This window comes from Atractosteus spatula, chromosome 5 (genome assembly GCF_055471065.1).
Source record: "Atractosteus spatula isolate fAtrSpa1 chromosome 5, fAtrSpa1.hap1, whole genome shotgun sequence".
In the NCBI taxonomy this organism is placed as follows: Eukaryota; Metazoa; Chordata; class Actinopteri; order Semionotiformes; family Lepisosteidae; genus Atractosteus; species Atractosteus spatula.
Window position 1 is genome coordinate 31,093,037 of NC_142710.1, and position 144,179 is coordinate 31,237,215.

Consider the following 144,179-nt stretch of genomic DNA (forward strand, 5'->3'; position numbering starts at 1 on the left):
GGCTAAAGGTTTTATTTCTATCTGGATGTGTTCTCTTTCACTAATGTTCTGATGTTCTTTTTGAAAAATAAACTAAGAGTAAATAATGTGGTTTAGGGCCAGACAGTCACAATCAATGAATCATGACCAGGTTATGTTTTTGCATGTGGAGACATACTAAAAAGTTAAAAGTTGTCAAACTTTTTTTTAAATATCTGTGATAATCTACACAAAAAAGTCCGGTCAAGTGAGCATGTCTGTGTGAAGCCCAAAAAGATAAAAGACGGATAATAAAAGTTACATCAGACTCAAAGCTTATCATAGTATTAATACTGTACCTAGCACTGTTCAAATTAAATTTGGGGATTGACAACAGGAACATTAAGAGAAGCTTCTGTATAATATAAATTGCATTTACTGTGTATAATTTACATTGTAAGCAAGTGTTACAGAAATTCATTGGATATTGAAATTGAGGAGTCAAATTTCCTCAACATGTACAGTAGGGTGGTTTTACTTTATCTGACTGCAACAATCTACCTAAACCCTGGCAGAGAAGGATATTACAAACCCATGAAGGTGACAACACACACTGCTAAATCCTGATGTTCCATAAGTAGAGTGAGAATTAAAAACCCCAGCTACCTTTAAGATAATAAATCACCTCTTTCTTACAGGACTCAGCACTATCAGCATCACTGGAGCAAATCTCACTCCACACTGACTTTTTCATACTGAGATTTTTTTTCCTGTCGCTGTTTGCAAGGCAATATAGTCATGTCAAGCTGCGTTTACAGTACTTCAAACCTGTGCTTTAAGGATGAAGCTTTCCTGGACATTCAGAGTGATGTATTTCAGTTTTCTCCTTTGTGACAGTTCAAGATTATATTCTGGTGAGCAAGGTCTTCATTTATTTTCCTTGTGCTATAAATAATCTCCTTGGAGTCATAAATGCCTCAATTAGTGTAGCACTATATGGTTGCACACAGAAAGTACTGAAATAATCTTTAAAGCAAAGGGTATATGAAGCTTTTTATCTGCAATTGTGGCTTTGGTATTTATGTGAACTTTCATTGGATTATTAGTTTAGCTCAAATCTGTGGAACAAAACCGAATATTTTGCATATAAAGTACTGTAGCTAGAGAGACTGAATACACCTTGGAACCAAAACAATATTTGAGGTCAATTTAGCACATCAGAACATCTTTTTTTGTTTTATCTCAGGTTTTGTGTCACATGAAAAAACAGAAAACACTAATTGCTAGATAATAATGCATGGCAAATGAAGAGAAAAGCATACAGAATTGAAAAATTAGCCCAAACCCAAAATGTTTAGAGAAAGGTTAGATTGATCATAATTTCACTACTCCCTTCTTTTAACAGCTGAAAGGCAAGACCTATCATTTTGCCAATGCCTTTGTGGCAACTCTGTTGTTGAAAAGATAACAGGAAATAAAATATACTGATTACTGGGGGTGGGCAGACATTTATTTTTGCACAATGTGTTCTAATAAAGCAGAGCTAAAGGCTTCTGAAATTAAGTTGGCTATAAAACTATGTTATAAAGCCGTGTGAAAAATGGCATTATACCAGAGCTTTCATGCTGGTGTTTGCACATCTACTAAGGTGTATAAACATGATAGCACATGCAGATGTTTCCAAGATGTCCTTCTCTATTAACAGACCCTGAGATTTGTTGTACGAGTATACATTTGATCCAAACATAAAACAATCCTCATGTCAGATGCAACATGCATGCTTCTCTTTAATATCACAGTATCAATAATGCCTGTCACAGAAACCCAATATCTTTCCTGCACGTCATGCAGTATTTCGTAAAAAAAAATAATGTCATTAATTCCGTCTCTCATGTGAGGTTTTATTGATGATCCTCCTGAGCAATGTATGTGAAGACAACGCTCCTGAGAACATGATCAAAGCGCCTGTGTAGTATTCAATTAATATCACTCAGAAAACATCCCTTCAAATGACAGAATATTTTAGGCTTTTTGCACATCGTGAAGCCCTATGCTGGTAATGCATGTATTTCTCTTAAATGTATTGTGAATCCTCACTTTTCAAACCTTAATTGTAAATAAGTGCACCATTTCCTTTGGTGCACCATTGCCTTTTATCTAGGTTGTATTATTAATTTATATAAAAATATTGTTTTTGCCTTTCTTGAGTGTTTAATTATTTGAAATAGTACTAAATACAGTGCATACATACTGTACATTCAAATATGTAATGTGCAGCTCACAGTCAAACATATAAACAAGTTAATCAACTCTTTTAAGATTATAGTTCATAAATTTAACATCTTCCTGAATTTTTATTCCTCAAAATAAGCATTTTCTAATGAAATATCGTTTAGGCAAACAATATCTTGTGGTGTAATAACGTGTAAACATTCAAATCAGTACAATTGACATCTCAAAGATGGAAATACAGTACGAGGGCAGTGCAGTGGTACGATGGCTAGCACCGGAGCCCTGGCTTCAAATCCAGACTTGGGCTACTATCTGAATGGTGTTTGCATGTTCTCCTGTGTTCATGTGAGTTTCCTCCAGGTGCTCTGGTTTCCTCTCACAGTCCAAAAACACACTGGTAGGTTAATTTGCACCTGGCAAGATTGGCCCTAGTGTAAGTGTGTGTCTGTACAGTATGTCTACCCTGCAATGGGCAAGTGTCCCATCCAGCGTGTACCCTGTCATGTGCCTGCTGCTTCACTATCCTGAATTGGAAGAAGCAATTAGAAAACGGATGGATGTATAGATGTAATTATAGATAATTAGATATAGATAATTATAGATGTAAGATACCTGTCTTTTATAACTCATGTTTATAAAGGAAAAAAAATAAAGATATGCTAGGTCTTCAGTATATCATAAAGAGACTTGGTTCTGTGACTTTATTAGACTGTTGATGGCTTCAGCTACCGGCTGAATGTCTGTCTACACTGGAAACTCTAGTGGCTTAAGGGTATGCTAAGAACATCAAGAGACTGATCAGCAGTCCAGAATATGGATCATTTAGCACTAACGTGTTTATGCTGTGTTTTAGTTTCCATAAAATGCAACCACATTTAGAAAAGTCTGCAACAGACATTTTCTTGTAGACTTCAGTTGCTCTAAAGCAGACCTGTGGAGATAGCACTGGGCTTTTAGCAAAAGGAATCTAAGAAAACAGCTCCATTAATGCATTCTTATAAACCTACAGTATATAAGCACTTAGAGTATTTTATTTTCTCATATGAGCAAAAAGTAATTCAAAGTGCACAATCTTGATGTATGTGAAAGCCATTGATCTGTTTTAGAGCCTGTAGGACACATCTGTTTTTCAAAACAAGTCATTTGGGAATATCCAGCAGTAGACACCTTTAAGAAGGGTAAGGGTAAGGGAAAGGGTAAGAAGGGTATTGGCCATGTACAAGTATTAAGTAGCAACAGATTTTTACTAATTCTTTCACATAAATAAGTTCCAAGGCATTGTCAGCAAGAAACATTCATTTAGTCATCACAAATTTATTCTCAGAATTCTAAACAAGAAAACTATTGGTCTCCCGATACTGCAGCTGATAGGGTCATTAGGTGGAAATGATAATTAGTCGAGTAGTTCTATGTTCTTTAAGGTGGAAGCCATGACAGGGAAAGCAGTTAATTCCCTCCTCAAGTAATTAATATTTAAATGTTAAGTGTTATCATCATGAAACAGCTGCTTGTCTAATTCAGCTATGACTCATGTGGTCAGAGTGAAGTGATGGATTGCTAACTAAGACGGCTGAAACAACATTAAAATTAAAGCTTATTTTCTTGAAAGTTACAGATAAAGGTATTTCCTAGGACAAAATGTAGGGTGCTACTGTATATCTATACACACTGTATATGGCAGAATTTAGCCCTATTGCTTATAGAAATTATAAGAATCCTAATCACTGAATGACCCATGACCCTCACAGTGTATACTTATCCCCTTGAAGCCGAAAACTTCCGAAGTAGGGAGCCGCGTCAGCATGCGTAGGCTGCAAAGGAACAAGTAAAGTTTTACTTTACTTGTGCTGAAAAGAGAAGAAACACAACGTTGTGGCTGTGGAGCTTTCTTCAGGTGTCACTTCAGGAGCCATTTGGAGCCACACCTGAAGAAGGCTCCACAGCCACAACGTTGTGTTTCTTCTCTTTTCAGCACGGAGTAAAACGTTACTTGTTCCTTTGCAGCCGATAACTAATTACTAGTGTCTTCTGCAAGTTCTGTCCATTTAATGTTATTGACTTTGTTACATATGCTTTGGTAGTTTCCAAAATATACTTAGGTTTGGAAATAGGTTTCTTCTTTGTTCACTGTTAGAGAATAAAAATATCCCCCAATCTCATCTACTACTTTTGTTACTGAAGATTTCTAATCTTGACCTCTTCTCTATTATTCTGTTATGTGTGTGTTTTGATATTCGTCTCTATTTCTGAAAATAAAAAAAACAGGATTACAATTAATAACTTATTTTGGGATCTAAAATCATGATTGTTCCACTTACTGCATTTTAACGAACAAATTTACTGCACTAATGAGAGAATCAGAACATTTTAACCAAAACAAACTTGAAAAAAGGAAGATAAAAAAAATTGATATACAAAACACTGTAAGCCAGACTGTCATTCACTATATAAAGCTACTTCAGTTTTTTTATCTCTATATTAACATCCAATTTATCCATGTGTGGCTAATTAATTATGTTTGCTACTGACAATGTAGCAGATAAGTAAAAGAGAGACCAGAAAAAGGCAAAAATATGCAGATACTGTATGCCCTCAAAAAGGCCTACACCTATACAGCATCTACTGTATATGATTGTGATAAAAGTGTTACAGTATGTTTACCTAACAGGTTGTGAAATCACAATGTTTCCTGATTTTTTTTCTGGGATTAAAACATGCTTTTAGTTAACCAGCAAGAAACTCACATGAGCCAGCTAACGTTGCCAAAACACAGTCTGTGTCTGATAAGCGAATAAGACTTTCTGATCCACAGTGTGAGACTCTCTCAGCTGCCCCCCTAACAGAAATATGTCTTTTCTGCTTGGACACCAGGTTTCACTTCTTCAGAATACTCATTTATACATAAGACACAGTTCCAGTGGCTTTTCCCAATACAAAATGTGGAGAAATCATAAATTCAGATGATGTGATCAAACCTACTTTACTTGTCCCACACTCTATACTTGTTGAGGTGCAATGCAAATTAATGACAAGACCATGTATTTAATCAAAACACTCCCATTATCACCTAAAGACTAAGTTCATTTGTCTAATGATTTATAAATTCAGAATCACTTTTTAAACTTTGCATTTATTCATTTGCAGCTGCCTGAAGACTTAATTGTTTTGCACTAAATTAATCTGTTGGGGGGTGCGTCAGATATAGAGACACAAACCTTTAACCATCAATATGTTTAGAGTTGTGAAAAAAGTTTTATTGCTTTTTAAAATTCAGAAATGACAAATTGCTTATTTGCAGGAAGATTTCCTTCTGTAATTAATTTTGTATTGACACATACTTTCTGCTCCTTTTCATTTTTTTTATATACAGTAGGAAGTTGAGATTGAATAGTTCACCTTGACAACTAAAACAAAGAGACCAAATAAAACAGTCAGATATTTCCTTCAGCTTGAATGAATAAATACTTACGGGGGAGAGATAATATGGTAAGCCACCATTATTAGGTAAGAAATGTAAATAATTGGGTTTTATTGGTAAAAAAGTATCAAAGACTTCAATGTACTTGAAATCTTTTTTCTCAAATTGCTTTTTATGAGCTCCTCTAGCCTCATTGCAGCTCATTTACATAATTGCTTCCCTTCATACATTTGATCTGTTCTGGAATGGATTGATGACAGATTAGATGTGTGATGTGGTTTTTAACAGTGCTTGTGAGTACAACAAAACTAACTGACGTTTAGAGGTGCTATAACACCATTACAAACATCACAACAATATTTAAAGTCCATCTACATTGTATAGTTCATTCACTGGACCAATTGTAGGTATATTATCTTTCATCTTTCTTTAAAAAAACAGTAGAGGGGGAAACGAGAGTGGTGAAAACAGTAAGAGGGCATTGAATGCAAGCATGGACAGGTAGCCAGTGAAGCACTAAAAGTAAAGGACCCAAACAGAGCAGACAGCGATGAGAGTAGAAATGGCAAGAGTATGCCAGGGAAAAGAGGTGTGCAAACCAAAATCCTGCCAGAAGAAAAAATGCTGGAATCAGAGAAAATGTACTACTTGGTAGTTTAAAAACGAAATGTCTTCTTCAGCTTCTTGTTCTGTTGTATGCACACTATGATCACACTGAACTTTGAGAAACCAAGACACAAAAGTTTGGTAATACCTTGTGGTCATTTTGTTCTACAAAAAAGCCAACTAATGTCTAGACCCAAAGTCTTCAGTCTTCCATTCTAATGTGTTATAATAGTTACAGTATTTTACAGTGCATGGTGATAGTCACAAGAAGGTAAGTTACAAAGACAACAGTATTTCTACTACATAAATTCATACAGTATGTGGTTGATATAATGTATTATGCAATATAAAGATTTATATGGCTTAGCACCTCAATACCAATACTTTTGTGTTCTAGATGTCCCTCAGGCTTATTAACATTCTACAGGTGACAGGGTCTTCTCTTGCTACACCCCAAAGCTCTGGAATTCCATCCTCATGGATATCAGAGAGGCACGTGCAAACAGAAATGTTTTCTGTTCAGAAATGTCTGCTCCATTTTTTGCTCCACTTCTGCTGCAGTTCTAACCAGTTGTCTTACTTATATATACTTTGTAAATTGCTTTCCTTATTTTTTAAACCTACTGTAAAGTGCTTTGAGATGCTACTTTTAAAAGGTGCCATAAAAATAGTTTATTATAATAATTCCACTGCACCATAAATACATTTTATACAGAAAATTAAACTTGATAAGAGTATTGTCACGGACGTCCAAAGGGACTAACCGTGGGGAGCAGGAGAGGGGAAAAAGACCCATATGCGTAGCGGCGAGACGGGAAAAAGGCCCGGGCTCATTAGTGCAAAGAGTTCAGGAATACCGTATAGAAACCTATGCCCTCAGGGAGCGGACGTGGGGCGCCCTGGTGCTAGGCGGGTCTCAGGACATCCGAACGTCAATGCTGAGCGAGGGCAGAGTGCAAGACCCGGAAATATATAGCCCAAGGGAAAGAGAGGGACCGGAAGGACAGCAGGCAGGAAACTAGGGACAGGACAGAGAAGGAGCGCCCTCTGGCTGCAGAGGGCGTGACAAGTATAAAATACTGATACTAAGAAACCCGCAGAAAAAAACCCTATTAATAAACAATTAATAATTCCTTCACTTATACTGTATAGTGCTTTTCTTCACTCCCCTCCACCACCACCAATGTGCAGCCCCACCTGGATGATGCATCAGCATCCATTGTGCTCCAGAATGCTCACCACACATCAGCTATCAGTGGGGAGGAAGTAAAGAAGCCAGTTCATAGATGAAAATTATGAAGAAGCCAGGACTGGTGAATTTTGGCTGGGATACTGGTTTTACAGTATGTTACAGTACATCAGGACCTCGGTTCTACAGTACATCTTATCCAAAGGATGGTGTCGTTTTTACAATACAGTGTCTCCATCACTATACTGTAGCAATAGGACCACACAGACTGCAGGGTGAGCGCTCTCTGCTGGCCTCAATTACACCTCTCCATCAGCAACCTTGGCTTTCTCAGAAGGAAAGCTATCTGGCCACATTAATTTATCACTATTTCCTACAGTATATATACAGTACATTATATTATTGGAAAGAAAAATATATGGATTCTCTTTAAATCATATTCTAAGATTCCCCCTCATTTAGATCTGTGTTACAATGACAACAAAATAAAGCAGAGCTGAGTTTTCTAAAAAATATTCAGCACCGTCCGTCTAAAATTACTTACAGTTTTGTAAATCTGTATCATCTTATGCAACAGGATGGGGTATCAGTCCGTATCAGATCTGTAGGCACCAGATGGTAATTGTGTGAACAGAGCTGATTTCTTGACAGCTGTCAAAACCACTCTGATAAAAGCTGAGTGCCCAATTTATTATGTGACAGATTTCTATGAGCTAAACAGAATTGACACATACTGTATCTAGAGATGTACAAGTAAGGTCAGGATTTTAAAAGACAGAAAGTACACCAAAGCAACAAGTATTTCAGAAGACACACTTAATTACAGGAAGTATTAAGTATATATATATCAAAAATAAAATGAATACATTACTGGGATATAAAAGGAGCTGTTTATTTAGAATATTATTTCTAAGAAATGAGAAATAACTTTTAAATCACTACTTAGCACATTAATTTAATCAAAAACAGAAAGCCTCAACAAAAGACTTCAGTAGACAACATTTACAGGTATGAAAATACATTTTTCAGAAGCATTTTTAAATGAATCTTTGTCATAAGGTGTACAACAGAACCTAAAAATGCAGATATCATTAGAAATTAAGAAAACATACACTGTGGATATTCACACTGTAATAGACCACTGCAATTTACCAATGGATAACAAAATGAAGTTTAAATAGAAGTTTAATCACTCTTAAGACAGCATAAGAAACTGCATAAAGATGTTAATAGACTGTCTAAACAATACTGAGTACAGTATAAACCAGCACTCAGCACAATACAGATTTTACTTCATCACCAAATGGGCTTAAAGAAGATTCTTACTGTAATTTACCTAGAAAAGCTATCAATGACTAAAAAATAACCATTCAGAAGGGTAAAGGAATAAGTCAGCCTCTTAACAAAAGAAACGAAAACTGCAATATGAAGAAAAAATAAAATAAATATTGTACTATACATGTCAAATACTGTAAATAAAGAAAGACACATCTAGAAGATGCAGAAAATCAAACTAAAAAAGAAAAGCCCTAACACCATCTGACTTTTCAGCAAGGAACTAGTGGCTAATCAGTCACAGCTTCACACCTCATCATTACTGCCTGAAATTGTCTGGCCAGGTTCATTTACAGTTAACTCTCTTAGACAGCTGGCAAGTCTCTAAAACTTAAGGGCAAGGAATTGTTGCCTCTTATTCGATCTCCACATAACCCAGCCAAGCTCAAATGATTGAGAATTTTATTTCTTTGTTATACCTGTGTTCTTCCTTCACAGATTCACCGATTTGTTCCTCAAAAAAGAAAGCACAGTCAGTTCTGAAGCAAAAAAAACTTCCAAAACTACCCTGACAAGTTGATGGTGCTGAGGACTTTCTGTGCATTGGTTACACTAAGCCATCTGCTGAAAAATACTGTGCATCAGATTGAGCAGTAATCAGTCTTTCTCGGTCTTATGCAACCAAATAAGGTATGTTTCCATTTTAGCCTGGCGTGCTAATCACTGTATGTTGCTCTCTTTCAACATAAGACAATAACATCATGAAGATCATGGAAGATGAAAATTATAAACATTAAAATGTATTTCTGTTTGGCAACATCGAATTGGGAGGGGGGTAAAGCAATCAATTTATTTCAGAAAAAGAGAACAATAAAGCTTTGAATTAGAGCTTTTGAACAAAGAATGACAACTTCAAAGCATTTGTTTGCCATAAGATGGTGTAAACAGATCGAACAATATAATAACAGCACAACTTCTCTGCTGGATTGGCATGCTTGGCAGTTATAATTTGCTTAATGACAAATAGTTTGCTTGTCATTGACATCACATATTTTCTATTGATACATTTATGCTTGAAATTCCTTGGCTTTAAATAATTTTAGGCTAAGTTATGAAGCAGCATTCCTGTTTGTCTTCAGGCCATCAATTTGCAACAATAACGCCCACACCAAAATTAAAGACACTCTCATTATGACCAACTGATCGACACAGTACATAATGCAGTTAAAAGTGGATAATTTAGAAAAAAAATTGATTTCGTTTAATTTCTGTAAAGGCTAAAGAGAACATGTGAAGGCTGAGAATCCTGTGTCAGGAATAATAACTGCCCTGGTCATAAGCAAACTTGGCGAGTACCCTAGGGCCCTGAAGCCACCAGGGTGCCCCCTTAATGTGCAACACAACATTGTTTTTTTCAATCGGCACATTCAAATGCGAGCCAGAATTCTCTCTTCTCTCTTGTGATGCGTTCTGTTGCTGCTCTGGCTGTTCCTAACACAAGGCCAGTCAAAAATTGACCAATCATAATCGAATATGTAAAAAATCACGTTTGTTTCTGATAAACCAAGATGTGAAAAAACTTCTAAGGGTGACTAACACATTGTTTCTGTAACGGAACAGTTCATTCCAGACCCCTATGCGGACGACACAATCCGGAGTGGAGTGAGGAAACACTAGGAAAAAGTCATGCAGCATTCGGGAATGAATACGGGGGGGTGTGTCCAAAGTGTGCAGGTGTCCAGGGGGGGTGAGTCCAGGGCAAATAATCCAAGGATGAGACGAACGGAAAATCCAAAAGACAGGGCAAAAGTCCAAAAGCCAAGCGATCCATACGAGACAGATGGGTTAAAAACAGGAACTGGGTCGGAACCTGCGGGGGGGAACGGAAAAGGGAACAGAAACTTAAAAACATGACGGAGCCAGGCGAATACAGGTCCCGGGCTCGCATGATATGGGAATCAGATGCAGAGCCCGAACTGAGTGGGTGTCTGGCTTTTAAGGGGGACGGGAAGGAGGCTGGAACAAGGGGCAAGTGCACAAAATTAGGTCCGAAGTGAAAGAGCCGGAGCGCCCTTAAGGAGGAGGGACTACAATCGTGACAGTTTCATGAAGCAGGTTTAACCTTTTCAGGATTTCCTCAAGTAATCCAGATAGAACTAACTGGATAACAGTTTGGGTTAACTCTGTTTTGTGAAGGCAAATTCAGGTTCACGTTATCGGGTTAAAGTTTTGGTAAAGACTAAAGAGAACACGTGAATGCAGAGAATTCCATGATAGGATTAAGAATTGCGTAAGAGAACCTTACCATGACATCACTCGCCTGAGTTCTCAAGAGCTTACAAATCCCCTGGCACTGTGATCTGAGGTCTTAGTCTAGTCGATGTCATACAGTACTTGCTGTGGGTTGGATGGTTGGAGGTGGTCCTGAGATAACAGTTCAGACCACCCTGTCCCTTCTGCCCAGAACTTTGCTTCCTTCCTTCTGGCAAAGGAATTAAACGGAGCTCAGGTGACCATTGTCTTCAACCAAAATCCTTCATGTTATTGTGATTAAAACATCCCATGCAAAGAAAGACACTGGGAGATGATGTCAGGGGAAGTGCAAAATGAAATGCAATTGCGTTGCTGCCATATTGCACTACAGGCTACCATGCATCAAGAATAGTGTTAGCATCTCTTTCTATGCCTGCCATCTAATTAGCCATCTGTCAGTGTCAAACTAGGCAAATTGCATTGGAATGTACAAAAAATGAAGTCAAAAAGTTGGGTGTGGGCAGGGATTTTGAAACTTAAGTTCAAACCTGAAAATAAGAAGATTATGTTGCCTTTAACTTGGGCAGGTGCAAAACCACTCAATACTTTACAATTCCTCTTAAAAATAGAGGAAATAGAGAGATGAGAGCTCTATAAAAACATTCACCTTCATAGAGTTGTCATTCAACCACAGTGGTCACTGCGTTAATTTCATTATACAGTTCTTGAAAAAGTAGATTTGTATCATACTGTATATTGTAAAACCAAGGCTGAGACCTTGATAAATTATTTCTCTGCCACTGATGCAAAGAGCATGCCTTTGGAAAGAAACACCCCTGGTTCTGCCTTTACAAGTGATGGCAGCTCCAAAATCCAGGCCACCTCGCACCCCCATCAAATGCTGTGATCACATTCTCTACATGTCTCTCCAGTGGGGTTGCTGTTGCCCCCCTCCTGTTCCTGTGCAGTGTTGCCTTTTAATTATCTGTGTCCTCCTGGCAATACCAACAGCATAGGCTTTCTTCATTACATAGGTTGCCTTTGGCAGCTAAACTTGTGTTAGCAGAGGCATCTCTAAAGATTTCTCTTTCCTGTTGAGTTACAGTATGTCATCTATCAGAATTCTCAGCAAATGAAGACTTCATTTTGTCTGTTTTCATCTTTATGTTTTTGCTTAGCTTCCTCTGTCATCTGTATCTTTTCTAACTCTTTTGCAATGTTTTACTGGTACATTCACATCAGGTCTAGGCAGTAAATGCTTAACGGGGCAATGCTCAGTGATTTTTATCACCACATTTGCAGCTCCTAAACTGTATGCAATGAATAATTTGCAAAGCTATTTCGATGGCACCCAGCACTATGCAAAATAACAGCCTATGATTTTGCAACTGGTGCTTTAGTAGTTTGAATTTTATTTTATTAGAAGGTAAATAGTCCTTAAAAATAAAGAGGATGCTCTAAAGACTGTCAATAAGTACAGTTAATGTTCCTTCCAGGTTGAGCCTTACACATAACACATAAGTTTGTCTGGGATTCCCTAAACAACAACAACTAGCTGAGTGGAATGGATTTATGGCCACCAACAAGCTGTTATCAGTGACAGATGACCAAATTTAACTCTCACTTTATGATATGAGGGTCAGGGAGGTAACACTGAATTTATTCATTTTTGTTGGGACTCAGAGTGGTGTACAGAAACAATTTTTGATTATGTAAAGAGCACAAAAAACACATTTAAAAATCTTCAAATAACAATAACCAATTCCTGAAACTTAATCAACATCCTAGATAGGTTCTCAACCAGTGACTCCTATAATGAACTTGATGATAACGTCCATTTTTGATGGAATTGCTTGCCAATGCAGAATTTAAATTGATTCTAATTTTCATACATTTCAATCTAATCTCACATCTAATGGGAAACCAAACTTAGCATGCATTTTTAAATACTATTAAGAGTCAGGACTGTGGCCCAACCTTTCTTTACTTCTCAATGGAGACATTGTCTATGCGATTCTCGACTCGTTAATGTAACCATTTGGCCTTTCTTTAATGCTTCTGCAGCAAGCTGCTAATGGATATTTAAAGTCTTATTACAACCACTTTTAAACAGAAGCTTGTGAAAAACCATTGCTCTGTATTTAATCAGCTACCAGAAGTATAAAAAAAAACCCAAATCGCTGTAGCAAAACAAGACAATGTTCACAAAGATGCATAAGTCTCAATTTTAATAATCTGTGCGGTTATGTAAGTCTCTTGAGCGGGTGTCTATGTGGAGAGAGCTCTGCTTATTGAAGAAGACTGTAGGGTTGAGGTGGAATTAAAAGGCAGGGGAGATTGTTTCTCACAGAATAACAATACCCCAAGCAAGCATGAATCCTGATTTACCAAGTCAGATATTTAAAGTCAGATATTCAGAAGCCCAAGAGCCATTTTCACACAAATTCTCAATCGCACTAAAAAGTTAATTGTGCTTTTTTAAAAAAAATAGCTCCAATGTTACAAAAATAAAAAATGCATATAAATTGTCTGTAGGGCCTCTTAAATTGCCATCCTGAAAAAATTATTTAAAACTGCATCTTTACATGATGCTCTTTTCTTGTTAAAAAGCAATAATATGTAAACATAGCAGTCATAAACTTTTTATGAATATGGCCCCAGGTGTTTGCACGGTGTACACATCATCAACGCCATATTAAATACCATTTCTGAATACTTCCTTGAAGAGCAGGGAATAACACTATGAAAATCAATTTTTCTGTTTTTTTTTCTGTTGTTATTTGTTATCTCTTTTAGCACCTAACTGAATCTCAGTAAAATATTTTGAAACCAAAAGAAGTTTTTAAATTGTGAAGTGTATACGGATGCTTCAGTGTTTGAATTTCGTATCTGAATTGGGCTACACTGACGCAAATCACAGCCCACAATCTATAAGTATGACAACAGATTACTGTACATTTTACAAATCTGTCCAGTTTTCTGGTTTCATCATATCACATCAACAACTAAGGAATTTTTCAATTGTGGCCTCCAACATATAATAAATGTGTTACACCTCATGAAAACTGTTTTTGACACATACATGTTGTGAATTGAATTGCAAGCTATGTTCTTCCTTCTGCAAAGAAATTAGTTGTTTGCTCTATTGATCAGCATTAGAAATGTCAGGTTTCTTTAGTACAGTATTTAGTAGTTTCCTTGGCTATTTCCTGGAAGTTTTCAAATGACTATATTAGTCTACTGCTCTGTTGAAAACTATACAATATTTCACTTCTTTTGAGAATGTATCTCACAGAAATATGCTATTGTAGAGGCTATTGTATTGGAGATACACAAAGTTTTCTGAACTAGGTTCCCTAGCTTAGAGAAGGTTTTAGGGGAATCTAAGGAACAATTCCACATACATCAAGAATGATCCTGCAAAAAATTATTACATTAGATCTCTGGATTTTCAGGCAACAACACCTATTGAGATATGACTTTATAAGAGTGGTATAACTTCAAGAGGCTTCAATTTGAAATTTAACTATTTTATTGTGACTACTATTAACCCACATATAATATTGCACTGAATTTTGAACTGAAGCTCTTCTGTCTTACATTATTAATGTACTGTATATGGAATAATTTGAAATAATTCACCAAAAGCCAGTTTATGGACAAATAAGCAAATTGGTAAGTAAAAATGTATCACCTTGATATTATGGTTTGAAACAAAGCCATGAAACTCCACGTCAACTCTTTGGTAACATAAAAAGTAAACTGATAGCATTTGAACCACACTTAAATTATTAAAAATATAAATAAATGTGAAAACTGAGGTGAATTCATGTGTAATGCACACTATCAAATGATAAACAATAATATTGTTTTAAAAGATTATTGATTTTCCTAGTGCATGTTACACCAGGTGACAACACTATTTATGCCAATACCAAAGTTCTGTTCTTAGGTCAAGTCTAGGTGAAGACACGAAAAAACTAAATGCTAACAAAATTAATTTTAAAGCCATTTTCTCCAGTACATTTATTGTTTAAAATTTGGATAGTATTTAAAAACTACATTTAAAGGAGAGAAAGAATTTCAGTTAATCTCTAGTTGGTACCTTTAAACCTTGCATATCTGTATACATAAGATAAAGAAACAGACATTTTTCTAAAATAAAAAGCTTTAGAAGACTCACTGACTACTTACTGCTTCAGTTGCAAATATATTGTGTAGACTGTCAAATTAAAGTCATATTTTCCATTTAATAAAATCTTGCTGCAAGTGAAATACTTTGCAATTTCTGCTAATTGACGCGGCAGACGCTCAAGGATATGGTAATTAGAAATAGAACAATTTTGTTTATTTACTAAATCCTGCTAATTCATTTTTGAATGAAAAAAAAAACTTGCAGAGTAAGACCTTTGGCAGGTTGCTGAGCTAATTGGGAATAGTGAGTGAAAGCACTAATTGTTCATTTTTCAAGCAAAGTTCAGCTCAGAGGATGACTAAATAGGCAGCTAGAAATGTAAGAAGAATCAGATGCTTTCACAACAGAACACAATGAATGGGAGTGCTCTCCCTCTTCAAATTAGGATCTGATTCTCTGCTCATTTCATTTTCCTAAGTTATTTTTTGCACCTGTAATTATACAAGCATTACTGTTGATTGTGTAGCACAAAGAATTACTTCCTGCAATGATGACGGGCAGGATTAGTCTTTTCTTAGCAATTACAGTGCCTGACAAAAACTGTGTTTTGCTATTTTGTGAAACTAAAAAAATGATGCATATACAGAAGCATTCGAAGAATAAAATAGGTTATACTAAATACCTAAAGAGAAAAACTAAACAATATTGGCTGAATAAGCCTGACAAGCTTCCAGGTCCCTGCTAACGAGAAGCACAGTTGTACCACAATGTTGTCACCACCATACTGGGATTGCATCAGATGTAATGCTTTGCATTTAGATAAAAAAGTTAACATTTTCTGTTGTCTGACCACAGGCCCTTTTGCCACGTTTGCCATTTCACATACAGTAGGTGTTTTCTCACAAGCCCCACGTGGAACTGTAAAAGTTCATTTCATTCTATACAAGCCCCCTTTCTGGAGTGACCGGGATATTGTTGACCCATTTTCTCCCATTTCAGCCATTGAAAACTGTAGCTCCTTCAAAGTCACGATCGGCCTCTCTGTCGCATCCTTCTGTTTCTCTGATCAGCGTCACCATGCTCAAAGAGACATTAAGGGTCTTTCAACAATTTTTTTTTACCCTTTTCCTTATCTGTGCCTTCAACTTTTTTTGTGTTGACATCTCCTTGCAATGGTCGAATCTTTGCTTGAAATACAGTATCTGAATCTGGGAGCTTAGAGTATGAGGTGCCGTTTAGGCCATTATTCAAACTTTACCTCTCATACACACACAAATTGCTCTCACATACACACAAAATGCTCTCACATTAACTAGTTTTACCTCGCACATACTGTATACATAAAACACTCCTTCACAATGTGAACGTGAGAAACAAAACTAGTGAATGTGAATGTATTTTATGTGTATGTGAGATGTAAAACTAATGAATGTGAGAGTGTTTTGCATGTGTACTGTACAGTATATGCGAGAGGAAAAATGGAGAGTATAAGAGCGTTTTATGTGTATGCGAGACTACACGGTTGAGGTTAACTTCTTTCCTCCATCCTGGAGCTCAGCAGAAAATGAGAAAGCTTGTTGATAAATTTTCTCAGCCAATCACATTGTGCCATTTAGACGGACCACCTGCAAAGCGGAGTGGTGGCTCTTTGGCTCAGGATCTGCGCCTGTGGCTGGAAGGTTGCCGGTTCAAATCCCGCAGCCAGCAGAGGAATCCTATTCCGTTGGGCTCAAGAGCAAGGCCCTTAACCCCAGCTGCTCCAGGGGTGCTGTACAATGGCTGACCCTGCGCTCTGACCCCAAGCTTCTCTCCCTGTCTGTGTGTCTCATGGAGAGCAAGTTGTGATATGCGAAAAGACAAATTCCTAATGCGAGAAATTGTATATGGCTAATAAAGTGATCTTATCTTACATTGGGCCATAATTCACCTCTCACATACACATCAAATTCTCTCACACTCTCCATTTTACCTCTCACATACACACATAAAACGCTCTCATATTCATTAGTTTTACATCTCATAGACATACTGTAAAATGCATTAACATTCACTAGCTTTGCCTCTCACGTTCACATTGTAAAGGAGTGTTTTATGTACTGTATATGTGCGAGGTAAAACTAGTGAATGCGAGAGCATTTTGTGTGTGTATGAGAGGTAAAGTTTGAATAATGGCCTAAACGGCACCTCATATTAGAGACCAGGTGTATTTATTTTGAAATCATGTAGAGAGAGAAAGCATGAAGTGGGACACATAATATCAGTACAGTACATATTTAAAGTTATAATGCATTTAATACGTATGGAACATAAACTGTATACAGCATACAAACTACTTCAAGATCTGTTCAAGAACTGAAATTATAAAAGAAATAGTAAATGACAGCTCCTAACAAAAATATCAACAGAAAGGGTGATCAACTTCAAAGAACAAGACATAAACCATTTGGCCATGAAACAAACACAACTGTCCCCAAATCCAGCTTAGACTATACAGTATAAAAAGGATTACAAGACTTTGACAGTTTGTCTGTCAAAGACTGCAGGCATCCCAACTTTGAAAAATGGATTTCAAGAAGGGGGTGAGATCGTCCCTCCCATGAAAATGTGTGGACAAAGGTCCCCCTTAAAAAATATAAATCACAGCTATATAAATAATTGCAAAGGAAAAAGTAATAGGTTTATTCCTACAAGTAACAAGTAATAGGTTTATAGTATTTATTATTTAATTAGCTGATAAATACTATAATATATATACAGTACAATACACTATAGGTACTATAGCTCACCAGTCCAGCTGAATAATCTCACTTTCTTTGCAAACTTTTGTTGTACAGAGTTGTGGCTTTGTTTAGCAGATTTAAGGCGATTCTGAGATGGCTCAAGGTCACATTATATAATTATATAATTTGCTGTTGATTTTTTGGACCAAGGGTGTGGTCAACAGAAAATTTAGAAGAGGGGGGCGGGGGGGCGATTTCCAGGAAATTATGGATCACTTGCGGGAGTCAGGGAGGGTTTTTTTTCCGGGAGACTGAGATGTCTGAGACTGAATCTGCACGAGATTGTCTCCTGCTCATATTTTGAAGAAATTCCCACAACAGAGAGAGAGTCTTTATTATCCTCAAGGGTTTTATTTCTGCCGACAACATGAGTAAACTCACAAACAAATCCACATGAGAATAATTTGTTGGTCAAGGTTATAGCCTTGGATATAAATGAGAACTTGAACCTCTATATTTTTAAATTGGAACATTTGTATCTGTGTTCTGGGTCAATTAATTAGAATAAATTAAACAGAGAGTGTGAAGGGCCCTTTAGAATGGAATATGCTTAATGCAAAGCCTGTAACTGATAGACATAGGATAGGGCTGAAAGATCAGCACCAGTGACTTTCTAGCATAGTTTGACAAGACTCCCCACTTTGTTCTTACTCTTCAGATTCAGATTCCCAAACCAGAAAATCAGAGTAAAAGTTAGAGCAAAGTCAATAAAAGACATGATCAACAATGAATTATCAACCTTAGAATGTTTAAACCTCCTTAAGAAAAAGACATGCTGTTGCCCTTTTATGGGATCAACGTTTTCTTTAGAAGTTAACCTGCAGTCTTATTTTCCTCAAGTTGCTGGAGTATAAGGTTAAGAAAGGATATTGTAGCATCATCCACAACTGACCCTATACCTTTTCCACAATCTTGTTTTTCACCATGTATTCAAAAGTTTTCATAACCAGTGAGGTTAGGGTAACTGGTCTATAATCATAGAGTGAACTAGGAGATGTGAACTTTGCTACTGGGAACATAACCAATTCTTTCCAGATCCTAGGAAAGTTCAATGACATTTGAAAAATAAAGATGCAGACTACTGTATTGCACACAAAGAGGCTGTTTAACTAATTGTAAGGCTTGTGGTAATTTTGTGCATCTAAATTTAGGTTCACCACAGGAAAGGGTTTGAAAACTTATGCAATCATGACTTCTCCATTTCTTTCCTGTTAATTTTTTTTTTTGGATGTGTGGAATAGATTGTGTATATAAAATTATTATAATTATTAATTATAATTATTAAAATATAGTACATTGACATAAAGCAACAAAAAAAATGTGTAAGGGTATGAATACTTTTGCAAGGCATTGTATCTCTTGTTACTCTTTCGAAATGATAGTTCCAATCTTGGACCCTCCCTGGAGTCATTGGATCCTGCTTTATGTCGACATAATTTGTATGCAGATCGCTGCTGTTCAGATCCATGGACTGCTTTCAACGTAATTAAATCCTTACATGTAGAGCTCTTCCTCCACACAGTACTTCTTTCACAGTCCCCCCTGCAATTATCTCACAAAACCTAAAGTATGGGCTTAGATTATAAAATAAGAACTGACTTAAATACATCATTTTCTACCAAAAGCTTCAAAGATTTCCCTAGCAAGGTAAAAATCTAAGGTTCTGACTAACGGGCTGTGTTCAGCTAACTTACTATTCTAAGATCTGACTTTATTAGCCATTCAACATGCTTTATGATGCAAAACAGTCCTCTGCCATGTTCATCAGTTCCTAAAAGGAGATAGCTAATTGTTGTGCTGCTTGATGAGTTTTAAACGCATGTAAATTTCATTTACATAATTCCTCAATGAATGACCTTTAAATTATTAATACCACACCATAAAGGTTTATCAAGGAAGATGTTGATTTTTTTTAAATCATTAACTGCTACAGAGGGTACTTCAAATGATTCAGAATTTCTACTTAGCAGAAAAGGTTGATTTTTGTTTTCTTAATGGTATGCATGCCCTGTCTTGATCATGTTAATCAGCCAGTAACATTTTGAATCAGACAAAACAGATGTAAACAGTCTAAGCCTAAATTTCAACTACATTCTACATGGGCCACAAGTAGTATCACTTAGTGGTGTACTGGTTTTTCCAAAGATATACACAAACTCATGCTTGAAGGGTACAATATCTTTTAAATGTCAAATCTAAATCTTGACAGGTTCATGTGCCCAACATGAATACTGTACATCGTGATTGAAATCATACACCTTTCTCGTATATGTACCCTTACATATTGATTGCCCATTTTATTGCTTCCTAGTTAATGATCTAGAAGTTTCCTAGAAGAAGCTATTTAAAGTCTAGAAGATGAAATGGAAACGATGGGTCAACATAAAGCATTTCACATTTTGTATTTAAAGATTGTTTTAGCGATCTAATGTACATGTACAGTAGTAATGTATACTCGTCACCATCATCTGTCTGTGCCCAATCTTGAATTTTACCAAGACTTCCATGACCTCAGAATCTAGGTCAATGACACAAATTAATAAAACATCGGTCTTAGTACAACTCCCTGTGGTACGCCACTTACTAAATGACTTTATTTTAGTTGCATTCTGTATCCCCTTATATCAGTCCAATCATACACATTTCAATTTACTCTAATACCTATAATTGGCGATTTAATCTTATGTGGCTTGGTCAAAATCCTTCTGAAACTCACAATATGCCAGTTTTCTTCATCCTTTATGGCTCTTTAGCTGTTGTAGAAATTAAACTACCTTTTTATTATTTCTATGGAAATGTATTTTCCTATGTCTCTCTTGGCCTTTCCTAATCTTTTTGCTTTTGATTTACTTTCCTAATCTTTTTGCTTTTGATTTACTTACTCATGGGAAATGTCTTTTCTGTGCTTCACACAGAATCTGTTTTAACGGTTGCCAACTGTTAAGCTCAGTCTTATTATTTTAAGGTGTGCTTTCCTGAAATTGTAAACTTTTGATGGATAATCAACCAGTTTCATTGAAATATGCTTCAAAACACATCAGATCAATATATGGCCTAAAAATAATAATGGCCTAATGTCCATTATATAGGACAGAGCTGCCCAAACTCAGTTCTTGTTTGCTTGTTATCCAATTATTTATGCAAGCTAGACTTTCATTTTATTATTTCACAAACACAGATGCTTAATTATTCTCTGTCATTTTCTCTAAAAAATCATTGAATTTGGTAATTATACAGTAAATCCATTTAGTCTAATCTATCATACCAGTCTCTAAGAATGGACAAGTTAGAGTATCATAGTAAGAAATTGTAATTCTCATATTTATACAGGGGTTTCACAACCTTTCTCTAGGTATAACGCAACTGCAAAATACTGTAAGTATTTATGAAGGTACTGAAAATATCTGCACAGCACTGTCTGGACAGTTAGAGGGATGCAAAAACAGCTTAATTTGACCAAAATGAATTGAAAAATAGCTACATACTGTAGCAAATTTGGACTGCTCTTACATTTGAAAAAATAACAGCAACTTTAAAAAAGGCATTCAAATATCAATAAAGGTACTGTATAAGGTAATGTTATTTTGAAATCTGAAATTACATGGTACCAAAATGTTAAACATGTTTAGTGGAAATATCTGTTATCAATCTTACATATTCTTTATACTATGTCCATTGTATTTTAGCTGTTGTAACTTAATGACCTTCACCTTTTTTAACAAATGAAATTTAATCAGAATACACATTCAATTCTAAATCTCTAGTGATTCACACATTTCAGTATTTCCATATTAATTCTTAGAGAGGACAAAGAGAGTTCTGAAAGTAATCTTCTCAAGTAATGAAAGATTTTACAATCACTTAATAAATCAAAAACCTCATTTATTCTAGCTGCATGTGAATATCAATTTAGTGCCTTGGAATAGAAACAGATTAATGTCCCCCAGTTTATAGTTGGGCAGAGTGCTGACCAAACCAGACTGGCTTTCATCAGAAATTCTTTACATGCCTTATTTAAGCTAATGTGAAGTATCCCAACATTAACTCAAAAAAACTTTTTATTTTTTAGCTCTAAATATAAATTTAGCTAACTTGTGATTCTACTGTGATTTAACATTTTCATATTCTGTCAATATTTATCAGACTCTTCTTTAATTTAAAAATTTCCCAATATATTTTTTCTACTGAAGAAATACAGAATATTCTAGAAAATTGACTAGTTAAAGCCTGAAGAAGGCTCCACGGCCAAAACGTTGTGTTCTCTTTCTTCTTTTTTTCAGCATGGAATAAACCTATTACTAGTTAAAGCTACTATTTGAATATATACCAACTTCACTCCTAAAACTCCAAAAATTAAAGGCTATAAGTTAGTTATGAGGATAACTTGTACTCATACTGTACATGGTATATTTCTTGCTCTGTATTGTTTTTGTAGGTATTCAAGTGTTCAGCCTAAACTAATCAAAGACTTTTTCCCATTGATGGTTTAAATAAACTGCAGAAAAAAACAAACTAAAAATACATGTTTTTTTGTCAACAATATTTAAAGTCAAAATTTAGAAATTGAGGGAGATGAATGGAGCACAGATGAAAAGTGACCTACTGGTACAGTATACAGTACATACACTGGAACTGAAAAACTCTTCTGCAATAAGAATAAGAATTTTCTTCAAGTGCATCAGTATGATCTCAAAATTTACAGAGGAGAGAATTATCTTTATTCACCAACAATATTTTAGCTCTAAATCTTTTTAGTTCCATTCTGCAGCAAAGCCTGTCGTCACAATGAAAGCTGTCTGATTCATCTGAATCAAATGTATCTCAAATCATCCCGGAGAAAATGAGAAAGGACTATTTTCAATAGGTGTCTGAGGCTAAATTAAATTATCCCACAATGAATTGGCTACACATAGGGCACCAATTTTAAAAATAAAGATAAACATAACCAAGGCAACCAGATAAAATCAAAACTTGAGCCATGCACTACAAGCAAATTAGACATACTATATAATGATGGTCTTTTGTTTTCTTTTTGTTTCTTTATTCTCCCACATTAAATCTAACCTTGAAATGTGGGGTTCTTAATACGTGTCTGGGAAAAGGGATGAGGTTCTAATTCAATGCAGCCAGGCTACACAGTTGAGTATACTAAAATTAAGGCATACTGTATGATACCTCACTACATGTATTCATTGTATATGAATTGTGTTTTGAGACAGAGACTGCCAGTGTGCCAAATAAACATCAATCAGTACAGTCTACTCAGGCTGCTGGTGATTTAAAGACAGATTTATTAAATTAATATTGTTTTCTGGTCCAACAAGGATACAGATAGATTACACAATTACACAATTCAATTGTGAGTGCATCCCCCGGTAAAAAAGAAAATCTGGCCAGATCAGTTGTGTGGGAAGTGCGTCAACAGGGTATGTAAAATACAGAATTCACTTTGTAGATGTGTTTAATGTTTATTCTTTTTCTTGTAAATTGGAGTTACAGCCCATGTAACAACAATCCCCCATAAAGTTAAACATTCAGTTCAGAATAGCAATCTGATTGCTTATCCTGGAATAATGTTTCTAATATTTAATTGATTAAGTACATGGCTTACACAGATTAAGTATCAATTGTGTAGTAGCCATTTATAGAATTTAGTTTTGTTTACTTTCCATGTTGTATATTCCATAAATACAATGTTTTCTTAGCCCAGTAAGAGCAGATACACGTACTGTACTGTACTGATGGGTATCTCTGAATTAGGAGTGCATTTTTCTAGTCAATTATGTATCAACAAAAGATGAATTGACTGTGGGACAAATGGAACTAGAATTTCTTTTATTGAAGCATAACTATCCATTTGTCCTTTGATATAACGAGCACAAGACATTTAAACAATACACTAGATTCGTTTTCTAAAATTAAATTCATATTCATATGTTCCACACCTTTAAAACTTTTCTATCTTTAGAAAATACTTGAGATATGTCAAGGCTAGCAAACCAAGTTTCCATGGGCCTGCCATTTAAAACCCATGGTTCTCCATTTATCCTATCACTATTTTTCCTATTTTTCCTATCACTATAACATAACTATAAACTGTGCAAAATACTAAAACTTCAATATGCTTCTGAAAACATGTGAGAAGATTTCCATTTATAGCACCCACATGTAAAAAGTACTGGTACAAGATTCAGCTAAATGGATAGCTTGACAGGAGGTATGACCTCAATGTGCTGACTAAAACAAAATGGAAAATCCATTAAAAAAAAGCAAAAGGGCTTTTTAATGCTGATTGTGAAGATACAGTATTAACTCTATCTAGGTCTAGGTATGGATGCCTTATTGACAGCTGTGGTACCATTACTGGCCATCCTGACTAGATGCACTGTGGTGAATTGGCAACAGACTACAGAGCACAGTACTTTTTATTCCTCTGCATTTACAAGATGCAATTATGTTCTGTACTTCAACGACTCAAAGGTAAAACTATTACAGCCTGGATATTACATAAACCCTTTATTCCTATAAGTATGCACATTAGTCACCTAGGATTACAGGTATCTAAGGCATCTTTTTAGAAGACTATACATAAAAAATATTCAATAAAAACACAATAGTTTGTTTCCTTTTAGGCAGCCTAGTGAAAATAAGGTTCTTGTTTTTGATATACAATTTTAGGAAAACCGAAGTAGTACCATGCCAGGTTTTCAGCCAAAAAAAAAACAAAAATATGTTTAAATGAGATTTAAATATTCAAACTGTCTTGGATCTTTAAATCACATTCTTCAGGTCAGGCTGCAAGATGCATTTTTCCATAATGATGGACACATAGGACCTGGTCCATTTCAACTGGCAACTGCGCAGAAGAATTAAGCATCCAAGATCCCAACGTTAATGTTCTTAGTCATTACTGTGGACCAATGTGACTAAAAAGTTAATGATAACAACGGTAATGATTCTCATTCCCAAGATAAATGATGGCTTTATGGAAAATGACTTTGTCAAACTCACACTAGGAATCATTAATGATCATAAAATGTGTTTGTTTGAGACTGGAGTAACCATCTTTAGTTACTAAAGACAACTGCAGAAATCCTACATAGACAGCATGCAAACTCCACACAGAAGGCACCCCAGACCAGAAATTAACCCAGTCAGAAAATCAAGGAATGAACAGGTACTATAGTACATTATGTCAAGTTTATTTTTAACCTCCTGACAAGGCCAGATTTCACCCACAATAAATCTGCTCAACTCTTATCAGCTACCCACGAGAACTGTTTCTCTATAGGTATGTAACCAGAAAAATAAAAGACAAAGAGGCATGAATAAAAACACCTGCAACAGCTTTAAATGTCAGTTTCACTATCACCCGGAGCAAGACTGGATTATATCCATCAGTTGTGGGCCCCTTCAGTCTTAATAGAAACTAGTAAACTGGTATCCAAAGAAAGGCCATGCAACTTTTTATTAAGTCTCCCTACAGAGCACAAAAGTCTGCATTCAACAGTGAACAGAATGCTGTTCGTAAGGCATAACTTAAGCTGCCAACCAGAGATAAGAAAGGAAAGCATCAGCAATTTAATAGTATCTAGAGAACTTATAAATAAAAACCTTTTACAACATGCCCTCTGTAAACCAAATGTAAAACCTCTATATTCTCTCTCACAGTGTTTCAAAATCACCATTATTCAATATGTTCCCAAAAATATTCTTACCTTTTGGAGAGTGATTGTCAGGTCATGAGAGCAGCTAAATGTCTACTTTAAAAAGAAAAATGGGAACCATGAAGCTGGAAATAACCTGAACAAGCATGCAATATTTCATTGAAAATGTTTATAATGAAACATATCACCAATGGCTGCATTTATTTACTACTAAGTGACTAACCATTTGAAGTAACTTTTTAAAAAACTGAGATATTGATTTTCTAAATTGGAAAATTCATGACAGTTATCTTACATTCATTGTGCAGTAAATCTAATATCTGAAACAGGTACACAACTTTAAAATCAATTCACAATGAACCAAGCTTTAATCTTGTGACAAGTCAAGTACTGAAACTAAAACCTCACCTCAGATATGCTGGTATATTTATCTGAGTATTTAGGATATTCAGGTATTAAGAGCTGAGTGTATAAATACAATAGGCATAGATTATTAAAGACTGCCTAAGTCTCAAAATATTTCATGCTCTTTATCAGTTCAAACTACTTCACAAGTATAAATTATTTTGTAGGAATTTCTAAAAATGGCTAACTGTATGTATATTTGCATGGAATTTTTACTTACTATTTGAGATTTCTTTGTGTTTGGGGCATTCCTAATGAATGGGACAGGCTGGGCCTTGATTAAGGGCAGGTTTAGCTTGTTACATTTAAGGATTAGGGGAGGAGCCTACTTGAAAGGCACAATTGGATATGTCCTCATACATTAGTATTTGGTTGGGGTGATAGGTTTTATCTGTTAGCATTTTGTCTCATTTTGCTAACAATCCTCTATGTTTTGCAAGTCATTTTTGAGTAAAAGCTAGGAATTTTTGTTTTGAATTCAAAAGTGCAGAATTTAATCCAATTATGACACATTAAGCTGAATTTAAAGGCAATAGAAAACATGATATTTGCAAATATTATAGAAACCCCACAGTTTAATCCATGACACACAAAATTACTTTAAAGACTTCAAAAATAAACGTATGCAGTACATGTATCAAGATGTTAATAACTTAAATATGATTCAAGTACTTAAAAGGTTAAGAATACACCAGAATCTCTAATGTCTGGATGTCTGAACTCCAATGGAGTGAGTGTCTTTCATATTTCATTTGGTAATAATGGTTTGTTGTAGTGTTATGTAAGTGTTCCAGACTCTCATTGAATGTGTGGACTATTATATGACAACATGCACCGTTGAGTTGCACCTTAATATTTATTGATTTTTTTTCGTTCATCAAGATACATAATGTACTGTACTGATTCACCTTCTCAGTAACAAAGAATTATTATAACTGTGGTCCACTACCGTGCACAGTCCTGTGTATACATCAAAGAAGGTGATTCCATCCTTCCTAGAATTGTTCGTTGCATTTTCACAGAAATTGTGCAGCATGAAAGGACAAGACATTTTCCTTTCTGCCCAAATCCCTTTTAATCAACACTAACATTATTAGGGTACACTATTTGCCAAAACAATGCTTGATGTACAAGCTGACCAGATGCAGCGATATTGCTACTGAAATGTTGAGAACACTCTTAGCTCCTTCTTTCCAATCAATTCATCCTGTAGGCAACTATCCAGACAGCTTTAAAGCATGGTCTTTCTACAATGTGTATCATTTGCCTTTGATGAGATGGTCTTTGAATCAATGCTGCCTAACCACCTGAGCTTCTAATTATTTATGAACTTGTATTGAACGGGGTTTTATCTGTGATTAAGTGTGATCAATACTCTGAGCAAGGAAAACTTCAGCTACAGTATTTATTCAAGAGCCCTTCTCCAGCAAAGCAGCGAGATGGTACAAATTCAGTGACGGACAGTCCAGATTTGGATTAACATGATATTGAGTAATCAATTATAATTATTTTAGAGCTCCATCTTGATAAAGTTGAGGAATTGGGGGCCTCTAAAGTTGCCCCCCCTACACAGCACAACAGAATGGAACCCACCACATTTGTTTGTGCTGTTGAAAGTAGTATTTGTGCTGCTTTTGCTCCCAAAATATAGTGCCTTCTTTTTTCGGGGATGTAATGTTTTCCTTTAGAACAGTGCAGAAGAACTAAACCATTCTCATTTGTTTGTGCTGGTTTGTGCCTTTGGCTATTGCGGCCTTTTTAGGGAGAGTAAGTGACGTTCCATCCCGAAAAGGAGTTGTATCTTGGGAACGAAAACACCTCAGACCCTACTTTCAATGACACAATCCAGCACAAATGGAAAACAAACAAAAACAGTGGGTTTCATTGTATACTGTATAGTATACTGTATGTAGAACTCAACTTCTGAGAAACTATTAGATGGTTTATGTCATTTATATTGCATTAAATCCATAAAACACGGTGGCGTCCCCTTTTTTGGCATCATAGTGTAGCCAGATGATCTGAAACCCATTGACAACAGTGAGAAAACTGTAAAGAGTTAACAATTTTATAATTTAGAGGCATGATTACAGTGCTCACACAGGAAACTACAGCCATGGGGATACAATCTTACTTTAGTTCTCATAAGGGCATATTAGAATTATTAGTAGCCTCTACCACTGTGACAAAGAAGAAAACACTGAACTGCATGTTTATACAGTAATAAGGTCTGTGAAACAAAAAAGTTAAAACACATTTATGCTGTCAGCAAAGGAAAGTGGGTAATAACAACACACATGTTAATTCAGCATCTTATACCAAGTCACAAATGGCTCTGACAGTACCGGTTTCAGTACAGCATATTTCCACATGCTGTAATAGCAAGCATACATGATTTCTCCTGTCAGTTTAGAAATGTGTGCTTGTAAAAGATACATGACTAATGTTGTCTTTTACAGTGAGCTACTCTGTCGGAGAAAGGTTTCAGTATCACCTCAAAGACCATTATTAATTTTGCTCACAGTCTGCCATAAAGAAATCAAATTTTGGGTTTTAAGGTTAAAAAAAATACTGTTGTTCCTACTGCTATTGAGCATTTCTAGAATTTTTAGTAGTACAGAACCATTCCTGCTTCTTAATTACTTGCTTCAGCAGTAAAGAAAAGTATATTGTTTAAAACATCTTTATACTATTCATTATTTTTCATTATTCACGTCTCCAACACTAATTTTCAAGTCTTGTAATTTGTATGTTTCTCCTTTCCTCCTTGGATTCACTAGATAAAGAGTTTTTTCTGAAATGCTCAAATTTTGTTTGAATAAAATTGTATATTTACCCGTCAAAGGCTTGAAATAGCAACTACTAGCAAACAGTTTGCAAACACTCATTACAATAGCTGAAACAGCCTTTAAAAAGTTTAAGCTGGGAGGCAACAATACAGTTTAGATCTTTGCCCTGTCCAAATTTCTGTTTTACATTTAAGCAAAAATGAATGCTGTATGTCACACAGTAAAATCTTATTGCATCTACTCTATTTGGATGATAGAAAATTGCCATATCAAGCATAATATTTTTGATAGTCGTAGAAATTTTTATTTAAGTCTCACAAGAGTAGCACAGTCCACCAGGAATCACCAACATCTTTAACTTGCATAATCATAAAACTTTGTTCACATGTCCTATTAGTTTCCTATATCATCAAAAAAGATTATTCTCCATGGTAATGTCAGTTTCAGGAAATATTGCATCAGAGTCCTAAACGTTTTGCAGTGCTGCAATCCAATTGAGACAATAATGTTTCTCAGTTGACAAGTGTCTAAGTTAACAACTTATAAACAAAATTATTGATTCTTAAAACAAATCTGTTTTAAAAATTAACTGCCACAATCTCCCAATTATCAAATTAGCAGTATACAGGAAAAACAATGTATTACTCTTTATTGTCAGTCAGTTAAGGCCGATGGGAAACATACAGTAAGTAAATGTTGATTAAATAATCAGCTGTGAAGAAAAAGTATCAAAAAGGCTGTGAAGCATTTTTCTTAAAATGGTGTCAACTGCAACGTGTATTAGTGGCATCAAACCCCAGGTTTGACATCAATTTAGTATTTTAAGCTTTTGTTGTGATTTGTTGAATACAGTCCTTTCCTTTTTCTTTACATATCTGTAAAAAAAAGTGTCAGTGATTAAAAAAAGATTTTTGTCATAGGAAGATGAAACTGCATCTGATGTCTTAAAACTGTGATCTGCATACAGTTTACAATATCTTCACTATAGTCAAGGCAAATGAATCCCACCGATTTTTCCCAAGCTCTTGTGCAGCCAATTACTTGCATTATATTAAATGGAGAAGCTTATGCAGAAGGAGAAGCAATCTCATTTCTACACAATGACTGACAGGCTTCTCAAAATGGATGTGAGCATGACATCTGGAGTAAATGTATCAGGCTAAATGCGTGCTTAACATAGATTGACAACTAAAGCATTTTTATTTTTTCTTCTCCTTCACTAAAACAAAAAAAATATTTTAGTAGCAAGAAGGAATTTGATATTTGGGCAAACTCTGGAGAAATGTACAGTATGAATTCTATGGCAGCAAACCATATATTTTGGCAAACATCAGCAGCCAAGATGGGTTAGTCTAGCTTTAGAACAAATTGATCAAATTCATAGAAAAATAACTTTACAAATTAAAATAGCAACATAGCAGCAATTGAGAAAGCACTTAAGAAAATCTAGGTTAGAAAACGCATTAAGTCAGTGTGTTATTGTGAAGCCAAGCTAATTGCTAACAATTACTGTCATTACAGTTATTAACCAATACCATACAACCTGACTAACACACAAATAGGCCATTACACTGACTTCCACTCCATTTGTAGTCCATTTTAGTCTTCCCCCTTTGACTCATTTCAACATAAAACTGCTGCTACTTAAATGTTACTGTGATTTAGATTTGTAGACAACTGTGGTTATTATCATTTCCTGAAAAGTTTAATGTCATCTACTACATTCTTACAGTACATACTGTACCAAGTACTGCAGAAGCACAGAACATGTGCCATTCATCATTGTCAAAAAGTTCTACTGCATATCTTGGAAATTCAATAAGTGACAAATCTCCAGATTACAGGACTAAACATCTCTAAATTAGGAATTTAAATACACTAATCATCGAAAGAAACATCACTATTTATGCATGGGTTTTGGATATAGTGTTTAATTTTGGTTAAATGTTCATTCTTGACTGTTTGTGATGAACTTGCCTATGCAAAAAATCGGCTCATCGGTAAGACTGAGCACAGGTGATGATGATTTAACTTGTGGAATGTCAAGCCTGGTATAAATCAAGACACGGTAAGGAACCAGTATAACCTAGTTATAGGGTATATTAAGGCATAAGAAAAACAACACTTTCATGCCACCAGTTGATTGAGAGTTCCAACTGTGCCAGTATACTGTAGGTGCTACAGTACTAACACTTGTAGTAGTTGATGGCAGCCCGACTCTCTGACAACATTCACCAAGTCCTTGAACCTCACTTACTGACCTTCCTGTAGGCTTACAGTATCTTAATGTAACAACATTCTAACAGTATATCACATCATCATTCTTCTTGCGTAACAATGACTTTCTTGCATGATGAGATTGTGCCAGTTATAGTATGTCATGGATGCTGAATTGACCAGAGTGGAGCTCCACTGGGCATTTGTAGGACGAGCTGGATCAATGTGTAGCCTTTTGCACTCAGAGACCAGTGAACAGAAATATGCTTATCCAGGTTCTACAGTGTATGAAATTAACAACCTACAGTAAAGCATGAGTCACAGAAGTACAGCCTGTATTGGTGGCTACATACAGTATGCTACTAGTCTCTGACTCACAGTAGAACCCCTACTGATCAGTTCTGGCAATGATGAATGTTAAGCAAAAGTCATATCTATTCAATGTCAAAATGTCAGTGCCCATAATACAAAAAATAATTGTATTCCATATAATCTTGTGAATTTGTTGAATTATAAGTAATACGTTTCTTTTAATGCTCAGAACTGAGTACAGTATGTATCCAAAAATTTAAAGAACATCTGTCAACACAAAACAAGTAGAGTTGCACAAAAGGATTGTTCAAATCTTTTAAATGTGGCTTTTTTCAGGGTTTAGAATCACACTGAGGTGATGACACTTATAATAGAAGAACAGCTGTAAGACTGATTAATCAGTTCTTTGTGAAATGAAAAAAAAGCCTACTTCACCTGGCAAGAAAGGAAACATGCAAAACATACAGTTTTGTCTCTTTTTTTTGGTCCTAATCAACCTCAAAATTGTTTTCAATTAAAATTTTAATTCTTACTTGATTACATAATTGGTATAGTCTGACAGTTCCTCCTACTATGTCAAATTGAAATAATTAAACAAGCATTTCAAGCAGCTGTAAAATGAAAGAGTATTTTGCATAAACAACCTGACCACCATGCAAATGAGACTTGCAGGAATGGTGAAGTGGAAGACATTGTCAGTTAATGATACCCACACTAATTGAACAGAGGCAGCAACAGCACTTGTTCAAACTTCAATTGAGAGGGAAGAGAACAATGACATGAGAGATTTAGGACACTGACCATACGTTTGTGCCCAGTGCAGCTCTCCCTACCCCTGCCAGAATTGATTCTGGTTGCTTGCGGGATACAACACACACACGACCACTCCCTAGTGCCAACTCCACCACCAGATCCACTGCATGTGCAGAGTTTTACATTGTCTAGATTTCAGAGAAGAAGTGGTGGAGTCACTTCTTGAATCAGCTCAGTGAACTCTGTTATATGTTATCATATTGTTTGAAAAAACAGTATCGTATAAATGGCACACTAAGACATCAAGACTAGTGTGTAAGACGACATAACATGAATTAGTGAATCTTTCGTTTCACAAAAATCTGAAAAACAATCAAGGGTAAATTGACATGAATGCCACAAAACCTTAATTAAAAAAATCTTAGATACTATCGGTTAGATTGAAAGAAACAAAAGATGCTCATCATTGGTGTGGGCTCCTTTATTCCTAATAAAGTTATAAGCTTTCAATAAAAAGCCCATTACCAATGTCTTTACCCATTACCAAACATCATAAAAGCAGGATTACGTCATTTTCTGTGCAATGTATTGCATTGCAAACAGTATCCCAAGATGCAAGATTCAGATACTATTGAAGGACATCACTTCGTTACTACTACCTACAGTATGCCAGGAGTAGCCCTTGTCCTGGAGAGCCACAATACAGAAGGTCTTCAATCATCAGTTTGTAAACACTTGGCACACTTTAGTTTTCAACAGCTAAGCAAGAGATTTGTACAATTTCAAAAGTTTAAGAATTATTTGAAATGAAAATAATAAAAATACTAAAACTCTGGCTCTCCAGAACAAGGATATTTCTAACTTAACTGAATCAAACTAGATTTTATGACATTAATCAAAGTCCATGTGTTCCAAGTCTTTACAAGTTCAAGTTTATTGTCATTATACTCATATACAGGTATATGGTATAACGAAATGCTATTTAGCTAGTTCTCAGATGGTAAGAAGTACAGTACAAAAAAAACAACAACAATACAATTGAATAAGAAAAGAAAGACAGAGACAACAGGCAATTTGCAAAACAACATCAGATGTGCAAAATCATACATCAACAGAATGAAATAAAGGATAGAAAATTATGGGGAGTGAGCTTCTTGACATGTGAGGTAGAGGTAGATTTCAATGTGTGTTCAGTTTTGGTAAAGAGAGAAGGTTCAGGTCATAGGTGAGAGAGGCTGGAAGTTTAAAAGTTTGATAGTGCGGAGGTAAAAACTGTCTCTGAGTCCGGTAGTCCGGACCCGAATGGTCCGGTACCGTTTTCCAGATGGTAGAGTGTCAAACAGTCTGTAGCTGGGGTGTGTGGAGTCTTTGATGATGTGTGTGTGGAGAGCTTTCCTCAAACACCATCTGTCATAAATGTCCTGGATGGATGGGAGAGCAACACCAGTGATGGACTGGGCAGTTTTCACCACCCGGTGTAGGGCTTTGTTGTCAACAATACTGCAGTTGCTATACCACACTGTGGTACAATACAGTATTTACAAATACTACTGTATAAGACCTGTTGACTCCTGGCTTTCTAGGACCATCATGACTTGACTAACTTTGACCTAGGCCTAAAAGGCATTGGTAAATAGCTGGAAATATCATCTACAAAGTTGTTCAGCAAAGCAGATGAAAATATAAACCACCAGTAAACATCACTTTTGTGCTTTCAAAAAATAGTTATTTTCAGAACACATCAACACAACATATCTGAGAGATACCTGTACATGTTTTTTCATCTTTGACAAGTGTTTTCAACTGTAATTTTATATCTAGACATGAGTTATGCTTTCAGTTTAAACAGGTATCAAAATAAAGTCAATATCAAAACCAACAACTGTAAAAAACCCCATCAATTCAAAAAGGGTGATGGGGGCTGTCTCTTTTGAAGAGTTAATGCTGAAATAATATCACATTCAACCAAAAATCTAATTTCTAAATCAGCAACGTGAATCCACGCACCACTTTGTGACAAGTCATATACCATATTAACTGCTGGAGAGGCTAGGCCACTGTCGAAATTCATGCAGCAGAACTTTTGGGTTTATTCACCTCAAGCACCTCAAGGGAAAAAGAAGTGCTAAAAATTTGCACACTTCTTTCTGTCAAATGGATGACTGTGTGCAAAAAACTGAAACCAGCATTGACAGGCATCACTTGTTTCCCAGGAGGATGAAACACTTCAGTTAAGGTTTTCAGACAATGGAGGGGGAAAATCTTCAACAAATGAAATAAAAAAAACATAAATGGCAGATCATAACATTCAGTACATTAGCAACAGTCAAGTGACCGACACTTAATCCCCAGAGAGCCAAATCTCAACAATCCCATCACTTTCATGGGCATCAAGTTACAATATTTGGAGAAAAATTAGTTTCTTCTTTGTGAACAACTTGCTTTTTTAACGTTGAAAACTACATTATACATTGATGAAAAGTTCAGCTCACTTCAGAGGAATTAAGTCCCTCATAAAGGAACATTTTACCTTAAAACTACAAAACAAAATCTGTGTTTTGGGAAATATCTTCTGAGAAGTTAAGATAGAGAAATAGTGGATTTTTAAGATACAATTAAAACAAAAACATGTGCATGACAGCTTTTTTTCTCTTAGTTCAGAGTGCTGTGTTTTTATTAAACCTTTTCTGACAGCTTCTCTTCACATTTTAAGAATGCGCAAATTCCAGAAATCCTAAACTCAGGGGATTACTGGCATCAGTTGTAAAACACTGGTTGAAATCCATTCCAGTTCAGAAGACTTTATCCAGTCCGTCAGCAGCGTAGTTGGTAGGAAACAAAAGAAAGGAGCAACGTGTCTATTAGTCTTTCAAGCTCTCTCACGGTTTCTGGTTTGTTTCAGGTATTGTGTATGAAAGGAGTCTCTGTCTCTCCCGTCCACATTCTGGCTCTTTCCAAAGTGCCCCTTTCTTCTCTCTGTATGTACTGCGCAGCACAGCAGAACACTGGCTTGGCAAATCCCCACTATCTGTAGCTTCTGGAGCTACATTATAAAGCATTGCCATAAAAATGTTATTTCAATCCTGATAATCTCTTTCTACAGGTCATAAGTGTCATTGTATTACAAAAGGCATTATGTTTAAGCAGGTCAGGAAAACAGTCCAGCTCAGGTGTCCCCCTACTCCTCATTTTGGAAGGAGAACACTTACAAAGGCAGAGAGAAGATACAGTATGTAACTTACTGTAGGACAGTTCTTCACCAGCCCTCTTCCAAGACTGATCACCGCTTCAAAACACATAGAAAACAACAAGGCACTGCATGAATTCACACATTTACAAGTAACTCTGCTAAAAGTAAAGACAAGAAGCAACGGAGAACCTTCATGATACTGTGGGTAACCAGTGAAAAAATGTTCCTGGAAGTGCCCTGCATTCCAGTTTTTTACTGTAAGAATCAGGGGTAATAATAATAAAATACACTGGATTTTATTGCCAGCTCTGAGACGTGCCATCAGAGATTGTTTCGACATGCATAGTAACAATTCAATTCAGAATCCAAAACACATAAGAATACTTTTCTTGTTACTCTGTGATTGCATTTCTGTTGCCAACAGGACAATGCAAGAAAGAATTAAAAATGATTTTATATGGTGCGGAAATGCAGGGCTAAGCTAAAACCATATTACCCAGTCTTTCTACAATTGGCAATAGCTTTTCAAACTATGAAAAAGGAAGGATAATGAAAGAAAAATGGGTGGTGCCAAATTATAGCTGATTAGGGCCAAAGAAGTGACTAAATCATAGTTGTACATTACACTTGCTCTTCTGACAGGAAAGGTGCATACAGTACATGTAAATGACTCCAGTGGACTTGTTAAGCTTATTAGAGAGGTTTGCATAACAAAGACGGAAACGATTTAAAAAAAGCTACTGTACATGTCTTATTACTGTTATTTTCTCTAGCAAAGTTGCATCAAGTTGAGAGCAATACAAGGGAACAATTTTGTCAAATGAGAAAAGTTTTGTACAAAGAACATTTCAACAGGCTCAGGGCTCACTGCTTCTGTGTGTAGGGGGACATTTTTTCTTGTTAAAATTGCTTTGATGTTGTCAACCTCACTGGGTCTTAATGTTTTTTCTAGAGAGTGCCAAATGTCCCTCTGATCTGTTATCAGTCATATAACTAAAATAATCAGATATACACTATATTATATAATAATTTTATATAATTTTAATGGGGACATCCAAAGGTGCTGTATAATTTAATGCCTATTTAAAAACTTCAGTGAACTGCAAATTAATCATAAAAATAACTCCAAATGCTCTGATCTCTGTTAATATATATACACTAATAAAAAATATACAGGTAGTGTATATGCATGTGTAAACTTGCAATAATGTGAATTCATTATATGAAGTGGAGTATATAAAATAGTGTAAGTATACTTATTAGTATAAATATTATAAATATATGGTATCATATATAAGTTTAATTTAAAAGGTAAGCTTCAAAATTTCACAGAAATCACAATAAATTACAAAACTATTCCTGCAATTAAAAATAATTAAATAACCTTCTTTACTGCTTAATTCACAAGCTTTATATTATTACAGCATTACCACAACATTTATCTTGTACAGTTCTGCTCTGGCACTCATCTAAGTACCCAGTTGTACCCAGTCTGGAAAACAGAAAAAAACTGTTTTATTGCACAGAAATAGTTGAGCACAGGGGAATATAACTACAAAGGAAGTAGAAAGTAACTTAGATGAACAGCAGTTGTTGACTACAAATCATGTATAAGTGAATCTGCATTCTTAAGGCATTTCATTTTTGTAAATTTAATTAAACATGCTGAAGACCAAATAGCTCCATTTGCACCACAAATTCTTTGCCATTTAAGTCTTTAACCATTAATCAGAAGATATATTCCTGAGCCTGATGGAGGTATTTTGCTAAACCTGTGATTTCTGCAGCAGTAGAATGACACATCCTATTACTTTTAATAAATGTTTGTCCTCAAGATTAAATAGCTAAATCAAAGTACTGTATCAGAAATCACAATCTCCTCCATATGTATAATTAAAAACTGTACTTCTGGTTAAAGACAAGATAATTATACTACCATATACAGTATATTAAGAACCAATGTGCTGGTTCACAGGACATTCTAGGACAAGGGTCTGCAACTCGAGTCATGGAAAGACACAGAGACTTCACGTTTACATTCCATCCAAGCTCTGAATGACATAACTGCATTCATCAGTTGCTTAATTAATATGCTTTCCGTATCGCTGGTCACTGAGCATTTAGAGTTGCCGATAAAACCTGTGGGACTATGGCTCCCCAAGACTGGAGTTGCAGAAGCCTATTCTAGGCCCAAGATTAAAAGGAACTGGAATTTCAATAATGCAGTACTGTGAAGTATGAATCATTGTGGGTCCTTTCAGTGTTCAACAATACAATTCTGCAATCATATTTTTTCAAAACACTCAGTTAAGTACTATGAACTCAAATAGCGTCATTCCTGAAGTTGAAGTATGAATAAAACTATAACTTAGGTGATATCAATGAAAATACATATCCAAGTAAGAACTACAGTAGATAGAAAACAATTTTTCAAATTTAGATGTAAGAAATGAGAAAGAGAAGGAAATCAACATAAAGCTCTTTCAAAGTTGGCCAAGATACACATATAGAGACAGAGCAATTGCTAGGCTTGTAAAGGAAAATACTGTGATAATGGCTCAGAAGAGAGCCAGGGGGCTAAAATGGAGGCACTGAAATCTTTCAATGGACTTACTGTAGAACTGAATAGTGTTTTTGAGCTATTTGTTCTATCAAATTCCGAAAGAAAATGGACACTTCATCTAGGATTCACATTTCAATACCTCCGTCAGAAAAATAATTTTCCCCATGGGGTGTTACTATCTTGAGAAATAAATATCCCAAGAGCATTTTAAGAAACTCTGAATTTAAATCTAGTAATAAATCTAGTCTTTGGTATTAATTTAAGCAGAATAATTCTAGTTACTAAGAATACATTATGTTACAGTATAATAAATACAAAGTACCAAGGTGTGCATTTATTATAAAACCTAGAAATTGAGACAACAGGAAGAACGTATTGAACATACAAAATAAAACATGTTAGTGGAAAAATACATTTCTGTTAAGTTATGTTTTAGAAGGCTATTTGGTCCATCTAGAATGTTTGGTAGTTAGCAGTTAAAATTAGTAATTCTATGAAATTAAAGATGACTATATACAGTATATTGTAGCAGTGGTTCGTGGGGGAAATAAACAGGACTACGCTCCTATTTGGATGCAAAGGCACCATTTTATTTCACTGATGATAATAATAATAATAATAATAATAATATTGCTTTATTAGCCCTATACAATTTCTTGCATTAGGAATTTGGTTTTCGCATACCACAGCTTGCTCTCCATGAGACACAGACACACAGACAGGGAGAGAAGCTTGGGGTCAGAGCGCAGGGTCAGCTATTGTACGGTGCCCCTGGAGCAGTTGGGGTTAAGTGTCTTGCTCAGGGACCCAACATGATAAGATTCCTCTGCCAGCTGCGGGATTTGAACCAGCAACCTTCCAATCACAGGCACAAATCCATAGCCACAGAGCCACCGCTCCGCCCACTGTAGACAACATTTAGTGATAATTATAATCCTAACCTGTAAACAGTAAAAAAATCTTACTTATTTTAAAAACCACTTTAAGTAAGCACTGTCAAATTAAAACAGATTCACTGTTAATACATTTAAAAAATATTAGAACTGATATGTTCTATAATTATCTGACAAATTTGGAGTCATGTGGGAAAAGTTTTTGAACACAGTTCTTTAGGCAAGACATTTGATGTACTGTACAGCATGTTTTATAAAGTGCCAAGCAAGGGTTAGGGTTAGAGCTTGAACAACACCTAGACATTTTATAATGCATTTGCTGTGCTTTATGATGTATTTGAAATGCAGGAAAAGTGTTGTTTTATTGTTTGCTCGAAAAATAAATTTGGCCCAAATTTGCATTTTTTGCTACACCGCCATGCCCGTCCATCAAATATCATCAAAAATCAAAAGTTTGAAAACACACTTTCTACATGCAGAACTCTCTCATTTCGTAGATTTTTAACCAATCAAAAAGACATGTGCTGCCAAACTTTAATGTAATTGTAATCTTAACCTTTAAACAACACAAATCTTGCTAATTTTAAAAGCCACAACAGGTGCACGTTACAAAAAAGGAAGGACTGTCAAATTAAAACAGATTCACTGTTAATACATTTCAAATAGATTATAACTGACACATTATATGATTCTGACAAATTTGGAGTCATGTGGGAAAGGTTTTTGAGCACAGTTTTTAAGGCAAGTCTTTTGATGTACTGCACAGTATTTTCTACAAGTGCCCGAGCTAGGGTTAGGGTTAGGGCTTGAACAACACGACATTTTATAATATATTTGGTGTGCTTTATGATGTATTTGAAATGCAGGAAAAGTGTTGTTTTTTGTTTGCTCAAAAAAATTTGGCCCAAAGTTGCATTTTTTGCTACACCGCCATGCCTGTCCATCAAATATCATCAAAAATCAAAAGTTTGAAAACACACTTTCTATATGCTGAACTCTCTCATTTCTTGTATTTTTAACCAAACAAAAAGATAAGTTCTGCCAAACTTTCATGGTTATTGTAATCCTAACCTTTAAACAACACAAATCTTGCTAATTTTAAAAGCCACATCAGGTGCACGTTACAATTCACTGTTAATACATTTATAATATATTATTACTGACACATTACATGATTCTAACAAATTTGGAGTCATGTGGGAAATGTTTTTGAACACAGTTTTTCAGGCAAGACTTTTGATGTACTGCACAGTACAGTATGTTCTACAAGTGCTCGAGCTAGGGTAAGGGTTAGGGCTTGAACAACATTTAGACATTTTATAATGCATTTGCTGTGCTTTATGATGTATTTGAAATGCAGGAAAAGTGTTGTTATGTAGTTTGCTCGAAAGAAATTTGGCCCAAAGTTGCATTTTTTGCTATGCCGCCATGCCTGTCAATCACATATCATCAAAAATCGAACTTTGGAAAACACACTTTCTACATGCTGAACTCTCTCATTTCTTGCATTTTTAACCAAACAAAAAGATAAGTGCTTCTGAACTTTCTTGGTAATTGTAATCCTAATCTTTAAATAGCACAAATCTTGTTCATTTTAAAATCCAATTCAGGTGCACGTTACAAAAAAGGCAGTACTGTCAAATTAAAACAGATTCACAGTTAATACATTTCAAATACATTTTAACTGATACATTATATGATTCTGACAAATTTGGAGTCATGTGGGAAATGTTTTTGAGCACAGCTCTTAAGGCAAGACATTTGATGTACTGTACAGTACTTTATGTTTTACAGGAGCCCAAGCTAGGGTTAGCGTTAAGGCTTGAACAACACCTAGACATTTTATAATGCATTTGCTGTGCTTTATGATGTATTTGAAATGCAGGAAAAGTGTTGTAATGTTGTTTGCTCGAAAAAGAAATTTGGCCCATATTTACATTTTTTGCTACACCGCCATGCCTGTCCATCAAATATCATCAAAAATCAAAAGTTTGAAAACACACTTTCTACATGCTGAACTCTCTAATTTCTTACATTTTTAACCAATCAAAAAGACATGTGCTGCCAAATTTTCATGGTAATTGTAATCTTAACCTTTAAACAACACAAATCTTGCTAATTTTAAAAGCCACATCAGGTGCACGTTACAAAAAAGGAAGGACTGTCAAATTAAAACAGATTCACTGTTAATACATTTCAAATAGATTATAACTGACACATTATATGATTCTGACAAATTTGGAGTCATGTGGGAAACGTTTTTGAACACAGTTTTTAAGGCAAGACTTTTGATGTACTGCACAGTATGTTCTACAAGTGCCCGAGCTAGGGTTAGGGTTAGGGCTTGAACAACACCTAGACATTTTATAATATATTTGGTGTGCTTTATGATGTATTTGAAATGCAGGAAAAGTGTTGTTTTTTTGTTTGCTCAAAAAAATTTGGCCCAAAGTTGCATTTTTTGCTACACCGCCATGCCTGTCCATCAAATATCATCAAAAATCAAAAGTTTGAAAACACACTTTCTATATGCTGAACTCTCTCATTTCTTACATTTTTAACCAATCAAAAAGACATGTGCTGCCAAACTTTCATGGTAATTGTAATCTTAACCTTTAAACAACACAAATCTTGCTAATTTTAAAAGCCACATCAGGTGCACGTTACAAAAAAGGCAGTACTGTCAAATTAAAACAAATTCACTGTTAATACATTTCAAATACATTATTACTGACACATTATAATTTTCTAAAAAATTTGGAGTCATGTGGGAAAGGCTTTTGAACACAGTTTTTAAGGCAAGACTTTTGATGTACTGCACAGTATGTTCTACAAGTGCCCGAGCTAGGGTAAGGGTTAGGGCTTGAACAACATTTAGACATTTTATAATGCATTTGTTGTGCTTTATGATGTATTTGAAATGCAGAAAAAGTGTTGTAATGTAGTTTGCTCGAAAAGGACTTTGGCTCAAATTCGCATTTTTTGCTTCCTTCCTTCATATGCCATTTCAGTTGCAGGTAGCAAGAAAAGAAATACTGGAACACTAAAACAGATTCACAGCAGATATGTTTAAAAAACTTTATAACTGGAATTCTGACTAATTCACAATAGCTTATAGCTCAGCCATTAACATAATTGGTCCTGCCAAGCTGGTGCCAAAGCTCATGAATCTGGGTTTGTGCAGCTCTATCTACAACTGGATGTAGGATTTCCTGATTGGCAGACCTCAGGTGGTGAAAATTGCAACAATATCTCCTCTATAGTTATCCTAAATTCTGGAGCTTCCTCAAGGCTGCTGTCTCAGTCCTTGGCTGTATTCCTTGTTCACCTATGACTGTACAGCAGCCATATTAAGAATTTAGTTGATGACACCACAGTTATGGGGCTGATCAGCAACAGCAACGAAGTCTGCATATGGGAGTGAGGTGGAGCATCTAACAAGGTGGTTCCTTGATAACCTGGCCCTGGATGCCCGCAAGACAAAAAAAGTCATTGCAGATTTCAGGAATCCAGAGGGAGTCACGTCACGTCACAATCAGTATCAAGGGAAGAACAGTGGGACCTGTGAGCTGCTTCAGGTTCCACGGACTGTAGATCCCTGACGACTTGGCTTGAACTCACCACATGCAGGCCAGTCTGAAAAAAGGCACAACAGCACCTCCACTTTCTGCATTGCATAAAGAAATGTGGTATAGGAAAGCAACTACTCAGAAACTTTTACCACAGCACCATAGAAAGTGTCCTCACTAGTAGTAGCAATGTATTGTACTGCAAAGACGTTCTACAAAGGGTTGTGGCTATGGCACAGAGAATTAGAGAATCTCACTTATCATCAATTGATGAGATCCACACCATCCACTATCACAATAAAGCCCAATCCATTATTCAGGATACCAGCCCTCCAGGCCACAAACTGTTCTCTCTTATGGTCTGCACCATCCATGAATCAGATATCACTTATCTAACGTCCTGTGTGTTTATTGTTTTGTACTACTACAGTATGTGACTGTAATTATTTTTTATTCAGTTGGGTAATGTACTGTGCACATTGTGTGGTGTTGTCTTTTGTACTGCTCTCCCTGCCCCTGCCAGAATTGATTCTGGTTGCTTGCGGGATACAACACACACATGACCACTCCCTAGTGCCAACTCCACCACCAGATCCAATGCATGTGCAGGGTTTTACATTGTCTAGATTTCAGAGAAGAAGTGGTGGGGTCACTTCTCAAATCAGCTCAGTGAGCACTGTTATACATTAGCATATTGTTAGCAAAACGAGTATTGTATAAATGGCACACCAAGACATCAAGACTAGTGTTTAAAATGAAATAACATGAATTAGTGAATCTTTTGTTTCACAAAAATCTGAAAAACAATCAAGGGTAAATTGATGTGAATGCCACAGAGCCTTAATTAAAAAACAATCTTAGTTACAATCGGTTAGATTGAAAGAAACAAAAGATGTTCATCATTGGTTTGGGCTCCTTTATTTCCAACAAAGTTATAAGCTTTCAATAAAAAGCCCATTACCAATGTCTTTTACCACAAACATCATAAAAGCAGGATTACGTTATTTTCTGTGCAATGTACTGCATTGCAAACGGTACCCCAAGATGCAAAATTCAGATACTTTTGAAGGACATCACTTTGTTACTACTACCTACAGTATGCCAGGAGTAGCCCTTGTCCTGGAGAGCCACAATCCAGAAGGTCTTCAATCCAAAGTTTGTGAACACTTGGTACACTTTAGTTTTCAACAGCTAAGCAAGAGATTTGTACAATTATACTAGTTTAAGAATTATTTGAAATGAAAATAATAAAAATACTAAAACTTTGGCTCTCAAAAACAAGGATATTTCTAACTTAACTGAATCAAACTAGATTTTATTACATTAATCAAAGTCCATGTCTTCCAAGTCTTTACAAATACTACTGTATAAGACCTGTTGACTCCTGGCTTTCTAGGACCAGCATGACTTGACTAACTTTGATCTAGGCCTAAAAGGCATTGGTAAATTGCTGGAAATATCATCTACAAAGTTGTTCAGCAAAGCAGATGAAAATATAAAAACCTTTTCACCACCAGTAAACAGCACTTTTGTGCTTTCAAAAAAGAGTTATTTTCCCAACACATCAACACAACATATCTGAGAGATACATGTTTTTTAATCTTTGACAAGTGTTTTCAACTGTAATTTTATATCTAGACATGAGTTATGCTTTCAGTTTAAACAGGTATCAAAATAAAGTCAATATCAAAACCAACAATTGTAAAAATCCCTCATCAATTCAAAAAGGGTGATGGGGGCAGTCTCTTTTAAAGAGTTAATGCTGAAATAATATCACATTCAACAAAAAATCTAATTTCAAAATCAGCAAAGTGAATCCACACACCACTTTGTGACAAGTCATATACCATATTAACTGCTGGAAAGGCTAGGCCACTGTCGAAAGGCATGCAGCGGGTTTATTCACATCAGCACCTCAAGGGAAAAAGAAGTGCTAAACATTTGCACACTTCTTTCTGTCAAATGGATGACTGTGTGCAAAAAACTGAAACCAGCATTGACAGGCATCACTTGTTTCTCAGGAGGGTGAAACACTTCAGTTAAGGTTTTCAGACAATGGAGGGGGAAAATCTTAACCTTACAAGTGAAATAAAACACAAATGGCATTCTTTTCAGATCATAAAACTCAGTACATTAGCACTTAATTAGCACTGACACTTAATACCCAGAGAGCCAAATGTCAACAATCCCATCATTTTTATGGGCATCAAGTTACAATATTTGGAGAAAAATTAGTTTCTTCTTTGTGAACAACTTGCTTTCTTAAAGTTGAAAACTACATAATACATTGATGAAAAGTTCAGCTCACTTCAGAGGAATTAAGTCCCTCATAAAGGAACATTTTACCTTAAAACTACAAAACAAAATCTGTGTTTTGGGAAATATCTTCTGAGAAGTTAAGATAGAGAAATAGTGGATTTTTAAGATTCAATTAAAACAAAAACATGTGCATGACAGCTTTTTTTCTCTTAGTTCAGAGTGCTGTGTTTTTATTAAACCTTTTCTGACAGCTTCTCTTCACATTTTAAGAATACGCAAATTCCAGAAATCCTAAACTCAGGGGATTACTGGCATCAGTTGTAAAACACTGGTTGAAATCCATTCCAGTTCAGAAGACTTTATCCAGTCCGTCAGCAGCGTAGTTGTTAGGAAACAAAAGAAAGGAGCAACGTGTCTATTAGTCTTTCAAGCTCTCTCACGGTTTCTGGTTTGTTTCAGGTATTGTGTATGAAAGGAGTCTCTGTCTCTCCCGTCCACATTCTGGCTCATTCCATAGTGCCCCTTTCTTCTCTCTGTATGTACTGCGCAGCACAGCAGAACACTGGCTTGGCAAATCCCCACTATCTGTAGCTTCTAGAGCTGGTACATGAAGATGACGACCCATCTGGAAAGGAAGCAAAAAGGCTTCACATAACATATAATCTGGTCTTAAATACCCACATCCTTCGACATTATTTTTGTATTTTTCATTTCAATTTCACTGTCAAACAAATCTAATTATAAAATGTGCACTTGAAGCATTAACAGCTAAAACTTTAACAGCTAAAATACTGCTATAATAATGAGCATAACAAACCTACATTTTGTTATTCCTGAATCCTGACAATCTCTTTCTACAGGTCATAAGTGTCGTTGTATTACAAAAGGCCAGCAGCTATATCACCCTGCAACTCACAACTGGCAACCCACTGAAGCTAAGCAGGTGTGAGCCTGGTCAGTACCTGGATGGGAGACCTCCAGGGAAAAACTAAGGTTGCTGCTGGAAGAGGTGTTAGTGGGGCCAGCAGGGGTCCATGTGGGTCCTAATGCCCCAGTATAGTGACGGGGACACTATACTGTAAACAGTCGCTGTCGTAAAACCGACGTAAAACCGAGGTCCTGACTCTCTGTGGTCATTAAAAAATCCCAGGGCGTTTCTCGAAAAGAGTAGGGGTGTAGTAGGGGCCAAATTTCCCATTGGCCCTTACCAATCATGGCCTCCTAATAATCCCCCTCTATACATTACTACATTACTCTGCTCTCCTCCCCACTGATAGCTGATGTGTGGTGAGCGTTTTGGCACACTATGGCTGCCGTCACATCATCCAGGTGGATGCTGCACATTGGTGGTGGTGGAGGGGAGTCCCCATTACCTGTAAAGCACTTTGAGTGGAGTGTCCAGAAAAGCGCTATATAAGTGTAAGCAATTATTATTATTATAAAAGGCATTATGTTTAAGCAGGTCAGGAAAACAGACCAGCTCAGGTGTCCCCCTACTCCTCATTTTGGAAGGAGAACACTTACAAAGGCAGAGAGAAGATACAGTATGTAACTTACTGTAGGACAGTTCTTCACCAGCCCTCTTCCGAGACTGATCACCCCTTCAAAACACACAGAAAACAACAAGGCACTGCATGAATTCACACATTAACAAGTAACTCTGCTAAAAGTAAAGACAAGAAGCAACGGAGAACCTTCATGATACTGTGGGTAACCAGTGAAAAAATGTTCCTGGAAGTGCCCTGTATTTCAGTTTTTTACTGTAAGAATCAGGGGTATTAATAATAAAATACACTGGATTTTATTGCCAGCTCTGAGACGTGCCACCAGAGATTGTTTCGACATGCATAGTAACAAATCAATTCAGAATCCAAAACACATAAGAATACTTTTCTTGTTACTCTGTGATTGCATTTCTGTTGCCAACAGGACAATGTAAGAAAGAAATAAAAATGATTTTATATGGTGTGGAAATGCAGGGTTAAGCTAAAACCATATTACCCAGTCTTTCTACAATTGGCAATAGCTTTTCAAACCATGAAAAAGGAAGGATAATAAAAGAAAAATGAGTGGTGCCAAATTATAGCTGATTAGGGCCAAAGAAGTGACTAAATCATAGTTGTACATTACACTTGCTCTTCTGACAGGAAAGGTGCATACAGTACATGTAAATGACTCCAGTGGACTTGTTAAGCTTATTAGAGAGGTTTGCATAACAAAGACGGAAACGATTTTAAAAAAGCTACATGTCTTATTACTGTTATTTTCTCTAGCAAAGTTGCATCAAGTTTAGAGAAATACAAGAGAACATTTTTTTCAAATGAGAAAAGTTTTGTACAGAGAACATTGTAACACAGGCTCGGGGCTCACTGCTTCTGTGTGTAGGGGGACATTTTTTCTTGTTAAAATTGCTTTGATGTTGTCAACCTCACTGGGTCTTAATGTTTTTTCTAGAGAGTGCCAAATGTCCCTCTGATCTGTTATCAGTCATATAACTAAAATAATCAGATATACACTATATTATATAATAATTTTATATAGTTTTAATGGGGACATCCAAAGGTGCTGTATAATTTAATGCCTAAAACTTCAGTGAACTGCAAATTAATTGCATCATAAAAATAACTCAAAATGCTCTGATCCCTGTTAATATATACACTAATAAAAAATATACAGGCAGTGTATATGCATGTGTAAACTTGCAATAATGTGAATTCGTTATATGAACTGGAGTACATAAAATATTGTAAGTATACTTATTAGTATAAACATTATAAATATATGGTATAATATATAAGTTTAATTTAAAAAGTAAGCTTTAAAATTTCACAGAAATCACAAGAAATTACAAAACTATTCCTGCAATTAAAAAAAATAAATAACCTTCTTTACTGCTTAATTCACAAGCTTTATATTATTACAGCATTACCACGACATTTATCTTGCACAGTTCTGCTCTGGCACTCATCTAAGTAAAACCCTCTTTATGTGTTTTTTTGTAATTTTATGGTGCAAATAATTCAATTTCTAGGGGTGCATGGCATCATGGCAGTTAGCACCACAGCCTCACAATTCCAAGATCCTGGCTTCAGGCATGCTGGGTGCACATTCTTCCTGAGTTCTTCAACCTGTCATATTGTCCTTCCAGTACAGGTGATAGATAGATAGATAGATACTTTATTGATCCCGTGAGGGAAATTGCAGGAAAGCTTCCTACTCCCCGTCGGGGAATCGAACCCCGGTCTCCCGCGTGACAGGCGGGGATACTTGCCACTATACTAAAGAGGAAGACAATTGAGGTGCCTGCCTGTTGTAGTAGTACCTGCCCGGATAAGCAGCTACTGTACCTGACAGTGGATAGACCGAAGGATATTTCATCTACAAAGCTGCCAGTGAGACAGCAAGCAGGCGCTACAGCCCTTACCTAGTGAATCCATTCTGGACAAGTTCCCTTTGGAGCTTCTGGTCCTGTGCTGCATACTCTGACAGTTCTGACTCCAGTGCTGGAGGGAGGATATTGGGAATAAAGCTGGAAAAAAGAACTGGGGCCAGTTGTACCCAGTCTGGAAAACAAAAAAAAGTTTTACTGCACAGAAATAGTCGAGAACAAGGGAATATAACTACAAAGGGAGTAGAAAGTAATTTAGATGAACAGCAGTTGTTGACTACAAATCATGTATAAGTGAATCTGCATTCTAAGGCATTTCCAAATAGCTCAATTTGCACCACAAATTCTTTGCCATTTAAGTCTTTACCCATTAATCAGAAGATATATTCCTGAGCCTGATGGAGGTATTTTGCTAAACCTGTGATTTCTGCAGCAGTAGAATGACACATCCTATTACTTTTAATAAATGTTTGTCCTCAAGATTAAATAGCTAAATCAAAGTACTGTATCAGAAATCACAATCTCCTCCATATGTATAATTAAAAACTGTACTGTACAGAGAGTCAGGACCTCGGTTTTACGTCTCATCCGAAGGACGGCGCCTGTTTACAGTATAGTGTCCCCGTCACTATACTGGGGCATTAGGACCCACACAGCCCGCAGGGTGAGCGCCCCCTGCCGGCCCCACTAACACCGCTTCCAGCAGCAACCTTAGTTTTTCCCAGGAGGTCTCCCATCCAGGTACTGACCAGGCTCACACCTGCTGAGCTTCAGTGGGCTGCCAGTTGTGAGTTGCAGGGTGATATGGCTGCTAGCCAATCTGTCTTTCTCTTCTTATCAGAAGAGAAAGACAAAAGAATGGTATGAGCACGTGGCCTTTCTTTAATATGCCACTGTAATAGACCTTAGAAATATGTGTGTTCATCCTTTTCATGTGAAGTTAGGGTAAAGAGAAATATTATTGGTTCCCACAGTATATTCATTTGTTGTATTTTGAATGCCTCTCAGGAAATATGAATATTTTACTCAGGTGTTTACCAAGGAAGAAACTGACACAGGTATTGTTACAGGTTTTGCAAGAAATTTCTAAACAGTATTAAAAACAGAAAAAGGAAGACATCATGCAGGTATTAAAAGCACTCAAACAAATCTCTAGTTCCTGATGGTACTCAACCAGCATCAGAGAAGTTATTCATAGACTGTTACTAGCAGAACACTGCAAACTGGTACTCAGGAGAGGGGTAATAACCATTCACTGGAAAATCGCTAATGTAGCAACCATCCATAGAAAAAAACTCATCCATTTAATTGTAGACCAACAATATTTCAGTTCAATTAGATGTACGTTTATGGAAATTATAATTATAGGTAAACTAGAGTATCACCTGTAGGGAAATAGGATTATTTGGCACAGCCAAAATGGATGCTTGCAATGGATGTACATGCTCAAATACTTATTTAATTCCTTGAACAAGCACAAATAGTAATTGGGTCAAAGAAAGCATATCATATTCTATATTGAGATCTTTTTTTATTTTAAATTTAAATGCTTTACATTTTTTACAAGGATTACCACTCTATATACAGTAGATTGTATTAATTTAGACTGTTAGTATAGTTAGCTAACTCGCAAAGTTCACAGATGATACCAATATGGAATTCCAAAAGATATAGACACAATTCATGACCCGTAAAACATTCTGTGCAGAGGAGCGTGGGGTGTTAATATAAGGTAGCTGAAACCAACGAGAAATAATTAAAGTTAGTCTTATCTGGAACAGAGATAAGTCAACCCAGGCGAAAAACAAAAATCAACAAACTTCAACTTTATCACTCAGCTAAAAGGATGTTAATATCTTGGATGCTTTCCTGAAATTTTCCAGCGAATTTCACCTCAGAGGACTATTTTATTATCAGTGAAACAAGGACATGAGAAAATTAAGATAATTCTTTCAGGACTAAAAAACAAGAGGCATTTCTTTATAGAAACTGCTGTACAGTAGCCATACTACTGTTGATTTTCTGGAATAATTTTACAAATGGGATAATTTTACTGAGGAGATTTACAGATCAATAAGCTATTAGAAAAAAAAAAGCAAGATAATGGCGAAAGGCCTCCCCTCATTTTTAACCTTCCTTTCATTCTGTGAGCTTAACTGAATGATTTGTGAAATCAATCTGGGGAAAAAAGTGTTATAATTGGACAGTGTGGACAATAGTACTGTACCACTCCATTTGCAAACCTACAATTAAAAGATAATAAATTCAATAATAATAATAAAAAAATATTCAATGAAACCTGACATAATTCATTCAATCTTAATATAACAGAAATAGCTATAGACCTAAAAAGGCTCAAACAGATACCAACAGTCCCACTGACACAGCCATAGAAACAGTATCAAACTCTATGAAAAACATTTCTGGGGAGAAAATATAAGAGCCCTGCAATAGTTAGCACAAACAGGTACAATTATTAATGGACTAATCAATGAAAAGCACTAGAGCAATACACTCCTTTCCACACACTGTCAGTTGTCTCCCTTCCTCTACATCAATTACTGAGGCAAACTACACAGTCAATCTTCTCCCTGTCTTTTATATCTGTAGTTCACGGAATGCTTCATTTAACTCAAACAACTACTGAGACGAGGGAAGTGATTAGGAATGAATAGGTGATAAAACAATGGTTAAAATAATTTGTTTTATTTATTAAAGTAATTTAATGAGTATCTTCAGTATCTAGAACAAGGGGATGTTTTAATCATTTTCCCTGATCAAAGCTAGGGAAGCAGTCCCCTGAAGGTTTTTTCCAAATTTATTAAAGCACTGTCCCTCCAATAAATATCTCTTGATGGTGTTTTTTTTAAATTGGAGTGACCTGCAATACAAATCTATAATAAGCCCACTGCATGACAAAGAGCACCAAAAACCCAAATAAAAGTCATTTCCAATCAATAATATACGACAGAGGCCTTCAGAGTTCTAAATCACAGTACTCCACAAAAACCTTTGATGTAAGATTATTCCAAATTCAAAAAATTAAAAACCTCAGTTTTTATGTTAGAGGTAGACTTTGCAGTTTTGCAGAATTTGGGTTTGTCTGTGTTATTCTCAATACTTTGTTCCTGGTTATTATTTCTGTGATCACAGACTTTAATAATTGTTTAGACCATCAATACATGTATGTTATTTTTATCCTCTTTTATACAGTATGTGGTTCATAACAGATTCTTTAACTTAATGAAGAAGACACACATCTTCAAAAAACTTTCTATCTGCAAACAGTACTGTTCACCGATATCCAACCTATATCTTGAATACATCACAAAGCCTGGTCTCATCAGACCCTGTTCATAACTAAGATTAGATAAATCTAAGGAAATTAAGACCTGGCTATACTGTATATCTACTCCTTATTATTAAAGTACAGAAAAAACCTTTCAGTATTATGGACTAATGGGGGAAAGGGGTTTCCATTATTGGTGTTAAGTCACAAATGACATTTTTAAAGTCCAAAAACATACTATTGTAAGAGAAAACTATATATATATTATTACAGTTTCAGTTGACTGAGAGGTGTCTCTTAGATTTTAGATAAAGTTTGTGACACTTGGAAGAGTAAACACTTGTAACTTCAAAGCAGAGAGGATGCCCGAGGTCTGGGGGGTCCCTTGAGCATAAACAATTGTAAAGTTTACCTTAGTATACCTACAGTAGGTAAGTTGTGAATTAATGATTTGCAAGAATCAGTACAGACACACACAATATAAGTTCACATGAAGAGAGAGAGGAGGGGAAGAAAAGAGAAGCAGGCAACAAGGAAAAGAGAGAGGAGTTCAAAGGAGGTGGGAGCTTGTGCCAGGCTAGAGCCTCTACTTGATCATCCAAACCAAACCTGACTGGAGCTAAGTCTCTGAACCTTGTTAGAAAGAGCGTGCTTTTCTGTGTTTTTAAGAAGACTTGGGTTTCCTGGGTAAAAAATACCTCAGTTAGAAACGTCTTTCCTGCTTAGGGTGCATTTTTATGGATAGGGATATTGGCTCCCAGTTATTTTGTGACATCTGGGGTGCAGAGAGAGATTTAACTGCAGGTTGCATTGTATTTAGTTAGAAGGCAGCTCATCTCTTATGGAGTCTCTGTAGGCATTATGAGTTTAATGCTTAGTAGCAGTCTGGGGTTTTCCCAGAATGTTAGGCCTTTGAAACGCCTTATTTGTAAATACTGTACATAAATTAACTTGTGTGTTGTTATGTGGTGTGTAGTGTAGTTTGTGTTTTGTTATTGTAATTAATAAATATTTGTTTAACCAAGTGTGCCTGGATTATTACTCCTCTCACCAAAGCTGTGCCAGAGAACAAAGAATTCACGCGCCTCTAATTATACCAGCTACTCAGGTATACTGCTGGAAATCACTTACAATGTGGGGGTTATGAATAATTATTTTACTTATTGACTAAACTGCTCGGTCAAATCCTGATTTTCACCAATTTTGGTAACAATATTATATATGCTAACTGGAGCTATTGACATTACAAAGCAGCAATGCTATCCACTGTGCTGCCCCATCATAAATACACAAGCTATTTATTTCATGTTGCATCACTGCAAGGTGAGCTGAACATCTTCTACAACCACTTTGAGACTGAGAACACTAAGCTTGCTATCAAAGCTACCAGAGAACCAGAAGATCTTCTGTCACAGCTTTCAAAACAAGAAGTGTGTAGAGCCTTTAAAGGAGTGCAAACCCCACAGGCAGCAAACCCAGGTGACATTTCCCCTTGTGTACTTAAAACCTGTGGCATTCAGTTATACGTTGTATATAAAGACATTTTTAATTTCTCTCTGTCCACAATCAGTCATTTGAACAAGGTAATGTGAGTGCATTCAACACCCAGTGGACCCCACTTTTATGATGATGAAGTGTCTGGGAAGACTAGTAGTGTGACAAAAAACTGCATGATCCTAGACTCCCTTGACCTACTTCAGTTTGCTTCCTGCTCAAATGAGTCAGATATTATTGCTGTATCTCTGGCACGACATACTGCCCTTGAAAATGTAAACAGGGGCAGTAATGTAAGTAACATTTTCGAACACAGTTTTTAAGTTAAGGTTGTTAATCTAATGCATGATCTAGAAGTGCAAAAGGTAAGCTTATAGTTGGGGTCCGAACAACCAACAATTTTTGTAATACATCCACAAAAAAGAAATTTGGCCCAAATATGCAACTTTTCTTAAATCGCGCATATGTCAAAAATCATCAAAAATCAAAATATTGAAAACACACTTTCTACGTGCTAATTTCTTTAATTTTTTGCAATTTAGACCAAACAAAAAGACAAGTTTAGCAGAATTTCAGTGGTTATTGTAATCGTAACCTATAGTTTTTCACACGCAATTTCAGGTGCAAGTTACAAAAAACCAATACTGTCAAATTTAAGCAAATTTACTTTATATATGCTTTATATGATTCTGACAAATTTGGAGTAATTTTTGATCACAGTTTTTTAAGGCAAGGTTTATGATATATGTTTGATATATCGTATCCTGAATAATGGATTGGGCTTCATTGTTATGGTGGATGGTGTGGATCTCATCAATTGATAAGTGAGATTCTCTAATTCTCTGTGCCATAGCCACAACCCTTTGTAGAACGTCTTTGCAGTACAATACAGTGCTACTACTAGTGAGGACACTTTCTATGGTGCTGTGGTAAAAGTTTCCGAGTAGCTGCTTTCCTATACCACATTTCTTTATGCAATGCAGAAAGTGGAGGTGCTGTTGTGCCTTTTTTCAGACTGGCCTGCATGTGGTGAGTTCAAGCCAAGTCGTCAGGGATCTACAGTCAGTGGAACCTGAAGCAACTCACAGGTCCCACTGTTCTTCCCTTGATACTGATTGTGACGTGACTCCCTCTGGATTCCTGAAATCTGCAATGACTTTTTTTGTCTTGCGGGCATCCAGGGCCAGGTTATCAAGGAACCACCTTGTTAGATGCTCCACCTCACTCCCATATGCAGACTTCATTGCTGTTGCTGATCAGCCCCATAACTGTGGTGTCATCAACTAAATTCTTAATATGGCTGCTGTACAGTCATAGGTGAACAAGGAATACAGCCAAGGACTGAGACAGCAGCCTTGAGGAAGCTCCAGAATTTAGGATCACTATAGAGGAGATATTGCCCCAGCTAGCTCTGTTGGTAGAGCAAATACTCATAATCTCAGGATAGTGGGTTCGTGTCCCACGTCGGGCACCAGTTCCTCCATGTAGGAGATTGGGCACAAGGCTAACAACCCTGTCCCATAAAAAACAAATGTTATGCAAACAGCAACAGGATGTGCCTACATGCTGGAAGGCATAATGAGCAAACATCAACATCCACATAGAGGAGATATAGTTGCAATTTTCACCACCTGCGGTCTGCCCATCAGGAAATCCTACATCCAGTTGTAGATAGAGCTGCATAAACCCAGATTCCTGAGCTTTGGCACCAGCTTGGCAGGACCACTTATGTTAATGGCTGAGCTATAAACTACTATTTTAAAGCTTTTTAAATGTATCTGCTGTGAATCTGTTTTAATGTTCCAGTATTTCTTTTTTGTAACTGAAATGGCATTTAAAGGAAGCAAGATCTGTGTTGTTTAAAGGTTACGATTACAGTTAAAACTAAAGTTTGGCTAAACTTGTAATTTTGTTTGGTTTTAAATGCAAAGAAATGAGAAAGTTTAGCATGTAGAAAGTGTTTTCTAACTTTTGATTTTGAATCATTTTTGAGTGACCACATTTCATCAAAAAGGTTTAATTGAGGACTATACTATTTAATTCTTATGATTAAAGTAAGCATATATGTGTAATTTGCAGTTCATAACTTAGTGTGCTTATATCTAAATTGTTCCCTATTGGATTTTCTAGTGCAGGGGTGGCAAACCCTGGTCATGGAGAAACACAGTCCAGACGATCTTATAAGCCGCACGGCGGTGTAGCAAAAGCTGCAAATTTGGGCGATTTTTTTTCGAGGAAACAACAAACAAAACTTTTCCTGAATTTCAAATACATCATAAAGCACAGCAAATGCATTATAAAATGTCTAGGTGTTGTTCAAGCTCTAACCCTAACCCTAGCTCAGGCACTTGTAGAACATACTGTACAGTATATCAAAAGTCTTGCCTTAAGAACTGTCTTCAAAAACGTTTCCCACATTACCTCAAATTTGTCAGAATCATATAACGTATCAGTTAGAAAGTATTTGAAAAGTATTAACCAAATCCAAATGTACCAAATGTATGACACTCCTCTCTCATGTGTCATAAATAATACTGAAGCATAGGAAACACAAACACCACTCATTCTAAGCAATTAACGTACCACTATAGCACCCCATTAATATTTCTAAATTTTAAACCTGTTTAGTATTGTAGTATTTTGCGTTGTTTTATAGTTTGTGCATTTCATCATTATTGCTGGAAAAGTCTCATATTTCTGATTTCCCATACATGATACCCCTTGAGCAGATTTTGTCCATGAAACCCGACGTCCATGAAACCGAATGTACAGTATACTGTATACACACATACAGATTATAACACAATCCTCCAGCAGAACATACCCAAAGATAAAGCTGAACCTGAACTAAAACTAATTCACCTAATTAATGAAGCCGGTACACAAGCTGTGATGTTTGCATCAATCTTTTTTTACAGTATTATGCCTATATTTTTGTCCTTTTATTCAAACATACTAAGGTAAGAGTTATTTTTCTCTCATATTAATCATTTCAAAGTATTTTTAAACTAATTTTTCAAGCCTGGTCTCAAATCTCATTACCTGCTTTTCACATTTTTGGCTATTTATTTCTTTTACTCTTCATAGCATCTGTATCTATAGTCTAGATTTATTAGGGTTGCTGTTTAATATGTTCTGGTTCATAATAAAAGAAAGAGTAATATGGAAGAGACAAAAACATCCATTTGAAACAGTTGTGTCTGGATGAACCTGTGTGTATAATTTTTCTTCCAATATCATACATATTATAGGCAAGGAGCTGTAAGCAATTATATATGTGAAGGCCTACCTATATATCTCTTCTTATTGTTTTACTTACAATCAAAGTACCACAAAGCCGTAGCATTCATGGATTTCAGAGGAAAAAAGGATGCTATTTAGCATTATTCTAAGAATAAAGTAAAAAAAAAACAGAAGTTAAAAGGTTAAATTTCAGCTCTAGAAAAAAAAATCAAACGTCAGTCTACACAGAAAATAAGTATTGCCTTATAGTTGGATATTGAGCTGTTTGTCAAATGAGTGATTTATTGAAGCTGAAATATGAGAACACATCCTCCAGCTGCGTCTCCCCAAAAGCATCAAGATCATTAATACATGAGCCAAATTATTACCACTCGGGATCTAAAAAAGCCTTCCTTTCACTCGCTGCCTCATTGTCTTCTATTGTCTTCTAAAGTACTGGATCCCACTTTTAATTACAGTCTGGCTGCACTGGAATATACTATGACCATTTTTTGGACGTGAGTGCAATGATCTTAAAGCATCAACACATAGATTTGTGCATGGATCTAATCACTATATAAACTGTACTGCGATATGAAGAAATGTAAACTCTTCCAAGCATAAGACAAGACAACAGATGAACATTTTTCTCCCTGTGCAAACTTCCCAAACCCATCCAACAGAATTAACAGTGCCAAATACATTATAAATACGTTATGAATAAGGTTGAGTTCCTTACCTGGTCGGAGAGTGTAAAGGCCTTTCACTATATTTGCCATCGTTGATGGTGTGATCTGAAAAGGCGTGGAATGGGCTTCTAAGAGTAAAGCTGTGGAAAACACTAAAATAATTAGCATTATTATAACTAAAAACTTTCCAAATATATATAACACACCACCAATATATGGAATTCAATACCTGATTTTGAAGACACATTAGTTCAAGACTGGTTTTGAGACAGGACATTTGGACAGAGTTAACAGTCTGATGCATATACAGTGCCTTGCGAAAGTATTCGGCCCCCTTGAACTTTTCAACCTTTTGCCACATTTCAGGCTTCAAACATAAAGATATAAATTTTTTATTTTATGTGAAGAATCACCAACAAGTGGGACACAATTGTGAAGTGGAACGAAATCTATTGGATTTTTGAAACTTTTTTAACTAATAAAAAAATGAAAAGTGGGGCGTGCAAAATTATTCGGCCCCTTTACTTTCAGTGCAGCAAACTCACTCCAGAAGTTCAGCGAGGATCTCTGAATGATCCAATGTTGTCCTAAATGACTGATGGTGATAAATAGAATCCACCTGTGTGTAATCAAGTCTCTGTATAAATGCACCTGCTCTGTGATAGTCTCAAGGTTCTGTTGAAAGCGCAGAGAGCATCATGAAGACCAAGGAACACACCAGGCAGGTCCGTAATACTGTTGTGGAGAAGTTTAAAGCCGGATTTGGATACAAAAAGATTTCCCAAGCTTCAAACATCCCAAGGAGCACTGTGCAAGCGATCATCTTGAAATGGAAGGAGTATCAGACCACTGCAAATCTACCAAGACCTGGCCGTCCCTCTAAACTTTCAGCTCAGACAAGGAGAAGACTGATCAGAGATGCAGCCACGAGGCCCATGATCACTCTGGATGAACTGCAGAGAACTACAGCTGAGGTGGGAGAGTCTGTCCATAGGACAACAATCAGTCTTACACTGCACAAATCTGGCCTTTATGGAAGAGTGGCAAGAAGAAAGCCATTTCTCAAAGATATCCATAAAAAGTCTCGTCTAAAGTTTGCCACAAGCCACCTGGGAGACACCCCAAACATGTGGAAGAAGGTGCTCTGGTCAGATGAAACCAAAATCGAACTTTTTGGCCACAATGCAAAACGATATGTTTGGCGTAAAAGCAACACAGCTCATCACCCTCAACACACCATCCCCACTGTCAAACATGGTGGTGGCAGCATCATGGTTTGGGCCTGCTTTTCTTCAGCAGGGACAGGGAAGATGGTTAAAATTGAGGGGAAGATGGATGCAGCCAAATACAGGACCATTCTGGATGAAAACCTGTTGGAGTCTGCAAAAGACCTGAAACTGGGACGGAGATTTATCTTCCAACAAGACAATGATCCCAAACATACAGCAAAATCTACAAAGGAATGGTTCACAAATAAACGTATCCAGGTGTTTGAATGGCCAAGTCAAAGTCCAGACCTGAATCCAATCGAGAATCTGTGGAAAGAGCTGAAAACTGCTGTTCACAAACGCTCTCCATCCAACCTCACTGAGCTCGAGCTGTTTTGCAAGGAAGAATGGGCAAGAATTTCAGTCTCTCGATGTGCAAAACTGATAGAGACATACCCCAAGCGACTTGCAGCTGTAATCGCAGCAAAAGGTGGCTCTACAAAGTATTAACGCAAGGGGGCCGAATACTTTTGCACGCCCCACTTTTCATTTTTTTATTAGTTAAAAAAGTTTCAAAAATCCAATAGATTTCGTTCCACTTCACAATTGTGTCCCACTTGTTGGTGATTCTTCACATAAAATAAAAAATTTATATCTTTATGTTTGAAGCCTGAAATGTGGCAAAAGGTTGAAAAGTTCAAGGGGGCCGAATACTTTCGCAAGGCACTGTATATATATAGCCTGATATACAGTATATATATATACTTGATATACTACTGGAAAAATGAGTTGACCATTCAGCTATTTCAGTCATTAACTTCATAAATATAAATAGTGGAATGTAGAAACGTTATACCTTCATACTTTCTACAGTAACTGTGGTAATTCAGGTTGTCCTGTATTTCTTGTCATCAAATAAAAGAAAAACAATCATATGACTTTTTTAAGTGTATCTAGAGACCAAGGCACTTTTTTTTTAACTGAAAAAAAACTCAATCATTTTTAAGATTTAAGAATTTTAAGAATAAGCTTATAAAAGAATGGAGCAATTGTATGGCTGATTAAAACAAAGGTTTAATTTGTTGCTGCATTCAGGACAATGTCTCCCTCGAAATAGATCTCAGTGTGCTAAAGAACAAACTGAAATCAATATGTATTTATAGATTTGTACGTGTTTCCAGAAGACACTGTAAAAGCTCTGTCAAATTAATATCATGCAGTTATGTCAGGGAAAATTGTTACAGTGCTTTTTTGCCAAAATCTTAAATCCTGAAAAATAAAAATTCTGACACGAGCTAAATGATAGTTTGTGCTGCTCTTCTAGAACAAAGTCAGCTTTGATCAAATTTACTGGATAGTATATTTGTATTTAAATGTATACTATAGCAATATCAAACAAACTGTAGACACAAAAAAGAATGAAACCTAAAATATAACCTAAAATCTGATTTAAACGTTTATATAACTCAGTCTCTGCCTTGTACGTCTTAACTACAAGGCAAGTATTCGTAGCATTTATTCTGAAACCCACAGACATATTAATATGCTAACTTTACTTTGGCTCTGCTTTTCCAGATCTCTTGCCGAGTATTTTAAGCAAGAAGAGTGCCCGATTAAGATGTAAATAATTCAAAGCCTTCAAAGTGCAAAGATAGATTCGAACCCCCCTTATGAATTAAGTTACAATAAGATGAGGCAGAATGCTCAAAACAATCGCTCTTCGCAATCTAATACCCCACAATTTGTCTGGCTTCAGTAATTATTGGCTTATCGGTCAAATCATCACCAATGCAGCCAATCACTACAATCTCTCTAAGCTGTTGTACATAACGGCTAAAATCATGTAATGTTATTCACAGCCACATTTGTGCTTTGCAGCACATCCAATTATTCCAATCTTCCCATATAAAAACGTATCAGGCAGCTATTTTCTCAGAGTGATTAGCAGCCAGGCATTACCCAGGATGGCTTTCATTTCAATTCATTTATAACAGGTTAAGTTTTGTTACCAGTCTTTTAGATTTCTTTTATCCAGGAAGTCTTCATTTTAATTGGAGGTTGCTACAAGCTGGAGAAACTCACTGCAATTATTTTAAATGGAAGTCATGTGTCTTTTTGAAAATGCAGGAAGCTGAAACAGCTTTTAAAATGGAATATACCAATCAAAACAAATAAGAGCACAGAAGTGTCGAGTACTTAAATGTGGTAAAAAATCTCTAAGAACGGCTTTACACAGCCAAAGCACAATTTGGAACAGAGACTTTGTCACACATATTCGTTGGCTGTTAAGAGATACAGTAAGACATACAAATCCGGGGGATGAATTACTGACTGCAAAAACCACAGAAGAAAATGAAAAAATTCACAATTACAGATTCAAGATATTTTGCTCTCAGCACTTTCTGCAATTGTTAAAAGGTTCTGTCGCTTACTTAAGGTCACCCTAAAGAAGTAGGAGCAGTGTGTCTACTAAGGCTATTCCGGTACCCATTTTACTGTGTAGAACTCTAATTTTATCCCACATGCCTAGAGACAACTTGTGGTTATGATTTACAGCTGAAGAAGTCATCAGCATGCACAATTCCTTATATTTGCTCTCAAAATGAAAGGGGACTTCTGTACAAATGGCAGGCTTGTTTCAGCATGTGCATATGTATCATCTTAAATCATCAGCTTAAGAACATACAGTACCCATGACATATGTGGGGTTGATTTTTTCCTGTAAGCATGAATAATTATGCAATTAGTTATTTTTCTGTTTTATACTTATCATTTATTTATGAAATTTCGCTTTCACTTTCAGATTATAAGGTGTTTTGTATCGATCAAAAGCAAAGAAAAATCCCAACACATTATGATTTCATATTGTACCAATCAAATGTGAAAAAGTCCAAAGGCGTGAAAAGTTTTGCTAGCCACTGTAAATATATTGCACCAGGCACTTCTTGGGTTTCTTTTGATTTTTTATTGTAATACTTGATATATTTCAGCATAATCATATAATTTTGGTTTGACATTGCTAGTTGCAGAAAGCAGGAAGGACTGTGATAGAAGCCATTGAAAATACCCACAACACAATCTGCTTGGACACACACTATGCACACTCCTGCAGAAAACTAGTTTCAAAGGTATACCCATATTTCTTTTATTATCAAAAAATCAATTTCCTTTATTGCAGCAAACTGACAATGAGCTACAATACAACTGTAATCCATCTTATAAACTATAAATCAGGTAGACTTGTGGTGCTACAACTTTCACTTGCCTTTTATTTCAATTAACTTTTGAGTCAGGAGATGAAGTACTGCTGCTTTGTTGCTTTTTATTTTTTCCCCACCAGGGGAAATGCAAAAGTGGTAGAATTGTTTGTGACACTCATAATATGGATAGAATATTAGACTTATCAATTTTATGTGATAAAACAACTTTAAATTTACATATACAACCTCATTCAAACGTTTTTGAAATCATGCACACACTAACTGGGAAACGGAACATTTTTTTTCATTGTAATCCCAGAAGAGATAATGGTTTCCTCTGTTATATTTGGTTAATTTAACATTTTTGCTATCAAAGGCATTTTTTCTAAAGAATGAACTGATGAAAAAAACATGACTACACAACTCCCTTTACAAAAAAAAATGCATGGCTTAGATACACATTTTAGGTTGTAATACATGATACTGTATCATGTGCAGTTATAAAATATTAATGTCTTTTAATTAAATTTTTAACAATAACAGGCATTCAAATATAAGAGACAAGAAGAGGGTTGTAACTAATTCAGGAGAAAGGTATAAGTACATTTCCAAGGCATTACATATCCCCCAAATTACAGTCAAGTCCATTGTAAAGAAATGTAGAAAATATGAATACAACTGTGAAACTGTGAAGAACAGGATGAGTTTCCAGGCGACAAGAGCCTGTGACAACTCTAAGGGAATTATAGTTTTCCATGGCTGAGATGGGAGATACTTTACATATGACAATTACCTGGGTGCTACACAAATTTAGGCTTCAAAGAAGAGTGTCGAAAAACTCATATCAAACCCTCAACTGCACTTTGCCCAAAGACATATGGGAGACTCTGAGACTAAGCTGAAGATTCCATGGTCTAGCGAGACCCAGATTGACTTTTTTGGGCTTAACGGTAAGCATTATGTTTGCCACAAGCGTAACAGTGAACATAATCTGGAAAACACCATTCCTCCTTTCAAGCACGGTGGAGGCAGTATCATGCTATGGGGAAGCTTCCCTGCATCAGGGTCTGGAAGACTTGCGAAGACAGAAGAAAAAACGGCTGCAGCAAAAGTACAGAGAAAACCTGGAGGAAATTTGCTACAGTCTGCGAAAGACTTGGGAGCTGGTGGGAGATTCATCTTCCAGTAGGATAATGACCCAAAACATACAGCCCAAGCAACACTGGAGTGGTTTAAAAAGAGAAAAGTTCATATTCTAGAGTGACACGGTTAAAGCCAAGACTTCAGTTCAATCAAGTTTTGTGGCAGGAGTTGCTCACCTACTGCTCACTTACTGCTCACCGACTTTTCCCATCCAACCAGAGAGAGTTTGAGCAAAGAAGAACGGGCAAAAATTGCAGTGTCCAAATGTGCAAAGCTGGTAGAAACCAATACAATGTAAAAGAATTCAAAGGGGGGGGGGGGGGTGAATAATTTTATAGCCTCTGTAGCACCCCATAGCAACAGCACTGCAAGGCAGCAAAGATGACCACTGCACCATCCTCTTGTATAAATGTCTATGCAAATTAAATAGGCCACTTCTTAAAATACAATACTCCTCAGAACCTGTCAGAAAGTATACAGGGAGAGCCAATTAAAAAGGTTTTTCAAGCTGGCATCCACCTGTTCTCGTGTACTGTAAGATTTAGAAGTCTTTCAGAATCAATTTATCCTAGAATAATTAAGCAGATGTTGCACTGCAGTACAGACTAGAGAAATCCTACTTGAAAGATATGAAGCTTTGAAAATGCAAACAATACTCCACATACTTTACAAAATTATTTTAGAATGTTTTAAAACTTTTCTTGTTTTTGATTTTTCTTTAAAATGAAATCAAAAGGGCTTAATGGACACTTCCAGTAATTAAGAACTACTCATTATGAAGTACATGAAATTGTTGGCCACTTAATTATTTTAAATCTAATTTGCAAGTAAATTCAGTTCTACAACAAAGTACTTACGCAAGCAGTTTTTTAGCTTTCAGAACAGATGTACACTTCCTAGAACTTTTAAGCAAAGCAGTGACGTTTTTGCTGTCAACTATTTACGTTCACTGATGTATATAAAAGTGTCAAAGCTACATTCACAGAACATTAAGCACATTAAAGGCAAAGATACATCATACAAAGTATTTCTGACCCACTGTAATAAGAGTGAATCATTCTACTTCCAAGAAATCTGACTTTCCATTAAACATTTTGTCAATGTGATGGCTCATTAGAAGGGCAATGATGTGAATTCCTGATAAAGCAGCAGGTTATGTACTGTCAGTTCTAAATAATGTGTTAATCTAATGCAAACCCTGCATTGCATATCTCAAGTACACTGTCTATACCTATTTGTCTACACAGATGAAAGCTTTCATTTTGAAATTACTTGACATTTCCAAGGGGATGAGGCAATTACCACCATTTGATTTGCCAATGGTACAGCAGAGATTACAGGTTCAAATCCAAACTATGACACTTCCAACTATGACTGGGAGTCCATAGTAGCAATACAACAAAACTGGTGCTCAGATCTAGCTTGGGGGACCCCTGCTTCTGGTCAGACAGCTTTGAGGTTTGAGCTGAAACTAGGTGTAGAAAAAAAAGATAAAAAAGGAAACTACATATTAGACTTGGATAATGTTGTTTGACACTGGTAATTTATTACCTCATTTTCACCACAAGTACATCTTGGTCATGCCCAGCCAATCACTATATAATCACTATATTGCTGCATTGTATGCATATAAGGAGATCACATTTTAGTGTACCCCTGAGTCCTTAACAATAATCAAATTGTGCCATGTGTTGTTAGAATACACACTAACATACAAATGCATCCTTAGACAGTAATTAGGAATCAAGGATGACCAGAGATCAAATTTATGAATGTGAAATACTGCCATCTAGTAATTGATGGGACGCTTTGGCTACACAAGTACGCTGACCTTCTGGTGCACCCATGCTGTAGCAGGTACTGTATGGCTCAGTCCCTCAGTGGATGTCTCAACGGTTGAGGAAAGCACCTTGCACTGACAAGGAGCATTACTGAGACTGGCTGTGTGGCATTATGGAGATATTCTGGTACTTGTACTTATCAGTGCCCCAATATTTTGAATGGCTAGTTTGATCAACTGTAGTTCATGTCTGATTTTTGGTTTGCTCTGATTTCCCATTTAATACTCATCCACTGTTCATAAGATCTGCTGAATGAATACCTTATTCAAGTTAAAGATCTGACTCGGACAATAGTTCATGAAGTATTAATGTGCAACTTATCAATAAAGGTGAATATGGAACCAAACTGGACATCTTTATTACCACACCCCCACAATTAATAACAGCAGAATAACAGATATGAGTTTAAGACACAAGCATTCTTTACTAAGGTAATAGTAACTGTTAGGGATAAGGACTTGTGACTGGATGTCTGTGTATTCAGATTTTAGGTGAAACTGCTGCTGAACTCAGAAAAAAATATTAACGTTGTACATCCCTTGTGAAATATGGATATGTGTTATGTCAATGTAATACAGTACATTCATACGCCAGGGTATAAATAAGTTATACATTTAAAAAATAAAAAGGACCAGCATATTCTCTGCAGTTTGGAGATTCTGTGTATTTTAAAGTACTTGTTTATTAATTTAATGGCTTGCAAGTAGGCTTACATCCAAATTTATGGAAAAACCTTTCAGAACAGAGCCCATTGACATTTTGTTTTTAATGCAGTCTGTATATCCACTATTCCTATTCTACCAGTGAGTGCCTTAAAATAAACACAAAACACGCTTTCCTTAATTTCACTCAGTGTTGTATAGATAAAATCACAATTTCTTTTTAGCACATCATTTAACTGTTTGAGGCATGGTACCAGTATTCTAATGATTTAAAAAAAAATCAAATTCCAACCAAGAATAAAACAACACTTGAAAAGCAATATGGGGTCTCAGATTTATCAGATTCACACCTGAACTAGTGTAACATGACAGTTCCTTATTGTTAATCAAGAAAATGCTCTCCTGTTGGGGGAAAGCAGTGATACAGATCAAGAACAGCCCCAAAGCGCATTCACATCAGATTTGTCTATATGCTTCTCTTTACTATACTGCTTACAATCCATCAAGGTGACAGGTACAGGTGTGTGCTGAGTCTTGGTTGTGCATTGTTCAAAATGAATGTAGGGTTAGTATAATCCAACTGCAATCCTGACTTTTTTCTTAAAGAAACCCTTAATGAAATTCTCTTTACTAAGTTTACTGCCCATAATCCAGTGAAGAACCTAAAACAGAAAGATATCAAATGACTTTGCTTCAAGAAAATACCTCAGGCGTCTGTGCCACCACTTCCTCCCTTTCATATCAACAGCATAGGTCTTCAACATGTCAGTCTTATCTTTACATCCTGGATGGATCAGTTATCATTTCTTTACAGTCCAGCCAGACAACAGACCTATCTTTTTTTTTCTTGTCCCATTGTACAATTTCAGAAGGATAGCGAGTGGTTGACAGTAATATGACAATATGCTTGTCCTTGTCATCTGACACAGGAGATTCTATCAAATTAAACTGAGTAATCATTTTCATTTCTTTCCAATTCCACTTTGGCAAAACCTTTCTTATTACCCTTCTCAATTCCACATCTGTACTGTCCCACAGAAAATACAAAGATGTCACTACCTATCCTTCCTAGATTATATTGAATGACTTCATCATTTGTGCTAGTATTAATCTAAAAGTCAAAGATATGACTGTTCATGTAAGCTCAAGTCCAGTTTTTATACCCTCACTTCACTTGTGTCTCAAGCATGTACTGCTTAAGTGTCTTTAAGTCTTTACTTTGACAACTGTTAGAGTGATGTTCCCAATTTTTTTTTAGTTTTTCAATGAAATCTCTCAACCTGTAAGGCTTGTCATAGTTTGATTCCTTTCTCTTAGACACGACTTGAGTATTCTCATAAATGATTATATTTAAGGATGTCATCTCACTCCCACTGAGTACCATCAATGGCATTGAAATGCTTTATGCGTTTTTTTTTTTGTTTGCTGAAATTACTTGACAGGCACACAGATTGCTTCGAAATTCTCTAACACCTCATTAAAAAAATCATATGAAAAATCCATTGGGTTTTCCACACTGTCTACATCTATTTGGCCAACAGGTTCTTCATAGTCTGGTTCAATTACAGTGGGCTTTCAACTTCCTTTGCACTGGCAATTCTTAGATGTTTTACTTTCCATTTCTTCACCATCCACTGTTTAATTTTTAGATATGTCACAGTCTGAGCTTTCTGACTCAGGGCCCTGGTGTGGAGTAGTGATTATACAGTACATCTACACTCTGGATCAGAGGGAGGTTAATTTACTCCATTGTATGTCCTACAGCATAAATGGGTGCTCCCCAGGATACCAATGTAAATGATACCCCACTGCATTCACTACATTTATGAGATGTTCACAATTGACTTACATGGTGAAACAAAGTTTTTTTTTAAATAGTGTGCGCAGAGCCTGGATAACTCTGCTTGCACGTTAAACAGACTGCTGGGTTGGAGACTGATAGTACGGTATTAGAAAAGTATTGTTTAACGCAATGCCTTGAAATAATAGCACTACCTTTTTTCCCCCCAGTGTTTGCGACACCACTACAAGTGTATGATTGAGAGTGGCTGCCAGTTCCCCTGTCCTGGAGTCAGCCGTTTTGGTAGTGCTTGAAGCAGGCAAGCAGTTTCTTGTATATATTTGTTAGGGATTCAAGCTGTTGGCAAGCTATAGCCATTAAGCAGTATTTATTTTCTCCTACAATAAATACAGTGTCACTCCCCCTTGTGGGCTTAGCAACCCTGTTTATTCCTTGAGCAACAGCTTGTTCTCCTTCTGAGGAACTCACAGCACTTGTGAATAAAACAACACTTGATTTTTTTCTAATTGACAATGGTTGTAGTGGAATCCACGGATTCGAATGGCACAGGATCAAAGGAAATAAAAAAGGGCAGTGCACTGGGGTATAAATGTTAGAAGAATAAAAAAAGTTTTTCAGCTTTAAAAAACTACAACTTCACTCATTTTTTTGTACATTTCTAAGAGGACCTTGGCATAAACACCAAGGAGAAAATACTAAAAAAAAGTAACCTGTTAAGTACTGCTGTGAACCTTGTTAATGGTCTTTTAGCATTATACTGTAGTCAAGTCAGGTTGTCGATCCCGTACCTCTGCTTTATCAACTTGGAAATTGAAGATCAGGAGAGGAGAGATGTGGCATAGTTATATAAGCAGCATAATTTTAAAACGTGCTTTTTTCATCAAACATTAAATTAATACAACTGAATAACCCAAGACTAAAAACTTGTACATTAAAAGCTTTGTGATGTATTATGTGTCAAAAATCTGATGTCTGATGAAGAGTTCAGTGAGCTTGATGAGAGACACATTCAGACCCAGTGTATACGAGTGGGTGTTTTTATCCTGATCTCTGCACTGGTTATTCACTTCACGATTCACGTCTGGTCTTAAAGCAACAGAACATTGTGTTGCTCTATCATACATTATTTTTGACATTAATAAAAAGCAATGAATTGTACTTTCCTCCTTCATGCACACCCACTCCAAGTTTCCCATTAGACCATTAATAAAATCTAGCCAGGGCTGTATGCGTTTTACAAAAGAGGCACAATTACCTAAAAATATGGAAGGAAAGAATAAAAAAAAACATCCAGAGTAGAGCATTACACATATTTAGAAAAGCAGTGGTCTACAAATGTACTGTAGGAAAATCTAATTCACCACAGTATAAGAATTCCCATGTGACATATCCTAAAATCAAGAGCCTATTAAAAGAAAGTTACATTGCTTATTATTCCAATATCAGGTACTAATTCTTTTAATGGCAGTTTTTTCTTAATGTGCCTTTTTTTATTCTTCAGAACTGGTGCAAAAGTAATGGCAATTCCTTTAATCCCAAGGCCTGTAAAAGCTACAGATCTTTGGTAGTTTGTAATAGTGCTCTCCATATTGCATGAAGGACCGTGACCCTAAAATTTAAAAGGCTTTAAACTACATTTTACATATAATGTCTTGCAACATGATTATACTGTAGGTCTGTATCTCAACCTTAAAATACCTTACCCCAAACCTATGTAAAATGTCAGGAAACAACAAACCGTAAGGAATACAGATTAGATTAGATCACTTTATTAGCCATATACAATTTCTTGCATTAAGAATTTGTCTTTTCGCATACCATGAGACACACAAGCACACAGACAGGGAGAGAAGCTTGGGGTCTGAGCACAGGGTCAGCCATTTATACGGCGCCCCTGGAGCAGTTGGGGTTAAGGGCCTTGCTCAGGGGCCCAATAGAGTAGGATTCCTCTGCCGGCTGTGGGATTTGAACCGGCAACCTTCCAGCCACAGGCGCAGATCCGTAGCCTCTGTGCCACCACTCCGCCCAAATACAAAACTACTATACATCAAATAATCGTACACCTTGTCCTTTACCATTTCTTCCTAAACACTGGCATCTTAGCCAGTGTGAAAACAAGAAGAACTGTTACATGAAACAATAACTGAACAACGCAATTCAGATGCTGTTTGTTTTTTCATCAAAAGTGCACAAGCATGTTACAAATGAGAAGGTGTAGAATTTTAATACAATTTCAATCCTGACTAAAGCTGATTTTAAAAAGACATATTGGCAGTATTGTTGTATGAAACAAATAAGGGAGGCCTAAAAAGCAGTATAAAACTCCTGACATTTCTCTCTTGCAACTATACCTTAAAGAGCTTAGAGACAGCAATTTGGACAAAGATCAATGCTACAAGCAAGGAAAAAGAAGAAACAGTGAAAGAATAGTGGAGAAGCAATATTCCCACTTTCTTTAACATATGAAAACTAAAGTACACCCACTCATTTAATTGACTCATAACAATAATCATCCTTTATGAATGAGCACCAGTATATCAATTTGAATCAACAATAAAAAAGAAAAGGGAAAAAAAGAGTACAAAATGCCTTATAAAATACTACTGTTTTTCCCTCTAATTTTTGGACTAAAACGGAAATAACTGCAGCGTTTGTTACAAATGAACCTCGGATAAACAGCAAGTTACTTCTAATAGTAATTACTGCATAAATAGGTCAGATCAGTCTGCAAAGGAACTATTACTCGTTCCATTTTTGCATGGAAAAATTCTGTACCTATTCTTGATCTGTGCTTTAAATGCAAAGAAAGCACAAAAACAGCACATACAAAGAGAAGTCAGAAATATAAAACAATGTAAAGACTGGGAATTGAATTAAGACACATATACCCAAAAATTAAAAATAAAAACAATGCTATTAGTTCTAATATTTGTTGCCTTTTCAATGCCTCTCAGTACATCACATAATGTCAATAATGGTATATTAGAATGTGTATGAAAGCATCATTGACTTTAGAGGATGTCCATGTGCAGAAACAAGAGCATTAAGGGGATTCTGAAAGCCATGACCTCCGAAGACTTCCTTCCAGAGATCACTAATTTTGACAAGAAGCTCCCATGGGGTGAAGGCACTACTAGTTAGAACAGGATGTGTTCAAACACAGGAGGGGTCCCTTGACTTGATACATAATGGCAATCCTTAAAGGTGAACTGCAATGCTATTTGTATATTTCGGGGTTAAAAAGAATTAGCATTGATGAGTGCATTTCAAACCGCAATAAAGGTTTTATGTAAACTTGAAAAACCTCACATTTACATAAAAAATAGACAAAATTTCCAGGTATATGAGGCACCAAACCTTCCAGGGACGTGAGGCGGGCTTGTATTCGCAAGCTTCTTTACAATGTAACACCTCTTTTGATCCGATAGAAATATTGCTCTCAATTTCAAGATGGTCTTGCCGACAAATGCTGCTTGTTAACAGTGCTTGCATCACGTCGCAATTCATGGGAACTCTAATAGGAGCTTGAGACAATACAGTGATTTCACAAAGATTAACTCAAAATTTGCTTAAAAAATTTACGTAAATGAAGCGATTTTGTTACTGAGATTTAATAACTGATCTGAGAAATTGGGATTTCAGTTCCCCTTTAAGCCTTAAAATGCACAATTTTTAATTACTTCTCCCCTTGTACAATATACCCTTTCGTTAAAATTTTGAAGCTGATCTGTTTGTTGATAAGATACTGTTTTTAAACGCTCTTGCAAATCTTATCAGAGAAGAGGAGTTGTCTGGTACTTTATTCTTATTACTTAATAAAACGTATTAATAGCATTTAGCTTTTCCTTCTAATTAGGTAAACTACCATTTTAAATACACTGTAGTTTGTTAAAGTTGCAATCTATTTCTTTTTTTTCCCTTTTCAAATAATTGAGGTATGAAAGGTAGTACAGTATATGAGATAAACATGGTGGTGTAGCTGTGTACCCACAGCATAAACAAAAGCTGAAGCAGGTTCACCATTTGATCTCTTAGCTCTGCTTGGGCCTGTGGAATCACCAGGGCAACAAAGAAAGTACCTCTCTTAGAGGCTAATAATAATAATAATAATAATAATAATAATAATAATTGCTTACACTTATAAAGCACTTTTCTGGACACCACCACCAATGTGCAGCATCCACCTGGATGATGCGACGGCAGCCATAGTGCGCCAGAACGCTCACCACACATCAGCTATTAGTGGGGAGGAGAGCAGAGTAATTAAGCCAATTCATAGATGGGGATTATTATTAGGCCAAGATTGGTAAGGGCCAATGGGACATTTGGCCAGGACACCGGGGTTATAACCCTACTCTTTTCTAGAAACGCCCTGGGATTTTTAAAGACCACAGAGAGTCAGGACCTTGGTTTTACGTCTCATCCGAAGGACGGCGCCTGTTTACAGTATAGTGTCCCCATCACTATACTGGGGAATTAGGACCCACATGGACCGCAGGGTAAGCGCCCCCTTCTGGCCCCACTAACACCTCTTCCAGCAGCAACCTTAGTTTTTCCCAGGAGGTCTCCCATCCAGGTACTGACCAGGCTCACACCTGCTGAGCTTCAGTGGGTTGCCAATTGTGAGCTGCAGGGTGATATGGCTGCTGGCAAAAAACAAATCCTCTGTCTTGTGCTAAACCTGGCATTTTCAGATTGGGGTCTAAAAAGAAAACTAATCATTAGCTTTATTTGTGAATAAAATATGTACAGTACATTACATCCACAGAACTTGAACCCATTTTTATTACAAATTACTAGGAATTACCTTGTATTTCATTGGACTACATATAGTACTTAAATTTAACAACTAAAACTTATTCACAGATATAGTACACTGCTACAGGAAATAATGTTTTTACAGTACACTCATTTTGGAAGACTTATACTTGAAGCGTCCCTATTATAGAATTAGTATGTAGTATTTGTTATTGATTCTTATAACTTTCTAAGCTGTACTGAACCGCCATTAAATCCACATTTGCACTTTTTTCTATTTTCATATATAAAATTAATTAAAAACAGGCATCAGTGTTGCCTGATATATTGATTATTTGCTTATTTTGACAACCACGCCCATATGAGGAAAAATTCTTGTCTCACAGGAGTATGGGGTTCAGATAAGAAAAACATAACTTAGAACCAAGTACCACCTGTTCTCCAGCATTCATCTGGAAAATGATTTACCGCAGGCGTGAACACCATTCAGAAGTTTGTCTGAACATAGTACAGCATGTTACTTGGATCTGTTCTTTAAATAGGTAAGCCTATATTTTATCTGGAAAACAACAGTATGACCTCAAAGCTGCCAGCATATCATACAGTGTGATGCACTTTGAGAGACTACAGGAACAAAGATCTTGCCATCCCAACATTTTTTGATCACTCCTCTTTTGAATTTCTTCAGTGATTTTTTCATGATTTCTTAATTTATTTTTTAAGAGCTCTGAAGATCTGTCAGGTAAGAATGATGGTAAGACAGCAGTGCCAGTGGCAAGAAACTTGTGAGATCTGTGCAAAGACTGAGTCTGAAATAACTGCATCTAGTACCAATGTCTATGACTATCACCTGTACCTCACAAGAAACATTATGAAATCTCCACAAATTCAGTTTAATTTAGAATGGAAGCAGATGACCTTCAAAGTACCATTCTACACTTTAACCAATAATTCACTGGATGATAACTGAAGAGCCATCCTTCAATATCACCCTATCCAGTGCAGGAAACCTTTAAGAAGCACACTATCCAATTTCTGAGCCCATCCCTTCAGAACAAAATGCATTTTGAGGGGGCGGGGGGGGGACCATGTTCCTCCAAAGGTATTACTTTATTTTCTTTTCATGACCATACAGAATACATTTTAACAGGAAAGAAGGGGGGGACAGATGTTTTCTTTTTGAGAAAAGACTCCACTCCATTCTTAAACAGGTCCGTGATCTCCATTTCTGTGCTGTTGCTACTGTACTACTTCTACACTCCCTCAATAGTAACCTAGTCATTGTGTTCATAAAAGTATATCAGAAAAGCACAAGCAATGTTGTGGAAATCTATCTGTATGAATTAATACATAGTTTTATATTGCCTTACCTCTACAAAAAAAACCACTGCTTCAGTGTACTTACGCATTAAGGTGCACACATGCTTTTCTGCAACATGATCTGTAAACAGCTTGATGAGATCATCTTTCAGGTCTCTGTTCAGTTTTGTTTCAATGTAAAACTTGTTCTGGAAAGCAAAAGGAAAATGGTGTTTGAAATCTGCATAAATGCACTTTCCCTTGTGCTCAGAGCAGTTTTGTTTTTCTCCTGCAAGTAGTCTTGGTTAGTTTAATAGTTTGAAGTATTTAAAAGGGGGTGTTAATAGTTATAGAGGTTAAATAAGAGTCAAATATTAGTAGGTCTTGGCTATTGCAAGTATAACCAATTTATGACTGTTAAATAACCCCTCCATGCACACACCACCATGAGGCTTAGAGCACTGAGCAAGGTCACATTTTCTGTGAACAAGGCCTATGGTAGTTTCAGGGACCGTTACTAAGGTCACAAGATTTTTATAAGAAAGGTGTTCAAAAAGGCAATTAAATCATTTATTAAGGAACTTTCAACGCCAAATAGTGCTCAGAAAGCAAAAACATTGCGGTTGTGTAACAGGACAGAGAAGACCAATAAGATGAAGTAATGGAAACAGGTGAGTATTAAACATGTATTTGTGCAGTTAAGTGTGTAAGGATGTTTGTGCAGACTATGCTAGAACTCATGAGGGGTCCTGAGATGAATAAAGTTTCTAGACAGAAGACTACAACAGATTGCCCCTCATTCTTCACTCGATATTATTTTTAAGCATAGCTCTGACTTTGGCGAAAATAATTATAACATTCAAATTACCAAGAAGACCCACTAATGTACTCTACTGCTACTGTATCTCAATACATACAGAATATGAAACATATCTAAGCCCCTAGCGAAGTTAGAGTTCATATGTGAAAAAAAAAAGCTTGGACCCCATTCTTACGGTGTGTTTACAATGTGAAACGGTATTAGTTTAAAATCCTCACACAAAGAGACCTTGAAAGACCTGATGTTTAAATAATCAGGTTTTTTTTTCTTTCCCAGGTTTATTTTGTTTCATTGTTAGTAGCAAAGATAATGTCAGTGTACATTACATACAGTGCCTATAGAAAGTCTACACCCCCCTTTGACTTTTTCACATTTTTTTCTAAATGCATTCAATTATTTTCAATTTTTTATTTTTAATTAATTAGGTAAAATATCTGGATTTTCTTTCACTTTGACGTTATAGAGTAGTTTGTGTTGATGAGTGGCAAAAATTCTTAGTTAAATACATCATGGTACCATGCTGAAACACAATAAAATGTGAAAAAGTCAAAGGGGGGTGTAGACGTTCTATAGGCATTGTATGTGTATGGTTTGTTGTATTTATGGAAAACCTAATAAAGGATTTTCCCAAAACAAAACTGTAGGAAACAAATTTCTGTATTATAAAATGTATCAACATAAGCAAAATCAAGCTTGTGTATGACCAGAGAAATAGAAGTCATTATAGTTTACAGCTGAATAAAGCTAATTGGACACATGATTTGGGCATATCCAGTATAAACTGGCTTATAAGACCTGTCCTGATTAAATGAAAAACTGATTTATGACTTTAAATGACTGAAGATTCATTACGATGTTATTATGGAACGATCATAGGAATGTTTATGTGCTCAAAAAAAAAGTCCCTGGACTTTTACCTCTCAAAGGTCAAATGCAAAACCAAACTAAGTGAGTGCAGACAGGGTCAAGGTTATTATGGAACACATAGGAAACCATACATGATTTATCACAATACACAAAACATCCTTATTTGTGACCTATGATCTCTTTTAAAGGTCAAACACGCACCTATGCTTAAACAAAAACAGGATATGTTGGATGGGCCACTGATGATTGCCGCTTACAGCTTTATTTCTGTCTACCCATTTCAAATGTGCAGTACTACTTTAAGTATATGCTGACAGTCCCTAGAACCAATCAGATAAGACCACTTTATTAGTCATATACAATTTCTTGCATTAGTAATTTGTCTTTTCGCATATCCCAACTTTCTCTCCATGAGACTGTACACAGACAGGGAGAGAAGCTTGGGGTCACAGCACAGGGCCAGCCATTTATACAGTGCCCCTGGAGCAGTTGGGGTTAAGGGCCTTGCTCAGGGGCCCAACGGAGTAGGATTCCTCTGCCGGCCGTGGGATACGAACCGGCAACCTTCCAGCCACAGGCGCGGATCCTTAGCCACAGTACCACCGCTCCGCCTCGGAGTTAACCAATTAACGCAGTGTATTCTTACTCATTGAGGTTTCACTTTGGTGCTGCAGTATAACTGATGTTCAGCAGGCTGGCAGCTGGCCTGGCATAAGCAAACAGCAAATGTCAGGACAGAATAAGAGAACTCATTGAAAAATACAGATCTTAGTAGATGGGGGGATACAAAGAGAGGTACCCCTGTTTTGCCATATTTCAAACATCAGGGAAGTTATCCTCCTAAAGCACGACTTAAAGAGGACTCAGGTTTAAAGATCTAATGAAAAAATAATTTACTTCATTTCAAGTGAATAACAGCACTTACTGCTCTTATTTTGTATTTAAACAGGGATGATAGTCATCAATAAATCAGTGAGTTAGTATGTATAAAATAACTATTGCTGTGTGTTAACTTTCTGGAGTGTCACCTACAGTATATGAGATAATGCACCTATTACATCTCAGTTCATACCTTTGAAAAAACTAAAACCCACTAGAATACAGCACTTGCATTCTTCAATTAATGTATCCACTACCACTTTAATGACTTATCAATCTGGTCCAGCCTTTTCCATTCATTTTTAAGTATTTTAAGTAGTTGTAATTTGTTTGCTTACATAAGACATAAATGCAGGCTTACTCTGTTCTGGCTTGCCATGCTGATTTTGAGGTGTAATAATTCAACACAGATACATCTGAAATGTGGTCAAACAAATAATTGATTTGTATCATACTGTAATACTTTTTAAATTGTTATAATTAAAAGCAAGAAAGCATTTTTAAACTTTGTTTTCCCCATATTGCAACATATCTCCACATAATACATGAAGACAAGGTAATCCTATGGGCTGACGGATTTCTGGGTTAACTCCCCAAAGGTAAAATATTCTAACTCTATTATCACAGTATGAGAGAGCTGTTCAGAAGTAGCACGTTTTGATTTTTTTTAGCTAATTTCAAAGGATAAGTGTTCTTTCGAGTTTATCACTGACCTTCACTCTTCATAAATACAGATCTCTGCAAAACCTTATCTAAATATAAAAGGACAATAAATCTCTCCTTGCTGGCTCATACATTCTTCATCTCCTCATAAAACAGCAACAAAAAGTTCAAAATCTTAAGTTGCTGTTGTATTTGATGATAACTACAGATGCAGCCATTCAAAATGCGCGGGCGATACCGCATTATTTTCCGGTACGCTGTACGCAGTCTACCGCAAGCTACCGGTAAATACCGCGAGTTACCGGTAAATACCGCTAGCAAAATAATAGTATCCGGAATTTCCGCAAGGTGGAGCTAATAAAGCTCAACCTCTCATGTTTGAGCTGTAGCCATCAAAGTCTTTAACGAAGATATTAATAATAGTATTAATAATAAATGACCTTGGACAAGCTGTAAACTCAAAGTATTGCCCTGGTCCACATTCTTTTTTTCATTGACCGTCTTTGTAAAAGTAACGCCACAGCATTTCGCAATCACGCATTTTTTTCCAATCATGCAAAGTACAGTGATTCACCATGCCTTTCACATGCTCATAAAAGAGATTGATTTAGGGACATAAACATATTACCGTATGCAAACTGTACTGTATACAGTATGTATATGTATATTTAATGTCTTAACTGTGCCCGTTTAAGTATTGAATATTCATATCTAATTTTACCACTGAAGGGAAATCTTAGTAGCTGAGCATAAAAACAATAGGAGCATACTGCAACGCGTGTGAAGGCCATAAACGATATTAATTTTGGAACATAAACATACAGTATATGGCTGGTCTCGGTACTTTAAAGAAAACATACACGAAACATGGTTTCATTATGACCAGAATCTTGAGATATTTTTAACTTGATTTACAGTATTTGAGAGGTATGTCTTAACACCGATACTACAGTGCTTAAGTACTACTCACGTATATGTTTCTAGGTTTATATTATGCATTTCATACGGTCAAATTACTTTTGAGCAACTAATAAGAAGCGCGAAACGGTATGCGTTTTACTTTCGTTTCGTGCTGGGACCCGTGGATTGATTAGAGATATCAAGTACATACAAGTCATTTTTTAAATGTTGTAGTTCGTCTTGAAAAAATGTTACGAGTACATCATCTATCAACAATTACACAGGTTCTGTTTCCATATTGCGGATTTTGGTTACGTAATATTATTTTCTAGATTTCACGTTGTGAATATATGATTTGGGCAAACAGAGCCGCAAAGAAGTACATTATGGGTTGTTGTTTTTTTTTGCAGTTTTATCTAGAACAAGCGATGCTTAAACCTTTGTCTGATTCTTGTGAAACTATCCACACGACAGTTACAGTACCTAGGAGTTGACTTCAGTGATGTCACTGATGGGATGTTTCTAAAAATCCATCCTCTGTAAAACGTCTTCTCTAGTTGTCCTGCATATGTATTCGCTAATGAAGCTGTGTGTTCTGAGCCTGGATCTCTACATTTCTGTATGAACCACCTTAGAGGGCTAAAGACAGCTTGTGTTTAAATTGAGTGTAAGGCAATTTATGCTTCTAAAGTCATGGTCAGCATTTTTGTACTGTGCTGTAAACTTGTTCTGTGCCTAGTCACATTATTTTATAGCGTTTTCATAGCGTTATCAAATCTGGTGGCGCTGTGTTAGTTTCCTGACTCCCATGTCACATGGTCTGTGATTGTAACCTGTAATACCGGTTTAATTCGTCACAGCCAGCACTCCGGTTGTAAAGTAGAAGCAGGCGAGATTTCCAGCGAAAAACACCTCCCCCTTCTTCAGGTGTGAGGGTCTTCTGCTCAGAATGAAACGCTAAAATGTAATGTAGGCTCTGAATGGGTTCTGACTTGCTTTAACAAAATATGTTTACAAATCCTTTCACCTGGCATTTTCGTAGTTAGAAATTATGGAACGCTCTGTTAAAAGCAAGGGAGTTTTTATGTCCGTTGCAGTTCTTTTGCAACATGAATATAATTATATCGTTATTAATTTCTTGAGATACGCGATTCCATATTATATTCCCTTTTAATCAAATTCTAAAAGTATGCTTGTTGACTCCGGTATCGCGTTAGTTAAAGACTTCGATGCTTAAAATGTTTAGGAGAAATGGAATACTGGTGTGTATGTTTTCTTTAAAGTACCGAGACCAGCCATATACTGTATGTTTAAGTTCCAAAATTAATATCGTTTATGGACTTCACACGCGTTGCAGTATGCTCCTATTCTTTTTATGCTCAGGCACTAAGTAAAAGGAGATGCTTCATATTGCTTGACTAATTTTAAAAACTAAGTTAGAAATGCAGACGCTCCCTCGGTGCGCTGCTCTGGTGCGCCGGCTCTTACACAGTGCCTGTCTGCCGTAAGCGTTACAATATACATACCCAACACTGCTTGTACCCATCTGTCATGCAAATAAAACACCTTGAATTGAACTGAATTGAGGGGAGAGGGGGGAATACTAAAGGCAATACTGGCTCAATACCCTCGATGGGCTTTGACGTGCTAATGCGTTGGTTTAACAGTCCGGGTGTGGCAGGCTTCCAATGTCAACTCGACTCGATTGGAAGACAATGAACGTATTTTGTGATATTTAGAAATATAAATTTGTTTGGTGCGAGTGAGGTTTTATTTAATCTCTGACCAAGGGAAACGTTTCATTTTTTCAAAGAAATGTTTGTTAAAAAATAAAGTCATAGTTCTATGGGATTCAATCACAGACCATGTGACAAGGGAGTCAGGAAACTACTCTAACACACAGCGCCACCGGATTTAATAACGCAATAAAAACGCTATAAAATAATGTGACTAGGCACAGAAAAAGTTTACAGCACAGTACAATAATAAATGCTGACCATGACTTTAGAAGCATAAATTACCTTACACTCAATTTAAACACAAGCTGTCTTTCTGTATGAACCTCTAAGCTGGTTCATACAGAAAATGTAGAAATGCATTAGCCTGATTATGATTAAAAAACACATAATTAAACACGCGTTTGCGATTTAAATCAGAACACGATTTAAATCAATATAAATGTTTATATTGTAACGCATACTGTCCAGCCTCCATTTCTCTATAAAAATTTACTCTGTTGCACACACACACACAATAGAAGGAGGAACCGCTGTCAGAAGGGAAGATATGTTCAAAATATCGCAAATATCGTTCATGTTGCGATATTTTGAAATATAAAAGTCAATTTATTGTCCATAATATCGCTATTCTATTTTTTCGAAGAAATGTTTGTTAAAAGAAAAGTCCGGCACCAGCTGGATTCGATCACACAACCTCCCAGTTGCTAGTCACGCACCTAGACCAGTCGGCTAGAAGACAGCTCGCATGAACAGGCAGGCGAAAAAGCCCTACACAGCCCTGTCGCAGCACACGAATACCGTTATTAAATTCTTTAGATACGCGATTCCATATTATATTCCCTTTTAATCAAATTCTAAAAGTATGCTTGTTGACTCCGGTATCATGTTAGTTAAAGACTTCAAAGCTTAAAATGTTTAGGGAGAAATGGAATACTGGTGTGTATTTTTTTCTTTAAAGTACCAAGACCAGCTACAGTATATACTGTATGTTTATGTTCCAAAATTAATATCGTTTATGGCCTTCACACGCGTTACAGTATGCTCCTATTCTTTTTATGCTCAGCTACTAAGATTTCCCTTCAGTGGTAAAATTCAATATCTACAACGGGCACAGCAAAGACGTTTTTACTGTAAGTCTTTCTACGACAGACCAACGGACCACGAGTGCCCCTGTCGGTCAACCAATCACGTACTGCGGTGCCACGCGTCATCTTGCGTCATACTGAGCGACGTCACCTGCGGTACGTGTCTGTGACGCGCACTTTGAATGGCTGCATCTGTAGTACTGTGCTGCAAGAAATTATAGCAGAGCATTATCAGCAGTCTAATTCACATAATATATATGATGATATATCAAACCTGGCATCAAATTGCATGAGACAAGAGTGTCAAAGATGAAACTGCACAAATAAAATGATAAATATACAATTTTCCAACATGCCCATATTGTATGTTAAAATCAGTTAATAACATGGCAAGCGGAGCATTGAGTAAAACAGCGTACACCAACAATGTTTTATTATTAATTTAAGTATGAATCATGAACATTCAGACTATAGGCTTTTGGGTTCAACATATGCTAGATTTGAGAAGCAGCCCATTATCAATATTTTACATTAATGGTTGAAATTCAGAGTTTGTGCAATCCTTTATCCTCACCTTGTCTGGTCTTTCTCTTGTATGAGAGAACTGTTTCCATGGTGATCCACACTTAGAATATTGTTTGTACAAAAAAGCTACTGCTATTCATATTTAACTTTGATTATGCTGTCATTACTTAGTTCACTACGGAAATTCAGCAAAAGCACATGAAAGTAAACCCATAACAATCACAGCACGACCACTACCACCAGAAAAATGCAGCAAAATCTGTAATACTCCAGAAGTGTTCAATATCTGCATCTAACAATGAAACTAAAGGGCTGTGGACCAGAAAGTCTCTCTTAATATGCATTATGAGAGTATTCAAGTAAATATAAAGGTCAATTATGAGGTTAACACAAGTTTTTGAAGGATACTTTCTCATAATAACCTCCTTTGAAAACATAAATCATATTTATATAAATATTTCTGTAAAATATTTATGAGGTTGTTTCCTGGAAAATTTATACAGCATTATATTTTCATAAAGACATTTTCAGATTTCATATTAGTCATAAATTAGCATTGTGGGGATGAATTTTAAAGAGTGCCTGCTGCGAACCAATCTAATAACTCCATTAATAGAAAACAGAAAGACATAATGCCTAAGTTAATTTAACATAACTTGCACATTTATCAGAGTCCCAGATTATTCTTTTGCTTTTATTAATTAATGTCCCTGTATAACAATTACTGGGTCACTGCCACTGAGATGTACAGAAAGCACTTTTCAAACCTCATATCAATTTTATGACGGAGACAACAAATTAGCATTATCATATAAAGCCTACATAACATAAGCCTGCAATTATAAAAGGCCTCAGATTTTTTATAACACCCACTGACCTCCTAATAAAGTGCTGCTCGCTAAATCTTGCAAAATAATCCAATACTGAAATGTCATTATACTGTGGAACATTGAAGTGTAAAACTAAGAAAAACAGCTTATAATAAAACAGGATACAAATGTAAATAAGGCAACAGGAAAAGACACCATCTGGTTTAAGAATAATACAAATTGCTTTCATACTCATTTACCCAAGGTAATTTAATTGAATTAAAGCTGTATTACTATAAAAGAGGTTAGAGTGGAGAGATGTGTCAACATGCAGATTAAAAAGGAACACTAAGAGGTTTAATTCCACACCAAGAAATACAACTAAAGAAAAGATAACATTCCACTGTCTTTCGTCTTCCTTGTACAGTAAGTGTGTTATTAATGTCTATTTAAACCATTAATGTAAAAGGCCTGCACACATGGGCTAAGACACAATATATATTTGATAGACTGAGATCTTCCACAACCAAAAGTATCAGATGACTTGTAAACACTCTGAGACCCTCATGTCTTTGAAAAATACAATCAAGACTTATTTGCAATTTATATGTAGTCTTGTGAGATTACATATAACTGTACATGAGATCAACAGCAAAAAAAAAATGGCAACCACATTGTGAATAACTAACCAACAGTAACAACAGTAATAAAAAGGTGGCCTGTAGAAAATTTCACTGAAGTCTATCAAGAAAGAATCTGGCATTAAAAGGTGCTGCTGGAACAAAGAGCAGAGCATAAGCGCATCCATGATATTAAAGGTTTTTCTATAAAAATACAAAAGATAAATACAGCAAAACACATATAATTACCTAAACCCACAGAATGAAACCACATTAAATAATTACAAAGGAGTGCTGCATTATGAAGCTTTCAAACATGTGAAATGTCTCCTTATAAGAACCATGACTGTAAATTAAGACACAAAGAGAGAGATACTTGAATATGTCTATTTTATTAATCAGTCTTATGACATGTTAAGAGCTTTGATATTTACACTCCTTTGCACCCTCACTGCTCGGGGCTGTAGTCTTCTTTTGTGAAAGGAAAAGACTCAATTTGCTCTATTTCCATCAATTTCCCGACAGTTCTCAAATGTCCTGTAGACAAGGCTTCTAATTGGCTGGTGCCAAATAGAAATCCGGGATTCAGCTACCCCTCCATCTCTTTATTAACTGCCAGACGAGAAATGTCAGAGAGGATGTCCAATTAACCTGCCTCAGTCTGGCACTGCACTCACTACAAGGTGCAATGTCCCACAGCACTTTAATAAGAAACATTTCTCTTCTTTCTCAAAAACAATATTGTACATCTACAACCTACTTACTGTAGCTATGTCAGGATCATTAATAAAATATGTCAGCTTGCTAGAGTGAATGTCTCACTTCCACATCAACCACCAGGTATGAATCTCTTACAGTTGGGATACTTGCACTAAGTTGCAATTCTTTTTTACTAACCAGTTGATTAAAGAAGTTTACTACATACTTTAAATGTTTTATTTAATGTCATGGTTAATTTAATGTTCTGAGTAAATTAGATTTCAACTTTCTTGAGCTTTAATTCAATTGCTAGTGCAACGCATTGCAGGTTTCTTAAGCTTCAGAGTTTCGGCTTTCAGATAGGAACCCTGTAACCGCACATGGGAGAGAAGGAGGAAGTGTAAGCAGACTCCTCTGCCTCACCCACCTTCCAGCTACCTGTCTTTAAACATGACACCGGCATCACAGACCTGTAAAGGAGGGTCACCACCTCTGGAGACACTCTCTGACAGCACCACATAGTCTTGGAGGCATTGTTGTTCTTGCAAAGTGCTCTGGCCAACTATTCCCACCCTCTCCTTGGCAACTCAGCCAAATATGTACCATCCCTTGGGGAATCCAAGTAAAAGCTGGCACAAGACATGACTGAGGCTTAAGCCTGTGACACCCAGGTCACAGAGCCTGATCTCCACCTGTCTAGAGAGTCTAGAGAGCTATAACTCATCCAGGACTCTGCAGCTGCCTTTGCCTTTTCTTTACCATATTTTTCGTATGGTACTCCATTACTCTGGTACCCTCACTATTTTGGCATGCACACGATTCAAAATCTTAATATTTGTTGTCTCAGCCACCCTGCTCCCACCTATCTTCAGTCTCTTATCTCCCCTTTAGCCCCTAAATCTGTTCTGCTCCTCTTTTTCCACATTTTCTGTAACCCTCTCCACTTCCAGAACCCTTTCATTCTACCCTCATTCCCCCTCAGTGTCAGCTAGCTAGCTAGCCTTCAGGTCATTTTATTAATTCAGTTTATTTTTTATTTTACCTACAAAAACAAAATAGTCCCTTGTACTGAATCAAGGCAAATATGTCATCCTGGATAAGGGCATCTGCAAAAAATGCTCATATTCTTCCCTGGACTCCATGCAAACTGGATTATGGAAAACAGATTTCCTCAGGGAAGATCTTTCTATGCATCTATATTTCAATGCATTCCAAAGCTTTAGAAAACTTTTGACTAAACACACATTTCAATGCATGGATTCATTGAGGATTTTAACCTTGTTTTTTATAACTGCATCTAATAACTGCCTACATTAAAAAACACCTTTCTCACAGCTAAAGAATTATGCATGTGAAACCTTTTAGTGGTCGTGCTAAAAGAATAAAGGAGTTACAATGGCAATGTACTTAGAAAGAAGAATAGTTCCATTCTGTACACAAGGCCACACAAAACACTAATCCTGGGTTACAAACTACTGAAGCAATGAAAGTAGAGCTGACAGAAAAAGATACCTCTAATACTTATGACTTGCTTCCTGAAGAGTAACTTGCAAAATCAAAGGAATTATCAGGCTGGGTCAAGAAAAAATAAACTGGATAATACTTTGATACTGTCTGCAGACGGCACCAATGGTTATCCCAACAAAAGAAGACAAAGCTGTATTGCCACAGATTACAGATCATATTCTAGTGACTTGGTTTAAAAAGGGACAAGCTGTAAATGAAAACAAAATATTTTTTCTGTATCTTTTTTACTGTATTACTGTATGTCATAGTTCAGCTGAGCCACTGGGCACAATGTGCATTAATTCCCTTTTGTTTCTACTACACAGGTAATGAGAGACAATTTAAACCTTTTCAAACAGTTCTACAATTCATAGTTTACAAAGACTAACAACCATGTAAACTGAGCTTATATTAAAGAAAATAATTTAAATTAATGAAGAAGGCTTCTGAATATGACAAAATGTTGTTTCTTCTTTTTACTTTTCAGACTGGAATTAACTTGTACTTATTCTTCCTTTAAATGAAGCTAAGTATTAGAAATGAACTTGAAACAAACTCAGTAGGCATCTATTTAGTCAGACTGAGGTTCTCCAATAAGTGTGTGACTGTATCCTGTGGAGTTAACATTCAAGTGATGTCTGTTTCTAGGCTTTCAGAACGTAAAAAGCTTACAGTATGTACTGTATACAAAAATAGCTATGTAAGCAGAGTTGTGCCCACTAACAGACTAATTATGATCACTAAATGCAGAGCCCATGCTCTTAGCTGACATTTAACAGTACAGGTACACAGGGGCTAAACTACAGTATATTAAACTAGGAGGTGTGCATATTTTTTGTTGCTGACCTTTTAAGTAGATCAATAAAAATCAATTCATATGGAATAGGGTAAACTATTCTCAAAAAGCAAATGTGCTGGAAACTTATTTTACCATTTCAGTACTAATTTTTTAAAAGTTGTCTACTGTATTTGTGTAACGATTCTGATTTTTTACTACATGAACTACATAACAAACGTAGCAATTCAAACATTGAATCTAACAATAATATAACCTTTGTATATTTCTATAATACTCCAACAAACAACAATATTCTTGCAGCCTTTCGTTGTAACAAATTTAAGAGCTACTGTATGAAGATTTTTTTTTGTTTAAAGACCTTTCTCTATAATTAATTTACCATTAGGAGTAAGAATTACTGTATGTAAATTACAGAAGTATTGTCATGAAATACAAACTCTCTATACTACATCCATATCAATTATGATCATAACAAATTTACTGTAAATTAAAATACATTGGCTTGATTACACTATTATGCTGCAAATAATGCAGCATAATTTTGTTCCCCTGTTGTTGTGTATTGTAGCATTCTAGATTGAAGTGCTTTTTCCACACAAGTGAAGTTGAATGTTTTCATTTGAACCATTTATGAAATGTTAAAATGCATTGTTTTTTGTTGCAGGCTTCACACAAAACAATGTATTTCAACAATCACGATAAAAATAATTAAAACTTTATATTAAACAGTTGGCAGGTTGGAAATTAAATTTAAAATTTAGAAAAAGATGCAATTTAACATTTCAGTCATAATTCTATTCAAATGTGGAAAAAAAAGGCAAAAGATAAAACTAACAAAATGATTGTACCGATTATAAGTCTGTTCATTGTTAAAACCTAAAAACTACTGCCTCAGCTTTGCTTGTCCAAAGTCATTATAATCCCCAATATGTTGATTTCTCTTTAGCTTCAGTCATCTTACCATATAAATGAATAGAGGCACGATACTTTGGAGGGCTCCCATGTACTGGGTGAGAGCTGAGTTGAACTTCTCTATGTACTGTTCAGGAGGACTGACCTGGAAAAAAAAGAGAAAGAGTGAGAAAGAGAAAGAACGTGCCCATACAAACTCTCATGAATTTTTTATGCATTATTTTCTGAATAGCTTTAGTACCCTCGAAATACTGATATTTTTGTGATTAAAAGTTTATATTAATTTTATAGCATTACTTACTAAGATTATCATGACAAAGTATGGCACTTACTATTTATGAGTCATTCCGCACAAAAAATGACACTATGTCCCTACAAATCTCAGACATTGTGGATCTTGAAATCTTCATTAGAATATAGATGGAGCATGTAAAATAGATGAGTTCTAATCAGGTGGCTTACACTAGCCTGTTGTGTTGAGTTCATGACATCTCAGAGTACATGCAATGGCTTGTGTTCGGGTTTATAATTGTTGTCCTACCATATCTTACAGGTCTAGACCAATGCTAACACGGTTCTTGCTAAACACGACATGTTGAGAACATAGTGTTCTGAAGATGTCTTCAGCTTTATCGGTCAATGAAAACCATTTGTGTTAAACAAATCAGTACAGATGTGATGGATTACATCTGAACCAGACAGGCACCAGTCAGTGTGGGGCAAAGAACACTGCAAAACATTTAGGCCAGTGGTTCTCAAACTAAGGTATGCAAGTGGTGCGTAGAGCGCCGCCAGGTGGCACACTATATGACCCTGGAAATTTGTTGTGTGCACTGGAAAATTGGGACGGGTTTTCATATTTTCTATTTTAATAAAATTAGTATATGTTGAATACCCAGCCTACGTACTACGATACAGCGCGCGCTAATACTTGAATGGGCACAAGAGCTACTATGTAATTCTATACCATTCTATAGGAATGCGTGCTACGACCATATTTGTATTTAAATACAATTGTATTTAAAAAAAGTTATCTCCAGCAAATAGGGAGGTAGGAGAATGTGTGCAATTTTGGATCAATGCCAATCTTGTGAGCACAGGAAAGCGTGATAGATAACAGAAAAATATTTAAGAACCGTTCTAGGTTAATTTGAGAAAAATACACAGAGCGTCTGTGTTTCGCTCCCATGCACATGAAATAAAAACTTCTTTTAACTTCTGAGACTCCTGAAACGGAAATGGGGATAAATGCAAGCTTGCGCATACTCCATACTATTTTTGAAAAACTTTGTTTACCGTTGGCAAAAGAGTTTACAAGTATTATGTGTGGAGAAAAAGCTGCTGAACAGCTCGACCTGCTGCCTCTTCCAAAAGACACAGTCCCTCATAGAATTATTGATATGGCAGATGATATCAAAAGTACGCTGATAGAGCGAGTTAAGATGAGCAGATGCTTTTCTGCAATTAGATGAGTCTGTAAAAGTCGTTAATTTGGCCAATTTGCTCATTTACATTAGATTCGAGTTTGAGTGTACAGTACGTCCCATGAGGACTTTCTGTTCTGTAAGCTGCTACCAACAGGAACTACAGGAGAGCACATATTTCAGCTTCTGAATGAATTTAACGAAGAGAATGGCATCGACTGGATAAAATGCGTCGGAGTTTGTATAGATGGTGCTAGTGCGATGACCAGCCGACACAGCGGTGTAGTTGCACGAATTAGGTTGCTCTAGATATGAAGTGGACGCACTGCAGCATCCACCGCGAGACCTTGGCCGTCAAGAAAATGCGAGAATTTAAAATCTGTTAGAATCTGTTGTGAATTGTATCAAGGCTCGACCAATGAATTCACATCTGCTTTGCTCGACTAAACAGGCTCACCCCTCTCACTGAAATGGTGCTTTTTTATTATTTATATTTAATTGTTGTTGTTGTTCCTGTTGTCATCCTGTAAAGTGCTTTGAGAAGCCGACTTTAAAGGCGCTATATCAAATAAAGTTTATTATAATATTTATTACAGATGCAGCCATTCAAAATGCGTGAGGTATTTCGCGGCATACCCCGGTGGGCGTGTCACAGTATCACGCGGTATGACGCAGTTAACGTGGTGTCACGTGGTTAACTATCCGGCGTCGCCTTGTAAAACCGCCAGGGGGAGCTTAACCTCTCATGTACAGCATTTGAGCCTTTAATTTTGAACTGTGTATTACAGCATGTTAATCATCAGTCATTAAAATGTTGGTATATTTTATGAAAGCAAGATTGCTCAGTTGGACAAAAGTACACAGCCTACCTTTATCATAAATATTTATGCATCAAAGCCTTTACTGAAGATATTACTAATAGTATTAATAATGGATGACTTTAGACAAGCTGTATACTCAAAGTATAATTTCTTTAGCACATTTGTACAAGCACTTGGAATCTGTCCAAGCCATACTTTGTCAGGCATTTTGTTTTACTTCAACGGGCATAAAAACTTCCTTGCTTTTAACAGGGCGTTTCATAATTTCTAACTACGAAAATGATTTAAAATGCGACACTTATCATTCAACTAGAGCTTAAAATATCACAAGGATCCTCAAGAGCACAGCAAAGAGTGTATTAAAAGACACTTGTATTTATCAACGCTTTCTTTTCCGTATACCAGATTTTATGGAACCACTTCAGAGGGGTGTCAGCCAGTCAGATTCCAGGATTCGGCACTTTAAAGGAAAAATACACACCGGTATTCCATTTCTCCCTAACGATTTTAAGCATCGAAGTATTTAACTAGCATGTGAAATAGCGTGTGAAAAAGTGGTAGTTTTAAGCTTTTCTGCTAATATAATATGGAATCGATATTGATTTAAATCGTGTTCTGATTTAAATCGCAAACGCGTGTTTAATTATATGTGTTTTTTAATCATAATCAGGCTAATGCAACATAAATTGATACAGTATCTTTGTCTTCTAAGCATCTTAATAAACTTTCAGCATAGCTTTCTACCCGTCAAGATTTATATTTCTTGGGATTTTGGGATCAAACGTGGAAGGATTAGATTATAATCGTTTTTATTTGTCAAATACGTGATTGTATTTCTGAATGTTATGTGACACCTACAGTAGTTCACTGCTTTAAATACATCGAATTAAGAAAGTTATGTGTAGCACTTTAGATCTTTTTTCTGAACCAGGGAAAATCTGATCATGTTTCTCTATAACAATAATAAAAAAAACTTTATTTTACATATCGCCTTTAAAAGTGGCATCTCAAAGCAATACAGTAGATCGAAAAACAGTTAAAAGGGACCAGATTAAATACCAGACAATCGCAAACGCATTTTCAATAAAATTATTTTATTCATTCAGCAGTTTGTGAGAGGAACATCCAGCAGGGAGAGACACACACACCGGTTTTCATTGACAAAATTGTTTTTTTTCAATTCCTTTTGTCTAACAGGAATGTTTTGTTTGTGGACAAACTGTTAGACAAGAGGAAAAGACCGCCTCCTCCTACGAAGCATTAATCGCGTATCTAAGGAAAATTGCAGTATACCTTTGTTCATGCACATCATTATACAGTACAGTATCTCAATTTGTATTTCGATAAAAAAAATCGTTTGCCCAGCCACTACTGTTGTTATTGTTTTTATCCTGTAAAGCGTTTTCTTTTTCTGCGTTTTCCATTTCCTTTTTCTGATCACTCGCTTTCTGGATACACATCTCACCTGTCCTGTTCTTTGTTTTCCTGGTTTGCTGATTATGCCTGCTGCGGTCCACTCCTACCCTCACACCTAAAGAATACTATTTTAAATTTCTTGGCGCAGTTCATTAACCCTTGTATGTGCTGTCCGCGCCCAAAATGCAATTAAAAAAAAGTAAAAAACCGCGCTCAAAATGCAATTTAGAGCTTAATAAGATACACTCCACAGGCAAAATTAAAGACAAAATTAAAGACGATTAAAATCTGTAATCTTTCCACTTGTACTGTGAGTCATCGGACAGTTTCTGCTTTGTGTAAGGATGGTGAGAAAGCTGTGTTCAATGTATTTAAGGGACTCAGAAGTAAAAGAAGATGCTTCATATTGCGTGACTAATTTTAAAAACCAAGTTATAAATGCAGACGCTCCCTCGGTGCCGCGCCGGGTGTAAATATCAAAGTATACATTCCCAACAAGAATTGTACCCATCTGTCAAACAAATAAAACACCTTGAATTGAATTGAGGGAGAGATGGGGGTAGTGGGACAGAGATACTGTAGACAGACTCAAGGCAAATAAGATACTTATGGGTACGCAGGCATTCACGACAGCAACATACGAAACGTTTGCACGTACTGTATAGTTAAGTTATTACTTGGTTTTCAAAGTGCAACGAAATACAATATTGTTGTTGCTGCTGTTCTGGTTGTTTTTATCCCGTAAAGCGTTTTGAGAAGCCACCTTTAAAGGCGATATATACTGTAAAACCACTGATTCTTATGGAATGTGCTCCGCAGGAGATTCAAATTTTTATTTATTTATTTTTTAATCGCGTATCTTAGGAAATCTCAGTATAACTTTGTTCATGAACAGTGGCATGTTACATTATCATTCGTTTTTTTAACAAGGCTCGCCAGCTAATGTGAATCGAAACCTGTCTTGCTAGCTTTTAAAGTCGTGCATGTGTAAACTGTACTAGAGGGCATGCAAGTTACTCTGCCCCTTTCAGCGGCAGGGAGTCCCTCTGCTGCAACACACAGCAGACAGAACGGGAGACTATTGCCTTTCATATCTGACACCAGTGAAGTAAAAGGGGTGTCTAAAGGGGTGATTTTAGACCACATTTTAGTTACTTTATTTTGTTTACTTTTAACATTTCTGTAATTTACAGTAGATGTCACAATAGAAGCCCGAAGCCTATTATACTCAGTCTAGCCTTGGATCCTCTGAGTCCCTTGACTCAGTTATTGCATATTAATTTCTTGAGATACGCGATTCCATATTATATTCCCTTTTAATCAAATTCTAAAAGTATGCTTGTTGACTCCGGTATCGCGTTACTTAAAGACTTCGATGCTTAAAATGTTTAGGGAGAAATGGAATACTGGTGTGTATGTTTTCTTTAAAGTACCGAGACCAGCCATATACTGAACGTTTAAGTTCCAAAATTAATATCGTTTATGGACTTCACACGCGTTGCAGTATGCTCCTATTCTTTTTATGCTCAGGCACTAAAATCTCCCTTCTGCTTTGTGTAAGGATGGTATCAAGAGCAATCTTAAGTGGTGAGAAAGCTGTGTTCAATGTATTTAAGGGACTCAAAAGTAAAAGAAGATGCTTCATATTGCTTGACTAATTTTAAAAACCAAGTTATAAATGCAGACGCTCCCTCGGTGCCGCGCCGGGTGTAAATATCAAAGTATACATTCCCAACAAGAATTGTACCCATCTGTCATGCAAATAAAACACCTTGAATTGAATTGAGGGAGAGATGGGGGTAGTGGGACAGAGATACTGTAGACAGACTCAAGGCAAATAAGATACTTATGGGTACGCAGACATTCACGACAGCAACATACGAAACGTTTGCACGTACTGTATAGTTAAGTTATTACTTGGTTTTCAAAGTGCAACGAAATACAATATTGTTGTTGCTGCTGTTCTGGTTGTTTTTATCCCGTAAAGCGTTTTGAGAAGCCACCTTTAAAGGCGATATATACTGTAAAACCACTGATTCTTATGGAATGTGTTCCGCGGGAGATTCAAATTTTTATTTATTTATTTTTTAATCGCGTATCTTAGGAAATCTCAGTATAACTTTGTTCATGAACAGTGGCATGTTACATTATCATTCGTTTTTTTAACAAGGCTCGCCAGCTAATGTGAATCGAAACCTGTCTTGCTAGCTTTTAAAGTCGTGCATGTGTAAACTGTACTAGAGGGCATGCAAGTTACTCTGCCCCTTTCAGCGGCAGGGAGTCCCTCTGCTGCAACACACAGCAGACAGAACGGGAGACTATTGCCTTTCATATCTGACACCAGTGAAGTAAAAGGGGTGTCTAAAGGGGTGATTTTAGACCACATTTTAGTTACTTTATTTTGTTTACTTTTAACATTTCTGTAATTTACAGTAGATGTCACAATAGAAGCCCGAAGCCTATTATACTCAGTCTAGCCTTGGATCCTCTGAGTCCCTTGACTCAGTTATTGCATATTAATTTCTTGAGATACGCGATTCCATATTATATTCCCTTTTAATCAAATTCTAAAAGTATGCTTGTTGACTCCGGTATCGCGTTACTTAAAGACTTCGATGCTTAAAATGTTTAGGGAGAAATGGAATACTGGTGTGTATGTTTTCTTTAAAGTACCGAGACCAGCCATATACTGAACGTTTAAGTTCCAAAATTAATATCGTTTATGGACTTCACACGCGTTGCAGTATGCTCCTATTCTTTTTATGCTCAGGCACTAAAATCTCCCTTCTGCTTTGTGTAAGGATGGTATCAAGAGCAATCTTAAGTGGTGAGAAAGCTGTGTTCAATGTATTTAAGGGACTCAAAAGTAAAAGAAGATGCTTCATATTGCTTGACTAATTTTAAAAACCAAGTTATAAATGCAGACGCTCCCTCGGTGCGCTGCTCTGGTGCGCCGGCTGTTACACAGTGCCTGTCTGCCGTAAGCGTTACAATATACATACCCAACACTGCTTGTACCCATCTGTCATGCAAATAAAACACCTTGAATTGAATTGAATTGAGGGGAGAGGGGGGGAATACTAAAGCCAATACTGGCTCAATACCCTCAATGGGCTTTGACGTGCTAATGCGTTGGTTTAACAGTCCGGGTGTGGCAGGCTTCCAATGTCAACTCGACTCGATTGGAAGACAATGAACGTATTTTAGCCCTAAATGAATTAATAGCAAACATGGTTTACATAAAATACATTTTTCCAAGAAAGTTTATAATAATACGATCTATAGTTGAAATCTGAGCCTACTTTAAAAATAAAGGAAAAGCATTTTCAGAGAGTAATCATGCTGTGTTTATGTAGAAAAAGCGATTAGGTTTACGAGCAATCTAATTACCTATTCGCTTAAAACGCTATTAAAAATTTACTCTGTTGCACACACACACACAATAGAAGCAGGCACCGCTGTCAGAAGGGAAGATATGTTCAAAATATCGCAAATATCGATCATGTTGCGATATTTTGAAATATAAAAGTCAATTGATTGTCCATAATATCGCTATTCTATTTTTTCGAAGAAATGTTTGTTAAAAGAAAAGACCAGCACCAGCTGGATTCGAAAACACAACCTGTCAGCTGGTAGTCACGTCTACAAGACAGCTCACATGAACAGGCAGGCGAAACAGCCCTACACAGCCCTGTCGCAGCACACGAATACCATTATTAAATTCTTTAGATACGCGATTCCATATTATATTCCCTTTTAATCAAATTCTAAAAGTATGCTTGTTGACTCCGGTATCGCGTTAGTTAAAGACTTCGAAGCTTAAAATGTTTAGGGAGAAATGGAATACTGGTGTGTATTTTTTTCTTTAAAGTACCAAGACCAGCTATACACTGTATGTTTATGTTCCAAAATTAATATCGTTTATGACCTTCACACGCGTTACAGTATGCTCCTATTCTTTTTATGCTCAGCTACTAAGATTTCCCTTCAGTGGTAAAATTCAATACCTACAACGGGCACAGCAAAGACGTTTACTGTCTTTCTACGACAGACCAACGGACCACGAGTGCCCCTGTCGGTCAACCAATCACGTACTGCGGTGCCCCGCGTCATCTTGCGTCATACTGAGCGACGTCACCTGCGGTACGTGTCTGTAACGCGCACTTTGAATGGCTGCATCTGTATATGTGTGTGTGAGTGTGTGCATGCATTGGCGCTCATGTTGGTCATTGAGATTTTCTGGGGTACCTATGAGAAGATGACTTGTAGGTGGTACTTGGATGCTTTGGTTTGATCAGGGGTGGTTCTTGGTCCTAAAAGTTTGAGAACCACTGATTTAGGCTGATCTGGAAGAATAGGGATCCAAAGAAAATCTACAAGAAATGTACAGGTAGTGAAGTCAAAAAATTAAAAGCAGCTTAAACATACTAGAAATAGGTAAAACTAAAAAAAGAAAACAATGTTAATATTCAACGCTAAAAGTGTCAAATCTTAATCAAGGGATGTTATGTTTAAATTGTACATCGTGATTTGATCGACCAGACATTTAAACGAATGTCCTACTCTTACTAAAATAACTAAATCCCTTTAGTCTTGAACAAAGAAGACTACCATGGGGACCTTTTTCACTTATTCAGAATCCTCAAAGGCACTGACAATGTCAACACAATGTACTTGTTCAGAACCAACAGTGAAACAGGAACCAGAGGACAGAATGGGAAACGATGCAGAAGTGCACTTAAAACTAAGAGCAGGAAGCTCTTCTTTACACTAAGAGTTGTGTGTCTGGAATATGCTATCCATCTTATTTTGTATAAGTAAACTCCCTAGATCCCTTCAAAAAGATTATTGGATGAAATCTTCAGATGAATTACTGTACCTATGAATAAACAAAGAGTTAGGTGAGATGAATGACTTCTTCTCATTTGTAATTTTTTTTTAGATGAACTTCACACAACACAACTTAGAAGCTATTACACGGATTACAGAACTTACATTTTTTTAAATATTTCATCGTTGGAAAAAAACAATAAGCTTTTAATGCTGCTCTAAGTTCAGAACATCTTGGTTTGAAGAAAATGCCAAGAATGTGTGGGAATCTTTTGCTAAAACAAATAAAGTCACACAGTACCACATACACCTTTACCCTGCTGCAGTAGCCTGTGGTTGCATCAACTGTGAAGCAGATCATCTTGTGTACTTTTTATCACTCCTACTCTAGAGCTGATTCAAGGCTCGACATCTTCAACAACTGATGAGGAATTTCAATTTGCATGTCATATTCCATTATCACCTCACTGTGGACCCAAAGTGGGATTCATGTAAACAGATATTCTTTCATAGAAACAATTCTGCATTAAGTGATGTCTGTTTGAAGATGACCAGTCTTCACTCTTCATAAGTTACACTACAGGAAGCTGACCATCGCTAATGGTGTGGACATGACGGAACATAATTGAGCTAATATGCAACTTAAAGCATGTCCCTCTGTTGAGAATTTCTGCAGTTTAACACACACTAAAGTTCCAGTAACACTGGACCCCTTGTTACCACCCATCTCTCAATCTTACAATAAAAAGGACACATATCAAAATGTCTGAAATAATTAAATAACACAATATCTCATGGCAATATTTGAAGGATTCCTCTTCAGACTACCTCCATATACATGATTAAGGCTGTTTCCATGTTTGTTACATTAACACCAGATAGGTAACGCATAATGGCACTTCAATAAAAAAAACATCTTGTCCACTGAGTTTTTGTTCCCATGGAAACAAGGCTGTTATTTTGATTAAATGTATTTCAGCTGCATGAGCATCCACCATTCTCAATCACAACCAGTACAAGTTCATACACACATAAACCAAGAAGAACTTGAAAACTGGGTTGGAACAAATAATGTTTTTTAAAAATCCTTCATCTTACAAAATTCAAAGATGATTTTGATTATTACAGCATATAAAAAAAAGGTTGTAGCTCAGCTTTTTATTTGATTATTTTTCATAAGCAGGTCTAAATGTGTTCTTTTTTATGAGAAATGCAGGACACAACAGCCATTGTAGCCCTCCCAGAGTGCATGTGCAGCACTTTACATTGTGGAAGTTCACTTCTTCACATTCAGAAAATACTTCTGTAACTGAGGCTGCGCCACACTCACAGCTCTATTCCACCAAGATTAAGAGCTGAGAAACTTAATTTGGTAATTCACATCAGTACAGTACTGAAATTTAATTCAGAGATATAATGAATTTTATCTTTCATCTATATGCCCATATCTATTACCCTGAAAAATGTGTAGCTCAGTATTTGCATGTCATGATGTCACTATAGTCTTGTTCTGTCCATTATAAAGCAGCACAAATCTTAGGACCAGGCAGAAGCGGCAGAAACACAACTATCTGAAGTTGGTCAAATGCCTACATCTCACACAAGCCTCTCATGCCTCTTCAACACTTCCCAGACTGACAACAGCAATGCCAGATCTTCTTTACTGCATTTCTCTGACTTAAAACTTAAAAACACATCACCAACCTTCTGCAACCAGAAAGTTAAAAAAATCCACCTTGTGTTGAGCTCCAGTTTGTTGCATGCTTATTGTCAAAACATAATGCACCACCACAGTGCATCTCGCTTGGAATAATTGCTTTTGTTGAATCTTAACTTCTCTTTGTAACTTTCTGCCATATGTTGATGCTATATCCTGCAATTAGTCTGACCTCTATACTCGGAAGGGTGATATGTTCATTGTTTTAGCTACTCACTAGTTTCCTATACTGTCTGTAACAATTTCCATAGCTTTTACAATGATGTTCACGTGGGGAGCTGGGTTAGCATATGCTGCCTGCAAAGGACCAAGTAAAGGTTAATTCTATGCTGAAATTTGCAGTATGGAATTAATTTTTGCTTGTTCCATAGACAACACAGGATGTTTTAATAGGATGGATACATGGAAATTTACAAAGACATTTACAGATGGACAAAGCTCACTGTCCTATGTGAGACTGACCGCAATAGCTTTACAAAATCCCTTGAAGTCAGCTGTTAAATCATCTCCTAGCCTTTAGCATGGTTCACTGCCAGATCTGTTCCCGATATGTAAAGTGTGCAAATGCACTATCATGCAAATTGTTTGGCTCTGTATGCCTATTTGTGCCTAGGACATTTTGGTAACTAATACTGAATATACATATTAAGTAAGCAACGGCCTAACCAAAAGCGATATTCTATAACAGGAACGCTGAATTAATTAATAGCCTTTATTTGTATTCTTAATAATTAAGCTGAGTTTAATACTTAAAGCTTAACCTACCCAGGTTTCGCACAAACCCACCGAAATTCACTTTTTGGAAAAATCTCCGACAGCTCCCATAATGAAATATTTGAGTTAAGAAAGCTGAATGAGATCCACCACCAGAGTTGCATCATGCCCTCAGTCTGCTTTGTGCCTGTACATGCAGGGCATGCCCTGCAAATCATCTCTCTCTCCCATATTTGTTGTTTTATTGTTCTCATTATAGGGTTTTAAAACTCCCCCCCCCCCATAATTTCTATTCATGACATTACTTTATCTGTATGTGTTCACACTGCCCAATTTTACTGCTACATTATGGTCATAATATGATGTTCTCTCAGAATTCCGCCACTATCATAATAAAACAGATAGACAAAAACTAACATAGAAGTCTAGTGAAGAATTTTAAATTCAGAAATGCAATGCTTTCAGAAGCAGAAACATTTTTGTGTCCTCCCACCCAAGTTCTAGTTTTTCAAAGCCAGTTTTAAACTTTCAGGCAAAGTGCCAGTCCCTACACAGTGCATGGTACTGTAACGTACTGACGTCACCTCCCTTCCCTGTGAATAGCAGGGACCCCAGCCTCAGCCGGGCTGAGGGGAGATTTCCCTTTGGCTCAAGCGGCTGGGTCCCTGTTGAGTGACACCAGAGGCCCGGGTTCGAGTCCCCGACGGTGGGGGGCCGACCTGAGGTGGCAGCGTCGAGGGCGCATACCCACATGAATCCCGGAGTGCTACAGTACCATGAAATTTTTACATACAACAAAGCAGTGAATAAGTCTTTTGTTGGCTATTTTTCAATATTGGTGGTGCAAGATTTGTAATATTAGCATTCATTTGTACATCTGACGCTTCTGACGCTTACTTTCCTATCCAATGTACCAACATTATAGTGCAACCTACAGACATATGAAATGTAAAAGATAATCGTGTTGCCTGCCTGCCCAGATCTTTGAGCAACTGAATTCTGATTGCAATATGCAGCGTAAATAATAAAGCGTAATAATAAAACCAGAACTGCTACAGTGACCTTGCAACTTTAACATTAATTTTCATACTTGTACTGTCCTTGCCTCAGACCTGAACACTGGAAGCAGATTTAAGATGCAGAATCAGAGTCATTTCTTGCACAAGGAGTTTTAAGTGTATATAAGCACTTTTAGTGCAAGCAGATTCTCAGAGATGAGAGATTGCCTTGTGTATACTTCAAGAAACGGTTTGGTGACATTCTCTGATCAAGGTCCAGTGGGCCAGTTTGTTACCTTTGCTATTCTATTAAATATTCTTATACAATCTCAATTTTAAAAATATTTTGTTTACAATTCTTCCCACGGTAATGAATGGCATAGTGGTTAGACCTACAGCCCTACAGCTTCCACAGTCATGGGCTCAGTTCGGTCTTGGGGCACCTGTCTGTGTGCAGCACACATGTTCTCCCCATATTAGATCAGGTTTTTGACAAATGTTTTCAGTGTCCTTCTACCACACCTTGAATGATGTTTGGGATATCGATTCCCAGTACAACTGGTACTGACTATAGAACTACAGAGAAATTGTACAAGTGAAGCTTGATGGGCCAAATGGCCTCATTTCAATTGTGGCCTTTCAAATGTTATTATGCAAGGATAGCTCAAGAAATGTATCCACATTTTGTTCACAAGGGATTTCAACTGGTCCTCACAGTCAATAATACGGCAGGAGGGAAAAATACAAAAAAGAAAGTCATTACAAAATGAGTCATTGACTCTACTGCTTTTGAAACAGCCACTGCTCCAGGTTAATCAGCAGAGTCTTACACTCCTGATTGCCCAGGCCAAGAAGTGCAATCAATATTCTGCACACTGTCTTTCACACAGATCATGTCACTATAGGTTCTGATTAGATGCTAAAGAATTTCACTCTGCAAAAGGTCAGCCCATTGACCTCTATCAACTGTGTGTCATACGTCTTTACCCTAAAATAATGGTTACTATAAACCTGAGGTGTAGTCCACCAAGTAAGGAATCAAATCAAAATCAGCCACAGATGATTACACTAAGTCAAAAAACAATTAGACTTTCCCCAAGGTAAAAATGTTTGCTTTGCAAAAGTGTGTTTTATGAATTGCTGGCCCACCTTTTATATTTACTGTTTTGCTGAATACAGGGAGAAGATGTGGGAGGATGAAAGGTCTTGTAAACTCAGTCTATCCTGTATATTTCAGCTAGAGTCGATCTGCACAAAAGACCATTACCCAGGATTACAGAGTGAAGGTATTCTCCTCCACATTGATATAAAATTGGAACTAATGTTAGATCAACTTGAGCGTCAGGAAACAAGGTCATAAAACGAAAAGGCTGAAACTGTCCATAAAAGACATGTAAAGCAAGTCAAAATCTGTAGAGCTCAAATATGGTGTTCTAAACCATATTCAAATATGGTATTCTATTCAAAATATGGTATTCAAATATGGCATATGAAGCAGCAAAGCGCATGTATTTGAGAGATAAATCAGATCCATAGCAAAACCATGGTGCCAGAAAATGATAGGTTAAACATATAGAATGTTGTAATACACAGGAAATCCAAACCTATTTCACATTCCGTATCTTGCATGAGAATGTAAAAAAGGTTTGACAGCCTGTGAAGCATCTGTGGGGGGGTCAGACTCAAATCTTAATAGCTTGGTTGGAACTTCTAATTTTTTACTTCCACATACCAAATTTTCCATTCAATTATTGAACCTCATTCACAGCTTAAGAATGAATTCATGCTAAGCCTATTATGATAATATGGGTGAAATCAGTACTACATAATAGATATCTCTATTTTTTATTATTGAAGCCATTTACAAGCCACAGGTTCATTATAGCTGGAGAACACTGCTTTCAGGAATGTGATTGGAACCAACTGATTTGACTGGGTTTTACAGTGTCATTCTGTCATGGTCATGTTCTCTGCACATGTGCTGCTGTCCTCTGAAAAGCAGCAGCACCATTAAGATCTTCTTATTTTCCCTCTTATTTATATGGTGTCAGGTTAACAGTTTGTCAGCTAGAGTGAAATATATGCAGCTCAAATAAAACCCAGGGTGTTAATCTCATTGGCTTTATTTGAAGCAAGATATCTGATGTACAATTAGAACAAACATACAGACCAAAGTTGTTGATGGTGATGGGGTACTACGTCTTGTTACTGTACCTGTGGACTGAATAAAAGATTACAAGACACATGAAATTTGCATTAAAGCCGGTAGCTTTGAACTCCAATGATTCACACTATAGTGAAATAAATGTATACAGTATATGATCAAAACTTATGTTGTGATTGATTAGGTGATCTTCAGGTTGCTTAAATTACAGTATATAACTAAATATCAGCTTTCTAGCTCCAAAATTCTTTAGAGTAAATATGTGAGACCAATACAACATGTTTGTACACAGCTTGCATAAAAAAGGTTTAACTGAGATGCCAGCTACAGAACGTATTGCAATATTATTATTATTACAATTATTACTAGCTATAGGATGCAGTACCAGTTTAAAATGAATATTCTATAATAAAATGTCCACATGTACAGATTTATTAAAAAATACAGTAGATTTAAAAAATGCCTGTGATGCTTTCCCAGATTCATTCAGACAACACTCTAATAGTTGACGCCCTGGTATCCTTGAGCTCCTTTTAATTTTCAACTCAACTCCCTGTTGCTCAATTAAAACCCTAACTAATAATTTACTTTAATTGGTCTTTTTAGTTATTTCATCTCCTGAAGAGTTCAGTTTTGGTTTGGTATCAAAATGTAGAGGGATCCTTGAAATCTCGAAACGATTCAGATGAAAACCATTTCACAAGCTTCAATTTAGATAACGACTTGCTCCAAAGATTTAAATCCACTTATTAAATTAAGTTCTCCAGCAGTTTAATTTAGCCTAGCCTAAATTAAAACGACTGTTTTTTTTGTATAACCTACAAAATATTTTTTCCCTGCAGCTTGAGCTCGAAGATCCCAGGTTTGAGCTCGCATCAACTAGCCACTGATCGGCTGAGACAGAGGTGACAGCGTGCAATTGGCTGATCAGCAGTGAGGTCGCCACTGTGGCCTCCTGGTCACTTGAGGCCATGCGGTGCTTTGGAGACAGACAACGGTTGTGCCTCTACTGCAATCAGCCCTGAACTTCCAGTACTGGACAGTGATGCCAGTGATGTGTTAAAAGACAGGTGTCTCAGAGCTGGGCAGATCAGACGGATCTGCCTACACTTCCTTACACCAAGAACTGGGTATTCCAAATCAGGTGAGTAGCAACAAATTGAATATTTTCATTTTAACAAAAAAGCTTAATTATAGTTCATAGCTTCTGGGACTTACTACTAAAATGAAACAAGTTTAAAAAATCATTTTTTACACACTGTAACAGCTATTGCAAGAGGTTATTGAGCTTTTTAAGAATTTAGAGACAATGGTCAGAATCTAGCTAGTATCGAACTTTGAAGTTCCGGGGAGTTTCAAAGCAAGTAGAAAATGTATGGAAAATGTGGTGTTTGTATAATTGTAGGTGGTCTCTGAGACATACTGATCAAATTCTCTGGTTTACCTTGGTTAATTAAGTGCTTGGTAAATGGGTAAACAGTCTGGGAAAACAGCATAAAAAGACAGATATGGTCAGAGAGAGAGAGGAAGCATACAGGAAGAAACAGAAAGACACAAAGATTGAATAACTCAATGCGATTCAAAAAGTGTGCTTCTGGCAAGAGGTCCTTGTGCAGATCATCCTTCAATACCAAATTTTAGTTAAGTATTGGAACCTTGTTAAGATAACTTGCCATTGTGTTGTTTTTAGGAAACTCTGATTTTCTGTGAAGTGAATCCCTAGATTCAAAATGGCCTCTTAGTGAATGCACTTTGTAGCATCCAGATTTATAGAGAGAGAAATTTTAACTGTAGGTTGTATTCTGTTTTGAATACTGTTTAAAGACAGGTTTATGTCTCTTGTTGGCCTGTGTAGGTATTATATAGGATCACTGAATTTTTCCCTTTGGTCAACACAGGTCTCTGGGATACCTTGTTTGTGAATTGAGTAACCTGTATGTTTTATGTTGTATTGTGTTGTATAGTATGTGTGTTATAAACAAATATTTGTTTAACCCAATGTGGCTGATTTATTACTCTTTTCACCAAAGCCATGCCAGAGAACAAAGAACTCAAGTGACTAATTATGCCAACCACTCAGGTGTATTCTTGGCACAATCTTTACAATTTTGGGGTTATGATTATTTATTTTAACTATTATATCAGTCTTTATTTTTGGTATTTCACCATTTTCCTAAACCCCTATTAACAACACCTGACATTAAAAATACAGTAAACCCTAAGTGTAACAGACCAATATGGGGGAAGGGGTATTGCTATTTCCAAATATCTGTCAAATAACCAATGACGATTTTTCAGCCAGAAAAACACAATCATTTTCAAAATATTTCCACACTATATATGCAAGTTTCTGGATCTTTTGATTATTTTTTAACAATCCCAATCAACAGTTTATGAAAACTGTTCTTGTGCCTTTTTTCTCATAAATATACAAGATATTTCATGCGTCACAAATATAATGTATAACATTTGTGATCGCACACAAAAACAAAACAGATTGTAAGCACTACACCTACCCCTATAAGGCTCCATCAATATCCTGAATTTTAAACATATGCAGTACTTATTTTTATGCTGTTTTATTATTAATATTATTTATATTTGACAGTTTTTTAAATATTGTTAGCATTTTAATGTATTTATTTATTATAAAAATCACTAAAGTATATGAAACACTAAATCACCCATTTAATCAATTTGTTATTGTGGGCAAAGACCAGTATTTTTGACTTTATAGACAAAATTCCCCTTTAGCAGATTGTTTCAGTAAAATGTGGTTTAACATTTGTACTTTTCCTTCTGGCTCACCATAAAAAAAGTGTGATCTCTAACAACTGAATTTCAAACTGTCCTAAATGCATGACACATCACTTGCAGGTGAATTTGGGACACATGGAAATGAAGAAGAGTGATGTTAGAGATCTGAGGGAAAAAGGGAATTGGTGTAATTTACAGATCCATTTGGAAAAAAAAATCTGCTGCCTGTCACATTTTTTACTTCAGGTTATTTTCAACTGGCAACTGAAAGTGCATCATCCAGTCTGTAGGTAATCGAATGAAGAAAGTACACAATGTCATGTTAGCTGGAGCTTTAGAACTATATTCTAAAGAGAAAATAAAGTCCATGTCAAAGAACACCTTATTTGAATGATTAAAAACAAGCTTAGTCATTGGTCTCAATAAAACTAAAAAGAAAAGAAGAACATAGCAGTGTAGTAAACACTTTCTAAAAAATAGGACAAAAGGCTGCAGTTCACACAGCAAAAAGAAAAAAATATGCGTGAAGGACGGATGTTGACCTTACCTTTTTAATAGTGAATATACTGTTCTTGCTTATTATATCCAAAACAGAGCTCTTACTAATGAAACACATCTGCCAATCATAAACTTTTAGGTCACAAAAGCCTTCCTGTAGGTATGGTAAGAAATAAGTTGTCTAACTTCAAGTGATAAACCCAGGATACGCAGATACAATTCAAACAAGTTTTAAATAGAATTTTACATTTTGAATCTGCATAATCCCCTTGAAGATGGTAAAAATGCTGATAAATAAGATTTACGTACAGTTAAATTACAAGATTCTTAATTAACCAAGAATTCAACCCCTTTGCTATGACAGCCATAATTCAGGTGCAAAAACATTTTTGAAAGAGAACTTTCTTGGCCCGTGTGCAGTCAATGCAGTTGAACTTGACTGCAGAGTAAATGTGTCTGTCTTATTAAGGTACCTTCAGATATCGAATTTCAAGGCAAACTTAACTTTGTTAGGACAAATCAACCATGAAGACCAAGGAGATTTTTCAAATAAATTAGGGATAAAATGGTCAAAAGGCACAAATCAAGAGGTTACTATTCCCTTTGAGTACAGTGAAGACCATCTTGAACAAGTGACAAACTTTCATACAACACAGGTTCCACCTAACGTTTCTTCTCCTCAGATTATAATTTTGACTTCCTAAATATCTTTGAATTGTTTAAAAAAAACATAAAATGCTAATCGGTTTCACTGTTACAGTTCAATCACTTCCCACTTCTACATCAGAAAAACACTTGTGGAATTTTGTTAAATACATCAATATAGATTCACACAACACCATCCTTATAAAAATAATATTTAACTACTTTAGAAACACAGACTTGATTCACTTGATTAAAACTGTACAAAGACTGAGTAGAATTGCTATGCTTTTAAAAATTATTTGTTTCTCAGAATTGTGACTCACAAAACTGTTATAACCATTTTGAAACATGGCTTAAAAGAAAGAAAAGGAAAGATAAAGGTCCTGTTTAAACAGCTGTTAATACTATAACTCATTCTACATGGTGACTTGCTATGGGTGATTTGTGATTTGAGTGTGAGGCTATCTGGACATGCTTCAGGGCTCTCTGCTATTCTGCTATTTTTAATTCATAAAAGTGGCTTTTCTATAACTAAAACATCTCTCCATACACACGACAGACATTTAAGAAAAATGCACCAGTTTGGCACACGTAAGCCTGTTACCATGGTACAGAATCAAAAAGAATGCTTGCAGTGGCCTTGAATAAGCCACAATGAAAACCTCTTAGGACTGTATAGACAGCACAAAGACATTTGCTTGCAATCTAAAGGAAGTGAATCTAAAACATTATTCAGCCTATGCACACTCAGTTACCTTTAATTTCTCCAATGAAATGTCAATGTGAAAAACTTAGGCGTGACATGGAACCTCTACTTGTTCCATATTGATAAAAAATATGAATTGTTAAAAGACTCCTAGAGAGAAAATACAATACAGAAGAAAGCATGTGTTTCAGTGAGAAATAATGAACAGAAGTCTAGGTATTGCACGATTCTATGTTAAGTAACAACATTAATACACAGGTGGGCAGGGGGAAAGAGTATAAACAACTGAAGAAAAGTAATATAAATATAACTTGGGCTGAAAGTGGAAGGGACACAAAACTGTGTGAACCAAAAGCTGCAGTTGTAGTGAAAATTTTACAGTGCACAAATATTTTAAAGGCCTCTTCTAAATATCAAGAAGGTTGTTACTAATTAACACAGGGTAAATAACCGAGCCAAAGGAAAGGACCTTATAAAGAAAGCAATATATAGGAACACAGGAACATAGCATATTTAAACTGAGAATGATTGCTGTAATCCTATTAGCAGAACTATTTTATTCCTCAAATCAATGCCACCATAATAAACTAAGTCTTACCAACAGTCATAGTCACTATATATCTGTCACAAAGTTCCACTGCATAGCTCTGATCACATTACGGTTTCACAGTATGCCCTTTTAAGAAGTGCTTCATCAAATGTTGCAATGTAAGGTATAATTTAACTACTGTTTTGCATACAAAATTGAAAAATTAAAACCTAAGTCACTGTAAATAAAATAAAGCTCAATTAAATAAACAAATACACTGACATTCTCTTGTTATTTGGATAACAAATATGAACTGAGGAACATGAGGATGTAATAATATTTGCTCTTTCACAGTTGGTTTTATACTGTGGTTGTTTGCAAGCAAAAATGTCCCATTAAGCCAAAACGTAGCTTCTTCAGATTGTACATTATTCCTAGTCACCCTCCCAAAAAGCCTCTTACTGTGATCCAAATAAAGAAGCCTAATGGTTTTACATGTAGCCATGTACCAAGGCCTTCTTTTAAATTTCTACTTTATTACTTAACAAAGAATGGCTGGGTAATTGTACATAGTGTTCAGATTCTTTATTTAGGTTTGTTTGTTATTCTTATTTCTTTCCTGCAGTGGTAAGGTAAATCTGGGAACTTTTCCAGCTGGGAGAAAACTGAAGAATAAGCTCAGTCAGACACAACTAAATAAATTAGTATGGAGACTAATTTCACCACAGACACAACAATGTTTCCAACAACTTTCCAAAAAAATTGTAATGAAACACAGAAGAAAAACCTAAATCTCATCCCATGTTGTCCCATGTCTTCGCCATTAACAAGGCTATACCTCAACATTAAAATTATTTTTCCTGTTGTGAATCCTATCGCATGTGGCTGACTGTTGTGATTCTCCCTCCTTGTAAACTCTTTCATGGCTTGTAACTGAGGAACTCTGTACAAAACACTTCAGATGAATTTAAAATCTTGCTTTCAATATTATAGGAATTTTCAAAACATGACCTTCTTTTATGTTCCTTATGACTCATCTATAGCTCTGAGATAAGCACAACCCTTTTTATGTTCTGGCTAGAGCAGAATAAGAATGAAAGCAAAATAGGTTCTTAAAACCTTGTTGACTGTTTGATTTCAAAGTGCTAAAAAAACCTAGGGAGCAGAGAGACACTTGATCCAAAGTCCACCTTGAATCATTTCAGGCACAATTTTTAAACATAAAGTACGAAACACTGTGTAGCTTGTAATAATAGAAGATGCTCCTTCAGAAGCAAAAGAACCCTATTCAGTACCTGCAGTGTATAGTAATCACAAAAGAAAAAGACTATTGTAGGTTAATTGTCAAAATGAATGCTTTGTGAAAAATTAATTACAGCTACAAATGTTTTAACAGATCTGACTTAAATATCTTGACAGATGAGTGACCAGACCTAGGTTAAAGAAAAGTGGCTCTGTACTGTACAGTATATCGATTAACTACCTTCATCACAATCATCAATTCAATTTCAAATGAATTTATACATCACAAAATCATGTTTGCATAAAAATGTTCTTTTGACACATTCTCTTAACCTATGAAAAAAACAAGCAGTCAAAACATCTTCAAAAGCAAAACTGTTTTATCCTGACTGCGACTTGTTGGGGTATGATCCTCGATTAGGAAAAGAAATCTCAGACGTATATGCACATTTATATAACAGCTACTACAGTAATCAATTCCATACATTTTTTCCATGATGATGACATAGCAGTTCTAAATTTAAATGATCATGCACCCTTGCAGATTCAACTAAAAAACAAGCAGTAGGTCCCTACTTCCTCATTAAGACAAATATTTGGTGCTTTTGTGTATGATGGTTCAAATAAAAATCATGGAAAAGATACATGATTTCTAATAAAGAATAAATCAAACTTTGTTTTTTTTTCCAACACATACTACCATCTTGTGGGGGAATGACAGCGCTACAACTAAGCATCAGTTTTCCCATCTACTCAAAATGATCAAAAAAATTCAAAAAGGTTCAAATTAAAACACTCAATTTACTATGGACACCGTGCTAAATAAAACCTGTTAAAACTGTTCCTTTTAAAAGCTCTGATTTGATCTTTATCAACAAACCAAGATATGTTTGCATAAAATCTTAAAACTGTTATAGCACGTGTAGTTTAGGGTTCAGAGAGGAACATTAGTAGCCTGCTTTTAGGTCACGAAGACAACAGCTGGCGTTCATGTGATGCAACAATAACCAATAAGCAAGATGGAGTCATTGTGTGCATGAAAATGTGTATTCTTCATGATATGAGCATGCATAGAGCAGAACTTTTAACTAACAGAATGACAGTGCATATCTATCAAATTTTCCACGTAAAGACTGAGTCACTTTTTTATGTTTTCTAACCCCTATAAGCAATCAATATATTTACAACTGCCTAGCTAAACACGGTCAATGCATTCCAATTGCCCAGTCAAAAGCAGCTGCATAGAAAATAGAAAAACCTGCCAGCTCCTAGCTAAAATAAATATTACGCACTACACTAAATGTCCTTTAGAGCTTGGTACCATATGTGAGTACAGTACTTGATTCCATGCTGAAAGCAGAAAAAAGTTTAAAAAAAGTTAAAAAAACACATTTTGGCTGAAGGGCCTTCAGTATTCAGCATGGAATAAACTGCTTGTTCCTCGTTAAGTAATACTGTGCAGCTTCACATCCAAAGTCTCAACAGCTTCACAGCCCTGTTCCATCCACACTCTATGATAAGTGGCACTGGTCTGAAACAGGTGTGCACAGGTCTTGTATACAGGTCTTTTATCACAATACTTATCCTTTGCATGCTCCCGAGCACAGTGACACAAAAACGAAATAAGAAAAACTGTATCAATGTTCTTCATTTCAGCAACAATATACCATTTATCTGGGACAAATTTCTTCAAAGCTGCAACACAAATAATTTTTAATCCCATTTAAGCTAATCTGTTGTTTTTTATGCCATTAGACCCAGAAAGACCTTACCTGTAATTCATTAGAGACACGTTGCAAGTGACCAGTTATCTTCTGTATTAAGTCATTGTACATCTGCTCTGAGTGTTGCTGGCAAACACACTTATAGACACAGCTGAAGGAATAAAAAATACAAATACTTAATATATTCTCAGACCCTAAAAGACAGCTGAAAAAAAAAAGAGAACTCATTCCCTTTCCCAGAATTCAGTGCTGACTGGATTCACCAGCTAACAGGTGTGTTGATTAATCACCCCTAATTATGTGCAATGTAAACAATTATTTTTCTTTCTAAATGCTGAAAGCAGTTTATGATTCAAGAGGGAAAACTTCATATTTAAAACAATGAGGACAATTTTAGAAATTCAAGAATCTTTTCTGCTTCAGAAGTAAAACACTAGTAAGTAAATGCTATGTTAGTTGAGATGGAAAAAACACTTAAGACTAGAAATGTGAGCAAATTAGATCAAGTACTTAACCTATTGCAATACTTTATTTTGAAAAACTATAGTTTTAAAAAGGTAATGACAAAGATCAAAATAGATGTAACAAAGAAGCAGACAGTAGACTGACTAATTATTCAGTATTTTATATAATATGAAAAAATATGAAAAAAATACAAAAAATACAGCTGTGGTAAATTCTATGCGTAAAGTTTTAGGTCTTGGGTATAGGTCTCATTTGTTTAGGAAGTATAATCTTTTTAAGGGGAACTGCAGTCCCAATTTCTCAGACCGGTTATTAAATCCCGGGAACAAAATAAATTCATTGACATCATAAAAAATTGCACATTCTGAATTAAGCACAAAATCATGAACTTTGTGAAAGCACTGTACTTCGCCATGTTGTCAAAAACTCACATTTGAGTTCCCACGAACTGAAACATGATGCAGCCTTTCCTGCTCACTAGTCTCTGTAATGACTAATGTAAAGCGATGGACAAGAGAATAAATACAGGTTGTGCAGCAGACATTTCACCACAGAAATGTTCCAACATGATCTGCGTACAGAGTTAACATGTAAGTAGTGTTTGTCGGCAAAACCATCTCGAAATTGAGAGCAATGTTTCTACTGGATTAAAAGAGATGTATTCACAAGTCTGCTTGTTTACAATGTAATAGGGCCACAACACATCAGCGGAAGTTTTGTGACCTCTTTCTGAATCTCAGAACATGGCGCTGCACATACCTGGAAATTCCATCTAAATTTTGATGTAAATTGCAGGTTTTACAAGTCACTGTGCACATTTTACTTTAATTGTAGTTTCATGGCACTTATAAATGCTGATTCTTTCTAACACTGAAATATGAAAATAGCGCTGCAGTTCCCCTTTAAGTAAAAATAAGTTACCTTAGTGCAATTTCTTTTGTACACAACTAACATAGCAGCTTCTCTGCTTTTCCTTGGCAGAATTCAATGTGATAGTGTGATTACATCATGATAAAGAAAAAAAAACGCAGAATTAAGATGGTGATTTTAGCCTTCTATATAGAGACTGGATGCTTGTCTCAAAGGCAGCAGCATATGAGGTGAGTCTTACCTGTAGATCTGCTCGTAGGAAATGGGAATATAGTCCTCCGGGCTCTGTGTGAGAAGCTGGTCAATGGCTCTTTCCAGCTTGGGCCAGTATGTGCTTTTGTAATCCTCCATAGTTATAACATTCATCACTGAAAAAAAACACAAAACACAAAAAAATAGATGTATAATATCCAAGAGTATTACATCCATCCATTTTCTGACTGCTTTATCCAATACAAGGTTAAAGGGAGAGCCAGGGCCTATCCCAGGAAGCAGTGGGTGCAAGGTGGGATACACTCTGGACGGTACACCTGTCCATCATGGGGCAGACACCATGGCCAATTTTCCCAGACGTCAATTAACCTACCAGCATGTATTTGGACTGTGGGTGGAAATTGGAGCATCTGGAAACCCATGTGAACATGGGAAGAACATATAAACTTTTCATAGATAGCATCCCAGGTCCAAGATTGAACCTAAGGCCAGCAATGCTAGCCTCTGCGCTACCCTGATTCAAGAGTGTTGTCATTATTAATTATGTCTTCCTTTTGTTCCATTCTTTCTGTGCATATTACAATCATTAGGACCACTAAAAATCTTCAAAGTTCAAAACTTCAATGGTATAAAATGAAACAAGGAATAATGAAAGCATCTCAAGTTGGAAAACCCTCTTCTTGAATTTGCTTTTCATAGACTCTGGACTTCACAATATACCGGATAACAAATTAAACTGAAGGATGTTATGCAGAAATTGTAGAATGCATTAGCAAGACCTCATTTAGAATATCGTGCATTTAGACTGCTCTAGAATCAGTCCAGATAACCGTAACCATGTACACTCCCTATTTCAAAGGAATGTCCAATGTTGACAAGCTAAAAAAAACAGGGTGGCTTTAATCATCAACAGAGAAAACTGTGAAGGAGACCTGATTCCAGTTTTCTAAATCCTCAAAGGCATTGGCAGTCACAGGGAAACCAAGTGCAGGCTGAGCTCTGTGATGTAGGTACTGTGAATCTGAACCTGGGTCACGTCACTAGCTGACTGCATCTCTCTAAGCAACAATGCACAAATGAGTGGTGCCAAAGAGAATAGCTGATCAGGATTCTCTCAGCTCAAAGCAACACGGTAGTCCCTGCAGCTTTCCTATCAGGGAGGGACCTATGTCTCCTCCAATCGGCGCTAAGTTCTAGTGTACAGCACAGTTTAGCCTGTACCATCTTACAAGATAAGTAGCAGGTTGAAAGAGTCCTCCTACACTTCCTCATTCCCCCTTGTGTGGCTGCAGGGTTTCCAAATTGAGTTCGTACATAAAACTAGCTGTAAAACAAAATACTCTGTACAATGGCTTTTAGCGTGATGTGAAGTTACACTGCATACCATGAAGGCTTTCAATAACTATACATATCATCATCAGTATTATTTAAATCTGGTGTCACTGGATTTCATAAAAAGCAACTGAGACAAACTGAATATACTCCTCCTTCTCTTAAAATCATCCAGGTCCTCAAATGAACACACCACAGCTGAATATGCCTTCTTAACCACAAGCTGAAACCCCACAGCAGGAAGCTTAAAGAACGCTCCTGACTCACTGCATTGTGCAATATGGAGACAGAAACCATGACTGGGTTGTTTGCAGCAAACAAAATCACTCTGTATGATAAAGGAGCTCTTATCTCCACCTGGGACAGATATAAAACAGCAGATTGAGTGCTGCTACTGACAAACAGCAAGACGTTAAGTGTAAATAAAGAATGATTGTGTATCCAATGAAGTTTAAATCAACATTTTGAAACTGATCAAAACATGGGCTATGAAACATAAGATGTCCGTTCATTTCATTTGACAGCTAATAGCAAGGGTATTGGCTTTAACCTGCTGGATAATGTGTTCCATTGTTCTACAACCTTTGGATAAAGAAGCGCCGCCTGTTCATGGCTTTATGAGAAATTTCACTTAGTTACCATGTGTCCTCCAGCTCATGTTTCACTGTTTCATTCAATCAAAAAAGCACAATTCCAATCACAACTACAGTGAAAATACTAAGCAATCCAGGAGGTGGCTGATATACAGTATTCATACCTACCTTTCTCCAATACATGTGCTAAAACACAGGTTTCATTTTTACCACACTGAGATATTGAATGTACTGTGGCATTAGGCAGCATACTTACAGTACATGCCCATGTTATCTTTAAGATACAAAGTACACACTCTTTGTATATATATATAGAAATATATATGAAATTAAAAGAAGAATATTACATAAGCCCACATTTTACTCTGTGAGCTATGCGGTGTAACTGGTTTTAAGGCAGCTACAGTGCAAAGAAAATGTTTGTGAATCCCATAATTAAATCCTCATGAAAGTTGTATAAGATTAAGCTAACCTTATTAATTGTATAACACAAAGACAAACAATATATTTTGATTAATTAACAAAATGATCCAACAGTAAATATCACTGTGTGAATAAACATACATATTCTAGATTCAGTACCTGGTGCCATGTCCTTCAGCAGCAACGACTTCAACTAGATGTTTGCATTAGCTGTTTATCAATTTGCATCAGATCTTAGGAATTTTGGCCCATTCTGCCTCACAGAACGGCTTCAAGAGGGTGACATCTGAAGGCTTCCTTTTGTTAACAGCTCACTTCCTGCCACAGCATGTCAATGGAGTTTAAGTCTCACCTGACCAATCCAAAATGCAAAATGGCAAATGAAGATCTGCTTGTATGTTTAGGATTACTCTGTTTTGGTGAAGTTTAAAAGACCTAAAACTAAGGGTTTTGTTCCTTCCAGTAACTTGTAGTAGAAATTTCCATTCTGTTCACGCATTAAAAGCATAAATGACTTGTGTGTTTGTATATATGTATATTGATTATATGTATTAGTTACTGCTTCCTATTTAAAACTTTTTACAATTGTAAACAAATGTCCTACAAGATTAGAAAGACACTAACTATGAATCTTTATGTCTATCTTGCACGCATTCGTCAGTATGCATGTACTCACTTGTATTCAGATGCAACTCAATTCCACATCTTTTTATGTGCAACTTTGCAAACCAAACAGCTTTCAATACCCAAATCAGTCAAAACACAAAGCTGTTAAAACTTACATGGCTAAAGACAGCGGAACAGGAGATTTTAATATACATTGACTGGCCACACCACTCAACCTCAGTGATATCTTCTGACTGAAGAGTGAAAAGATGCCTGCAAGCATTATACATATACTCTGTGAGATTAAGTTAAATTCTTAAAAACAAAAGGCAATACTTGCACTTCTTTGCAACAAAGAAGATTTCACTGTGAAACACTTGTTCACATTGCAAATTTATTCCATGCTGAAAAGAGAAGAAAGAAAACACAAAGTTTCAGCTGTAGAGCCTTCAAGGCTCCATGGAACAAACTTATTATTTGTTCCTTTGCAGCCACGACGCAGCTACCCACCTGAACAATCGCAATATGATGCCAATAAAACACACTATATTGTTTTTAAGAAAGATAAGAAATGTTCATTAATCTTTTACTCTGGTTCTCCATAGATTTATTCAATAAATATCCCAGCTACCTCGATAATTATAAGAGCCAATGCATGGCATATAAGCATTCAGAGCAATTCTGTTGAAAACTCTAAAACGAAGATGGGTATTGCAAACCACATTAGTATTTGATCTCCACTCTTCCTGTTTCAGTCCAGTGATGAACGCAGGTAATCGGGAATATTAAAAAAATAAACTAAAATGAAGCTAGGGAGAAACACTTTTAATTCAGCTTTTGGTGTTCATCTTAAAAATCCATAACGCTGCGTTATTTCTGTTTATCGGAATTCACGGCAATATCCTTTTAAAGTGTCAACCAAGCACATCCAGATAGCTAACACCGACAGTGAAAAGTTGAACATTCCCAAGCTTAGCTGATTGCATCAACTACCCTTTCTGACTTTAGTTTCACTGTCCCCAACACTCACCGTCGTCAGAAATGCAGCCCTTCTTCATCAAGCTGGGGACCCTGCCACTACAGCGGTAACAAATACACAGAGAGAGAAACTTACAGAACTTGGAAGTTGAGCTGTTAATGTTGAGGGTGAGTTTTCCAGTAACAGCGGTCGAGGAGGCAGGACTGTCCCCACCGCTGGCCGCGCTGCCACACGTCGGGAACATGGTAGCTTCCACCGGGCAGGGTTCTTCGGCCTCGCCCGGCAGAGTCTGTGCTGGGAGTTCGGGAGGCTGGGGCTGGTTCTGGGGGTGAAGTGTGTATGCATTTGCACTGGCCTCCCAGTTGTTATGGTTGTGATCGTCCATCATCTCAAAACCTTCCTCCTCTTCCATACTTTCCTCCATTCTTGACGTTTGTTAAGTAGTTCGATTTAAAAACTGTGCACAGCAGCCCTGCATGAATATGCCGGTTACATTCCTTTTTTATGCTTGTTAAGGTTCACATTTTGCAAGTTTTCCTCTCCAGACTCGTCCACTCTTACTGACGGTAGTTGCACACACGCACCGCTATCTCTGGTTTTGCGACACTTTTGCAGCAGCGGTTTTCGTACTGCGTTCTGGGAAATGTAGTTGTAGTCATGAAAAGCGGCAGAGTATTTTTCGTGTTCAGGCATGGAGGGATAGAACGTAGTAATTTCAGTAAAAATAACAACATATTGTTTTAAACGTTATGTGATGCGTGTAGTTATTGAAGCATTTTTGTAGCTCTGGACAACTCTTTGCTATATCAAATAGCTATACAAACTACTATACTGTTCCTAGATGAGTGTTCTCCCCGTTTCTCCTTTTTGTCACGTAATGCACATGCACGCTTTTCTCATTACAAAACAAAAGCGAGTTACTAAAAACTACAACAATTACGTAATTATTCAGGATTATCTCTGAAAAGCCCAAATAAATTCGTGTTTCTTTGGTAGTCTTCAAGATTGATCAAGAAAACATTATTTGAAGAAAACACTAGGGGGGGCATTTGTCATACAATAAACACCGCCAATACCGATTAAAAGAATATTCTGAGTTCTTCATGTTTTTCGATGAAAATTACAGATTTACGTCGCTTTGTTAGACAGATGTATTCCCATAAATGATAATGATACGATGGATATCTGGTTTGAAACATTAAGCACAGACATGACCTTAACAGCCCAGTGTAGTCTTAGCCGTGCATTCATTCACTTACAGCACAAAAGAATCTTGGTTTATGGTAGATAAAAATGCAAAAATCTTGCACGGGTGTTCTAGGCCTGTTGAAATGTGTTTATACATATTCAAGATAGTGTTATTTTTCAAACTTAACGTGGGAACGTAATGAGTGACTTTAAGTTCTTTTTAAAAAAGAAATAATTTATAATAAAAGTGCCCCTTGAGGAGCTCTTGCTCCTGCAATTAGAATAACATGAGTTATTATCTTTCATCATATCTGCATCCAATAAAACTACCGCCTTTAAAATCTCTCCAGTCATGCACCCTTAAAAAGAGGGCTTAGTGGCACATACTGAATTTGCGCTGACATTCCAACCTTTACAGTTGGAGTACAATACAGCTGTATTCCTATTGTCATTGTTTTAATTCTAGCCTGTAACTGATTTGAAACACAAGCAAATTATAGATGGTGCATTAAAAATCACAGCTCATGGCGTTATTTGTTATTTTTAGCCAGGATTATTACGCACTAGACAGAGACAATCTTCAGGGCACATTATAATATAGACCCATTTCATTTTATATCGCACTGTAAAATGACACACAGTAAGATCTACACAAACACCTTATTTATTTTAATTTCAGTATTTCAAGAGGCTTTAGGCGTTCTGATTGCAAGTAAAATGTAACTATAATTTCAGAGTGTGACAGGTAACTATGATGAGAAGATGGTAATAGATACCAGTAATAGCCAATTAAAATTATACATAATTCTGTGCATATCTCAGCAGAGTAAGTCATTTGCAGGTGGTTGTTGTAAACCATCTTTCAAAACACAAGAAAAATACCACAATGTAACAAAAATGTATGTGTGCATTATATAAACTATAATATAAAACTAATATCATGCACTTTATGGGGAGAAGTATTCATACACTTAGCACCAGTGAGCCCTACAAGTTTCATTTTTGGCTTCTATTAAAGTTTTCAGATTGTGTTGCCATGGATGTGTTGTTGCCGTGTGGTCTGAAACAGCTATTTTATTTGCCAGCCAGGGTAAATTATTGTGATGTCCATTTCAAATCCTCCACGAAACCTCTCTGCTTGTTGTGGTGAGCTTCAAAATGTTGTGAAGCTACAATACATCTGATCTGTCTAGGCCCATCACTTCATCTAAGTCTCCACATTTACAGTTATTAAAGAAACACAGATCTAAATAAGTAAACAAACTGTATCATCCAGTTCCAGTACAAAAAGCTCCAGGTACAAAGGGACCACCATGCTCATATCCACAGACTTACTGTGCTCTGTAGATTCTAGTGAGTTATTAGCATGGGTGAGAGTCACACCAGGCGCTGTTGCAATAAAGTCCAATCCTTCATTCAAGATCCCAACCATCCCGGCCACAAACTGTTCTCCCTCCTGCACTCTGGCAAGTGGTACTGCACTATTAAAGCACGGAGGACCTCTAGACTTAAGAACAGCTTCTGCTGGACTGCAGTGAGCATCCTCAACAGCTAACTGCAAAGCCTCGGATTCAATACACATCTGCACTATGCACTTTTTGCATGGTCTACCATGGTTTTTTTTTCTCACTATTACATATTTATTGTCCCACAACATATTTAGTATTCCTGTTGTTATTTATTATATTTGTAATGTACTGTCTACAGTATTGTGTCATTTGTTGTATTGTGTATGTCCCAAGAGATCAGCGTGAATAAGAATTCCAATGTACATGTACATATGGCAATAAAGTCCTCTACTCGACTCTACTCTAAACCTGCTGACACCGAAAGGGCTCTGAATGTTGCAAATGTGTGACACCTTAACACTAACACTATTCACACAATATGTACGTTTAAATGTTCACCTCCATGCTGGCCAAACATTGTACAGCTCCCATCCTGTTGTTTTTTGAGACCCATACAAATCTGTTAGTCTCACAGTAAAACCAAAGCATTTCTTAGAAACATAAACTTGTGGGAATGTTTACAGGATTGCACAAGGCACGGTAACAGCAAACCTGCATCAAGCATGTGTTAGGGAATATGGCTCCCTATAGATTTGCAGTAGGCTGCTATGCATTTCCATTTAGGATCAATTTCCCTTCTGGCTATGTTTCTATTCCACATCTGGTCATGAAAATACAAAAAACATGAGTTGAATGCTTCATAGAAACATCACCCAAACTTTTCCACAAATGTTTTTTTCTCTTTTATAATTTTTAGCCTCACTTATATAAATAAAATTGTCTGCATTATGATGTGTATTTAGGCTTGTGATTTTTCCTGTGGAATTGCTCAAATTGCAAAAAAATACAGTACCAGAATTAAGAGTTGTACTTGCAGTTGACAGGTGAAAATGTGAACAGGAGATCCAGCACTGTGCTGAACTCACATTAAGAGAATGTTAACTTAATGGTCACACACCAATATCCAGTTATCAAAAGAGTGGACATTAATTGATGGTAAAGTCTTTTTGCTCTCAGTTGTTCACTTGACCAAATGACTGGGAGATACAGTTTTTTGAGTGTTATCATTATTATCACCCAGTAATGCTGTAAGAACCCCTATGATGCTATTGGCCTATGAGGTTCACAAAGGATGATTATACTGTAGCTATACAATATAACAAATATCTGCTGGTTGGGATCAATGGTTAAAACAAAGTATTATTTGAAGCTATGTAGTTACAGGATATGAAATTATATCAGTGCTCCATGTTCACATTTGTGGTACAAAAACTGTACAACTGAACATAAATATAAACATGCAATAAGCATGTTTAAGCATGACAACAATTATTTGCATCAAAGAAGAGTAATAAACTACTCCTATACTGGAAAGGAGTATGCATAACCAAGGCATAATGTGCTTCGTCTCAACTCAGATTCACAGTTTTGCAGTTTAGCTTAGGTAGTGCCAGGTGTGTTTCTGCTGATGAGCTCCGTCAAGGAATATGACCTGGGTTGGCAGTGTAATTATGGGACAGTGGTCTGCTGTCACTGTCTTTTGACAGTGTCTTTTTGGTTTCACATATGCTGCAGTAGCAGAGTGTTCATTCCCCATTACAGAAGTTGTGAAAATTCCAGTGGAACACAGTATTTAGAAATGAAAATTATATTTTAAATTTAGCCCAAGGTATATATTGTCTCTACTAATGCTCTTAATCAGCACACTTTTCAAGAACATAATTCCTAGATATAATCTTCTTAAATGTTATCATTTCACATATAAATCATAATGTATTATAAAATTTAAATATTGGAAGACTTAAATGACTACGACTCCTGAAAAAATATGGGCATGCATAATGTGCTCATTTGTTACATTATTAAAATGCACCGTACAATATTCATGTAGTCCAAAATCAGATTGTCAACTATATTATGCATTTCTTTGGGAATCAATCATCTGGTGAACAGGAAGACATAATAACACTAAATACCCTTGTGCATAGGAATGTGAAAGAGAAAGATATCGGCAAATTAAACTCTTCCATAAGAACAGAAGGTAAATTTTACTTGCCGTCTTCTCTGGGGAGGGAGACTTAAACAGACCTGGATCACAAAGCTTTCCTGGCATCTGTGCCTACTCCATAGCAGTCCTGCCCATGAGAATGCAGTAATTAATCTTACATGGGGTAGCAGTCTGATGGATGTCAGATCGGCATTAATGTACTAATAACGGAGCATAGTGCTGGATTCCGATGACTGTATGTCCCATGTTGATGAAATATAACTGCTGATTTGAGTATCCTTTGAACAAGCTTCTTTATTTGTTATAGTTATAAACAGCCTGTTGTTACTTTGAAAAACCAGAGGATCCTGTAACACATTCTGTGCTTCATGCAGCCAAAACTACATCTACAAAGCAGCTGGCCTGGCCAAGGAAAATGTAATTGCTTTATTTCTAGTGGCCGGAAATCAAACCTATCTTTCTTGTTGTCCAGAACCATGTAGCTGTGAATCTTGACTTTATTGCTTCACATACACAAACCCATTGGTTAATTTCATTCAGGTTTTATCAACAACAATATAAAAACACTTTGGCCAAACACTTTCTCAGTTACCTTGGGAAATGGTCAGAACAGAAGGAAAATAGAAACCCCTCAACACTACAATACACAAAATTCACATTTATTTTAGGGGAAAAAACATATGTTTTGGTCAGTGTATTAAGTTCACAAGCGACTTATCCACTTAACAAACATGTTGATAATTAATCAGTAGTCTTCGTAGGTTTCTTTCAATAAGTGAATCAGCAAAATCTCATGACCCTCTACTGGATAAAACTGGGCAAAAATTAGTAGTTATTTTCAATGCAATACTCTGATTAAAGTTTCTTAATGTTTTCACAGAAAATGTCAATTTATCCTTCATTGGTATGCCATTATGTTTTTCAGGTTTTCCTTAGATCTGCTAATATTTGTTCAAGTAAGCAATAGCTATTAAATTCACTGCATCACATTACTTGAAAGCAACATGAGGGCAAAGACACAAATGACATATCATGATCTTCGGATATGAAAACAGTCTGGCCGTTTTTTAGTAGCTTTTACTTCTTATTGCTCAGCCCAACTCACTTGACACATTTACGGTAGAGGTCTATGCACTATATTACATGACAGTCTTTACTGAAATGTTTTAGCATTTCCTACCATACTGTAGTTTAGCCGACTGTTGGCAGCATCCCAGTTCTTAAAGAAGAACTGAAAACAGAAGAAACTGCTAAGTATTCTGTTTTAAAGTGCTAAAGGGTGAATGTTGTATGTCTTCAGAAAAGCCAAACTGCCAGTGATCACTCCAAACATTACATTTTCAGAATGAAAATATTTCAGTTCTCATGGCTGAACTGTGAAACACCCTACAGATTTATTGTGATTGTTTCATGATGGCATGTGTGATAAAAGCAATTTATTGATGTACTAAGAGCACAAATAGATATTCCAGCAGTTTATAAGCCTAGAAAAAATATATAAGCCATTTCCTTACTTATGCTATTCCCAAGCCTGTTGGGAGAAAGTGACTATCACAGCTCAATAACTCTCATAGTACAATTCAATAACTCAAAGGAAATACAGATGTTAGACAGAGGTTAGATATATCATAGAGGAAGTGGCAATGATCTTTAAAATGAAAACAGCATAAAGTCTATTACTACAGTAGAAGGAAAAGCTCATGTATCCTTATCCTTATCCTTATTTGTCATGTTTGTATCCTTTTCTTTGTCCTTTTGAGAAAATAAACCTTTAATTAAATTTGTTTTGCCATTTCAAAAATGGATGAAAGCATTATCCCGGAAAGTCTTCTGGGTATTCAAACAAACTGTATGTTTGTGTATTTTTATATTTAAATCATCTTTTGAGTGCACTTTAATTTTAGCAAGTCTTCTACAGTAAGTCTGATTTTTCTTTATTTTGCATTTTAGCATCATTAATTGGATGTGCAACTGGGCTCAAAGTAAAAATGATCATGCAGCTTGTATAGGATTAAATACACCATTTACATTGTGATCTTAAACAAATAACTGGAGCAAAGTTCTTAGTTTACACATGAAAATTGATATTGTCCTCTTTATATATTTATTGTTATTCACCCTCTCTGTGGCTAACTATTCTCCTTTCTCCCTGGTTACTGCCAGGATGTTTGGAATGAAGCCACCTACCCTGCTGTTCAGATGCAATTTCTTTTTGTAACAAAGACCTGTTTTTCACAGTTTGTTCATTCTACCGCGCCTAAGCTCCTGTTGAAGGGTGAATACTTTCCTTCCTCCCTGGAAATCTGCTCTCAGTGGCTTCTGGGTATTTCTTTCCTCTAACCTCAGTCCTGTCTCAATAGATTGTTTCTGTGTGTTTGTGTGCGAGTGGAAGACTTCTGGAACGTGTGCCCAGTGTTCAGTGCCAGAAATTAACGGTGAGATTTTCACCCACTGTTACCAGCCATCTGGCCATAGTGCTCTCAAACGGCAGCAGATTAGGAGCTGTATGATATCCATGTAAGGCAATTTGCTGGCCTGTTTATCATACCTGACTCTAGAGAGAGAGGAAGAGAGGGAGGGGTGCTCATGGGTAGTCAGGGGGTATGGTGATTTTCATTCGATACAGAAGAAAGAAACTACAGCTGTCTGGCACTGCAGCTCCAAGGCAGCAGATGGGTATCGCTTTAAGAAGGGCCACATGGCATTTTTGTTAAATTCAGCTCATTAGGTTTTATCTCCAGTATGTCACTGCATTGGGGGAAAAAAGGAAAAAAAACTGGAAAAAAGAAACCCATGGTGATTTTGAAGAATAAGCAAAAGTTTGTAAACAGCAATCAGAATGCAAGTGCAGACATGAGAAGAGAGTCCCCCAGAGATTCTAGCTGGCACCTCGCATAGGATCTTTCTTTGTTTACTGGCAATGTACTTAAGAGGCACTAAAAACTGTGTATAATATACAGTGTCAGGCCCCTGTTACTAACACCATACTTACAGAGAAGGATCTTGTAGTTACAGAGTAATTAGTATGCAGCAGTATTAGCAGTCAGAATAAGACAAGCATGGGTTTCAAACTCTCCTAAAGAACAAAGGTCATACTGTAAGTTACAATGCAATACAGGAAAAATCAATAGCATACTCTAAGCAAGTTTTTGCTTCTAAATATTTAAAGGGCTACAGGATAATTTGCAGCTTCAAAAGCACACCATACAGCATAACATTATTTGCAACAGTGCTGTCAAAATTGCAATTTTCAAGCAAGCTCAATGGCATTTTTGTTATTTATAGAATTTAAAATGAAACAAGTCTTATCTATTCAAATCTTTTATTACTGCAGAATTTGTCTAAGACTAATAATTGGGAAAGTGAGCCTTAGGATAATAATTTGCACATTAATATTTACTGTACTATCATCCTGAGTTAAACTGTGTTTCTTCTAGACCATACACACACTGAAACAGAATTTGTAAAGTGCAGTGTCTGACTGCTAGACATTCAGTGTCAATCATTTCTTCTTCTCAGCTGCAAATTCCAGTTTTAAAGATGGGGGTACAGTACAGTACATACTGTAGGAAGTTGACTGAGTGGATTGATTATTCATACTGGTGCCAAATTATTTAAACATTACTTTTGATTGGATTCCTATATAGTACATTATGTTTATGTAGGTTGGTATCTGTCCTACATTGATGTTACCATTTTGTAACAGTTATATTCATACTGTTATCATGTATCATGCTAAACATTTGGTAGAGCCACACATTGAGGGGTCATTAAAAAAGAAAACCAAAAATATTCACAAATCACACTGGCAAGGGCAACAAGGTCAACAAAATAATCTTAATTATATTTTATGACTTCATGACTTAAATCACAAGTTTTTAAAAAGACCAATCCACACAAGGGTCCTGGCCCTGATGCTATACCTGGCCGTGTTCTGAAGGCATGTGCAGACCAGTTGGCAGATGTCTTCTCGGACATATTCAATCTTTCTCTAGCTCAGTCTATAGTTCCTTCGTGCTTTAAGAAAACCACTATTGTCCCTGTTCCTAAGAAACCCAGAGTCAGTTGCCTGAATGACTACTACCCCGTTGCACTCACATCAGTTATCATGAAGTGATTCGAGCGGTTGGTCAAAGTATACATCACCTTCTTACGCCTGACACACTAGACCCACTGCAATTTGCGTATCGCTAGAACAGGTTAACAGAAGATGCTATTGCCACTGCCCTCCATACTGCCCTCTCACACCTGGATAAGAAAGGAACATATGTGAGAATGCTATTTGTTGATTACAGCTCAACATTCAATACCATAGTCCCCTCAAAACTTGTCATCAAGCTCCAGGACCTGCGACTGAACACCTCCCTCTGTAATTGGATCCTGGACTTCTTGACGGAACATCTACAGGTGGTGATGGTGGGCACCAACATTTCCTCTACCACTGGAAGCCCCCCAAGGCTGTGTGCTTAGCCCTATCCTCTTCTCCTTATTTACCCATGATTGGGTCACCAGGCATAACTCAAATTCCATCATTAAGTTTGTGGATGATACAATAGTCATCGACCTGATCACAGATGGTGAAGAGTCTGCGTACAGGGAGGAGGTTGAAACCCTGACAGCATGGTGCCAGGAGAACAACCTCTCTCTGAACATTAGTAAGACTAAAGAGATGATTGTGGATTATAGGAAACACCAGGGATGAGATCACACACCTATCTACATCAATGGGACTGCAGTGGAGAGGGTCAGCAGTTTTACGTTCCTGGGAGTTAACATCATGGAGGACTTAAGCTGGACCCACCACACCAACATTATGGTCAAAACAGCACGGCAGCGCCTATTCTTTCTCCACAGGCTAAAGAAGTTCAGCATGCCAACACATATCCAGACCAGCTTCTACAGGTGCACTATTGAGAATATCCTGACTGGTTGCATCACTGCCTGGTATGGGAACTGCTCCACCCGGGATTGCAAAGTACTGCAGAGAGTGGTGAAGTCAGCGCAGCTCATTAGCGGCTGTGAGCTAACAAACATCCAGGATATCTACTCAGCTAGATGTCTTAAGAAGTCCAGGTCCATTCTCAAGGACCCCAGTCATCCCAGTCACAAACTGTTTTCTCTCCTACCATCCAGTAAATGGTACCAAAGCATTTGGTCAAAGTCCAGCAGATTACGGAACAGCTTCTACCTCCAGGCAATAAGACTGCTAAATAGCCAACCTGCAGCTCCTTCAGCAAATCACCCGTAGTGGCTACATGGACATACAGCTTTCATTGTATTCAGCATACTACACTATTTGGACATAATATATTGCATACACCCTGGACACATAGCAGCTTTATTAACAGTATATTGAGTTTTGTCTGAGTTTATTTTATTCAATTTCTGTTGCATTATTATCTATTAGTATGTAACCTTATTTTGTAACTTTAATTTTGTGATTTTTATTCCCCCCCTCGGTGAACTCTTAGAAAAGACAGCAACTACTGCTGCATGCTGTATTGTTGTGCATTTGGTAAGTAAACTTTGATTGATATTTCTCAGTTTCCCCAGTTCAAGCCAAACACTGATAAATGTTGTTGGATACATTCTGCACTGAGGATCCTCATGGTTTCTAGAGAGACCACAGGAAACAAAAATATGAGTTAACCTGAGAATTGCTACTCCGTGGTTTTCAGTAATAAAACTGCAAGCTGAGATTTACTACTTTTCCTACCTGAAGCTGCAATGTAAAGAGCACTGTAAGCAACACACAAGGGAAATCTATTAGACGACATTATTCTGCATTTTGCACTTTCAGCACTCTGTGATAATTAAGTTCTGTAATCTGTGATCCATTAGGTTTAATACAATTACAGACAATAGATTGAGAAACTCAAAGCCTTTTTCCTTTTCTTTTTTTCATAACCAGCAATTGAACCAAAATAATAACCTGACAAAATTTAAATGCTAATTCAAATATTTTCTCCTTGCAGTGACCATGAAATATATTGAGCCTATTTTGTTTTGCATCTCTAATCAGATGGTAATTATGTTTTACACTTGCCAGCAAATTAATTTTGAACTAATGAAATTAAAGGTTGCTGTTTGTTAGTAATGTGAACGCCATGCAGGATGCTATGGGATTCAGTGGAAATTGTGCATCTGTTTCAGCACCTGCATCTTCATTCCCCGAAAAAAATACACAAGGACAATTCTTTTGAAAGCTGATCAAGCATGAACTGGAAATCTTTATAAGCATAAGTAAATTCAAGCTGAAAGAAAAGAAAATAAGTACATTATTATTAAGGTAACACTGAATGGATTGAGGTTTACAATGATTTGCCCAATAAATGCTAAACTATACCAATAAAACATGAGCACATGCTATATATTGTGCAAAAAATATTTAAAATAAGAAACAATATCACAATTAATGCAGGTGACTATGTTCTTTCTGGTAAAATGTTAATAATTATGGTGGCATTTTCACAAATCTTTCATTACTGTCACAGATGTCAAAGGGGGGAACCGTGGAGAGGCAGGAGAGCGGAAAAAGATCCATGTGCGTAGCGGCAGAACGGTGCATTAGCCCGGGCTCAGCAGTTCAGGAGTCGTATAGAAACCAATGCCCTCAGGCAGCGGACATGGGGCGACCTGGATGCTAGGCGGGTCTCAGGACATCCGAACGTCAATGCTAAGCGAAGGTGAATCAGAGACCCGGAAATATATAGCCCCAGAGAGAGAGACACCGAAAGGACAGCAAAGCACAGGAAACTAGGGACAGGACAGAGTAGGAACACCCTGACGCCCATACAAATAAGTGAGCTGCACAGCACTGGGGGGAGGAAAAACCTCATTTAACTGAAAGGAAACCTCTGGGAGTCCACGGCTGAGAGCTGCCCCCTCCTTCAGGGTATAAACCTTTATTGGGTAGAGGAAGGGGGGGTCAGGTAGAGCTCCAGAGACTTAAAACAAAAAAAGACAAGTACACAAGCACAAACCACAACAAAGATAAACCTGGGAGACCAGGGAAACAAATCACAAAAAAACTGATAGGAACCAAAAGTTCTAAGACACACAGGACAGGGGGACCACAGAGAAGGGGAAACCAGGAAGTGAAAAAATCAAAACACCAAGCAAAAAACAAAATTAAAACAATAACCTGGGAAAAATACCCAGACTGGGCAAAAGGCACATTCACATTCTATCACTGATATCAGAGTGGACAACCCAAGGAAAGCCAGGCCACAGCCCACTCACAGGCACTGATGTCAGGAAGTTGATATCCAGCAATTAGAAAGGGAGGAAAAAAGGCTCACCACCCTATCGCTGATATCGGAGTGGACAACTCGAGGAAAGCCAGGCACAAGACCCGCTCACAGACACGGATGACCAGAGTGATATCCAGCAATGAGGATAGGAGGGCCAGCTCAACATTCAATCACAGATGCCGGAAAGACAACCCGAGGAAAGCCAGGCCACAGCCCGCTCACAGCCACAGGAGTCAGAAAACGCATCCCGCGATATGGATAGGAGAGCTGAAAGAAAAAAAAGCCCAGAGAAAAAGAACTGCAGAAAAACAAAAAGCACCGCTCGCGGGGTCAGTAGGAGGCTCAGCATTCTGTCATGGATGTCGGAAGTGGCAAACCGTGGAGAGGCAGGAGAGCGGAAAAAGACCCATATGCGTAGCACCGGAATGGGGGATTAGCCTGAGCTCAGCAGTTCAGGAGTCGTATAGAAACCAGTGCCCTCAGGCAGAGGATGTGGGGAGACCTGGATGCTATGGGGGTCTCAGGACATCCGAACGTCAATTCTGAGCGAAGGTGAATCAGAGACCCGGAAATATATAGCCCCAGAGAAAGAGACACCGGAAGGACAGCAAAGCACAGGAAACTAGGGACAGGACAGTAGGAGCGCCCTCTGGCTGCAGAGGGCGTGACAATTACACTACCAATCATTTGTTTATGTCTATAGAATCTTAAATGCTAAATTCTTTTTAGTTTAGTGTTTTGAATTGTGGCATTTTATTTCTTCTAAAACATGGTGCTGTATCTAAACCTTTCCTTTGTTACTTGCGAAACAAAGAAACACTTAGCAGAACCACTTGTTCAGAGATTTGAAATAGTCGAGAACATCAAAAACCACAGTGGGCCGTAATGCATCCTGTGCAAAATCAGGGAATGGTCCAGCAATGTCCCACAATTCCTGAGTACGGCTAGTTATTTGTTGTCAATGCAAAACCCATGAAAGCATAATCAGAAACTTATTTCTAGCATTTAGTATTAATTTCTAGCATAGCACTTAAGTAGCTCCATTTAATTTTTGTATCTGTGCTTGTGTGAATAAGTTCCCATTGATTAGACAAAGTTTCTTTTGTGAATATTGCGTTTTGAAAAATGAAAATCTACATTAAAAAGAGGTATGATTTTTTGGTACATTTGCCTCTGGAAATCGATAACATCAGACCAGGCTAATAAGGCACTTCAATTAAATTCAAAGGTTTACATGCAGTTGGTGGTGGATCATAAAATGCACTGGCACAAATCAGAGTGCATGAAGCTACTCAACTGCTACCCAGATCTCATGCAGCACTGTATCAACTGTTTATAGCTGAGTGTTCCTACAGTATATCTCCAAACATATTTGTGCATTTTCTATAGAATGGATGCTGTAGTTGCCACTGCAAGTGGTCTTACCTGCTTTCAAGGGAATTCTTCAATTTTTTCAGTTGGGTATATATTGGATTGACCACCGGCCAAAGTACAATAAAGAAACTGGAGGTTTGGCCTTAAATATACAAAATAATTATCATATCTGTTCTAGTGCATACCAATCAACAGAGACCATAATACTCATAACATAAAAGGAGCTGTATAATAGCACTCGCCCAATAAACTAACTATGTACTGAAATACTGTCACTAAGAGAGATGATACTGAAAGTCCTAATCTCTGAGTGGTAAAAAGACATCCATATTACATCACAGAACATATTTTACAGATTGTAAATATGCTACAGCAACACAGTGTTGGACAGTCACAAATGTAATCGGTAATGTATCAGGAAATGCAGCATTAGGTACTAAAATTTGTAAAACTGTAAATAACTTAATTTAATTTTCCAACATCATAACATATTATATTCAGTTAACATCTTATTTACAGTATGTTATGAGTGCAAGCAGTGCTGTTGAGGTTTATCTGTAGATTCAGTTAAATGTTTAAACAACCCACAGCTTCATGCAGAAATTGGTTTGTGCAGATTTGCTTGAGCCGCTTGGTGATGAGGGTGACACAGAAATTGAAACATCTGAAACTGCACTGGTGGGATTAGTATGGTCCTATACTGCTGCAGACAATATTGTAGGCTTCCTAAATGGATGAAGGGTGGACTTTTCTTCTAAGTTTAAGCATTTCGTCTTTTTCATTACCAGAATGTTGTTTATATCCAAACATATATTTATGTATTCCTTTGCAGCCTACGCATGCTGACACAGCTACCCACCTGAACTATATTTATGTATACCGAGTTAAGAAGAAGAATTCCTTACACTTACAGTATATAGCACTTTTCTGGACAGTCATCTTAAAGTGCTTTAATAATGGAGACTCCCTTCCATCACGACTAATGTATAGAACCCACCTGCATGATGCGATGGCAGCCATAGTGCACCAGTAATTCTCACCGTACATCAGCTATACTCTTAGGAGAGGAGAAAACAATAATTAAACTAGTTTATCGATGGGGATTATTAGGAGTCCATGATTGATAAAGGCCAGGGGTAAAATCTGGCTGGGACACTAGGGTTACACCCATACTCTTTTTGAGAAATGCCCTGGGATTTGTAATAACCACAGAGTATCAGGACCTTGGTTTTACATCTCATCCAAAGGCAGCACCTTTTTTTTACAGAATAGTGTCCCCATCATTATATAGGGGCATTACAACCCACACAGACAGCAGGGAGTGCCCCTACTGGCCCCACTAACACCTCTTCCAGCAGCAACATCAGTTTTTTCCAGGAGGTCTTCGATCCAGGTACTGACCAGGCTCACACCTGCTGAGCTTCAATGGGCTGCCAGTTGTACTGTAAGTTGCAGGGTGATATAGCTGCTGGCTATAAATCAATTAAAGTTAAATCTTCTTCCACAGTATCAAAGACAGTGAGGAAACCACAAGGATCTATCACTGTGATTCCTAAAATCAGGTTCTCAAGGGTTACAATGCCCTTAGTTTTAACTTTATCAGTCACTGGTCACATTGTTCAGATCCCTTAATATAAAAAATGCCTCTCAGTGGCAGGCTTTGTGTGGTTGCCTAGGAAAAGCTTCCATAATTGTCCCTGGTCGCAAACATCCTTAGATCAAAATTCTGTATTGAAAACTAGAAGACCCAGTGAATTGTACAGTTCTATCCACATGCCAGTTCATTCACCCGAACCTTATCCTGAGCTGAAGGCTATCCTATTAGAAGAATGGAATAGGACCAGGTTGCAAATGTTTCAGAACCCTGTGGCATACATGCTACATCCTTTTCAAGCTCTTGTTGCTCTCTGGAATCTGGTACATTATTTGATCAGTGTTCCCAATATTATACCTAATGATTAGATTTTAATAAATTGGTCACAAATATAATCTTTCCATAATTTCAAACATTTGATAGTTTAAAGAGGCATATAAAAACTCCAGTTTCATGTTTTTGGCTCCCTTATTCGAATATAATAGCAGACACTTGTGCAAACAGTTTCTTCCTCGGCTCAGAGGATGTACAAAATGAAAACAAAAACTTCATTAAGCCAGTCTCTTGGATGTCCATGCCAGAACTAAGAAAACAGCACAAACTGGGCCAGATTCATCTAAAAAGTCCTTATAGGAAAACACAACTAAGTAATTAAGTAAAATATTTTCAGAAAACTAATTTAAGTGTCCTTAGAGGCAGCTTAAACATTTGTTTTTGGTTGTGCACGATTAGAACATTTTCATGAAAGAATTGTAAACTTTGAATGGTGGAAAATGACCCAAAACGACCCCTTATGAAGATTTATTCTGTACGTTACCATCAGCAAATTGTGCATGGTACAATATTCACATGGGGTGAGTGTTTTCTTTGTAATAAACTTAAGTTTTTGGAGCTAATTCATGGAGACAACAATAAACGACTAATGGTAGAGTGAATGGCAGAAGGAGGTCCCACAAACAATAACCCCCTATCTGAAAGAATAATCAAAATCCAATTATATAACATAATCATCAAGCAACAGGTGAATCAGAGCATATAATTACACAAGCAAGGAAAAATAATTTTCCAGAGCAAGCCTCATTACAAAAATAAAACATTAAAAGCCACTTTGTAATTTTAATACAAACTGAAAACACAATTCAGCATCTACTTTTATTTCACTGTATAAATTTTTGACTAACAAATGTGGTTGTTCACATGCACTCTTTGTCTCGATCGATATACACTATGTCCAGACTTTTCTGAAGATACTCTGAATAGTATCCAAGGAACCCCTGGGGATCCCGGACTACAGGAACAATGAGTTATACCAGCTTTTACTCCAATAACAGTCTGTTCAGGAGATTAAGACAACAGGCCAAAGCTCCAATGCAAATCAATAGTCTATTAGTAGATTTTGTGTACCAAAATGTGAGACTGCTCTAGCCTTGGAAAAATGAAGAAATAACCAGACAGGGGAGAGGCTTTCAAGGGGCAAACAAGGAGCCCTGGGTAGGGCTATATTTCTATATTTGGATTGTATTTGAGGTTTAGATAGTAATATGAAAGGAATAGAGGAGGCTAATCTCTCCTCCAGCTAATACTATGTGCAATAGTTCTCACCCCTTCCAGCTGTAGCCTTGCTGTTAGTCCAGGCCAACACTTTTCTCAGGCCCCACTGGATCTAGCTGTCCCTCTCCAAGCTCATACCCTCTAGTCTCCTTTTGGCACATCATCCCCAGTATACCTGAGCTGTTTCTCCTCTGTTGCTGAACTTCTTGATTAATTACTTGGTCCAACCCCCTAAAGACAGCACTATCTATCAATCCCAGCATTTGACAAAGCTTTATATTCAATGTACAATGTTGAAATTTGTATACTGTTCACATTTTTCTATTTGGACTAAAATATTCTATAACTAGGTTTCTATTCTGAGAAACCTACATGAAATGAGATAGCATGGTGACAAAAGTATGCTGTGTTCCTGGAGCTGAGGTGGCTGATATTGTCCACTAGACAGGCTCTTCACTAAGACTTCATTTGTTTTTATCCACATTGGAACAAATAACACACTTTCCATTGGTACCAAATTCAAGCACCTTGGCTACTATTACAACCCCAAGTGTCTAGGGGTAAAGGGGTGTAACATTTAGGATAATTTCTGGAAGCAGGTGGGTTCTGGTGAGGGGCTAGGAAGCATGATAACAAGGGTCGGTGCAAAAGTGATGATTTTAAGTTGAATAGGTGACTGGTATGAAATAAGACACAATAGCACACAGGGTAAGGGAACAAGTGTGGTGCCAAAGAAAAGAAAATAACAAACAAAATGGAGCTGGCTAAGAAAGTGAGGGAAAGCTAACCTGACTACAAAAGAAAACCCGAAACACACGGTCTTCGGCGTCTTCAATACCCTAGATAACCTCCACTGACTACCCAAAACCATACAAGACAAACGGCACTCACCCGTACTAAACTAGTGTGACTAATACAAGAATCAACTATGTGTGTGCAAAATGTACCCAACAACCTGAACTAACTCTATACACAAAAGTTCACACAAATACACAAGTGAACTACGAATAGAAACAAGAGTAGACAAGTAACAGGGTACAAAAACACACAGAGGTTGATACAATAACAAGTTTGAGACAGGTTATGGCGAAACGAGGATAACACAAACAAAGAAAGTACAAAGAGAGAAACAGAAACCAACAAAAAAACAAAGCCAAAGCTATACGAAAACACACACACAAAGCAAACCAACGAAGCCAAAGCCGAGCAGGACCAAAGTCAAACAAAAGGCCTCTTCCTTCTGAAAACCTCCGTGTTTTATACTGAATAAGATGAGTTGTGATTGGTCAAGAAGCTAATTGAAGATGATGTCATATGGAAACAGTGGTGTAATCATGGACCAATGGGGGAGGGAGAACAATCAAAGTCAGAAGTGTGGAACATAACAACAAAAACACACATAGACCACACACTGAGACGTAACAGCTACAAACTGAAAAACATAATGAAATCTGGTGTTTTTCTCAGGAAACCCACTATTACTGAGCACAGGTGAATAATTTCAAATGATTGTCTTTCAACACAACACATGATGAGTATGTGTTACACGGAAGACGACTTTCGGCTTTCTTTGCCACTGTAATTAGCTACTAAATACCAAATGAGCTAGATGGACTGAAAGGTCTCTTTCATTTTTAACCATTCTTACACTTTCTTCTTTAACTGTGGTGAGAAATGTTTAAACTGACCAAAAACCACATCTTGAGAAAGAGTAGTCTTACTCCAGAACAGTTCCACAGATGTACTCTACAAAAGTACTTCTAGAACTGAAAAATAGATGCAGAAATGTGAATTTGAAAAGAAAAAATATTCCACCTTTAATGAAGACTAAGTAAGAAAAAAATGTTTCATTAGCATATTTGAAGTCCTGTTGGGCACAGTTAAACCAAATCTTTATTTGAGACAACACACAGAGCCAGGTCACACACTAGGATTAGCATGCTCAGTACTGAGATGGGAGACCTCGAAGGAAAACCAGGTTGACAGAGTAAGTGGTGTTGGTGGAGCCGTATTCCATCTCTATACCTAAAAAAATTAAAATAATATCCTCAGTGTGGTGACCAGGGTCACTGTGCTGTAGAAGATTTGGATCTTTCCAAATGACACTTTAACTTGAGGTTCTTGCAATTTGGTCATTACAGGTCCCACAAGATCAGCGCCAGTCCCAGCTTTCTGGGGGCCCTAGGCAAGATCTTGGAAAGAGGCCCCTCCAGATCACGATTTGCACATAAACTATTATCAGCTCCAAACACAAACTTATTTTACTTTATTTAGAAAAATTAAACAAATGAATTATATAATTAGAAAAAACTTATTAACCATCTTTGAAGAACACATAATAAATTAGTTACAAACAAGAACAAGAAGCACACAATATACAAATATAACGTATTTTAACATTGACAGTAATAACATAAAATGTGAATCTGTTGACTACAAGTTAAACATCTGAAGTAGTCTATGTTTCTAGCTAGAAAATGTGGCTAGTTATATGGATCTGACAGACTCAAAACCAAATAAAATGCAAATGCCTAATTACAGTGGCTTGATTCCACTGTTTTGAGATCGCTTATCCTTTACTGTGCTTCCTTTTATCAGCGCCCACTGGATACATCTTTTCGGAGGACAATGTGCGTTTCCCAGTTGCAGCTGGTAAATTATGTGATTTTAATTTTAAACCATTCCAATATAGTTTGTAACGCAATTAAGAGTCACTAGTAATCTTTCATTACATGTCACATGTTAGTTAAGGCTTCTCCTATACATGATTTAGTCCTCCTTTGGGGCTAAAACAGCTATTCAAATGCTATTGTTATAATTACTATGATTTACAAGCAGATTTACAACTGATAACAACAATTAGACATTCTGTTGTAATAAGTTTTACATGAATTTTAAGACTGAACAGAAAATATTCTAATATTATATTACTTAAAAGACTTAATTTTCCTTAGAACTGCTTCTGGAACATACTGTAGCTGGTACTATTCCTACTTTTCCACAATTCAGTTCTTAATGAGCCAGCCTGAGCTACTGAGGTGTTTATATTCCTGTGACCGTGCACATGCTCGTGTTTTCTGGGGCTTGTTACTGTGACGCCCATCAACCCTCTTGCCACTGGGGACCTACCCCTGGTAATTGTTCTGAGTCTTGCCTTTCAAAGCTGACCACGCAGATTGCATTACACTACATTTCTCACTGCAGAATGCAGAATGCTTCTGAGATGCAAAATGTCACCGTATATTACAGTCCTGCCAAAAAAAAATCCTAGGCCTGGACTGAATCTACTTTTTTTAAGAATATTATCCTGACATGCTATCAATCACAAAGACTCCATTTTAGAAGATACCGCTAATGTGTTCTGAATGTAACAGGTTTGCTTTAAGCAAAGTTTTAATTTCTTTTTCAGCCCTTTATATATTAGGTTAGTGAGTACCTTCTACTCTTAAATTCAAATAGATTAAAGTGATGGAAAGCTGTTTTTGCAATGTGTAAATAATTAATTTAAATGTTACAATGTATCTAAAAGCTCAGCTTGGTCAGCTCAGACTTCAGGAGTGACATACAAGCACTCTCTGCTCCCTTTCGATCAACCCTCAATCATAACAAAAGTCTCAAACTTAAGGATCTGTTTTTCCTCTACGAATAGGCCTTACAAAATTGGGCATAACTGGTTTTCATCCTTCTTTTACTCTGCAGATCAGTACTTGAAAATCAGAATTTGTTAGGTGGATTTAAGTTCTCCCAAAGCTTTTCAATCAAATAAGCTTTATTTTACCCTTATAAACGAGAATGGCAACAGGCCATTCCAGTTTTAACAACTTTGCATAATCTGCAGTGCATGTTGTTGTTCAGAAATCTCCCAGATAAACATTGTCTAATTGCTTATAGACTTGCTTGATAACACTTTACTGTCTTGAGCTAATCCGGCCTCCCACACTGCATGATAATGTGGAGTTAGGCTGTTCTCAAGTACAGGCCAGAGCCCTCCAGAATAGACTGATTGAGTGAACAGTTTGATAAAGATTTATAACCACCCTGAAATCATATTAACATCTGACAATAATGCTCCTTTATGATGGATTTTCTGAGATTTTTTTATTTTATTAGACAGGATGTTAAAAGGATGCTGGCAATCATTCAATGGTAAAGATAGAGTACCTTCTTAAAAACAGCCTATGTGAAATCTTTAAAAGTAAACTCGTTTAAAAAATATTTTTTTATAGGCATCTGAATAGCCAAAAGCTATCAAGAGAATCTTACGGATTGAAGGCATACTGTATGACCCCGCCATCAGACTCCTTGGCTTCATTACTTAAAATAGCCCAAATCCACAGAAATATCATATTTCATTTTTTTCTTAATGAGTGAAAATAAAGCAACTGAACACATCATGACATGAAAGTTTGTATTAATTTTTCACAGAATTCCCAATTTATCAACTGAAAAGAGTTGAATTGTTTTTAAATTTGACACTTTTTAACAAATACATTATATTTTATTAATAATCATTACTTAAAAAAACGGTGTAAGGGTGTCTGGTTGGGGGGAATAAGGGTGGCATCTCTGCTATTTGCAGATGATGTTGTCTTTTTGGCATCATCTGACTGTGACCTTCGGCGCGCACTAGAGAGATTTGCTGCCGAAGGCCGAGGTCATGGTTCTCTCCCGGAAAAGAGTGGATTGCTCTCTCCAGGTGAGGGGGAGGGGAAGAGCTGCCCTTAGCGGAGGAGTTTAGGTATCTCGGGATCTTGTTCACGACTGATGGAAGAGGGGAGCGTGAGATCGACAAGCAGATCGGGGCAGCGTCAGCTGTTCTGCGGGCACTGTTCCGGTCTGTGGCGGTGAAGTGGGAGCTGAGTTTGAAGACAAAGCTCTCAGTTTACCGATCAATGTACTGTACGTCCCTGTCCTCACCTATGGTCATGAGCTGTGGGTAATGACCGAAAGAACGAGATCGCGGATACCAGCGGCAGCAATGAGGTTTCTCCGCAGGGCTGTTGGGCTGACTCTCCGTGACAGGATGAGGAGCTCGGCAACCTGGGAGAGCCTCAGAGTAGAGTCGCTGCTCTTCCAGATCGAGAGGAGCCAGTTGATAAGGATGCTGCCCATTCGGCTTCCACTGGAGCTGTTCCGGGTACGTCCAACTGAGCGGAGACCCCGTGGCAGACCCAGGACACGCTGGAGGGATTATATCTCTCGGCTGGCTTGCGAGCACCTGGGGATCCCCCAGGAGGAGCTGGAATCTGTTGCTGGGGACAGGGAAGTCTGGGCTGATGTACTCGGCTTGCTGCAACCACGACCCTCACCAGGAAAAGCGGAGTGAAAATGGATGGATGGAACTTTAGAAAACATGTTAGGAATTCCCAGTGAAACCTATTAAATTGGCTTGTGTCTTTCACTAACATTGTACTTAGAAAGCTGCATAAATTCATATTTTTTCAAAGGCAGGAAGGTTAAAACCATGAACAAATGGTCATACATATTAAAATAAAGCCAAAAAGTTTGTTTTCATATGATGCTTCTGTGTTTCCTTGTTTTAAAAGCAAAAATTCTCATCCACAGACAGAACTTAAAAAAAGAAAAATATTGTCTAATATATCAACATACAACTACTAAATCACTGAATCAAAATATAAATAAATCAGTAATAATGAAATTATTAATCTTCTTATCCCATTTTTAGGAATTTACTCAGAAATGTGCACACCTGTCTGACAGCAAGATTTCAGGATTATTCTATCCAGGTCAGATCAGGTCAGTCAACAAATTACATCTCATTCCTGGTGGGAAATATTGTGATTCAGTTGAAAATACACAGATACAATAATGTATTTTGCTGTACTACAATATTAGCATATACATATGTAATATACGAAACTAAAAGTAGTTACTATAAAAACTATAAGAAAACAAATGGTGATTTGTAAGTACATTATTTGATGTTTACACATATAATTTAAAATGGCTACTTTGCTTTTCATTTTCAGTTATGGGTAATTAAGTAAGAAGACCTCAGCTTTTGTATTACATATTCCATCGCAACTGTGAAAATTAACCATAACTGACAGCAGGTGCAGTCAAGTGAAAGAGACACTAGGGAGTGCGTTAATGGAATAGCAGGAGGCTTTTCTTTCAAACAATACACCTAGATAACAAGTATGCACTACAGTTAACAATACAAAAGGACTGAAGCTGCATTATCTTATCAGGGCAAAAATAATATCCAATCAAAATAACAAAAGAGTCAATTATGCTTCTTTGCTATCCGAGCTGTTAACTATTTTATTATGTTTCAGCATCCTATGCAAATTCCAAACCTACGTTTTTGCTTTGAAAGTTAATATTTAGGTACTGTATGTCATCATGTTTGATCACTGCCTTTCAAATTCAGCTCTGCAGTGTTTAATGATTTAGCTATTGTAAATCATTTTGTTCTAGGTTCTCACACATTTTTCCCGCACAGAGCATGAGGAATGTTACAACATTCGTTCCATCCAGCTCGTTTGGCTGCTAGTGGCTAATTGGTCTGAGGAGCTCAACCAGCCTTTTCAACACGTAGAACATGCTTGATAACCCCCTCCCCCCCAGAAGTGGTAAGTAAAATAGTATCGCCAAATTACACAGGAAATTTCATTCACTGGCTCTGCAACAGTGTCACGGAGTAATAATGTCTTCTTGCATTTTCCATTATTCCCTTTGTGGGCTGAGCAATCTTGCATAGTAATGGTGCACTTAGCCTGTTTACAATGAGTATGGAGGAGAATCACACCCATAATCCTTGATGTTCAGTAAGTCACACAGAGCAAGTCAAGTCATGTGGGTTATGCTGAATATGAGCAAATCCAGCTAATGAGACAAAACCTCTCAAAATCGCATCTTGTGAAAAGCCTTCTCAGGAGTTAATTTCCACTTGGTTGAAGATTTGCAATTTAAATAAAGCTCACATCAAGTCTGGCATAATAAGCAAGATTGATACTGATAAATGAAAAAAGATTGTCTTTTCCAGGCAAAGGATATTGTACTGGAATACTGATTTCAGTGTGTTTGTTTTATTGAGCATTGAAAAGCTACAGTATACAGTACAATAAAATTCTGAATTATTGCACCTACCTTATATAACATAATATATCAATAAATATGGGACACATAGAATTACATTTACAGATTTAACATGGTGAGAGGGCAGAACCTGTGTGTAAATTAAAAAGAAATTGCATTTACAATTTTCATGTAATTATCAATATTGTGAAAGTCAAGAAGCACATACAGTACATCTCTTAGACCTATATCGTGTACGCACCATTCACACACCCGAAGAAGGCTCCACAGCCAAAACGTTGTGTTTCTTTTCTTCTGTTTTCAGCATGGAATAAACCTTTACTTGTTCCTACAGCATATCATGTATGCCGTGTATAAACTTCACATAAGTCAGGCAACTTTCACAACAGCAAACACAGACTCAGTAAGCAAAGTAGACTTAATTGTGTCAGTAAAAGTTGATATAAATGGCTACCTAAAACTATTGATTATTTTATGGAAGTGCTACTTGCTAAAAAGAAATTTAGGATTTAAATCATGAAACAGCAGGCTATCAATGTCCTAAACAAGATAACAGGGTAAACGTCTCTCATTGACACTAAACTTGTCTTCCTGATTACATCAGATAAAAATAGCAGCACTATTTTTTACTCTTTCAATTCATGTGAGACAACTGAAGTTAAATGTTAGCCACAATTAAAATGTAAATGTCAATAATGTATAAACCATGTTAACTCCACTTGGATAGACCTCTGGGAATCTGTTCCAAGCAACTGCTGGTCTGGTAATCCATCTAAGTACTGATCACAAGACGAAACTAGGAAATGCTCATTTTAATGTATTGTGCCATTCTCCTGTACTGTCCCGGACTAATACACTGCTTTAAAATGATGCAACTTTATCAAATGTATAGTACTTTAGTACTATCATCACAGCTGATAGTACTGAAAGGTCTAATTATCTGAGGTCTAAACTGACTTACTGTAAGAAGTTGCTGAAGATAAGCTGGCAGACAGACATAATCAGATGAGATTTTACCATATGAATATAACAAACTAATGTATCAATTTATCAATTATTATGTAAATTGCTTTGTTTAAATGCAAAGCTGGTAAGATTCATCTGCCTCACAATATCTCTTGAATGGTGAGGAAAGAGCCTGGACTAAACACCTGGACGAAGTGTGGTTTTAATCAGCACCATACAGATACCTTTGGAATGTCTGTAGAGACTAGGCAAGCATCGTCATCTCCAAAGACATGTAAATTATTAAATTATTACAGTATTAAATTAAATACTGTAGAACATCTTCAAAAGCTGCAAAGAACAAAAAAAACAGCAAATGAAGTAAAACAGCATTTTACTTTCTCTCAATAAGGGAAGACGGCATTTCAGGAGATCAGTCATAAGACACCAGGAAATGTCAGGCTAATGATATCAAGGCAGTACACAATTTGATGAAAAGGAAACTTGACAAGAAAACTCTGTGTAAAAAGAGTGATTTTCAAACTCCCCAGGACACCTATACTCTAGTATTAACAGACATTTACCAAAAGGTGTGGAATTCAACAGTGATATAGGCTGTGAAACGTAGTAGGGAAGATAAACAGGTGACGTTTACATTAATTAGCAGCAAAAGATGAAACATGAAGCAGAATGTCATCATTGTCTCCCCTTCCTGTACGCCTTAGTGAAAACCCAGCTTTTCCAAAGCTGATATTTTAATGAATTAGGGTCAAAACTGGGCAGGTAGGATGCCTGGGTTGTTAAACCTCATTTCTTAAGGTAATGAGGTAGATTATCATAATACTGTACATATTGTTGTCAAATGAAAAGCATAGGGAAATAATGCAGCTTAGTTGTGCCTTTTTTAAATATGGAAATGGTCTTTAATGCAGTTAAACAAGGGTTCTATTCTCATGAGGGAAGTCATTCTGCGGCTGACTGAAGCGTTTCTGCAGAAAGCACATCGCCTCAAGTCTCACTGTGTTGTACTGGATTAGGAAACCACAGACCTCAGGGGAACCTCAGAAGGTTATCTCAGTTAGGCAGGTGGAGGAGGAGAAAGGGAGGCTTAACATCGGGAGCATAATTACGTATCAATAGCTAATTGGGATCTAATGTAGGCTTTTCTGCGTTAACATGATTAATTAGAGTGTTTTACCATTGTGTATACAAAATGCTGGATTCACGGCCCCTAGACAAGCAAAGGCTGGCTGCCAACAGGAACCCTTCAGCGTTCCTCTGTGCTCCATGTCATTTGCTCTTGAAAACTTTCCTTCTGCCATTGCTTCAAGGTTAGCGATTCTGTATGCTCCATCACTGTGAACAATAACCGGACACTTCAGCATTGTATTGACTTAGCATATTCACAACATGCCCCAACCAGTCTACTGACAGTTACAATTTAAATTGCTTAATACTGTGCAGTTTTACAGCAGCCTTTTAGAAGTCTCTTGTTTTTCCATCCATCCTTTATCAGAAAGCTTTTTTCCTAGTAAGGATCCAAGAAAGGCCAACCTGGTACCAACCCCAGACAACCAACAGTTTGTTATATAGTGCTCAACTTTGTTTTTCAGTGTATCTATTTAGCAAGCCTGTTGCAATTCTCAATCAACTGACTTGTGCCACACAACCCCCTGCTGTTTCCAGGCAGAGTGATCAAGGGGTGTGCTTGCCACTGCTACTCTTCTCAACATCCTCCCTCTACCACTGCTACTCAGAGCATCGTCACTACAGCTTTACTGAAAAGTACTTCAGGGCCTGGCGGAGTGAGTCACTGCTGTCATATCTTTACTTCTTCCATGCAAAACACAAACATGTTTTAAAGTCTACTTTTGTAGAGCTGACGTTTTTGCAGCAAGAGTATAATTTCAGTCAAAGACTATTTCCACTCCATTAGTTCAACTCTCTTTTATTATTTTTAGTTTAGCCCTCACAGAGGGATGGCAGCCTCTAAAAGGACCTGTCCTACATCCAGCCATCTTAAAATGGCAATTTTAAAGCATCTGTGCTGACTTTATTTCCTGCATTTAAAGCCATAATGTACAAAGCCTGAAAGGCTTTTGTGCACCACAGAGATTTAATTTTCTCTCATTCAAATCTGAGAAGCCTTTTCAGAGGGTATGTTTGTTGACATTTAAATTGACAATGCTAGCAGGATCAGCCATTTTGAGTTTTAGTTTAAGTTCTACCCAAATGTCTTGCTCTCTTTGAAGCCTGCTCATACTCTGTGGTTTAAGAGCAAAAGAGCAGTTACAAATGAAAGAAGGCAATTCAGCCCATCTAGCCTACTGGTAATTAGTAGTTAATTGAACTCTGTTACTTGAAAGAAACCAGCACAACAGCTTCAATGAACTGGATGGGTAGTTTGTTCTATACTCCCACAACCCTTCAGGTAGAGAATGTTTTCTTTGTTTGTGTGGCTGGGGGACCGAAATGGGGTGGGCCATCAGCCCTTCACAATGATGACTTAGTCAAAGTCAAAAGCCAGTCGTAATGTGCGCCACTACTTGTAATGAGACATTACAAGCTACTTTTATCTGAAAACGTTGAAACGTTAATTGCTTCACAGCTGTTCTTGTATACTGATAAATCCATCAATAAGAATGAAAAAGATTTATACAGTTCAAGCATTTAAATAAATAATGTTGTTGATTTCCTACCCTATGATTTTACTGTGAACTATTTCAGTGTCATGTTAACCATATTTAAATCTGTTATTTCAGGTACGGCAATGTTTAGAAACATTGGGTTATTAATGCCATAAGTTTTGCTTATGAGTGCACTTCACTCTGATAGAGCATGTTGCAGTTAAAAGTATTGTATCAATAATGAGCTGAAGCCAACAGTGCTCTGCTATACCAGCTCCATTTTAAAGGTCGATTGTGGAAGATGAATGTTGTTAAAATGAAGTATAAAATAAAGTATCATCCATAAATGTTTTAAATTAATACCTCAGATTTAAGTGAGATTCAGAGATTATGAACCTGGGGCTATATTTAATCATGTAAGCAATAAGTTAGAAATAAATATTTGATTTAATAATTACATTCTCCACCTCCAGAAGACAATTAGCTAAATCTGCAATAAGAATATTAAAATGAAAAACAAAACATGTTATATGAATATAGATGTCCAGTAAAAGTCTATGGAGGTTTAATCTTTGCTAACCATTCAGAAGAAGGCTGTCTGTCTATGAATTTGGGCTCTGCAATTGCCATCAATAATTAATAGATTTCACTCATATTAGTATTTTATTTTTCTGATTGTCTACATAATTTGTAGAGATATCAGAAAGTCTAAAACTCTATGGGAACAATAGGACACCAGATATTCTGGATTAACATGGAGCTGACAAATGTTTCATAATCCTATAATACATTGCATATGTTAAATGTTTTGCAAACAATTCCCCAAATAAACAATTAAATGGTAAAATGAAAACATATGTTGGTTACATAATGCATTTTATCAGTAGTTGACCTTTTAATAGATGTGCATGTTCAAGGTATGTTTTAATCATTGCTGTTGGATTTTGCCAGTACTTTATACATTATATTTTTTGTTTGGCGATAGGATTATCTTAAGAACTGACAGAACATCAAAATATATTCTATTTTTCTTCTATCCTTCTGTTTTCATCATAAAATATATTGTAGTTGTAGAAAGAGGACTTTTTTCAACAGACATTTGACATAAAGAAAATACATCAAAATAATAAATAAAATATGAAAAGGATCCTCATGCCAAACCTCATACTGAGTGGCAGAAGTAGCTTTGCCTTGGGCTTAAAATATGAGAGAGTGATTTACAATTTTCTATTTATTGCTGCTGTAAAAATATTTTTTTTCCACTTACGTTTTGCTGCGGATCATGGAAGGAATGTTTAACATCTGGAATGGATAGAAAGTATATCCTCAAACTGCTTTTGGTATTATTATCATCTTCTTCTAATCTGAGCCAAAAGAAAAGTTGAAAATGAACAGAAATCTAAACAGCTACAGGCTTGGCTGGATTTCTAAAAATATCTCTTGTTTGACTGTCATTACCTTGGGTCATTTGTATGTATCTCTTGTGAAATCCATGACATTTTGACTCCTTTCATTTCTTCATCATCTTAACAGCACAAAAGGTCACTAAAACTCACTGTCAGGCGAAAATGGTACTGGAAAGCTTTAAATATGTGAACTATTAATATAATATTTACATGAACTCATTTATTATGTTGCTCACAAAATCATAATTGTAGGTGTATATTTCTTTTCTGGAAATGGATATGCAAGTACATTTACAGGTAGAATTAAAACTGTCTTGTACAAAAAAAACAAATTGGTTATAGGCAAAAAGGAAACTGTGTCTTTGATCATACAAATCAGAACATCACAAATTCATGTACTAATCATAAACAATGTTAATGTTAGATAGCACAACATTGTTTAAACAACACGTCAGCAGGTCAAACACATTTCTGGAATGTCTATAACACAGGTTATTACGGCCAGAAGGTGGATGTACTTCCCAATGACACACATTGCGACACCATGGTCATAATGGAATGGCTTGGCCTCTGCTTTAGCTTGGTGGTAAACAGAACATCTTTTCTTGTGTACATTACCAACGAAGAACTAACTCTCAAAAGGATGTATGCAGAATAGCTCAGCCAGGAATTTGATTTGTAGTATCTCAATCATAATATGGTCCAGTTACTGGCAACTAAACCATTTCAAACACACTCCTTGCCGAAAAGTTTTTAAAAAAGGGAGAAACATAAACCATTATTTCAAACTGAAAACACAACCCAGGACAAGAGAAGACCCATCAAACTTAATTCTACTATATCTTATACTCAATAAAACCTCTTCATTTAGCCAAAACTACATTTTGGATGTACATTCTCTAGGATACTTCAGGAAGCACCAGGAAAATGCTAGGAACAGGATGAGTGACATAGGTAAATACTGTAAAAATTTACATCTACCAGACTGGATATAACATCAGACATGGCTATATGATGAAATAATTAAGTGTAAACAGTCCCCAACCTTATATTATCATTACTAATTAAAACTGTTAGATGGTTTCTTACTTTCTACACAATGAGTTTTTAGATCACATATTTGGCCATTACATTTTCATACTGTAACATTAAAGGTCGGTGTTAATTCATAGCAGTTAAATATTCGTCAAATCCAACCATTCATTTTTTCCCATGATTTCTTTGTTTTTTTCTGAGAATGTTGTGGATGAGAAAGAGCCAATAGCTTTAAAAATTACTATTTCTTAAATTATAAACAAGCAAAACAAATATTTACACAATTATGCTTTCAATTGGAGTGAGTTCTAGAGCTCAGCATATTATGTTTCTATGGGAAATTACATTTAAAACAGAGAACTGGAAGCACATTATTACACAAAGTATTGTGGGAGTGTTAAATAAGCTATTCAATACTCTTGTTGAAATGGATTCCCTGGGTTCTATCAAGAAACACCTGTATGAGTCCTTGGCTGAATTAGCTACTAGCGACTAAATGAGAAAGATGAGCTTACTAGCCTCCCTTCATTTGTAATCATTCTCATGTCCTTATGAGCTTATTCAGCCTTCTTCACCAGATCCATAACACACTCATTATCAAAGAACATTAATCTTTGCAAGGAAAAGTAAGACAGTGTTTATAAAATAAATAGTTCCCTACAAATGAGTCTGATTCTAACCTGATGTTCGAGTCAAAAGAAGGCAATTATATAATGGGTAGACTGGGGAAATTCTAGATGTTGTTTCCATTTAATTAGAGTCAGCTTTTTAATAAACACTTAGGAAGAGGCACAGGCTAATTCTACTCAGAAAATTAGAAAGAAAGAAGAAAAAACTATGTTTAAACTGTGGGGCTTTATTTAGGTGAGTAGGGGAATGAGGCAAAGGGGTGAATAAAGAGGACAAGGTGAGAAAAGGGGTCCAAAGATATGGGGGCTCCCTAAGGGGCACTAATCAATAGAGACATTTTTAAAACATTTAAGACATGCAACAATACAAACAAATATTACAACATTTGAAAGTGAAAGCGTAAATCTGTGTATGATAAATCAAACTTACTGGGGTTTAAAAAAAACTGTAAGACAATATAATATTGAAGTGACAAATTTTCTACATTATCCTAATCCTGTCATCCATGCCAGGAAAGTACAAAGCAATCCTACTAAGCATTCACAATTAAAGCTACTGTTCTTTGGGGGCTCTTCCTGTGTGTTTGACATTATGTGTTTTTTTTACACACAAATAGCTCCACAAAGGCACTATATCCAAATATAGACATTTTCTTGTTTTCCATCTGCATACCACACAGATTTGTATCACATGTTTTGCATTATGGAATGGGATTCACATATGTGGTACTTATTCCTTGCAAGCATGTTAGGACGTTAACAGATAAAAAGCATTTGGACTATGTGATAGGAAATCTGCAGTCTCTTTGCTTCTAATTGTACATATTAACATGCCAGTACATTTAGTCATTAGTTGCCTTTCACCTGCCGTGCTAAAACATAAATCTAGGTCTGTAAATCAGTGTAATTAACACTGCGAGTTATATGTCATAAAATCAATATTCCTTTATGATGTAAAAGGAGAGGAAGCGAAAGAAAATTAAAAAATCCCTTAAGGCAAAAACAAGTTAGTTTAAACTCTTAATATTATAGTTTATTTCATCACAAAATGGA

The 144,179-nt window shown here is 36.6% G+C and overlaps 1 protein-coding gene across 2 annotated transcripts; it reads right to left on the reverse strand.

Moving 5' to 3' along the window:
• Positions 1 to 43,783: 43,783 nt before the first annotated feature.
• Positions 43,784 to 113,546, reverse strand: cacul1 (CDK2 associated cullin domain 1). 2 transcript variants are annotated; one of them, XM_088917548.1, is made up of 9 exons: positions 113,082 to 113,546; positions 109,042 to 109,168; positions 107,514 to 107,616; positions 85,330 to 85,425; positions 72,564 to 72,666; positions 56,596 to 56,685; positions 47,888 to 48,026; positions 46,021 to 46,064; positions 43,784 to 45,088 (listed from the first exon to the last, which is right to left on the reverse strand). In XM_088917548.1, exons 1-9 carry the CDS (start codon positions 113,368 to 113,370, stop codon positions 45,045 to 45,047), a joined length of 1,035 nt encoding a protein of 344 aa, XP_088773674.1. In that variant the 5' UTR covers positions 113,371 to 113,546; the 3' UTR covers positions 43,784 to 45,044. The 2 variants fall into 2 exon arrangements, with proteins under 2 accessions (XP_088773674.1, XP_088773675.1); XM_088917549.1 differs by lacking the exon at positions 56,596 to 56,685 and having other exon boundaries at positions 113,082 to 113,544.
• Positions 113,547 to 144,179: the final 30,633 nt, after the last annotated feature.

Coding starts and splice junctions, on each gene's coding strand:
- cacul1 (XM_088917548.1), bottom strand. CDS start 113,370: ATGGAGGAAAGTATGGAAGAGGAGGAAGGTTTTGAGATGATGGACGAT. Junction 107,617..109,041: donor TCCTACGAGCAGATCTACAG/GTAAGACTCACC, acceptor TTATTCCTTCAG/CTGTGTCTATAAGTGTGTTT. Junction 48,027..56,595: donor CCTTTACACTCTCCGACCAG/GTAAGGAACTCA, acceptor TTTGTTTTCCAG/ACTGGGTACAACTGGCCCCA.